Consider the following 113,697-nt stretch of genomic DNA (forward strand, 5'->3'; position numbering starts at 1 on the left):
TTGCAGGCTCAGGCGCCGTTGCGTCAACTGGACGCTGCAACAGCCACGATCGGTCATGAGCAGCGCTGGAGTTGCAGGCTCAGGCGCCGTTGCGTGTTTGTCTTGGTGAGATGTTGGGGTGCCGTACGATCCTCGCTTCATCGACCCTGGCACGAACTGTTAAAATCTAAAAAATCACACGTTTCCCGACATGTGCGAGGCTTTTAATGCATAATTGATTGGTATATACTTTCCATCAGTTCGATGGTCTCCGATTCAGTAAAAGAAGCGTTCGAATAACCTATCTTAAATAAATATTTACATTGAAAAAACTTTGACATGCTGCAATCTTCGGGAGGAAGAATCATATTTGCTGGTTTTGGTGTTCAGGCCGGAAATTGGAGTTAATGAAGGAGAATATATGTATATTGTTGTCAATTCAATCTTCACGTGTAACAATTATTCGCCACATAGTGTGCCTTTGAAAATATTTTTGAATTCATGAAAGCTTAATGCAAAATACAACCTTACCCATTTGCGCCATTCTTGACATTTGCATTTTCAACAATCAAGAAACTAAGTACACTATTAATCTATAATAAATGAATATTATAAAATAATATAATATATAATATAAATAATATAATAAAATAAAATAATAAAACTCCACCGTAAACCATATTTCTCAGACAAGTAATCAACAGCGAAACCAGTCGTGGGTACAGACAAAATTCAAGTTCATTGCAATAAGGTTAACGATCAGCACTAATTTTTCATGACAATCAAAACTATCATTACCTATCAACTGGTTTCCATGACTAGCATCAAAATCAGTTCATAGATAGATCTTCAACCTAAATTAATATCATTAATATATCAACGGACAAATAATGACATTGTTAGAATTGATGTCATATTATTGCGTTATTAATCTCATACGAGAATATCCTCAGAGAAGACATCAATTTTATATTATATATAGTAATAAAATCGCAGATGAGAGATAAAATCTTTACAAAAAAATCACAGATGAGAGATAAAAATCTTTACAAAAAAATCACAGATGAGAGATAAAAATCTTTACAAATAAAATCACAGAGGAGAGAAAAAAATCTTTACTAATAAAATCAGAGATGAGAGATAAAAATCTCTACAAATAAAATCACAGATGAGAGATTAAAAATCTTAACAAATAAAATCACAAATGAGAGATAAAAATTTTTACAAATAAAAATCACAGATGAAAGATAATAATCTTTACAAATAAAAATCACAGATGAGAGAAAAAAATCTTTACAAATAAAATCATAGATGAGAGATAAAAATCTTTATAAATAAAATCACATATGAGAGATAAAAATTTTTACAAATAAAATCACAAATGAGATATAAAAAATCTTTACTAATAAAATCACAGAGGAGAGATAAAAGTCTTTTCCAAATAAAATCACAGATGAGAGATAAAATCATTACTAATAAAATCGCAGATGAGAGATAAAAAAAATCATCGACATTGGGAATCGTTTTGGAAGTATATCGAGGGCTTACGTCTCCCCTCGCCACCTCATCCATATGAAGTGCTTATTTAAAGGGCCCCTCGTAAACCCCCAAATCTCAGTACAAGAGGATAAGGGCGTCTCTATAAACAAGGGGGTGGCCATGCGTGGCTCCACGCGCACTCCCGTACAAATTAAGTGTTGAACACAACGCGCTTTTTTCGCTACGTGAATAAATATACATAACTTAAAGCACTAAGAAAAATGGATGGGTCATGATTTTCTAATAGTGATACGCTTTTGGAAGCAGCACTAATTAATACGCCAATAGTGCCAGGCCAAAGAAAAAAGTGCGCCAAAATGCGTCAAAAAAGTGCGTCGATATTTCGAAAATGACCCTCTTATTTTGGTGCACTCAAATAAATGGATGAGTCATATTGTCCAAATAGTGACTCACCTTATTCCGGTAGCACTGATACGCATTTATACCTGACTAAACTGGGTCAGGATTACCTACATATGAACAAAAATGCATCACTATTTGTACTAAGTCTCAGTCATTTTTCTGAGTGTGAGTGTGGTGCGTAACGCATGCCAATGTCCCGGTTGCAGGCGTATCGATGCTACGGTAATTGAACCTGACGAGCCAGAGTATTGAAGTGTAACAATTAAGGAAATTGTTTTAATATATAAAAATATATTATGACGTTCATTTTAATGTGTTGGTGCCTGGGTGTGCGAATCTTAATTCAACGCTGGTACGAAAACGAAGTATTAGAATTTGGTTCAGAAACGATGTCAATCTAAATTCTAAATTAATTACGCGCTGAAAATATTAAAAAAATGAAAAAATTCACAAAATATTTTCATGCGATAAATAAATAAAATATTGGATATTTGGAGTAGCTTATTTGGGGTTAGACAACAGCACAGAGACCACATTAAGAAACACATGAAATTTGCAAATTATATGCATCAGCTTTTGAATTTTTTATAATTATACTAGGAGATTATGGACCTCAAACAAGATGAAAAAAAAAATTCAACCCAACAAAAATTCGACAGTCTTCGGCGAATTCTTCTCCACAACCTCTGCAAATAATTTGTACAGCGATTGACTCCATTACCATTTCCGTGCCATTAAAAATATTTTCTGTAATAATAAATTTTATTGAAAGGATTAGTAAATTTTGTGAGCCAAATAGACCAAGAGGTCGTATTTGGCTGGAAGGCGTTGGCACAGCTCAGCTCAGAAGTCACAAACTATTTGATGCTGCATAAATTTATTGAAATTATTGATGCTGCATAATTTATTTCATAAACTATTTGATGCTGCATAAATTTATTATACTATTTGATGCTGCATAAACTATTTCATAAACTATTTGATAAACTATGTGACGCTGCATAAATTATTAAAATTATTGATGCTGCATAATTTATTTCATAAACTATTTGATGCTGCATAAATTTATTGAACTATTTGATGCTGCCTAAATTTATTGAACAATCTTGAGCGCAATAAATAACGCAAGGAGGCTGATTGTTAAAGCGGTGTTTTTGGGCTCTGCAATCAGAAAGAGTGCTATTGATCGCAGCGCCGGTTGTGAACTATTGCTGCCTAGCCACAGTCTTGCCACGTACTGGCCATGTGGCGAGTGTGGCGGGTCACATGCTCCCTTTCCAAGCGTATATACAGCTATGTGGCGAGTGTGGCGAGTGTGACGGTCACATGCTCCATTTCCAAGCGTGTCTATATACAGCTATGTGGCGAGTGTGGCGAGCCACATGCTTCACTTCCAATCGTGTCTATATACAGCTATGTGGCGAGTGTGGCGAGCCACATGCTTCACTTCCAAGCGTGTCTATATACAGCTATGTGGCGAGTGTGGCGAGGGCCACATGCTCCATTTCCAAGCGTATATACAGCGATGTGGCGAGTGTGGCGGGTCACATGCTCCATTTCCAAGCGTGTCTTAATAGTAACGCAAACTTCCTGCATAAATAGTTTATGTACAGCCTGCATATCTTTAGATACATAGATACAGCCTGCATATCTTTAGATACATAGATAGAGCTGTAGAAAGATAATACAAGCTAGATGTTAATATGCTTTTCGATATGATAAATTAACCAAGATTACACATTAATCTAAATAGATATTCTCTTATGCATATATACAAGTTTTCAGATTCCCACTAACACACTTGCAATCACTGAAAATAAATGTTCAATAGTAAAAATTATTACAGCTCAAAATATGAATCGTGTTGAGCATTGAGCAAATCTATGGAAACGAATCAAAATACAATTTATAAATATATACTTTTTCTGCAGCTGGGAATCACGAGAAATTAAATGGCGACGATTAGGATGCCCTCGCTTTATTGCAAGAAAACTGAATTAAATAAATAATATTCAAAATAAATAACCTTTTGGCTGAAAACATCTACCGAAGCAGAGAATGCACAAAGAACAAACTCATTGAATTCACAACACGGACATCTTTAGCAGACAAAAAGTGGAGCGGCTCGTTTAAATTTAGGTTAGGTTTAAATTTTGATTAGGTTTAAATTTAGGTTAGATTTAAAATTCGATTAGGTTTAAATTTAGGTTAGGTTTAAATTTTGATTATGTTTAAATTTGGGTTAGGTTTAAATTTTGATTAGGTTTAAATTAAGGTTAGGTTTAAATTTTGATTCAGTTTAAATTTAGGTTAGGTTTACATTTTGATTAGGTTTAAATTTTGATTGGGTTTAAATTTAGGTTAGGTTCATATTTTGATTAGGTTTAAATTTAGGTTAAGTTTAAATTTTGTTGCGGTTTAAATTTAGGTTAGGTTTAAATTTTGATTAGGTTTAAATTTAGGTTAGGTTAGGTCTGAAATGGCACTGAATTGTAAACATTTAATGTCTCAATCAGGGCCAGGATTTAGAGAGCAGAGCTGGCGACTTTTGTACAGAAGTCCTAATCGATTTTCCGGCGCATTGAGCGCTGCTGCTACACTTGCCAGCTTCTGCCATAAGCCGATGATGGAACAGCTGTGAGCGGCCCTAACCCTGCGCTAAATCTGCTCTGACTTAGCGTTGACTTAGACAAACTTAGAGTGAAGTGAATTTTTGAGCCCTATATCAATTGTCTGCTTAGAGTGAAGTGTGAGGTGGAATTTTTTAGCCCTATATCAATTGTCTGCTTAGAATGAAGTGTGACGTAGAATTTTTTTAGCCGTATGTCAACTTGCCCGCTTAGAGTGAAGCGTGACGTAGATTATTTTTAACACTATGTCAACATGTCTACTTTAGAGTGAAGTGCGACGCAGAATGTTTTTTAGCCCTATGTCAACTTGAGTGCTTAGAATGAAGTGTGACGTAGAATTTTTAGCCGTATGTCAACTTGTCTGCTTAGAATGAAGTGTGACGTAGAATTTTTTTTAGCCTTATGTCAACTTGTCTACTTAGAATGACGTGTGTCGTACAATTTTTGTAGCCTTATGTCAACTTGTCTGCTGAGAGTGAAGTGTGACTCAAAATTATTTTTAATCCGAAGTCAACTTGCCTGCTTAGAATGAAGTGTGACGTAGAATTTTTTAGTCGTATGTCAACATGTCTACTTAGAGTGAAGTGCATGTGACGTGAAATTTTTTAGCCCAATGTCAACATGTCTGCTTAGCGTAAAGTGTGACATAGGATGTTTGCAAACATAGATAAATTTGCTTTGTTGCTACGAAGATATGACATAAATGACTCAATTTCATACAGTAAAGTCATCAGTAGCATATAATAAAAAATAGAAATAATTTGACTTGTACTTTTACAGATTGTAAGCGACCAGTTAGCGAATGTGCCGGCACTTAACTTTTCGAACGGCAATCAAATTTTTAATAACTCTACAATTCTTTATAAACTATAAATGGTATATAAAAATGCTATACAATGCTTTAACACAAAGAAGACAGATTAGGATGCCCTCGCTTTATTGCAAGAAACATGAATGAAATAAATATTATTCAAAATAAATAACCTTTTGGCTGAAAACATCTACCGAAGCAGAGAATGCACAAAGAACAAACTCATTGAATTCACAACACGGACATCTTTAGCAGACAAAAAGTGGAGCGGCTCGTTTAAATTTAGGTTAGGTTTAAATTTTGATTAGGTTTAAATTTAGGTTAGGTTTAAATTTTGATTAGGTTTAAATTTAGGTTAGGTTTAAATTTTGATTCAGTTTAAATTTAGGTTAGGTTTAAATTTTGATTAGGTTTATATTTAGGTTAGGTTTAAATTAAGGTTAGGTTTAAATTTTGATTAGGTTTAAATTTAGGTTAGATTTAAATTTTGATTAGGTTTAAATTTAGGTTAGGTTTAAATTTTGATTAGGTTTAAATTTAAGTTAGGTTTAAATTTTGATTCGCTTTAAATTTAGGTTAGGTTTGAATTTAGGTTAGGTTTAAATTTAGGTTAGGTTAGGTCTGAAATGGCACTGAATTGTAAACATTTAATGTCTCAATCAGGGCCAGGATTTAGAGAGCAGAGCTGGCGACTTTTGTACAGAAGTCCTAATCGATTTTCCGGCGCATTGAGCGCTGCTGCTACACTTGCCAGCTTCTGCCATAAGCCGATGATGGAACAGCTGTGAGCGGCCCTAACCCTGCGCTAAATCTGCTCTGACTTAGCGTTGACTTAGACAAACTTAGAGTGAAGTGAATTTTTGAGCCCTATATCAATTGTCTGCTTAGAGTGAAGTGTGACGAAGAATTTTTTAGCCTGATGTCAAGTTGTCTACTTAGAGTTAGAGTGAAGCGTGACGTGAAATTTTTTAGCCCTATGTCAACTTGTCTGCTTGGAGTGAAGTGTGAGGTAGAATTTTTTTTAGCCCTAAATCAACTTGTCTGCTTAGAGTGAAGTGTGACGTAGGATTTTTGCAAACTTGGATAAATTTGCTTTGTTGCTATGAAGATATGACATAAATGACTTAATTTCATGCAGCAAAGTAAACTCATCAGTAGCATATAATAAATATATAAATAATTTACTTATACTTCTACAGATTGTAAGCGACCACTTAGCGAATGTGCCGGCTCTTTACTTTTCGAACGCCAATAACATTTTTTTAATAACTCTACAATTCTTCACAAACTATAAATGGTACCTACATAAAAATGCTCTAAAATGCTTTATCACAAAGAAAAAGACGTCAAAACAATGTTTGATTGCCGTTAATACAACAAAAACAACTTTTAATTTCTGTTTATTCAACAAAATATCGTTATTTCAACGTCAGATATCCGATGGGTCATTGTACTCACCCACTGTTGTGGCGGCCACCGGCATCGTCGCTGCAGAAGAACGGGCCCGAATAAATAGGCCATTAACATTTTTCAACACTTATTTCGTATATTTATAAGCTAAATGTCTAATTTTTATTTGCAACTGCACTGAAAAAGTTCATTCACACTTCACAAGAATGCTAGATGCAGAAGAACCGCTCCTGACTCCAAGATGGCGCAGGGACGCGACTGCGGGTGTGCACTGTGTTGCGGAGGGAAACACTTTCATCCAAATAAATACAACTCAATAGCTTAACTGTCCGGTCCATTTCAACTGTTCTCTGCATTCAATGTTTTATATAGTGAAGAACATATAATGTTGAAGAATTGAGTTGAATTTAAAAAAAAAACTAGTTAATATCGTAAAATTTTGTAACGTGTTTTGATCATCTGCATTCAGGTTCAAAAAGCACATTGGGAAGAAATATTTTTCACCGTGGAACTTAAACTAATGTATTAAATTTCCTACTGGTTAATCTAGGGTTTAATTGTTAATTGCACAATTCCTAATAATTTTTTATTATGATAATGATGCAATTCAATGGTAGAATACTGCAATTTTATTACTCATATTAACGAATAAATGGAATCGTTGCTTTTCAAGACTAGCTTGGAAACGCAAGCTATAACATTTAGAACAAACTATAATACAAGAGTTAGAACGTTTTAGAGGCGAGTTTCTGACGGTGTTAATATTTTGAACAAGACGATCTTCAAAGTTATTTTTTTATAAATAATAATGATTGTTGCAAAGCGTAACAACAAGAATCTGGCTTGTCGTGTGGGCGTAGAAGCATTTAGAGCCTAGTTTCATGGCGTTCAGCAACAATTGAACAACAAGAAACTGGCCTATATAGTGTGGCAGTAGAAACATGAGCTGAACGAGTTTGAGCTTGCAGGAGAGAGCATCTAATGACTGTGCGCGACATGGTCCAGATAAGATACGATAAAAGAATAAGTCTGGGGCCATGCTAAGTAGTCAAGATGTGTGTATACAATCGAGTTCTACAACTATTTGTGTTAACTCGCATACAAAGACCACACAACGTTACCATACATAATGGCATGCAGACATGAGTGGAGTGGTATAGACTGCCATAGAGTTATCCATTCTCTTTGATAAAGCTCATGAAATATAGGTTTTCATAATATAAATATTGGCTCAAACTCAGTAAAATATTCTAAATTAAATCCCTACATTAGTTCAGTATCAGTAGTTCCAGTTGAGTTCAGCAGCTGCAGATCCAGCTGAGTTCAGGGACTGTAGTTACAGTTGAGTTCAGCGGCTGTAGTTCCAGCTGAGTTCAGCGGCCGCTGTTACCGCTGAGTTCAGTGGAGGTAATAGAAATGTCGTAGGTTCCCGATAACCCTTATCAGCAGCTCCCCCAGCCCGAGCCCATCTTTTTTCAACTGCTATAATCTCTTCGTGGTCGAAATGAGAAATGGAACAAAGGTTTACTAGTTTCATGTCTAAGTCCAAATTGATGAATTTTTGGAACATATCATGGTTAAATTCCACATTTTACGGAGTTTTTTTTCTGCACAGACAAAAGTGTGGACTCCCGCAGGGAGAATTTGTACAGATAAGAAAGTGGACTCCCGCAGGGAGAATTTGTACAGACAAGAGTGTGGACTCCCGCAGGGAGAATTTGTACAGACAAGAGAGTGGACTCCCGCAGGTAGAATTTGTACAGACAAGAGAGTGGACTTCCGCAGGGAGAATTTGTACAGACAAGGAAAGTGGAGACTCCCGCAGGGAGAATTTGTACAGACAAGAGTGTGGACTCCCGCAGGGAGAATTCGTACAGACAAGAAAGTGGAGACTCCCGCAGGGAGAATTTGTACAGACAAGAAAGTGGAGACTCCCGCAGGGAGAATTTGTACAGACAAGAAAGTGGAGACTCCCGCAGGGAGAATTTGTACAGACAAGAGTGTGNCGGTCTTGCGGCAATCACTGCTGGGCCGGTCTTGCGGCAATCACTGCTGGGCCGGTCTTGCGGCAATCACTGCTGGGCCGGTCTTGCGGCAATCACTGCTGGACCGGTCTTGCGGCAATCACTGCTGGGCCGGTCTTGCGGCAATCACTGCTGGGCCGGTCCTGCGGCAATCACTGCTGGACCGGTCTTGTGGCAATCACTGCCGGACCGGTCTTGCGGCAATCACTGCCACGTCAGGATGAAAATCAATCGCTGCTTGCGTTTAGGCAGGTAGGATAATCAACAAAAAACGAAATAATTTTCATTGGTCATTTCGTTGATTGTCGCAATATTCAATAACGTTATGTAGCTGGGACGACTTAATAGAATATATTTTTAAGTGTATTATACTCACGTGTTGTATTTATCAAGTTACGTTCGGAGATGCAATTGCTTCCGGCAGTCGAGAGCGAGGAAGAGAAGGCTTTAAAGTAATTAAATGATGCTCAGTTGATTCAAAAGATAATATATACATGCTGTTGTCATAGGATAATTTCAAAATAATGGTGCCAGACAAATCGTGAACTGGCTGGTTTGAGGCAGCGAAAAAAATTTTTAGTGTTCATATTTAGTAATGAATAATTAGTCATTAACAGGATTTTTTTGTTACCAGGCAAATAATGAATTGAGTAATGGAGGCACGGCGTCGTATTAAAGCGTAATGAGGAAGAATGCGTGTCTGCGGCCGGTGGCAGGCGGAGGAAATAACTGCGGTCTGGCCGTCAGATAACATATCAGTGAAGTTCCTTAAAGCTCGGCGCCCAGATTCAATTCACGAACAGATACGAGCAGTTACGAACAGCTATGGGCAGATACGAAGATTTACGGACAGCTGCAAACATTTACGAAGTGTTACGCAAAGTTAAGAAGATTTTCGAACAGCTACAAAGAGTTACGAACAGTTAAGAACATTTAGGAACAGTTATGAACAGTAAGGAACAGCTATGAACAGTGAGGAACAGCTATGAACAGTAAGGAACAGCTATGAACAGTAAGGAACAGCTATGAACAGTAAGGAACAGCTATGAACAGTAAGGAACAGCTATGAACAGTAAGGAACAGCTACAAAGAGTTACGAACAGTTTAGAAGATTTAGGAACAGTTATGAACCGTAAGAAACAGCTACAAAGAGTTATGAAGATTTATGAACCTTTAGGAACAGCTATGAACAGTAAGGAACAGATATGAACACATAAAAAGATTTATGAACGCTGATGAACATTTACAAAGAGTTACGAACAGTCACGAACAGTTAAAACAGTTGTAGATAACTATGATCTGTTATTAAATCATAAATTCTTACGCGCAATTCATACGTAAATTACCGTTTCTTTTTCTTGGAATATTAATTTATTTCAAGATAGTTGAATAAAAGTTTTTCCGGGCCAAAATGACTCACACACAGGCTATAGGTGCATTGCGAATCGGAAAAAGGTCCTCGTATTTCTCTCAGTGTACACTTTGCATTAGTGCAAATATTGCATGGAAATTATGCGATGTGGTGGCCATTAAGATTATTAATTACGTGCTTTAAAGCTGACCACCGCAACGATTGCCTCTTATTTCTAATAACAAGATTTGATAAAATAAAATTATTGAATAAATAGTAATAAATAATAATAAAAGTAGGGTAACATGGGGCAGCGAGCCCACTGCGGGTCATGGGGCCATAGCGGGTTTATCGCTAAGTATTGTAGATATTGGTCCGTGTTCTCTACCGCCGGTCGACAGTTTCACTGGGGTGAAGTGTACGGATTTACGTTTTGCTAAGTGTTTGCATTATTAAGATATTTGTGGATAACTGTTTCAGCCCAGATAAAGGTTTTTTTTTGCTGCTAAATAATTCCAATTACCTATTGTTTATTTCATTGACGAGTATATGGAGTAGGGATGAGAAACTAAGTAATAGTTTGAGATTTTTTCTTAGCGAAACTTGCGGTCAGTTTGGCTTCGATAACAAAACTCGTTATTCCAGTAACGAATCTTAATGTTATCGTTAAGAGTAATCTTGAAAATAATCTATTGAACTTTGTTTGTGACGCGACCTTAGAAAACAACGATAATAATAATATTTATCGGAGAATTCCAGTTTACACTTGTTTGGTAAACAAGAGACTCAGAAAGTATACTCAGAAAAACTAATGTGTAATGTTGTCTAAATAGTGACATAATTCATGCACTGATATAAGCCATTTTTCCGGACTAAATTAAACAGAATGACCCACACGGTGACAAATTGCTTCACGATTTGGACAACGTCTCTTCGTTTTTTCTGACTGCCGTAGAAAAACACCTTACCTGAACCAGTTCTGTCAGGTACCAAAAGCAAGAAAGAAATCATCCATGAAATTATAATCCTATTATCGTTTCATGGGTGATTTCATGGACATTCAGGCTGGACTGCATAACCATGAAGTAGCACTGCTTCTAAAACAAACTGAACAAAAAAATATATATGCATAATTTATATGTGGTATTCTGCATGTAACACTACCATTACTACCATTACTTATAATGGTTACCAATCACTTACTGTACGTTAACGGTAGTTTGCTATACCTGTAGCACCAGCGACCAGGAACTAGCAGAAACCAGCACAAGACCAGCGTTTAAAAATAAACAGAAACCAGCACAAGACCAGCGTTTTAAAACAAACATAAACCAGCACAAGACCAGCGTTTTGAAACAAACAGAAACCAGATCAAGACCAGCGTTTTGAAACAAACAGAAACCAGCACAAGCCCAGCGTTTTAAAACAAACAGTAACCAGCACAAGACCAGCGTTTTGAAACAAACAGAAACCAGCACAAGACCAGCGTTTTGAAACAAACAGAAACCAACAGAAGACCAGCGTTTTGAAACAAACAGTAACCAGCAAAATCCTATTATCGTTTCATGGGTGATTTCATGGACATTCAGGCTGGACTGCATAACCATGAAGTAGCACTGCTTCTAAAACAAACTGAACAAAAACATATATATGCATAATTTATATATTGTATTTTGCCTGTAACACTACCATTACTCCCATTACTAGCATTATTACCAGTACTTATAATGGCTACCAATCACTACTCTACGTTAATAGTATTCTGCAACCTACAGTAGCACCAGCGACCAGGAACAAACAGAAACCAACACAAGACCAGCGATTTGAAACAAACGGAACCTACGCATGTTTGTTGCTCAGGATATCTCCTTAAGAGGATAAGGACCTCAGGTCGTGCTGTCGCGTTCGTAATCCCACAATCCAGAATATTGACCGTTTGCTCCGGAACTAATTTTTCCTGTGCTCTGATTTTTGTTATAGAAGTTTGATTTATACGGGATCTATATAATGATATAATCAAAGCAAAATCCGGTTGAAATTTTTTATGTATTGACTACGTTTAAAATATAACATTCATGCTTTTTTAACTTGGAAACAAATATTTTTACATTCGAAAAGTTGTTCATACGAAATTATACACTCAAAACATTACTTTTATAGTAAATAGTTTTAACTTTGTCATATATATATAAATTTTTGTACTGTCAGAAATATTATATTTGATTAAAATTACTAGTACACATAGTAAATGTATACTAGTACACATGTATAAATGTACTAGTATACATTTACTATAAATACATGTATAAAATGTATACATGTATACTAGTACACATAGTAAAATTACTAGTACACACAGAGAACTTTTGGTTACTTATAATTACAGGTTACTTTTGGCTGAATAATCAATCACCATTAATGATAAATATGCATCATTATGATAATTATTAACTGTTAATCAGATATGTAAAATAGGATTAAGAAGGCTTACCACTTCGCTGTACTGCGGTATAAGTGTGGACAAAATTTACATAAAATGCTCTCTAAAGAAAAATATTCCCGCACGGAGAATGCATTACATTTGGCTTAGTTAGCCATGTTAATTTAGGATGTTTTTACACACGTTAGACCTTGAGTGCTGCACCTCCGTGACTCAAAACCATATTTTAGTTCTTGTTACCGTTGCAATGGTGACATGTTCTTCTGTTACCGTTGCAATGGTGACATGTTCTCCTGTTACCGTTCTAATGGTGACATGTTCTCCTGTTACCGTTCCAATGGGGACATGTTCTCCTGTAACCGTTCCAATGGTGACGTGTTCTTCTGTTACCGTTCCAATGTTTACATGTTCTTATCTTACCGTTCTAATGGTGACATGTTCTCCTGTTACCGTTGCAACGGGGACATGTTCTCCTGTTACCGTTCCAATGGTTACATGTTCTTCTGTTACCGTTCCAATGGTGACATGTTCTTTTGATACCGTTCCAATGGTGACATGTTATTCTATTCTTTGCAATGGTGACATGTTCTTCTGTTACCGTCCCAATGTTTACATGTTCTTCTGTTACCGTTCCAATGGGGACATGTTCTTCTGTTACCGTTCTAATGTTTACATGTTCTTCTGTTACCGCTGCAATGTTTACATGTTCTCCTGTTACCGTTGCAATAGGGACAAGTTCTCCTGTTACCGTTCCAATGGTGACATGTTCTTTTGTTACCATTCCAATGGTGACATGTTCTTTTGATACCGTTCCAATAGTGACATGTTATTCTATTACCGTTGCAATGGTGACATGTTCTTCTGTTACCGTCCCAATGTTTACATGTTCTTCTGTTACCGTTGCAATGTTTACATGTTCTTCTGTAAGCGTTCCAATGTTTACATGTTCTTCTTTTACCGTTCCGATTGGGACATGTTCTTCTGTTACCGTTCCAATTGGGACATGTTCTTCTGTTACCGTTCCAATGTTTACATGTTCTTCTGTTACCGTTCCAATGGGGACATGTTCTTCTGCTACCGTTCCAATGTTTACATGTTCTTCTGTTACCGCTGCAATGTTTACATGTTCTCCTGTTACCATTGCAATGGGGACATGTTCTCCTGTTACCGAGTAGAGGCGTTCCTACTAGTAGCTAAAATGTAGACTGTAAATTAATCTTTAAATCTGCGACAAAAAATTAATATTAAATAATCTTCATTCATTTTTATACCCTATACCATTGGCGCATCACATTAGGCAATTTGAAGTCTTTATCAGGCAAGGAATTTTAACCCATTTATAGTGAGTTGAGAATAATGCCAATGCTCATTCATTTCCCATTGGCCGAGCTTAACGTTGTAAAAGTTTGGCGTTGTCAGCGGACAATCTAGATTTAAATAAAAAAATTCTTTAGTTAACACATTTGCTGCAAGAAAACGTTGTTTGATTTTACCCTAAGACAGCTGTATGTATCAGTAAACATGACCCCACAATTAAGGAAAATGTCGAACTTGCTCAGAAGTAACCGGTTTCTAATTGAACACAATATTTTATTTAAAGGAAATTACCTCGTAACTTCGGAGCAGGTAACTTTTAAACAAGTTATTTGGGGTACCAGTTTTTCTAGGAGAAAATGGAGTTCATACCTGACTGATGTGGTCATTGTGGGAGATTATTGCACGAAATTTGACTAATAAGCGACGTGATTTGCGTGTCTTGCATTATAGCAGCGAATTTGTGGGTTGTTACAAATTCAAAAAAAAAAATATTTCCAAAATGCCATCTAAAATTGAGGCAAAAAGCAAATCTTGACTGGACTTTTTAAACACTTGGATTCAAAACACTGGTACACTTTTTTCGGACCAAACTTGCTCAAGAAAACCCACTTAAAGGTAAATATTGCATCGTTGTTGAGACAAAATCTCGTTCATTTATGTGAGTGGGTCCAGAGTCGTCGAGCATCGCCCCCATACTTGGCCAGCGAGGCGTCGTGCATCGCTGCCACACAAAAAATGAATGACATTTCTTATTTAGCATAACATTTTCAGGCGCGTCACAATGGATAAGTGAGTAACATTGACACATTAGTGGCGTCCTTTAAAAGCTCCCTCTGATAGCAAACCAAGGACAGACTCTTCGTTTCTGACTAACCGGACCACCCAATCCCTCTCACACACAGAAATATGGACACTTTGTACAAATAGTGACGTATTTTTCGTCCGTGTGAGACCTATCGTGACCCACTTGAGCTCAGGAGAAGAGCGTATCAGAGCTAGGGCGAGAAAGTGTCAATATAGAGACAATATGACCCATTGACATTTCTGAGTCCGCCCTGGGTTGTCTATGTCTGGGTGGGTTGGGTGAGTGCATATAGTGGGTGAAGCTAAAGTTATAGGTTGTTCATGGCTGGGCATGGGTCAATTGCGGAGGGTGGGTTGATGGTGATATGAATATATTTTGGAAATATAGTTTAGGTTGGGTTGAGAGTGATATAAAAGAATGTTTGGAGTAGAGTTTTGGTTGTTCTGATCCAAGATTATATGGACGAGGTTGGGTTGCTAGGATATTTAAAGAAATGTTGGAACTAGAGTTTTGGTTGTTCTGATCTAAAATGGATGAGTGGCTGGGTTGGGTGGAGGGGAGATGACGATAAATTTATGGGTACCCAACCAATGACTAGGATATTGGTTCTTAATGATGTGAAGAAAACTAAATGAAAAAAATAAAATATAACTCAGTACTCACTGCAGTGAGTGACAGAGAGCGCATTTTCTCGTCGACGAAAACTTGAGGTCACGGACGGACGGACGGACAGACAGACAGACGGACGGACGAATATGGCGAGCACAATAGTACATTTTTTCCATAAATGAAAAAATGCGCTAAAAATAGACTGAAAATAGAAATGATTGAGACTTTGGCCAAATGGCGATGCACTTTTGGTCAGCCTGACCCATCTTGGCCCGGCAGCGCCATCAGAGCTACGTCCATTTTCTGCTCGTGCTGTTGGTAAGAAAGTGTATCGTTATTAGGACAAAGCGACCCATTCATTTTGTTGAGTGGACAATATTGCCTCCCTGATCCCCGGTCTCTCATATAAATGGACGGCCTCCATTTTTCAGTTTGTTCTAATGGCCGTGGATTTCCAAGCCATAAATGCCGAGAACTTAAATAATTTTTTTTACTTCACATTAGTTGTTTCACTCTTTGTTTGCGTTCCCGTCTTTTCCGTGCGCGCTTCAACAATGAAGAATTTATTAAATAATATTGAATCAACATAAATTTTTTATCAATCATCTTGATATCTTCCTGAAATCATCATAATGTTTTGAGTATCATCCTATCTTTACGAAAGTATTTGTATTCGGCATGAATTTTTGTATATTTGTAAATATATGTTTATTCAAAAAAGTATCTTCATATATCAATAAATGTTCATTCGCTGATAAATACAACCACTTGATTTAATAAACACATTTTAGAGTTGGCAGTCGAACAATAAATCTTGACGTGCGACTCGCATGGTTAAGATTTATACACACAATCGCACGGTTTAAAATTTTGAGCACGCAGTTTTACGGTTTAAAATTCTATATAGGTACACAATCGCGCGGTTGAAAAATTCAAGCACGCAAGTGTACAGTTGAAAATTCTAAGTACACAATCGTACGGCTGAAAATTTTAAGCACACAATCGAACGGTTGAAAAATTTACGCACACAATAAAACGGTTGGAAGATTAAAGCAGCTTAGGACGCATGTTTGGAATATTTAAACACACAATCGCACGGTTAAAAGATTTAAGCACACAATCATACGGTTAAAAGATTTAAGCACACAATCATACGGTTAAAAGATTTAAGCAAATTTAGAGTCTAGTTTCATGGCGTTCAGCAACAATTGAACAACAAGAAACTGGCTTGTCGTGTGGGCGTTGAAGCATTTAGAGTCTAGTTTCATGGCGTTCAGCAACAACTGAACAACAAGAAACTGGCCTGTAGTGTGGGCGTTGAAGCATTTAGAGTCTATACTTTCATGGCGTTCAGCAACAACTGAACAACAAGAAACTGGCTTGTCGTGTGGGCGTTGAAGCATTTAGAGACCTACTCAAATAACATAATTTTCATGTAAATTCACTTTCAAGCCACTGAAAAAGTTCAAACATATACACAATTATACACACCATCATTATTAAACCTCATGAACATGCACAATCATGAACAAAAATTTATTAACGTCTTCAAACACAAGAATGTGCATCAATACATATCCAAACATACGTTTCAAAACAAGAGAATGCGTCAATACATTTTCGAGCATACGTTTAAGAGATAAACACATTTTACTAGATATTTATACATATGTTGGAAACAACGCAATAAATTTTTGAAGATATATTCAAACCTAAATTTACAAACATATATAAAACGCAACCAAAATACAACAAACATAACATACTTGTATTCAATATAACGAAAAGATTTTATGTATTCAGTCATACTCGGTCACAAGTAGAAATTCTGTTTTTCCCTACTGTACGCATAAAAAAGTATATTTGTGTACATATGTACATAAAGTACGTATGTGAGTACACATAAAAAAAAAACAAGTATATTTCTCACAGAAAAACTCACAAACATTCTAACAAACGCAGGCACAAACCAAACGCAAGCAACAAGGCCATGTTTGTGCCGCGCTTTTCATTTGTCTTGCGGCGTTCCCGCCAAACACGACATATTTGCGATGTGTGCCCGATACGCAGATTAATTGAATTAATCAATATATATTGACTTTTTAATATAATATATTTTATTTTCAATTCCATGTTATTTTAATTTTTTTATATTTCTAAAAAATAAATATATTAGCAATTTATTTATTTTGAAATTAATTATTATTTTTTACAATTAACAGTGTTGCGATATGAAGTAGTTGGAAAAATGTAAGGTACAGCGTGAGTGTGTCCACCATTTGTTTGTGATTTTTAAATTTAAAAATTTCACTTATAATCGTGCATTCAATTTTCTCTAATGTACTACACAAAAAAATAATTTTTCTAATAATTTTGTTCTAAATTGTAAAAATTCCGCGTTTTGTTTGAATTGAGTGGTAGATTCTATTTCGTCAGGCCATCGCCAGATTGCAATGAATGCCGAGAATTATTTCAATGTTTCCCTAGTGTATTAAATTAACGATATAATAATCCATTAATGTCCATTTTATTGTCAAACTCTGATTTCACCGTCTTTTATATTATTTGTACAATCACATCATAAAAGTTTCATTTCGAACTTGAGGTTTTATATATAAAAATAAACAAATAAACAAAATAAAATAATGAATTTTTCAAGCCTGTGCATGATGATGTTTCAGGTTACAGAGCACAAGTTCTGTAACGGTTGTGCATGTTACTGAAACGGTTGCACGTGTAACTGAAATGTTACATCCATGTTCCGTAGACTTCCATGTTTATCCCGCCCCATTCCGTAACCGTCTAACATAGAGTTATAAAATTATTACAACTACGTATAAAAATATTAATCATTATATAGATTTAATTATTGCAAATAATACACTACTATTTAATATATAATTCTACTTATATTAATTACTCGTCATTATTTTTTGATGAATTATTATTATTTAATCATTATATAGATTTAATTGTTGCAAATAATGCACTACTATTTAATATAATATTCTACTTATATTAATTATTCGTCATTATTTTTTGACGAATTATTCTTATTTAATCATTATATAGATTTAATTATTGCTAATAATACACTTCTATTTAATATGTTATTCTACTTATATTAATTAATTATTCTTCATTATTTTTTGACGAAATATTATTATTTATTTTGAATTTTCAGAGATCCTGCAGGGCATTTTCAACGCTTGAAACATCTCGGTGAAATTTATATTCATAAATTAGTGGAACATATCGAAAAAGCGTTCTGAATCAATCTACATTTATTCTTATCCAATTCAAGTGGAGTATAGACTACTTTATTTAAAAAAAACACTTCACTTAATTATATGTTTTTACCAAAGAGGAAAGTGAGATAAACAGCAATGATGAATACAGTTTCTATTGACGGAAACTCACTAATTATTCATTATTCTCGGCACCAAATATTCATACATTTGATACTTCAATAAATGAATATTTTAGACTGGTGTATATATCGCATACACTCAACTATGAATGACGCAAAACAGGAAAATGCCTCATGTAAGCACATTTAATTTGAAGTTATTATTCACATATTCCTGAGTTGTTGCAAGTGAGTTCTGGATGAATAAACTAAAGTATAATAATAGTTGTAATCAGGTACACTTACAATTTCAGAGATTTTACGTGTTGATTGACTTGTAAATCATAAGCAACGTGCGTGTCGGAGTGTTTGAGTGAAATCGAAACGAAGAAACTTGAGAAACGACTCCCGTAAAGAGCATGGAGAAAATTACACCAGGTGAGTATACTAAACTTTATTCATTTGTAAGTTTGATTCAATAGTTTGTGCATAACTTATTTAATACGTAATATTTTCAAATTCAATAAACCGAATTTAGATTTTGAAATCTAAGGGTGAGTTTGCAAAATAAAAATTTAACATGACGTTTTCTAGCATTGTATTGTCAGTTTGGCTAATAATTTTTTTTGAAGAGCGAATTTACGTCAAACGCTTGCAAAATTCCCACGAAAAAACTGAAATTTTCCATGGGTTTTGAAGTTTGCATTTTCATTCATTCAACTCTTGCTCGAATGTTCATTTGATATTTATTGATTTTAGCTTGAAATTGTTAAGTTGTCTAGTTTCAAATTGAGAAGTTGTTTAGCCTTCATTCACATTCTAGTCTTCAAAGTAGGAAAGTTGCTTGTACAGCATATCTGTACTTATGTTCATTCTTCTCGTCAGTTTGAAAGCAAAATTCTTCTAGCGTAAGACGGATAAGCTAAATAAATTAATTATACATGCTCTAGTTATTAGATGGTGTCCATTAATGTCTCGAACTTTCACTATTTCACAATTTAAGACAGAAAATTTTTATTTTAAAGAAATGAATTAGGAAATTTTAATTTTTACGAGTGTTAATAGACAAAGGGATGCATGTTTCAAGATACCTACATTTGATGAATACGATATTCCATAAAGTATTTTATTTTTATTAATACATTTTTCTATATTTGAATACTATTAAAATTTGACACGAAATTGAATTTTTTGAGTTGACCGAACTGTTTTCAGCAGAGATGATCAAATAAAAAACTGGCAGAAAATATCGAATCTCTTTACTCTAATAAAACTGGAAGTGAATTTTTAATTTGTTATTCATTTGAAAAGTGATTTTTTATTTGTTATTTTATTTAATCAACTTTCATCAGCAAATTGATTTCATGTTTTAAGAACCAAATGAAGTATGTGAATTCCTGTGACGATATTAAATAAATCTATTTCTATTTTAACAAAACTTTTATACAAAATACGGTTTAAAAAAAAGGCAGGTAGGTCAAAGCTTATATTAAAATAGTACTGGTATATAAACATTGTTGCTGATGTAAATAGTGGATAACAAAACTCATGACTTTAGACGAGAACCAAATATCTAAACGAGGTCTTTAATGCCTGATAAAGCGTATAATACCGTATAATACATACATGATTAATGTCGTTCACCAACATGATAGGGGTGATTGTTTCGGTACGAAGATTTCTTCTAACATATCTGCCGACACGCAGTATATTAAACAAGTAAGTTCAGCTTAGATTTAATAAGGTTGCAGTTCCCTTATATATACAATTGGGATCTCATCATGCATCAGTTGTAACTATACCGTAGCGCAGTATAATTAAAATGTATATATTCAGAAAACCTAAATCGGCTGGCCGTTTCTTTGCATGTGCTTGGGGAATCTTAATGGTCGCCCAGTAATCAAATTAATGATGTTGTGCTAATTGTACATATCAGAATTCATATAAGATTGCTTCTGAATATTATGACCTACCTTATTTTTTAAATCATGAACCAAGTTTACTTTAGGTTGTGTCGTTCGAAATAAAAAATAACATATTTGAAGTATTGATGTTATTTCAGTGCATTTGATGGCGGGAACTTATTCAAGTGCATTCAATGCAGTGATTTTATTGAAGGGCATTTGATGGAGTTACTTCATTTGAGAACATCAAATGGAACGATCCCTGCTAGTGCAATACCATGCATCTAAAACTGAACGTATTGAAAACATGATTTAGGACGTTGATTTGCTCATCACTAAATTAAATATTCGTACAGAGTTCAACAAAATCCTACAATCAGGACAAAAATCCTCGCGTGAATCTTCGGTCGGCAAATTCGCGACACGCTTCGCCTCTCGTGGCCCGCGATTGAAACGTCGACCAGAAGCCGCGGATGAAACGAGCAGCGCCGCCATATGGCGAATTATGGCATTAGCCATGCCGAGGCTGCAGGAGGGATGCTGGAGTGGCCAACTTGCTGGGAAAATGAGGATATATTCGTGGGATTTTCGGGGAATTTCAGCATTTGGGGAATTATGGCATAAGGCGCGTCGATCGAGGCTGCAGCAAAGATACTGGAGAATTTAAAATATGTTTTTATTCCACGAAAAAGAAGGAGAAAAGGAAAATACGTAGCAAATTAAAAATAAAAATAAACAATACCAAAATATTTAAGCAAAATTAAGGCAGATTTAACTGAAACGAAACGCTCGCCGCTAGAGGAAAGAACAACTAAGATTTTGATACAATCATTAACAATAAAAATGTATTTTAGAAACTCAACCCTAAAGGGGGAAAAATGCAGAAGACCACGAAACTACAGGAAGCAAGCTAGATCTAATAGAAGTATACATATTGATTACGTTGGAAATTGACTTCTACATCTGTCAAATTACCCGTTCATTGGGAATGTGGAACAACGGCAAACTGCTTGAACAGGAGGCTGTTACCGTCTCAAAACAGAAGGGTTGCGTTCAGTCAACAGGAAACAGCGATGACTATGGACAGTTGGTTGCTCCCCTATGAGAAATGAAGAGTGAATTACAGCCATTTTATCCTAGAAATATTAGTGGCTTTCTTTGAATCGGCCTTTATGATCTACGACCGATATACGCAACCCTTCCTGCTGATAGCCCCGAAACGCGTTTCAATCCATGACCGCGATCGTTAGAAATCAGTGATGCAGGTAGCGTGCAAGCTGGTCCTGATTGTCATCTTCGATCTGATTAAATAGAAAATTTTATTGTTCGTTGTGCATGATTGGTCATGGAAAAGATTGATCTCTGAATTTTAATATGGCACGATATAACATATGAGTGGACAAGCAAACATTTGCGCTGGATTTTTCACAGAACTTTATTTTTGCTGATGTTGTGTGCTGTTTAAATCAGTTCTTAAGTTGTGTTTTGAACAGATATCGGTTTGGTATTAAAATTAAGTACTCGGCATATAATCAGAAATATTCATTTATTTGAATTACAGAGATCCTTTCCATCCTTTGCTATATTTACGCAAACCAAAACCTGAGAGAGGGTTTCTGAATGTCCATCGTATTTCGTGCCTGTGTTTCCTGATGTCTCTGTCGGTCACTTTGACTAGATCTGGAAATGCAGGAGACCCCGAATCGTTTTGGGATTTCCGTGGGAATTTGGGACCACAATTCAGGACATTGTGGGCCGCGGTCCCTTGCAACGGCGGTGTCAGGTCGGGCCCGGTCGGTTTAGACAAAAGGACCCGGATGACCGAACTCCTTAACGCGTTCCGATGGATGCTCGCAAGGGACCTCAGGAAGTTGGTGCAACTTGCACCGAACATTAAACGAGTCAAGATTTCTCCGTAAATTACAGCAAAACGAACGCAGAAACTTGGGGTCTTTGTCCGAAACTTAGGGTCGATTGAGATCTGATCGATGCTGATTTGATAGCGTTTGCATCGAGCAAGAATTAGCAGGCTTCCGCTTGGGTGGAAATGATCGCAATTTGGGATATGCGTTAATCGGTAATGGAATATTCGAGTAGCCGTTAATACGAATATTTATGAGACGAAAGCAATTTCGGGAGTTATGGTAGAAAATGTGTAGCGTGAGTGGCAATCTCTGTTGTGTGAGTGGATGATTTTAAGAATGAGTTTTAAAAATGAGAATTATGTTACAGTTTATTAGACGGGAAAGATTCATTGCGAGGCAATTTTAGAAATCTTTAATTGTCTATACATATTCCATACAGATTTTAATCGTTGTGGAATGCATACAAATGTATTTAAATAAATAATTTACACTGTTGGGTAGAGTTGGTGATTACTTCTAATAAATACCTTCGACTGGTACTCGTTCGAAAATATCGAATTCAAGTATAATTAATTTTGCTACCTAATAATTGTCGCAAAAAGAATAATAAAAACATTTTCGAAGATTTTCCAAGACATGCATTGCGAATGAAAAAAGAAATATCCTTTGGGTTCGTCCACAAGAGGAAGGTGCCTCCCAAGAGGAGGTTGACAGTCCAACCACTCGATGTCAGACAGGCGCTCTCCTGTCACGTGGCCACAGCGACTGCCGTCTCCGGTCGCCTGTCCTCCCGTCAAAACCATTTCGTTGTGGTACTACAAACCAGCGCCAGCTCCTCAAAACCATTTCGTTGTGGTACTACAAACCGGCACTAGCTCCTAAAAAACATTTCGTTGTGGTACTACAAACCGGCGCTAGCTCCTCTAAACTATTTCGTTCTGGTACTACAAACCGGCACTAGCTCCTCAAACCATTTCGTTGTGGTACTACAAACCGACGCTAGTTCCTCAAAACCATTTCGTTGTGGTATTACAAACCGGCGCCAGCTCTTCAAAACCATTTCGTTGTGGTACTACAAACCGGCACTAGCTCCTAAAAACCATTTCGTTGTGGTACTACAAACCGACGCTAGCTCCTCAAAACCATTTCGTTGTGGTACTACAAACGGCGCCAGCTCCTCAAAACCATTTCGTTGTGGTACTACAAACCGATCTGTGGCGTGTGGCGTGTGGCATACACTTGTCTGTGGAGTGTGGCGCTATTAGCCTGGCTTATATGTGGTGTGTGGCTTTGGCTTGTATGTGGTATGTGGCTATCGCTGGCCTGTAGTGTGTGGCGATGGCTTGTATGTGATGTGTGGCTATGGTTTGTATGTGGTGTATAGCTCTGGCTTATATGTAGTGTAAAGCTCTGGCTTGTATGTGGTGTTGTAGCTGCGCAACTCAGGCTTCTTTTGTTTGCCCAGGGTTCCGCTGGTAACAAGCGAGTCGTGCTGCCTTCGCTTTGGGCATTCTTTTACTGATCATGGTTTGAAGTGGCCATTGAATCGCATGTCGTAATTTTTAATTAGTATTTTGTACCTGGCCCAGAATATAACGAGCTGCTTCCCATCTCTTTTCACATTAGTTGGTGTTGCGTGAATTCCTGCTGAATAATGCCTTGGCCTCATTTTTGAGTGGCGGGTAAGGAAGTTATTAACTCGTATGACTTAGTTTCTATGGTTGCCTCCTGGTTATCCCCTATGGTTAGGGTTTCAATTTAGTCAGTTCGTGTGCCTACCTCTTGTTGGAATAAATTTCATAAATACCGTCATGCGTCCTTCTGATAGTGTTTCTTCTGTGGCGGTTATTGGTATTTGTTGGGCGTTAAACCCATTCTTTGTGTTCGATTATTGCAGGTGGACGTGGGCATCTGATTCCATTTATCTCTTTATGGTTCGCATGGAATCTAATCGTCAGCGAGCTGTCACTGAATCGAAGGAATTCAGTGGGGAAAAGAAACTAGTGTGCCAAGAAGATGCTCCGTACTCATTGGTGACGGAGGGACTTCGGGTTAGAGAGGAGATAATCATCTCGTTTTTGGAGGATTTGAAAACTCCCGAATATTTGTCAAATATTCGGGAATTTGTCCCGAATATTTGAAAACCGAATGTCCTAGATAGTCGCCTAGGAACTGTTGAGCCTCTACGGTCTACAGGAATCTGTGCCAATTGAAAGTGGGCACTTTATTTGAGGACAGCCGTCCTAGTTTGTAACATAGTTCTGACTTTTTTTCAGCAGGAAGTGGTGTCGAAACTTGCAGCTTAGAAGAAATCCCAAATTTTGTATACGTCTCATGCCACAGTGTTTTTAATTCGGTTTAACTTCATTTATAGTCAGCATTGTATTGTCATAACGTTAGATTTTTTTTATGATCAGGTTCTTAGGGTTTTCATATATAACTCCATGGCCTGGCTGTCAACAGTTTGAGTTAGTCTCGTCTTCTCACTATCCCGTTGGAGATAGCTGTATATGTTGAAAGCTCTCTCGCAACAGTGTGTGACTCTTATTTGTCTGGGAAGAGTAGTGCATGTCTCTTATACACATCTAGANTGGGCTTCAACTTGCCTGTACGTGTCAGTGACAGCGACCAAAGTCTGTGATTTCTGTTGCTGTTACATTAGCTAAGCATGTAGGCCTGACTAGGCTGTAGATGTTCTAAATGCAACTGGACTAATGTCTAGTTGTATGTAATGCATGTGTGTATGTAATGGACTAATGTCCAAAAATAATGTAATGTGTCTTTTCCAAGTCTTGGTAGAACTGGCGCTTATTGATAAGATATCTATGGCGATTCCCTTTGCAGGTTGGACGTTTGTGATAAGGATTTTTTTGTGAGTTTATTTAATTTCCAGAATTATGAATACTTTATATTAATAATCTTCTTTTTCGTTTTTTCAATGAGTCGAAAAGCTTCTGCCGAATTACACCAATCATGAATACCTATATTTCATTGCTTGAAATAAATTCTAAATTCTGCTTTCTCCACTTTAGCTGATCCCTTATTTTTAAATTAAATACCCTTCTTCTGCTTACAATAAACGCATTCCACTTCACCACCCTCGGTGCCGCAACAGCGTTTCAAGTGCTCGAAATTTACAGTCGTTCATCATCGAACGAAAGCCTTTTGCATTCACAGCAACAGTTCATCACTGGACGTACGGTTTAACGCGTGGCTGTATTATGGCTAGGCGTTCACTCTTCCTGTTCTTTAAACTTACAATGAAAAAAATAATCTGCCAACGCTGTCTGCACACTCCGGTTCAATGGCGCAGATTCTCACACAAGTTGCTAAAGTTTTTTTTCGATGGTTTTCAGTGAGTGATGTCGGAGCGCATTCGATACTCCAGTGTTTATGAAGAGCCCTAGCAAACAATGTGCTCTAATGCATCGCCGGAACCATTATACTCTCAACCCAGCAGTCTACTTTGAAATGGTCGTTCGAAAGCTTACTCAAAAAATTATAGAAACGAATTTTCTTCCTGTTGTGATGAAGGCAAATTACTCGGTTCAGATATACGTTAGAAATTATTGCGGTTAAGACATAATTGAATTTAGGAAATTTTTGCAACGGGGTCTTGATTTTCAGGTAAATACAACCGCTTGTGATATCTCCGTTTTTATTAAATTTTAACAAAAGCGTGAATAATGTTTCTTTATAAAGAATGTTTTGCTTACAAGTAGTCGTTTTTATAAAGAGAATTTAACCTCCGCTATATTCTTTATTTTTAATTTCCCTCATTTATTGCGCCCATCAAATACAATTTATGTCGCATTTTTTACAAAGCAAACTTGCACTCAGTTGTATTTTTTGATAATGCAATTTCTTTAAAAATTTTTGTTGTCTAGTTTTCTATAATAACTAAGTTATTCGATTTGCAGTGTTTTTTTCTCCTGTATGTTGAATTTCGATTTCGAAATTTACATGGTTTCACTTTCTTATTCTCACTTCCTACAATTTATTCTTGACATTTTCTTAACTTCGTATTTGTTATATTCTTGCATTTCCAAGAAACCTTATAGCTAGCATAATTTTCTTTCGAGAGTGCAGTTTTCCTTCTAAATCTTTTACTTTTTTCCGTCTTCGTCAGAAAACTATTTGGCGAGATTTAGCCATAATGCATTTTTCCACAGAATTTATTCTCAGATTGATATCCTCGCTTTGCATTTCCTCGCTGAATTTCTTTCCCTCTAGATTCATGCACTTTTCGGCTGAATTTCCCTCCGGTTGTATTTTTGCCCTCGTCACTTCCCTCGACCGCGCACAAGCCATCGCTGGTGTGTTCTCAATGCCTCTTGTATTATTCATGAGCGCACTGGAGGGAGCTGGAGTCGCTTTATTGTTATTACCTCCATTGCTTACATTAGTGTTATTGCTACCAGACTGCCCGCTAATTGTGGTGACACAACTGGTCTTCATCATCGTGTCTTCCTTCATGCCGAGGGTCTTAGTAAATAACTGTGAGATAAGAGAGAAAAAGCTTAAGGATGTTTCAGTATTAGAAAGAACGCTTTATTAATAACATTACAATAATGGACGAAAACAAGAATTTGCACCGAATAATGTAATGATACGCAGCTTTTGTTATATACTTAGCGAATGATAAATGTTATAAGAAAACGATTCTTCACTCCGAATTTACTTGGGTACTCTTACGTTGGTCGTGAAAGGAAACTTAACTCGTAAGTCCAGAAATGAATAATAGTTGCAATTATTTAGTCATATTAACATGTCAAAAGTGCATCTATTCGCTGGCATATTGATGTAGTATTGATCAGCACGCTGACAATGAACTGATAACAGTGAAGGAAGTGCAGAAACTTTCGCCGTCGCTCAAGTTCAGTGATAGTTTTACCTGCTCGACTTTGCTATGCTCTTTACGAAAAAAATAACATCACCGGTAACATATCAAACTTTTATAACATAACACTCGTGTAATGCTTGTATCTTTTTGATTTAGGTGCGCAGTTATAGAATATGCAACAAATTATTATCTGAAAGTTTCTCCGGATCATGTATAACGCCCGCGGCCACCTGTCCAGTCCCGAACAGGCAGCATATGCAGATGACAATCAATTAAAAAAAATATGAGTAATTTAATTGAAATTTCCTTTTTTATCTAAAAACTCGCACCGATAACTCGCATACTTTTCCAAGAAAGTCGTATTCAATTCGAATAAGCATTCGAAATCACCGAACGAATGTAGTCTCATCAAGGTTTGGTTACGCAGGTCAGTTTTTGACCAGCGGCGTGTACCCCTAGACCACTTCACTCTGTCAAGGAGTTTGCCTTCCAACTTGTTATAGAATTTGAGCGAAATAAACTCACAAGATCAATGTTTGGTTGCCCAGCCATCCTGCTTTGATGCGGCCTTTGATGCGCTCAGGCTTCCGTATGCAAAAAGGAAACTTTGAGATAAACAAGTACGAGAGACTTGAGGATTAATGCTCTCTCTTATCCCTCTGTATTTTCCTTGTTTGTATACATTTGAATTACTCAGTCTGTAATGCGGATTTAAATGCCCAATATAACAGTGATTAAAATACTATAAAACAGTAAAAACAATAATAATCATTTTGATAGCAAAAAGTTTCCAGTTGTAGAATTTTCATAACATTGCTTGTAATATATAATATTAAAATTCATTCAAGGGAAATTTAGCCATGAGTTGAATTACCATTGCAATCAATACAAATTATTTTTTCATAATTTACAGAATGAAATGAGCGACAGACGTACCGACGCTGCATTTGAGTGTCGACGGCAATAACATTGACTCCCTGACAAAAGTTAGACAATCTCTCATTGTTTACACAAATTTTTCTTCTTTTAAGTTCAGTTTGTATGTTTGAATCGCCTTTTCATTTTGTGTTAGTGCATATAACTGTATAATGGCATCAATTGATTAACTAAATTGAATCTATTAACACTTGAATTGAAATTATCGGATCCTCCACAGACAACTATACTAGTACATGATCATTCCAGTGTCCTAAAAATTTAGAAATCATAAAAAATAAATGACATTCGTTATGAAGCGTTTAGAATAAATTATACGTTTGAAAATACGTTCTTCACAAGAAATTAGAATAGTTCTGAATATCCATAGGCCTAATGTGATAAAATTTAAATGATTTTTGAAAAATAGTTCAGAGAATAATTTTGCACTTCTAAGCACAGTCTATGCAATTAGGTATTTTAAAGGGCGGCATTTATATTAATTATATAGCCTTGTTTCAATAGACTTATGATGCATTTATTATCATAGCATAACCCAACACAGAATTGAGAACGTAAATTCGAGTATCGAAGAATTATTCATATCTTATTCAATATTCTATAAACATTTATATATCCGAAATTTTTTCGATATACTACTAAAAAGTGACAAATGAAGTCGAAACTATCATTTTAACATGAAACTACGTTTTCTTAGAGTCAAACTTTCGAATTTCTCTTCATACGAAAGTTTACGACAATAATTTTAACATAAAACTACACTTTCTTAGAGTTAAACTTTCGCATTTCTCTTCATGTGAAAGTTACTACAATAATTTTAACATAAAACAACACTTTCTTAGCGGTAATCTTACGCATTTTTCTTCAAAACATGCAATATCATGACAAGGTATGCGTGCTAAAGTTCTGCAAGGTTCACATGTGTGACAAGCAGCGTGTCACGATCAATGTTGGTCAAACTTTGGTTGAATGTTAAACTTTATTCTCCGCAAAGCTGCAAATTGTGGCGAATATCGTCCAATCTCGCCCCAAACATAGCTCATGAGCACGGTAGGAAATCTGTAGTATGACGACTGCGTTCTAATAAAACTTTATAATACTGTGATTCAGTCACTCATTCATGTGACCATAAGTTAATGTATTGTAATTCTATGGTATCAAAAAAATATCGAGAAAGAAGTTTTATTTTTTAATGCATAAAAGTATGAGACTAGCTCTGTAGATGAATATTTTCGCGTTATATTGAGACCTAAATGAGACCTTTTAATAATATGTTTATTGAATTTATTTTTATTAAAATTTCACTGAAAAAAAGTTATTATTATTATTTTGAGCCAAGCATTACGCTTGCTTGAGATGACATATGAAATATAACTGGTGGAAAAATGTTTCTAAGTTCAATATGAAAAACTAATTATGTCTAAATAATTTTATATGTAAACTAGTTATGTCTAAATAACTTGATGTATAAAACTAATTAATTCTAAATAATTTTATATTTATAACTGAAGATGTTTACAGGATGTGATACTTAAAACTGTAGAGGTCCATTTTATAATAACTTTCAAAGGCAAAGCAAAGTTCTCACTTCATTTTAAGTTCCATTAAGAAATTTGAACATAAAAGCATTGCCTCTCATTCTTATTGTGTACGCATAACTGAGTTAACAGTATAAACCGCGAGTTGAAGTTGAAGCGTGGGCGTGGTTGAACTCAAGAGCAATGTAATCCCCAACCAAGCCCCCTCTCAGATTTTAATCCTGTCCTGGGAAGCCCGTATGCCGAGACGTGTACTCTGGTGCTCTCCACAGACTCTCACTTAAACCAAAGCTCTTCCTCCAAATATTAATTTCATCTCAACAGCGCAACACAAACCCAACTCTGCAGATTGTCTTTGCCTGAGCAAACACTCCAAACTCCGCGGTAGCTGCTCGCCTGATTTCGACCGTCCTATAACACTGAACGTTATGGACGGCATTTCAGTGGCAAATGGAAGGCCAAGAGTTGGCCGTTGATAACCCAACTATGATTTTTTGATAGGATTTTTGATATGATAGGATGGGATTTTGAAAGAATGAAATAGGATAGGAATATGCTGCGTGTAGCACTTTAGCTTAGACGTGTTCAGAATAAAAAGAATAAATGCATAAACTATATACCGTCCCCCTCGAAAACAGAATCGACGCTCTTGCCGATGTAATATTTTTTGCCTATGAAATATTTCCTCACTGTTTCTCTAAACAATTTTAAATGCAATAAATTGTTCAAACTCAAAACCTGCCTATCTGTCATTATCATTCTGAAATTCAACTCTCTTAATATGCAGTACAAAATGTACATATAGACATCGTTCAATTCAGCCACTAATTTCTAACATACGACTTCTTTTCTCATATCGATCCTGGGTGGAAAACGGAATAAATATATTTTACCATTCGCTATAAAATTTATTATACCAAAATTGCACGCACCAGAAAATATAAGATTTGTCTTGTATTCCCTAATTTTTCATGTTATTGACTCCATTAATATTAAATTGTTTAAATAATATCATGTATGTAATATATATTATTCTACTTTTATTTTATGAGGCGCATAGATAAATATATTACAGATATGATAATGTTTTTAATTATTCGATTTCTGATGTAAAAATTCGCTTATGAGATTTATTTTATATTTCTTTTTTATGGAAAAATAAAGCTTTTCCTATGTAGCTGGTAGTTATCAATCGATTAAAATTCCAGCCCACTATTCAATTACGCTCGACAAATAAATGTGGAGCGCATATCATCGAGATAATCATTCGTATTGTATATTTAGGTGAAAAACAGGTACATTCCTGTTTTCCGTATAGTTCTTATCTCACAGATCTCTTCCAAACAAAGAAAAAACATAAGAAACTGATTACACAACTTAGAGTCTTGTCTACATATCTATACTAATTTATGGTATTCATTTGAATTTATTTTATGGATGTTTACCGAAAAAAATTTCCAATGACGTTAAGGACATTGATATATTGAACTGATGCTGATCCTATAGTACAGCTGTGCTACGAGCACACCACGTGCCAAGTTACTCGGTCGGGTTCTAGATGATCTGATTAATATAGTTAATCTTTTTCCTTATGAACGTACGGTGACGAATTTTTTTAAAATCGATTAGAAGGAGTGCAGTTTACATAGAATTATATTATTTTTTTCCATAAAAGAGACTGATACCAAAGAGACTTGCTGACTGCGCAACACTTTGGAACTGGATAAATATTATGACTTATTTACCATTCCACAACAGAGATCTAGAAGAAAGGCAGTCGAGAGATAAATAAGGCCTATTGCTGGAGCCCTGCGAGATAACATCGAGGTTGGGAAACCAGAATTTTCCAAAGCTAACCGAGTCCTGATTGATATCCACATCAGGTACGGCACAGGCCATCGAATATATGGTGCTTTCCGTGACACAAAACTCTTAAGTTGTGCCTTACGTTGGTCAGTTTGTGCGGCTATGTAAAGCCTGTCTCTTATACACATCTAGATGTGTATAAGAGNTGTACGCATTACATGTGTTATTTGTGCTGTATCGTGTATGGAAAATGAATAAGTGTTCAAGTGTTGTATATGAATAAGTATATGGAAAATTTAATAAGTTAAGCTCTCTAAGTGGTCCGTAAATGTGTTTGGAAAGCAGTGATGTTATAAAATATTTGTGTATTCAAATTTCAATCAATTTGATGTTATTAAAGTCACGTTAATCTCCTGAAGTTAATATTTGTGGTGGGATTAATATAAAAATATTGAATTAACATAAGAGAATATCGGTATTAGCAATATCTACAAAGTTGTAATGTATTTCACCGATACGTTAATTTATTATGCGATTACAATATTAAATTTTTGCACCCTGCTGTAAGAAAATTTCTTTTAAAAAATAAGCGTGAGGATTAATTTAATCAAAACATCAAATTTTTCCAGATTTGTATTTTGAAAACTATATTTGTTACTGTAATTTTCAATAAACACCGCGATTGTTTAATAGCCTAAATTTGAACTCTACCAAGCAGTTCATACAATATCAATTTCAAGCAAATTACGTTGGAAAATATGAACTCTACTAAGCAGTTCGTTCAGTAGCAATTTCAAGCAAATTACATTCAGTTATATTGATATGAAATTATTATTACGTAAGGTTAGCTTAAAAAAATTCTGAAACTCGATCAAATATCCAGCAACTTGGGCTCTCGGAAATCATGATACAATAATAGAAGCGCGAGCAACAAACTACCTATATCAGATTAAATGGCCTTCTGTACGTCATTGTAGTCTTGCGTGTTTTGCAATGCAGCTGTAACTGCTGTAGCTGCAACAGCCGTAGCTGCAACAGCCGTAGCTGCAACTGCCGTAGCTGCAACTGCCGTAGCTGCAACTGCCGTAGCTGCAACTGCCGTAGCTGCAACAGCTGCAGCAAAACACCCTCTGCAAACTCAAGCTCTCATCAGCAGCTCTCAATCAGCTCATGTAATGAAAAGCCTACAAAACGACTGCAATTCCGGCGGTTTTTGTACCGCAATTTAAACAGCAAACTCGTTTGTTGTGCGCATTCATTAATTCATTCACTTTTTTATGTTCTGTCGAAGCACAGATTTTTATTGTTGAGTCGAAACTTGGTTATGAAATATGCGAAGCGATCTGAAATGATCACGGAAAATTAAGATTAATGTTAAGCAAATACCAGTCTTGTGTGCATGAATGAAATTTGATCAAACCAATGATATTGATTCTGTATGAGCAGGGTTTGAAAATGTATTTAACTTGATTGCTTAAAGCTCATGTTTAACCAAGAATTTAAAAGCAAATATAATGTCAAATAAATTCACCTTTCAATTATCGAAAAAGTTATGGATAACGGCTCCATCATCAGCTCAAAAACTGTAATTAAATTCAAGTGCGATTGTTCATTTTTAAAATACTTGTATTCTTGAAAATTTTTCATGATAATAGAGCTGGGCCAATACTTTCAAAAAAAGTTAAGAGATCGTAAGTTCATCAGCCAATCATTGACGGCCTTTCAAGCAAAATCCACCAATCATAGACAAGAAAATAGAGCGTAAGTACTTACGTTCACTTATCGAGTTTTGAAAGTATGGGCCCTAGTCTACATAGCGGTTTCAACGATTATATCTTATTTTCAACCATTTAGCCTAGAAAACATGTATTTTCATCGTCTCTGAATTTTAGCCTTGAGGGAAATTTTAGTATAACTGGGTTAACTTTTCATTTTAATAAATGCCAAGTAAAATTGGGGCATTACTTATCTCATTGAGTGTATGCTTCACTTAACGGTCCGTGATGATGTATGAAATTCCTTTGTAATTTCTTACGTATTTAAAATGAGTAATAAGTTCTGTGCATCCTATTTTTCCTGATTTCAAAATACAGTTTTGAAAAACGCCAAAATAAGATATGAATATTTAAAATATTGTAATTTTTCTCCTATGTATGATTTCTATATATTGTACATATTCAAGAAACACGTGCTAGAATCTAAACATAACTACAATATTGATACCTTCACTATACTGAAAAACTTTGCAACCACATGCTACTTCTATTAACTGACTGTTTAACTAACCAAAAGTATTCACTTTACTGAACAAACAAGTCGTTCAGAATACTTGCGGTGCATATTTGAGTTGGATTCTATGCATTATTAAATGGGGTCTAAAAAGCTAACCAGGTTGTTATTAACGTTGCAAACATTGTGGTGAATTTTTAATGGTTACGCACGCCTAGCCATCGTAAACCCAATAAATATTCCAATCTGGTATTAATAAAACAATAGCATTTGATGGATTTAGTTGCACGGCGCGATTGGACGCGCCATCGTCTGTTATTAAACTTTTAGCACATTTGATGCCCCGTAAGCGTGAAGTAACTTTTTTAATGTAGTGATTTATTTGATGATTTTGTGACTCGTTCAATGGAAGTTTTGCGTTGGCGGATCTAAACGAAAAGTAAATTGGAAATTATAGTTATTCTATATGTAATTTATTAATGTCATGAATCCGTATGTTCTCGACAGTTTTTGAACGGTTACATTAGAGTATTTTAAATAAACTGCCATGTTGAACATTAGTTTCTAGATTTCTTGTACTCAATAGTTTGTACGTTATTCCAAAGCATGACATCAAAAAAATTTACGAATTTTAAGGGTAAAATTCGCCTTGATTTGGCCAGGAGAAGCAGCCAGGCATTGCTGTTAATGAGGCGCGTTCGAAGCAAGTACTGGCAATTAAAAGAGTCAAAGAAAAGCTCGAGAAGACGCGGCCAAACTTTTAGTCTAGGATCTCTGACTAATTAACCGAGAGCGAAGCACTTAATTAGAGTTTCGACAAGACTTTATAAGGAGAAATCGCCGTCGGCAAGTCGGGGGGCGCGAGATGAAAAGCTGTCGCGGTAGGACGGCGTTCAGCGTCGGAAATTTGGTCAGAAATCAGGAAATGTCGCGTGAGACTTGAAGGACGAGAGCGAAGCACTTAATTAGAGTTTCGACAAGACTTTATAAGGAGAAATCGCCGTCGGCAAGTCGGGGGGCGCGAGATGAAAAGCTGTCGCGGCAGGTCGGCATGGAGCGTCGGAAATTTGGTCAGAAATCTGGAAATGTCGCGTGAGACTTGAAGGGAAACTAAATTTTAATATTTGAGTAATTTCTTATTTTCAGTCTTTCAAAAATGTTAGTGTTGTTATGGTTATTTTATTCTTGAAATAGTTTCTATATTACATGTGAATTTTTAAATTTTCGGTATGAGACCGACTAAATTACATAGATCAATTTAGAAATGTTAAAAAAAATATATTAAAAATCAAACCCACATGTCGGACATGGTGCATAATCAAGATACAAGGTTGCATTATCGGGTCTACGGAAATGGAAATACATTATCTACATTAATACCTCATAGAAACTTATTAAGTCTACCATCAAATAATTTTAGGAATATAACAATAAAAAATCAATCAGAAGTTATCTTTAAATAATCTATGAATAAATTTATAGATAAATTTATCTATCAATAAATTTATTTAGAATGAAAATTTAACTGTAAGTAAATAAGTTTGTCTATAAATAAATTTTGATAAAATATAAATTTTCATAATAATCAATTTGCCTATAATATAAACTTTCTATTAATAAATTCAAATGTAATATTACTCAATCTATAAATTCAATTTCTTTAGTTTACATACTGATTGTTAGAAATTTATAAATTATTTAAGAACTTTAAGAGCCTGTAATTTTATTCGCAAAGTATGGCATTATTGTGTGGACTTTCAAGCTAAAATTTACACTCTCTAAACTTTAGTACGTTAAACTTTGAAGTTACATTTACTTAAGCAGAAAGCATAAAACTTTCACGTTAGAGCAAACGCTTCAACTCGAATATTCAGGAATTATAAAGTTTTTTCCAAAGCATTTTTATAATTTACTGCAGTCCGGCTATTCTTTCCTGACTCACGAGTTCGGCGAGCCGATCCCGACTTGCGAAAATGATTCGGTGATATTTCACCATACACCTTCGTACTTTGCTCGGAACGTCGATCAACTCGTCGAGATTGGTCGGTCGGAGTTAGTTGTAGCTGCAACTATCTTGTTAAATGAGCTCGGTGCATTCAAGAAGCAACGGAGGAGAAGAGGACTGTGGTCGTAAGTTTGTTTAATCAATAAACAGTGATTTAGTCACATGAATTTTTTAAATTTCATGTAGACGATAGTCGAAATAATTATTAAAACTATTAAATCCTGTCTGTTGAAAACTACAATGTGCTGTTGGACAAGGTTAACTAATTTACTCATTTATCAGAAAAAATGTTGGTTGAAGATTTTCCGAAAAGCATTAAGCGGAGAGAAAGGCTTCTGGTCTCTTGATTTTATAACTTGTAACTTTTTTATGAAAATCAGCGCTCATGCATAACTTGGAGTCAGTCATATATAGCTGCACACAACCTACCTGCTTGACGGCCTCATAGCGACTAAACTAACTAGTGGAGAGTAGTGATACCGAGCGTTGCCGAGCCGAGCCACCAGCAAGCAGTAGATGCCGTGGCTCGGCTTGTCCTTATTTTGCCCGCTCGGCTTGTTAGGCGCAATACAGTGGCGGGTTTGGGTAGTTTATGGTGAGCCGAGCTAGCCTCGCGAGTCGGGCTCTATGGTGAATGTTTTTTTAGAAGGCAAAAACTTTGCATGGATTTTAATATTTGATTTTGAAATGTGGCGCTATGCAGCTCTATAATTTTTTATTGCTGTCAAGCTGTCAATAATACCGTGTGGTTATATTTTAACTCAATCAACACTGTAATATTACCAACTATTATTCCTTTAAGTAAATACCTAAAAGTTGTTCCTAGAAGCAAAACTTCCAGGCATGTTACTGAAATTATTATTAATATTATAATCCGTATGAATATTCATCTGAAGTACCGCGTGGTAATGTTTAACGGTTAATCTTAAGTTGCTGCAAAGTACCTCATGATATTTTCAATATTCGTATTTCAGTTACTTATCCCCTTTTGCTTTCGGTAATTTTTGACGATTATTCTCAAATCGAAGCATGGTACTGGGTGATAAATTTAGTTCTATTTGAATTCATTTCCCGTACGAAGGATAGAAAATATTTAAATGTTAAAAATTGCCTTTATTCTTAAGTTGATCCAAGATACCTCTTAATAAAAATAATTATATTTCAATTTCTATCCCGCGCAGGCCTCGCACCGACTGACAGTGTGGAGCAGCTGCCGTGCTGTCATGGCTGTGGCGATCCTACCGCTGGTGTAGACGACGTAGTGCATGTAGAACCAGACATGCTGTGGCACGCCAGCTGCTTGAAATGTGGCGAGTGTGGCATCAACCTTGGCACTCAACTCAAGTGCTTCATATATCAGGGCAAGCCATACTGTGCCCGCGATTACGGCGTGTAAGTAACAGTAACCTTACTCATGTAACAGAGCAAGCCATACTGTGCCCGCGACTACGGCGTGTAAGTAACAGTAACCTTACTCATGTAACAGAGCAAGCCATACTGTGCCCGTGACTACGGCGTGTAAGTAACAGTAACCTTACTCATGTAACAGAGCAAGCCATACTGTGCCCGTGACTACGGCGTGTAAGTAACCGTAACCTTACTCATGTAACAGAGCTAGCCATACTGTGCCCGCGACTACGGTGTGTAAGTAACCGTAACCTTACTCATGTAACAGGGCAAGCCATACTGTGCCCGCGACTACAGTGTGTTAGTAACAGTAACCTTACTCATGTAACAGAGCAAGCCTTACTGTGCCCGCGACTACAGTGTGTTAGTAANTACTGCGAAAACTGTAATGTAATGTTATCATTGATATACTTCGATCTTTATAGATCTTCGATCTATAAAATTAATGCGAGTTGTTAATTAATGCAAGAATCCTTAAATTTCATGAATAAAACAAACTTCTCGAAGTAAAGAATTAAAGAAGTAATCGAAGTTATTTATAAATGGACTTTAATTGGAGAATTTATTCGATTGCATTAATCTACTGCGAAAACTGTAATGTAATGTTATCATTGATATGACTAATGTAATATCATTACTAATGTAACTGTAAAGTAATATTATCAGTAATTTAACTGGATGCACTTAATTGTGCTCACCTAAATTAAGTTAAAATGCAAGATTGATTTATATCGCAGATAGATATACGGTTTAATCCTAAACCTAAATTAATCGTAACTTTTTAATTTACTTCACTTACCTTTTTAATGTATTCGTCTTATTCACCTTATAATGTGTCATGAAATTCACCTCTCGATCATGGCCACTGTCGTGAGATCACCTTCACTAACAAAATAATATATAAAAAAGAAAAAAAACTCTCCAGAACCTTCTATTCCACTACAACATTTCTATCAATTTTATTTTGGACCCCCTTTTCTCTGGTCTAAATCTCTGGCAAGGTTCAGGATGTACGTCATTGTACCTAGGCCAGCAAAGCATAATAGGACTAGAGTAGCTCGAGCTCCTTATGTCTGAGATAGGCATCTCGTCGCGTAGATTAGACCATGTCGCCCTCTGTTCAGGCTTGGGCGCATTAGGCGGCGCTACCACAACTGTTGCAGCTCCTAAACAGAAGATGCTGTTCGTAAGCGGCAATGGTATGCTACAGAGAAGATGGTATGCTACGGAGAAGATGATATGGTACAGAGTAGAGCTTCTTTTTCGAGGAAATACATATCTTGTGCCATATAATGCCTGCATAAGAGTAGTTTTGGTGTGCGTTACTGATCTTGTTCGTGCTTTTCGTAAGAGGCAATGGTATTCTACAGAGAAGATGGTATGCTACGAAGAAGATGGTATGCTACAGAGTAGAGCTTCTTTTTCGAAGAAATACATATCTTATGCCATATAATGCCTGCCTAAGAGCAGTTTTGGTTTGCGTTACTGATCTTGTTCAGTGTTAGGACGAAATTTGTGGAATTTTTGTTACTGAGAATTACCCGTCATTTGAGTTTACGAGCATAGACTTGGGCAATTGAAACATGTTGGAACATTGTGTGAAAATTGTGAAAACTTCTAATTTGCATACACTTCAACACATAGTCTGGTTTTGTACCAGTATCTGTTTGTGTATTATGCAAAAATCGATTTAGCACCATCAGATTGACAAACAAACCGTAACTATTAAACCAGTTTCTTCTCTAAGATAATAGAAAAAAATCGTGATTTTATATTCAAACAATTTTAATCCAAGAATCAACTCAGTAGTCTATGATAAACAACGAAGAAATAATGTGTGAATAAACTACAGATTAGTTGAGAGTTTTATATCCCCAGCATGGATCATTCAGCCCATGGTTGATTAATTCAACCATGGTTCAGCCGATCCTCTCCATTAGCTCCTCTCCCACGCCAGGTTGTGTTCTCCAACTGTCTTTCTACGCCAAAGATCTGTAACGAACATTTGCATTCAATGAACTCTGAAATATTTGTAAACTTTAGTGATCTCACTAGATATGTTTATCCGTACTGTATTCCAGACTGCATTTTACCTGCGACTAATCTTCAAAGATAAGTTCTGCCGTCGCTGAAATCCAAAGTAACTGTTAGCTTATATCGATCACCAGAGTTACTATTAGCGTTAATATATGGATAACCAAAAAATTTTTCTATATGACCTGTTAATGTATCTACAGATGAATAGAAATTCTTACAACTAGATAAAATCACTAGAGATGATTTTAGGAAGAGATTTTAGCCTATAAGGATCGTAAAAAAAATTTCAATCATAAAATTCTTTGAAATTTACAACCAAATAAAATGTCTTACAGTCAAATGACTTTTCAAATCATGGCAAAATTTCGAAGATTCTCAAAGTCGCCAATAAAATCCATCTATAAATTAAGAACTCCTTGTTTTACCTTATGCGACAATCCCAATAATATCAATCAGTATCAATAAATCAACTCTAATTTTTTTTCATTTGCGACGCTTCGTCAGAACCTTGTAAACCGCTCATCATCTGCCTTATTATATTGTATGATAAACAAAAATGAGTAAGCAAACTACTGTAATATTAATGTACATAGGATGAAGTCTCAGTATACTGATCTGAGATTTATTATTACAAAAAATTAGTGCAAAAAACAATATAATGATATTTATGAGAAGCAGACTTTGTATATAAAATAATAGCGATAATATTGCTGCAGAAACAACTGCAAATCTTTTAGTATTACTTTAAATGAACCATGTCACAACAATTATTTAGTATACATTACAAAGGTCATAATGTTGCCCAAATAAATAAATAATCGCAGGCAAATTACTCTAATAACATTCAATAAAACTCCCGATAAAAAGCTGCGTACATCGCTCCCTCGCCGCGACCGTGACTGCGCACATCGCTTGTGGTCCGCGCGTCTTTTGGCGCGCACCGCTGCCGTGACGCGCGCGCATGCTGGACACGTGCGCGCGTATGCGCCCTCCGTGAAAAATGTTCTCCCTGCACAGCATCCATACGCAGCCACTGCAATGTTCTCACTGCACAGCATCCATACCATACGCAGCCACTGCAATGTTCTCACTGTATAGCATCCATACGCAGCCACTGCAATGTTCTCACTGCACAACATCCATACGCAGCCACTGCAATGTTCTCACTGTATAGCATCCGCTGAAATGTTTGTTCTCACTGCAAGGCATGGTCTGCTGCTGAAATAATCTCACTGAACAACATCTGCTGAAATGTTCTCACTGCACAGAACCCCTAGATCGGACAGAAATGAAAACCACGATCACATTCGTATGTGGGGACCACCGAAAAGCCCAGACTCATCCACGTCGATATTAGCGAGACAAGCGGCGCGAGGCTCCCACGATGCGCCCACAAATTGTTGAGATCTTCGCAGCGTCCCGCCGCTGTGGGGGCCGTGGCTCTCACCTCAGCGTCGCTTTTGTACCGCACACGCGCCCCTGACACCTACAATCTTGCGTCACGTGACCAAGCATCATTAGTGCAAACTTCATCGTTACGTGGTCATCATTGTCATCACAGGCGTCGTCATTGTAACGTGCAAAATACCTGGCTACGTCGTCATCATTGTCATCACAGGCGTCGTCATTGTAACGTGCAAAATACCTGGTTGTGTGGTCATCATTGTCATCACATACCTGGCTACGTGGTCATTATTGTCATCACAGGCATCGTCATTGTAACGTACAAAATACCTGGCTACGTGGTCATCATTGTCATCACAGGCATCGTCATTGTAACGTACAAAATACCTGGCTACGTGGTCATCATTGTCATCACAGGCATCGTCATAACGTATCAAGTACCTATGTAGTCATCATTCATATCACTATTTCGAGTAACTATTCGTGCTATCACAATTTCTTGCAAAAAGACGTACTTCTTCATCGGAATTCCGAAGTCAACTTTATTGATTCTACCTGTTATTTACTCGATACTAATACAATTCATTTAATTGTGTCTGTTATCTACTCGATAATAATACAATTTATTTAATTAGATCTGTTACTACACGATACTAATACAATTTATTTAATTAGATCTGTTACTTATTAGATACTAATACAATTGATTTACAATTACAATTTCATACAATTCATAATATCTGTTATTTACTGGATTCTAAAAAATCATTAAATTATACTGTAGCTGTCATTTACCCGATTCTAAAAAAAATTCATTAGTTATATTTGTTATTTACTCGCTACTTATTACAAGCCATTTTACATAAAATTAAATTTTATTCCTTTACCTGCTTCATATATATCATATTTACCTAACAAACATAAAATGTTTTACACTATTCATTACCTTACCTTATTCATTACCTTTAACTACTGATGATGAGTTAATGCAGACAAATTCAGTTAATACAGACTCTGATTTAATACAGACACATAGTTAATACAGACACCTACAGTTAATACAGACACATTCAGTTAATACAGTCACCTACAGTAAATTACCTACACTGACAGTTAATACAGACAAATGCATTTAATACAGACACATACAGTTAATACAGACATAATAGGTAATACAGACACATAGTTAATACAGACACATACAGTTAATACAGACACACAAGTTGTCTACACAAGCCACCACGACCTCCCGCACTTCTTCCACCACACAAAACAAACACACAGCGTCTCGCCTAGCAAGCCTTCACCGGCACCACCTGGTTCACAGCACTCTTGAACTGCGAGCCTTTTAAAAATATAGGCTTAGTAGGCTTTTAAATGTGAAATTGGGAGAGAAAACGCCACCAAATTTGCTATATCCAGGCATTTTTTGAATGTTAATGTGGACATGCGGCCATGAAACGTAAGGCACCCGAAATGAAAATTCAGGAAAATGAATCTATTCGAGAAATATTTCAAAACTATTTTGAAATATCGCCACATCACCAGACAACAATGAAACTAGGAATCCATGAGTCTGTAGGCCTAATGTTTCCATCCACTTGAAAACAATTTTTTGTCGACCTTTGAAAATATTTAGGTTACAATACCGATCAGCACGGCCATACAGTAGTTAGAGAAACAGATTTATATTCAAGCGCAAGTATATTTTGTTTAAAACATTTATTATAATGTAATTCTATGTAATTTGAATTAAATGGCCATGTATAGTTAGACAAAAAGAGCAATCGTAAGGCTCACCAGTGGTATATAGTAAAACTTTTAAATAAAATCAGTTAAAATAGTAATTATATGGCACTCCCATATTAATGGGAATTAACATGAAATAAATGTTAATATATTGATGATAGGAGGGAGAAAACAGCATGCTTAAGGCTTAAAGGCCGCCCATGCATAAGGAGCTCGAGGCAGGATGTTGGCCTCAGTTGTCTTGTTATCTTAAATCTTTCGAGGTCAAGGAACAAACTGAAAGAAAACACAAATGCTTCAAACTCTGTATTTATTGATTTTTTTCCAAAATAGAACCGCTGAACTTCTTTAAAAAATTAGAATACGTATTATTACCACAAATAATGTTTGTCATTTAGTGCCGTCGAGTAATCAATATTTTAATCAGAAGCTTGCGAACAAAGAAAAATGTATATTGACATCGATACAATTTATGACGCCTGCATTGACATATGACCCACGTATGTGCTATAATATTTTAATAAGAAAAACAATGACATGCACTTGCAGAATATTCCCATTCTAAACTCAGTATCATAAATATATATAGCTCATCAATTATCGTGCCATGTATGACCCATTGTCCGAATCAAACCACCGGCAATTATAATTTATAGAAAAAAAATACCCGGTCATTTGCCTCAATATTGACACATTTTCTGCACGTAGCCCTCACACGCCTGATTAAATGCCGAGCCAAACTGTGTCAAGGTGAACCTCGCAAGGGCAAGAAATGCATCGCTATTTGGACCAAGTTGCACTCATAACCCTGAGTGTACAGCCCCTGTTGGACAGCACATTTTAAGTCCGTTGGACCAAGTTGCACTCATAACCCTGAGTGTAAAGCCCCTGTTGGACAGCCCATTTTAAGTCCGTTGGACCGAGTTGCACTCATAACTCTGAGTGTAAAGCCCCTGTTGGACAGCCCATTTTAAGTCCGTTGGACCGAGTTGCACTCATAACCCTGAGTGTAAAGTCCCTGTTGGACAGCACATTTTAAGACCGTATCATGACTAGCGCAAAAACAACGGAGACGCTAACGCCCCGGCACAGCTTCTGAGTGAAGTGTGATGTATTTTCTTGTGTTTTTAGGACCATAGATCCATTTAGCGACCAAGTGTTGTCACTAACACGTCATCTAGCGCGCGTCACAAGCAGCGTGTGACTCAGACGTGACACACGCGCTCTGTGTAAACATCTACACACCTGTGGCACAAACACATGGGTGCACACATGCAAACTACACATGTCACGTCAACAAAAATCACCTAAATCCAAATGTATGTCTGCATACGATTACACAGGAATCTTCTCCATAAGCAGTTATTATTTAAATCTCAATTACTTTTATTAAATGCTGGCATTTTATTTTGGTGACAGGAATAATTACATATAAATATTTCTTCTTTTTCGTAATATTAACTCAGCGAAAAAATGAAACGAATTATTTTAGTTATAGTTGTAATGACGCTATTGAATAGTTCCTATCGGATATCGATTTAAACTACAGTTGATACAATACAAAATTTATGAGACAATATGAGAAGTTATAAAAAAATTATATTGAGATATTCTCACTATTGACCTGATACGTGATGATACGTGAGGATCATCATAATTAATTAAGTTGATTTATTTACAATTAGGAGGGTCTCACAATAACCAAAATATAAACCCAGAATACTTTTATAATAGCGGGTTATGACCGTCTATATTTATGTAGAAAATGTCTTTAAATTTTCTCTATTTTTGTTGCACTATAAAATAAATGTGCGTCGTTTACTAAATGTTAATAATACTTTTTTAGGTTCACATTTTCATTAAGTTATTCAAATTTAAATTATTTACTATAATGGTTCTAATGATACTTTTCTAAGTTTACATTTATATTAAGTTATATGCACATTTAAATTATTTACTATAATGGTTCTAATGATATTTTTCTAAGTTTACATTCATATTAAGTTATATGCACGTTTAAATTATTTACCATTATGGTTCTAATTTTGCATAGTCATTGAGAGGAAGAAAAAGCTGCCGAAATTAGGCAGGAGCATGACGGACGGAAGGATGTTTGACTTGCGGGAAGAAGGAAACGCTCGTTTTTTTCTCAGATTTTTTTGCGTTAGTTTTGAAAGGAAATTAGCGGTAGCGAGCGAGCTTGTTGTGACGCCAACGATTTACATATGGGAAGTAAAAATAGTGTTTTTTTTGGAGTATTTAAACATCCGTGACGATATGATTACTTAGTTAAATCAATGTATATAAAGAATAGATGCGTCACAAGTTATTTTCGGAGTGAAAGTAATTCTGATGAATTTTGCTTAGAATTCTTTAAAACAGCATTAAAACAAGGCGCTATTACGTGCTTAATATTCCCTTTAAAGTTAGTTACCGGATAATTTTTGATAATAATAGTTTAGGTTGATGGTAAATATTTTCTATGGCAATTCTGAAATAATTCAAATGAAACTTTTCCATTAATTGTGATCTAAGACTTGAATATTTAAAAAAAAGAGTTATTAAAACCCTTCAGAAACTTCTATCTCTATATTTATTAATAATAACAAAAAATGAAATACGAATGATAATTAATAATTCGAGTTTGTAATTCTAACTTCGCAAAGTATTTAAAAATAAACATTTTTCCGACACAGGAATACAAATTCTAAAGATAATAGGATCCAGGACATTCTATTCGGAGCGAATAAAAAAATATTCCTGACTAGCCATACTAGTACCGCTTATAAAATGTTATCTAAAAACTTCTGTGCAAAGCTTAAAATAAATTTTTCTCAACTCTCGTATACCAATGCTGAGTGCAATGCTACCGAGAAAATTCTGCGCAGAGCTTAAAAAAACATTTGCCGACTCTCGCGTATAATGCAAATGCAGCTGTAACAGCAAAGGTATATTTATTATTCAAGTCTTCGTTGCATCGATAGTGAAGACAACCCAACAGATCCTCGATGGCAGTCGAGCAAAGAAAAGTCTCTGCTTTTTGGTCCGCTGACCCTAGAATACGCGATGGTGACCAACAATGGAAGCTGCGGGATATTTTTTCTAGAATCCATTAGAGTAAAAGACTTGCGGCGAGCGTTTGCATTCGCTTGACCAAGATTGCGCTCGGGAAACTAGGAACTCTTGAAGATCTGCAATCGTATTGTGTTGTGACCATCGTCCTAACGACGTATTGGATGGCCGCGTGTGAAGAAATGTTAGGATAAACTTTTTGTATAAATATTTTCTGGGGAAATTTCGTTTAACATTGAAAAAGATTGATATGCCATGTTATTTTAGTATTTTTAGTATGAAATTTAATGCATCTCCACTTTGTATTTTCATATCTAAATTAACCAACTATTGAATTTTTCCATAAATTCCCCCTAAAAAACATCCGGATAATTCGATTATTTTTGACTAGATCTTTCATAAAAATATTCTGGGACTTTGTCCAAAGTGCTATGCATTTTTCACAAGGGCAAACCGGGTCATCCAAACTAAGTTTTTACGCGGCTACGTATACATGTACTACGTGGGTAAAGTGAGTCACTAATTAGACAATATCACACATTAATTTTCCTGACGGCAGTCTATGGACATTCAGGTTAACTGTGTTTTTTTTTTCTTTTGTTCAGAATGTCATCGAAAAAGTGCGTCAAGTGCAGCCAAGTGATCGGCAAGACTGAGTGGGTGATGAAGTGCAGAGGCGAGCTTTACCACACTACGTGTTTCACGTGAGTTTTCACAAGTTAAATAATATTTTTTCCAAATATCAAAACAATTTTATATTTTTTGGCAAGAAAAAACATTGAGAAAAAAACACTCGCGGAACAATTTTGCCGTTTTTTTTGCACGGCTTAGGTAAGTTATCGTATTTTGCAGCACTATAAATTTTGAACTTCTAGTCCTTCGATTTCATTTCAGTACAAGCGCTCAGTAAAAATGAAGCAAAAACTTTATACTATGGCGAGTAAACTTAATGTATTGCTAAGGAATAATATGAAAATATTTATTTAAATCTTAAATCATTCTTGACCTTCATTCCTAAGATCGGACGACGCTTGAACTATACGACTGTGTAAGCATTTCTATCCAATTAAACCATTACAGAATTATAGGCATGCTGTAATTTTTCAAATATCAGTTTAAATTTTAACATTTTATAAACGGTTATTTGTTTCTAGGTTTTGTTCAATTTTTTTTTCAAATTTAATAAATTATTTTGTTCACTATTTTTTAAATTTATTTACACAACGTTATGATGATCATTGCTCTCCAGATGCTCGGTGTGTGACTGCATGCTACAGAAGGGCATGTCTGTGGGCTTTACGCCCACTGGGCTTGTCTGTCAAGACCACATTCCGCCCTCTGTCCTAACGCCTTCACCAGCCCAGTCCACCACAAGCCCTCAGACGCCCAGCAAGATCAAGAGCGACCCTGATGGCAGCCAAGATAATCAAGGTGAGATATTCGATAGCTATTTTAAATTTTTTGCAATATTTTCGACAACTTTTTTGGACTCATGAAACTTCACTACTGTGAAAACTATGCTGTTTATGCCGCATTTGTTTTCTTGAAGTCGGTTGAATATCCTAATATATTTCACACATTGGATCGCATCGACAGCTATTTTTATTTATATTTTGCAATATTTTCGACAACGATTTTGGACTCGTGAAAAGTTCACTACTGTGAAAACTAGGTTTTTTGTCAGGCCGCCTTTGTTTTCTTGAATTTGGTTGAATATTCTGGTAATTTTCATACATATGATCGCATTCACAGTTCGAATTCAGGAATCTTTCTGCATAATTTCGACGGCTCAATTTTTTAAAGCGGAAAAATTCTGTTGCATTTTGTTCCGTAGTTTTTTACTGTTGTTTTTTTTTATGACAACAAAATTAACATTTAAACGATTTGGCTAAACTGACTTCATTTTTGCGAATTATGAATTATGAATGTTAGAAAAACATAAGCTGTTTTTCAAGCACGGGGTTTAACTCAAAATATTAGTCTGAACTGAAAGTTGCTCACTATGGAATCAATCTATTCGTCCAGACGTTACCGATGAGAGTTTATTATACTACCTTCTCTTAGGAAACGAACTGTATTTATATCATATGCTAAATTGACGCGCATTATAGGCGGCCAATCATCGGCCATCGATGGCTTATGCATACCAGAGCCTATATTTTCAAAAAAGTTAAGAGATCGTAAGTTCATCAGCCAATCATTGACGGCCTTTCAAGCAAATCCACCAATCATAGACAAGAAAATAGAGCGTAAATACATACGTTCACTTAGCGAATTTTGAAAGTATAAGATAAGTATCGTATAGAGTATCGATAAGTATAAGTATCGTATAGAGTATAAGTATAGAATATCGATAAGTATAGAGTATCGATAAGTATAAGTATCGTATAGATAAGTATAAGTACCGTTGAAAGTATAAGATAAGTTTAAGTATCGAATTTTGAAAGTATAGGCCCAGGCAATTGGCACGCGCCCGCAGTAGACACACGGCCGTGCAAGTGGTTGTAATATCCGGCCCGAGGCGTCTTTTTATTGGCCTCTGAGACAGCAATATCGCAGCAGTTCATTAGTAAGGCAAATCAATTCAATATCCGGTCATGTGGTCGTCGCTCGCAGTGAGGGAAACGCAAGTTCTTGCAATAAGGCGGCAATTAGACGAGGATTGCTTACTTTTGAGAAGCGTTTGATGAAGGCATCGCTATTCATTTCCTATGCTGGCTGGAATGCAGTTTTTGTTGGTGAATGGTGGAAAATATTTGTTTAATGGAAAAAATAATTTCAAGGGCCCTCTATTTCATTCATTCACAGGTAACAAATCAAAATTCATCTATTCAAGCCTACTGTATCGATGAATTTTTTTGCGTTATAGTAAAAATTTTAATAGATAAGGTTTAGGTCATTAATTATACGTGTATCTCGAATAAAAACCTCTTTATCTCTGCGGTTTTATCGAAAATTCACCGCCGCTGAAACAGGAAATTGGTCTGTTTGCTGCGGTAACAGGCGTGATATTTTCTGACCTGAACCAAGATTACTTACGATGTGATGCGTGTTTGTGTTAAATGTTTTTGGTTCCTTCTTTGATTGTTCATTCCTCATAAACCTAAACATTTATGGCTTAAACTATTCACACGGAACTGAATTGACCTTAATTATTCTCTTCCCCTCTCCATCTAATTATTGCCCTTGCTTCCTCCCTCAATTATTCTTTTTAACGAAAGTCAAGCTTCAGAAAAACAGGGAAGCTAAAAGCCACGCCCGTGCCAACAGCCCCTACCCTCCGTGCAGGGGCAAGACGCCATATGGTCTCTTGCTTCATCAGTCCCTCAGTCCCTCAGTCCCTCAGTCCCTCAGTCCCTCTGTCCTTCAGTCCCTCAGTCCCTCAGTCCCTCTGTCCCTCAGTCCCTCAGTCCCTCAGTCCCTCAGTCCCTCAGTCCCTCAGTCCCTCAATCCTCCGTCCCTCCGTCCCTCGGTCCATCAGTTCTGTTTAACATTGCAGGCGCATCATCGCTGTCAATGAATGGCTGGAGATTATTAATGTATGCGTCGGCTGGCAGCTTTAATGAGGCTANGTAATGGCAGCGACAGCTACTTAAATCCCATGATTAATTCCAAGGCAGCGCAGGCGAAGGAGCAGATCGCGTTATGCATTCACGAATCCTGCGACTTACACTCACTCTTTGTGATGAATATTTCACGGCATTGATCATGTAAACGGCGACACTCCGCTGCGTTGCACGAGTCTTCGTTGGTGTCGTGTATATTGTACACTTTTTTCAGCCTGCATTTTTTTTTGCCAATTTAGTTTGTTTTTATAAAGGATAAGGTTCATTTCTTGATGAAATTCCCTTTATAATTTAGCAAGGTTAATTCATTCACTTGTCTTAAATTTGAGGCATTTGTTAATTTCATGTCATTATTTCAAAAAGAAAAATTATTTGTGCAACGATCAAGGAAAATGCTTATAGCTTTACTGATATTCCTTATCGGTTACACGGTGTGTGAACTCATTATATTGATATTTATTATCATAAAAGTAATTCATATAATAGTAGAATGCGTCATTGGGAATTCTTCGTTCAGGGCGGGGTTTTGACTCACTTTGGTCGTTGGACTCACTTTCCTCCCCCGGGGCGTAATCACTCACAGCTCCCCCCTGAGCCCACACTTATCCCTGTTTATCAGGACGCTTATCTGCATCATCAAGAGGGGATCTGAACTCCTACTGCTCCTGTACTTCCCCTCAAGCAATACTACCCCACCCACTCTTCTACGTTTTTTTCTTACTCTCTCTATACAGGTAAAAACAAAACGTCTCATTTTTTCATACTCTATACAGTTAGAAACAGTACTCTTATTTTTTTACTACTCTATACCGGTAAAAATTAGTACTCCTTATTTTTTCCTACTCTATACCGGTAAAAATTAGTACTCCTTATTTTTTTTACTATTCTATCCAGGTAAAATCAGTACTCCTTGTTTTTCCAACTCTATATAGGTAAAAAACATTACTTACGAGGAACCGTCCGACACCTTGATTATGTTGGCTACTTAAACATAATTAAAAGTCCCCACTGACTTAAGAGCCACAGAGAACGCTTAGAAGCTCGCTTATAAATTTTTCTTTTATCCGTTTTTCGACGATTATTTACATAATTTTATTCGTATAATCCATTTTCTATATTGCAGGTTTGCAATTAAAATTCCTATCTCGTAGCAATCAAAATCAGGATAGAACCTCAACTCTTCCTTCGTTCTGTCACAGGTCGATCAATTTTTCTCTGCTTTTCCAATAACATAACCAAACTTTCTTTATATACGTCATCGACCTCTTATTCAACAGCAGTAGATACCTATAAAATTTAGTTGTATAGCCGGCCTTCAGTAATATTCAAATCAATAATTAGTATGCTTAATTTCCGGCCGTATTTCAACACTACTACTCAGTCGCGAAAATAGCCTGAATAAATATTTATTCAGTCTCTATTGTATTATTTTCTGAATATGCTTTTCCACTTTTTTGTACGAGTGTGTAAATAAATAATTAGTATGCATATTTTCCGGCCGTATTGCAACAATGCTCCTCGGTCGTTAAAAAAGCCTGAATAAATATTTATTTAGGCCCTATAGTATTATTGTTTGAACATGTTTTCCACTTTTTGTACGAGTATGTATTTTCGTGCAGCTCGCATTATCAACTAAAACAAGCGAGAACCTGCCACGCCCTCGTGAGGTGTGAGGGGAGCATGTCGACACCCTCACTCATGCTCACACTGCCCTAGTTGAAACTTCACGCTAATTAAAAAAAATTTCATAAAGTGTTATTTGTGAGTCTTTTTTTTCAAGCTCCGCTTGATAAAGATTGTTTTTTTTTTATTTTTACAGTCACAGAAGGTGAAAAATGTTTCTGTAAAAAGCATTCTTCGCCCTCTGTGTTGTTCAAAGTATTGTCCTAAAGCTGGAAGACGTTTCCTTTTTTGACATGATAGCTTCCAAAATTTCCTTTAAATTTTAAACATTTCCATTATTATTCATCATTACTTTTATTGGAAAGAGTCAGTGTTCTCAATATACTATAATTATCATTGAGCATATAATTAAATACACTTCAATATTCAGTTATCGCTTCTGCTGAAATGCTTCAATTGCCATGCCAGCGCTGTGCGGTCTAGAGCACGACTAACAGCATTAATATACTTAATCACATATTTAAAAATGAATGAATCTTAATCATATGAATGCGTTGCATTCCGGAATATCTTTGGCCATGCAAAGATTGGCAGCGGGCCAATCACGATCGCACTGATGGAAGACAAACACCATCGGGTCCTGGCCCGAGAAATCTGCCGCGAGTCAACAAATGCAGACTGGCTCAAACAGATAATTTTCTGCCCACTGATTCTGTGGATGATTACATGAACCAAAACGTGGAAAATTGAAACTGATCTTGAGCAAACGAGATCAAATATTTTTATTTTAGTTTGATTCGTTCGTAGATTGTTAGTACGTGCTGACATTGTCTCCTCGAGTGAGTGAAACTTGAACATGAAATTTCATTGTATTAGACTTTTATTTTAATTCATTTCTAACGAAATTGTTGATGCTTTATCTTTTGGACTAGATAAGCACAATTCCTTAAACTGCGTACAAAAAAAAAACAAGAAAGAAAAAACGAAACTAGTTATTCTTTTCTATCACTTTCATTACAAATAGTCACTGATTTGAATTGAATTTTATTTTCTCAATCAAACTGCGGTAATAGTTTCAAGATTCGAAAATCATAGCCAATACGCTCATCACTAACTGAACAAAGGCCTTTTCCGAAACTTCCTGCCTATTTTTTTCCGGGAAATTTTATTAAGGTTAATGCTACCGGCAGACGCGGTGGGCTTATTAAGTTTTCTCTCCACTCTGCGTTCTCTAAAATTCAATCCAGTCGCTCTTTCCTAACTTGATCAAATGGAGGAGGTTTTGGAGGCCTACAGCGGCGCACTTTCTTTCTATGATGAACTTTAGTCAATTTTCGAATTTCATTTGCGAGGTTTGCGCCGCTCGAGGGCAAGCAGCCGAATATCGTCCAAAAGCAAGACCAGAAATGTCACCCATAAAATCTGATCACTTGTGAAACTTATGTGAAAAGTTCCAGAAAAAGATCTACTACTTTGGAGCCTTAACATTCTTTACTCACAGGAGTTGCTTTTTGTTATGAATGTCTATTCCATCACACATTTGTGTTCGATAAAGAGTTTATGATAAAAAACACATGATAAAGGATAGTTAATTTTAAAATAGAATTAATATTACAAATTAGAATAATAAGAACAGTATTATAAATTCGTCGAGGCTGAACTTTCAAATTCAAATCACATCGCTCTATTGTACACTGCCGAACTGTCAAAGACCCATTGCACATCGCTCCATTGTACAGACGAACATTTAGATACCCAAAGCACATCACTCTCTTAGAATAGAATAGAATAGAAGTGTCGGCGTTGAAGACATAGGCCCATGGCCTGTTGCCGATTCTTGAACTTTTCGTGACTTGATTCACAAGGGATCCGGCCTTTGGAACCCGATCTTTCCGTAACTGACGATTAACAGCCTAACTTTGAAATGCCCGAAGCACAGTGCAGCTGGACTTTATTATACTACCTTAAGCACATGCATCACCCACTGCACAACAGAGCTTTCAAGTACCGAATGCATATTGCTTCTGTAAAGATATCTCCGCTGTACATTTCACAGCGAAGTTTTCAAGCCCTCTTGGCACTTCACCTCACTGGTATACAATGCGTATCTCAGAGTTCACTCACTGCTTAGCTCTGTTGTAGCGCCTGTCAAACATCGGCGGCTCGTCTCGAGTTAGCGGTGTATGCGCGACCTTTGTTCTCTTAACATATAAAACATCAACAAACTCTTGGATTTTCAAACAACTCTTGAGAATTCAAACTGTTTATTAATTTGGCTACCTGCACATTTCAGTATTTACGTTTTAATTTATGCCATTCGCATACAGTGCAATATTTTGTGAGTAATGCCATTCTCGTATTAGCCACAATTTTTGCCACGATATTAGCCACAATTTTTGCGTACAATAGATCTTGTGGCATTATTTCTAGCATATTGTTTATATTTTTCATTTAAACTTATGCTGGAAAAATCTTATTTTAGTGTGTTAAACATCACTTTTTGAAAGAGATGTAGATACCCGAACTCTTTAAATCTTGCTTTGTGAGTCCGTCATAAAATAGTAGTGTTGCTTGATCATTTAAACCCATGCGTACCAAAAACGATACTATTGCGATCGCTTTTTCCGTTACTACTATAAGTATAACAGAAATAGCAATATAATTATTCATTCAAAAAATATTATCGGAACTGGCATATAAACTGAGAATTTTTCAGCTTTAATGCTTCACAGTCCTTCCCGTAAATATTTACTTACATTAGCAGCTGGAATTTCCTATCTGAAGTTTCTGATTCATAACTCACATCAGTGAGGTTGTCCGCCAAATTGTTCCGTAACTGCGGATGCGCAGTGATCCGTTTCTTGACCTCGCCTGGTGCAACGGACGTAAGTTTTTGCTATTGATCTCGTTTATTGATTTTGTAGCATTTCTTAGCTCGCACCAACGGGCGGAAAGAAAGCAAACATAGTTTTATAATACACTGAATTTTATCTCACTGAATTATCAATCAATTATTTTTAACCCTTATATTAATTTTGCATTTATTCCATATACATCAATTATTTATTTTCGAATAGGGTTCTTTCATTTGACACGTTTTGTTAGTTTGAGAAGTGGCACTAGTTTTTTAACTTAATCATCGACATTATTTTCCGAGTAATTAATGGCTTGTATAACTAACATAGCCTGCAGTTTTAAAAAAGTTATTTTTTTAAAGTTGATAACAAATAATGAATTCGATTAACTTTCATGCGGAAAATCTCGAAAAAGAAGAACAGATGCCAAATGATGTTGCGGAATGTAATAATAGTTTTCCAAATCGAGTTTTTTGAAGTAGCGTATTGCTTAAAATTATATACTGATTAAATAATATTACTTATATCCACTCTTTGCATTATCTTCGCACCGTTGATATTAAAATTTCAGTTAAATGCAGTCATATATATATTTCGAGCAAGATTTCTTCTGAAAGACAAGAATTTATTTTTTTTAACTTCTTATTAGTCAGAGGATTGCCACAAATTCAATATAAAAAAATCTATTTTCATAGTTAAGATTTCTATATTTAGAATAATATATAACTTTTTCGGAGTTAGATATTTAGAGGAGGCACACTGTCCAGATTTTTTATGATTATTCCACCCAATTCATGCCCCTGCAATTGCCTTGATGAGGATCGATGAATAATGACCGTTGCTGATGATATCGTATCGCATCATCAGGATGCGATACTTTGTCAAGTGGTTTGGTAGCGTAGAAATATCTTTTTATAAATGAATGGCATATGAACATATACCGCAATATACAAATACTGCAAGTTTTTATATTAGAGGGTAGAATTGCACATTAAAACGGAAGTTTGCAAAATATGAGCATTTACAAGGTCATGTAACAGATTTTTACACCTCTTATAGGCTTTCTGGAACTTCTAATATTCTTTGACGAGCTGCTAAGGCAGGATATAAAACAGATGATCCTATGCTTTCTAGATGGGAAGCAATAATAAGTTGCACACAAAAATATATAAGAAAAAGGTACAACGGATTTAACGGTGGCAATAACATGGTTAACGTGGCGTGCACACGTGGCTCTCGCAAGTGGCGGCCAAGTGGCTACATCGATTAATCGTGCGCTGCGTGATTGCAGTTACGGTGATTGCGTGATTGCAGCTCCTACTCGTACTGATCACATCGTCTCATTATGCACGCTTCGCTGATCATGCGCACGCTCGTGATTGTTGTGATTGCTTCTTGCACTCCCGCGCCAGGGAGGTGACTATATTTATAATAAAGTATATATGATATTATTTCACGATTCGATTTTATAATCGCAGCACAATTGATCGCTCGGTTATTAGTTCATGGCAATAATTGGCTTCCTTTTACTAAACAAGCTTAAGATAGAAGAATGTTTAAGGCGAAAGATTGTTTAGTGCTCTCAGTACCAATATTAAGGTAATGCAAGTAAATAGCGTAATGAATTTAATATTTTATTTTTCAATAATCCAGTCATTGAGAAGTTCTGGTTTAAAGTAGCCTTGTTACTCGAAATTATTACTTTGCTTTGCGATGATGAACTAGCAATACTTCGAACGGCTTTCCTCCTAAGAGACCATGCTTAACTAATGTATGGGAATTAATTGGCCACCGATATTTCGACCAAGATTATGACCATGGCAGAGACATGGAACGGCCGCGATCGAAGTCTGCGTCAGGAGATCATGGGAACCTCGGCGGCCATCGACCGCTTGGCGTGCGTCGGCCGTTACCTGCCTCTGTAATGGGCGCTGCAACGTGCACTAAATGAGCAACGTTGTCGAGCCTTGATTAAAAACGGAAGCAAGTGGCGGCCAAGTGGCTACATCGATTAATCGTGCGCTGCGTGATTGCAGTTACGGTGATTGCGTGATTGCCGCTCCTACTCGTACTGATCACATCGTCTCATTATGCACGCTTCGCTGATCATGCGCACGCTCGTGATTGTTGTGATTGCTTCTTGCACTCCCCTGTCAGGGAGGTGATTATAATATTTATAATAAAGTATATATGATATTATTTCACGATTCGATTTTATAATCGCAGCACAATTGATCGCTCGGTTATTAGTTCATGGCAATAATTGGCTTCCTTTTACTAAACAAGCTTAAGATAGAAGAATGTTTAAGGCGAAAGATTGTTTAGTGCTCTCAGTACCAATATTAAGGTAATGCAAGTAAATAGCGTAATGAATTTAATATTTTATTTTTCAATAATCCAGTCATTGAGAAGTTCTGGTTTAAAGTAGCCTTGTTACTCGAAATTATTACTTTGCTTTGCGATGATGAACTAGCAATACTTCGAACGGCTTTCCTCCTAAGAGACCATGCTTAACTAATGTATGGGAATTAATTGGCCACCGATATTTCGACCAAGATTATGACCATGGCAGAGACATGGAACGGCCGCGATCGAAGTCTGCGTCAGGAGATCATGGGAACCTCGGCGGCCATCGACCGCTTGGCGTGCGTCGGCCGTTACCTGCCTCTGTAATGGGCGCTGCAACGTGCACTAAATGAGCAACGTTGTCGAGCCTTGATTAAAAACGGATGTTCGTTGATGATATTTTGCGAGAAGTGTAGGTAGTCTCGATGTAGGAGTGTGTGGCAGGGTTGTTGTGGAGCCTTGATTAAAAACGGATGTTCGTTGATGATGTTGTGCGAGAAGTGTAGGTAGTCTCGATGTAGGAGTGTGGTAGGGTTATTGTTGTCGAGCCTTGATTAAAAACGGATGTTCGTTGATGATGTATTGCGAGAAGTGTAGGTAGTCTCGATATAGGAGTGTGGTAGGGTTATTGTTGTTGAGCCTTGATTAAAAAATATTGATGGTTGATGATATTTTAAAAGAAATGTAGGTAGTTTCAACGCAGAATTGGGTCGTATAATAAATATTGGTAAATTTATCTTGTGTGAAGGTTTGAATCGAGTAATTGTTGTGTGCTTCGAAAATCAAAGGAATCGCGAAAAAGGCGCCGCAAGAAAAAATTTCAACCCCAAATTATCATATTTATTCTGGGAATTTTGCATATATATTTATTCAGAACATATATTTAAAGATTTTATTTATGGCTTTATCTTCCCACGTGCAGGGGAAGGCCTGCCGGACACCGCTGACGATACCCCAGATACGGTTGGGGAAGAAGCCAGTGCTGCCGACCCTCAGCCCCAAAATAAGGGGAACTGCAGAGGAGTAAACAGCAAAACGGGAGGAGCAGGCAAAATTGCTAGAAAGAACGGAAAAGTGAACAAACCTGAGGGGAAACAAGTGCGGATACGGACTGTAATGACGGAGCGTCAAATCAACACCCTCAAGTGAGTGAAAATAAATTTTCAAGTTATTTGAAAAATTATCATTGAGTTATTTTATTGCTAATTTGTTTATGTGATGAAGGAATCCTTAGTGCATGGACGAATATGGAAAGGCAAAGAGTAAATAAGGACATAGCATACACAAATAGCTTCTAATAGGAGTGACTTCTTACATTGGAAAGCAAATAAGAAAATATTGAAAGAAAATATTGAAAATACTCAATATTGCAGGGAGTATTTTGTTCGTAGCGCGGTGATTTAACTAGGAATAAGAATTCAGTGGTGAATTGGGCGTCCAGAGAAAATTTCATGTATAGAAAATCATATTTATCATTGCAATTCATTCATGTCCTTTTACATAATACATTTTACTGATAAATTCTTCGGAGTGACACACAGAGAAATGAGCGCTACTGTCCAAATAGCAATGCGCATCTGGCTATGTGTGTGTCATCCTAATCCAAATGGGCTCGCCAAAAGAGCAGTTCAGTGCCACCCACAAATAGTGTGTTAATTACTACTTGGACAATATGAAACTTATTTTTCTGGGTGCTGGGCTAAAATCCGAGAAAAGACACGCGTTTATCAGCGCGTGAAGCAGGAGCCGATGATTGGACGTGACTTGTAAAACATGGCTGAAGAATTGCGAGGGCAGCCGTGAGGGAAAGGCTCGTCCGCTTGGAAAGAGGATCTCAGGCTGATTTGATATTTCTTGCTTGATTTTTTTCACGTGGAGAAAGTGATGTTTTTTGTGTATTTGAAAAAGTGAAGCAGGAGCCGTGAAGCAGGAGCCGTGAAGCAGAAGCCGTGAAGCAGGAGCCGTGAAGCAAGAGCCGTGAAGCAGAAGCCGTGAAGCAAGAGCCGATGATTGGACATGACTTGTAAAACATGGCTGAAGAATTGCGAGGGCAGCCGTGAGGGGAAGGCTCGTCCGCGTGGAAAGAGGATCTCAGGCTGATTTGATATTTCTTGCTTGATTTTTTTACGTGGAAAAAGTGATGTTTTTTGTGTATTTGAAAAGTATTTGAGTGAATTATTTTTCTAAGAGGTATATTTATGGGTTCGCTTCTTAATACAATGCAAGAAAATTGAAGAAAATAAAAATATAGTATTATTTAACAGATAATTTTTATTCAACGGCAATAATATGATAGCAGAATTTCATTAGAAGTACCATTTTTGATTGGTTAATTATTGCTGTTTGTGTCGATATTTAAAGATATAAGATTTATACACGTAACTAAATGTATACAGTTATTGATAGAAACTGAAGCTTCTTGTTTTTTTCTCTATCAAGTGATTCACGGAAAGCAATAAAAAATAATACTACAACTTAGAATAAAAATTGCTTACAGTTCCAAAACTCACTTCAAATGTTTTACAACAAATCTCAAAGCAAATAAGCTGTAACAAGAAACAAAAAAGTTATGTGAATAGGTTTAGTTGCACAGCTTGAACAAATAAGGTGTAACAATAAACAAAAAAGCTAAGTGAATATCTTAAATTTCACTGATTGAAACTAATAAATTTTTTGTCACAAGGTCCAGCTACGAAATGAACGACCGTCCAGACGCGCTACAGAAGGAGCGTCTGATCGACGTTACCGGCCTCACCCACCGCGTCATCAGAGTCTGGTTCCAGAACAAGAGATGTAAGGAGAAGAAGAGAAGGATTAAGATGCAAGAAGACATGCAGGTAATTGCTATATTATTAGGCTATAATGTTTATAAAGGCAGCAATGTGTTGAGGGCTTTTTCAATGTTTGCTTGTCAGCTCTCATGGCGGTTTGCCGCATGCCTCGGGCGTCTGGATTTTTCGTTCGCTCATGGAAGCTTCTGGTGATATTAAAAAAATTAAAATTTTCATTTCATGAGACTTCTATATATTAAGAGTTTGAATTCATGACTCAAATAATTAATGTTTTACCGAGGCATTTAATTCAAGCATGAAGAATTCCTGAAAAAAATGTAATGACTTTAGGTGCCATTTTTCAAGTCATCAACAAATCAAAAAAATATTGACCCATAAATCAATTTATATACTTAAATCAATATAAAATAAACAAATATCTCGGCTTGTACTCTGTGTGTGTTCCAAGAAATTTCATGAACTGTACGCTGGTAATGCATTTGTGTGCAGCGGTTTTAAAGACTCATAATAATTTTACGGCTATATCCATTCAAATTCAAACACCATCATTGAGGCCTTGTCTCTGAAATACTATAATCTTTCTTGAAGATTTAGATTTAGAGCTTCGACTGTAAGAGTATATATGTACTGCGTCGCGTTTAAATGTCCGCCGACTTGAAAGTGCTTTGGCAACATCACTTTTGTCCTACCTCATCACTTCACTAACATCTCAATCATCTTGCCCACGTGACCAGGCTAACAGTAGCAGCCTACATTCAAATTTCAGGTTGTTTGTGCATATCATTACCGGTATAAGTAGTCTAATCGTATTCGATTAGACCATAAATCACTCGCAATATGGAGGGTTTGTAATGGAAATGCTCTTGTTTATACCGAACCAATAACAGCTTTGATAATAAACGACTGCACTTATTCCGGAACCCCCACGGTTTAAAGGTCCTTAAAATAAAGTCTTTGGGCAAAATCCTGTATACCATTTGTTTTTGCTATGATATTAAAGGTTTCATTTGTTTATAATTTAGTTAGAATTAGTTAAATTTTGCGTGATTTTATCACATCTGCTGTGAAGGTTATTACATAATCTGTTATTTTTTGGGTCGGGAACATCTTTATACTTGGAACTGGTCAGTAAGTTTACACGTTGGAAGTATGCAAAGGTTGATATCATGTATACTACTTTACACATCACACTCCACGGATGACGAAAGTAAACATGCGCAATTTTAGCAATATTTATCTATGTAAACATTAGGTGCATCAAGATAAAATTGGCAGGGCAACTGCACTTAGGAAGTTACTTATCTACTTATCTCATATTAGTGTTACTCTTCACATTTCGCTGACCACTGTACACATTTCAGAGACTATTCTTCACATATTAGTGACTTTTCCTCACATATTGGTGACTAATCTTCAGCTATAAATGTTACACTTCCCATACTAGTCTTATTTACTACTCTTCACATATTATTGACCACTCTTCACATATTATTTACCACTCTTCACATATTATTAACCACTCTTCACATATTATTTACCACTCTTCACATATTATTTACCACACTTCACATACTATTGACCACTCTTCACATATTATTGATCACTCTTCACATATTATTGACCACGCTTCACATATTATTGACCACTCTTCACATATTATTGACCCTCATCGCATATTATTGACCACTCATCGCATATTATTTACCACTCTTCACATATTATTGCACACACTTCACATATTATTGACCACTTTTCACATATTATTGACCACTCTTCACATATTATTTACCACTCTTCACATATTATTGACCACTCTTCACATAATATTTACCACTCTTCACATATTATTGACCACTCTTCACATATTATTGCCCACTCTTAACATATTATTGACCACTCTTCACATATTATTGACCACTCATCGCATATTATTTACCACTCTTCACATATTATTTTCCACTCTTCACATATTATTTACCACTTATCACATATTATTGATCACTCTTCACATATTATTGACCACTCTTCACATACTATTAACTAATAATACTATTACATACTATTACAGCTTTGCTTCACATATTATTGACATAAGTAAAGAGAACGTATACAAGAAAACTGTCATTTGTGGCATCGCCAGCCTCGCTGCACACTCAGGACTGAACAACGTCTGGGGTCTGAATAAATAATGGACCTTGCAGGGGTGACTATGATGTCTTATAACGTAAATCTGGAAGCCCTGTAAAACCAATACATCAATCAANTGATGTCTTATAACGTAAATCTGGAAGCCCTCTAAAAACCAATATATCAATCAATATTTGCAGGTTATTACGGTTAGTGGAATTTTAAGTTGATAATTTCATGTTGTATTATTTTAGAGCAGAAATGCTCGTATGCTTATTATTAAAAGCTCCGATCGTTTCCCCTTGCTTAAAAAACGATAACGTGATCATATATAGAAAAATTTGCATGATCATATACATTAAAATTATTACATCATTCAATATTTACAAGGTAGGGAGGTTAGGTATTATTCAGTCGAATCCATTCCAGCGAAATGCTCATTTTATAAAAAACGTGACCTGCATTTCTTGTTGCATCACAAACATTAACAAGTAAATTCATTCACATGCTTTCATATATACTTTTTATTTATACTTTTTTATGAAGAATGCAATGTATTTACTGTGTAGCCTGAGGCTGCGATGTGTGCTTAAGGCAAGCACGTTCGATTGGACGAAATTGCAGGCGTGTTTGTTCGATGATTGCGAGCCCGGCGCCATATAATAAGTCCAAGTCTTGAGTAAAGAACGCAAGGGACAAATCAAAATTAATAATAATAATGCTGGGCACTTGATTTCTTGGGCGATGAAAAGTCGTCGGTGGAATTAGTAATAATAATAATAATAATAATAATAATAATGCTGGGTACTTTATTTCTTGGGCGATGAAAAGTCGTCGGTGGAATTAATAATAATAATAATAATAATAATAATAATGCTGGGAACTTGATTTCTTGGGCGATGGAAAGTCGTTGGTGGAAAGAGTATTGGATTTATTGGGAATTTTGTTCGAGTAAAATGCATTTGGTTGCTGGTTATAGACTTCCGTTCTAGAGCGATAGTTTCTCAGTGTAAGTTTAAAAAACGAATTTTAGAAATGAATAATAATTGCTGGCCTATTTTTATCTTTTATTTGGTAAATGATTCGGTGAATCTAAATTCATTCATCACATTAAGTTTGTTTTAGAAATTGCTGCTGAAATATTCTGTTATAAATTAAGAAAGAGAAAAAAAATCCTGAGTTCGCGTTGCCCAAATAGCTATTTAAAAATAGAATAGCTAGAATTAAAATAATAACAAACGACGTATAACTTAAAGAATGGCACTAGAGATGAGTAAAGTGAAGATATAGAGAGGGAGAGCGGGGGGAAGCGTGGGGATGAGGAGGGGGGTGTAGGGGACGTGGGGGAATGGGGTTTATGTTCTCTGTCCATTAGCGAGAGCCTCCACTGCGGACAGCCTTATTCATGCTGATGTTGTTGATGTTGTAGATGTTGCTGTTGTTGCTGATGATGTTGCTGATGTTGTCGATGTTGTTGCTGATGTTGCTGTTGTTGATGTTGTTGATGTTGTTGTTGAATTGTTAATGCCCAACTTGAACGCATGGTAAAGTTTACAGCAAAGTTTAAAGCGAAGTTTACGAAGAAGTTGTTAAGGGTAAAGCTAAGTAGAGTTTGCGGATGGAGATTCTAACTTTTTCTACGCTTTTTGTGAATAAATGAAGATGAATGTTGCGTTCATAGAATGATTAGTTGTGAATAAAATTAACTGGAGGTATTGCAAATGGATTAACTATTGATTTATCTCCAAGAAAATTTTACAAGACAATCTTAAATGTCCGAGAAAATTTTATTATATTACAATTTAACAGACTTTCCCACGCACTCAAAAGATATAGAAGCTCTTGATAAAGTTACAGGACTCGTGCGCGAGCTGTTAGACCATCTCACCTCAGGCACCATGCATGACATTATTCAAGTGGCATCAACATCAATGTGTTCATCAACATCAATGTGTTGATTGTGATGCCGGTCATTATTATCAACGAGTCGATTATCTTCAGGAGCACCGATAACCAATTTTTGATAGGTTATAACCGCCCTTTGACACGCCAGTCGCTTTGATCAAGCGGACTTGTGAACCTACCGCCGACACCGGCAGCTTTTGAAGCCAAATGTACGTGATAATAATTACGCGATAACATTGCTTTCCCATACAAGGGCATCAGAGACAGCTTTGTAATTTTTAGCAGTTATTTGTACACTAATATTTCGAATTGAAATATTAGTGTACTAAATATTAGTGTATTGGTGTAGTTTCTATTTAAACGAATTTTAATTTTTTTAAATTTGTTCATTGTCAACAAAGAAGAAAAGTGTATTTTAATTTCATTTGAGAAAATAGCATTCTTAGGTTCAGTAGATTTATTTTAATGGTTAAGTCTTAAAAAACATAGCGATTTCTCTGTTGATACTAAAATATATTTAGATGAATCAATGCATTCGGCAGCATTCCTCTGTGAGCTATCCTCTGGAAGACATTTGTTGATTAGAATTAATCAATTTATTCAAATATTAGCTTCATAGCCTGAGATCAGAATATAATCAATAACATTAATCAGTATGCAATTGCTACAAAAAATATGTATCGCTTGTATATAATCTTGCCTGTGGATGCATCGATAATTAATGAAAAGTAATCAATCGTTCGATGCGATTATGAATCCGTACGTGAAATTTCCACGCTAGTGTCATTTCTGATGTCATTTTCATCGTATCTCTTTTCTGTGAAATATTTTCCGTTTTCACTACATTGCAACTTGTTATAACTAAATTTCAGCCTAAAATATTAATTTATTTCACAATATATTATTATATCAACTTCTGATATTAATGATATCAATATACTAGTAGACCATTCCTTTAGTCACCTTCTTTATAATGTATTTCTTCTAAAAACACCAACAATTTATATGAATTTCGTAGCACAACGTGAGTACCTTCATTACTTCGCTTGAATGTCAAGGCAATATTTGCCAGGTCATAGTTACGTGCCACTAGGATGCACTGAGACAAATTATTGGGTCATACTGCGCTTATATTGACACACTTTCTTATCCACGACCCGAGTAGAGAGAGTGGCCGCTACACTGGCAGGCACTTTTTCGGACCAAACTGGGTCTGAATGACACAGAAAAGGTCCTTCTGGGCCCTTTTGTCGTCGGATCATGGTCCAAAGGATTTTGGTCCAAATGATCATGGTCCAAAGGATCAAGGTCCAAAATGCGTCGTCGTTATTTTGACCATGATCCTCTGATATATTTGAGTGTTACCCGGCGTGCATAAGTCACATTATACACTGGGCTTGTTTACAGTGGCCAGCGCTGCTGTTCTATAGTCATTGTGACGTGACCGCGTGTCAACACCGCCTTTAGATTTATTAGGCGTCATATTTTGGCACTGGACTTCAGTGGCTACACCTAGAGAAATTAATGAGCCTTTGTCCAAATTTAGTAGGCGGCACGGTGGCTCTGGGCTTCAGTGGCTGCACCCAAAGAAATTAATGAGTCTTTGTCCAAATTTACTAGGCGTGATGGTAGCTCTGAGCTTCAGTGGCTGCGCCCAGAGAAATTAATGAGTCTTTGTCCAAATTTAGTAGGCGTATCGGTGGTACTGAACTTCAGTGGCTGCACCTAGAGAAATTAATGAGTCTTTGTCCAAATTTAGTAGGCGTATCGGTGGCTCTGAGCTTCAGTGGCTGCACCCAGAGAAATTAATGAGTCTTTGTCCAAGTTTAGTAGGCGTCACGGTGGCACTGAACTTTAGTGGCTGCACACACAGAGAAATTAATGAGTCTTTGTCCAAATTTAGTAGGCGAAAAGGCGGTACTGGACTTCAGTGGCTACACCCAGAGAAATTAATGAGTCTTTGTCAAAGTTTAGTAGGCGTGGTGGTGGTACTGAACTTCAGTGGCTGCACCCAGAGAAATTAGTGAGTCTTTGTCCAAATTTATTAGGCGTCGCGGTGGTACTGAACTTCAGTGGCTGCACCTAGAGAAATTAATGAGTCTTTGTCCACATTTAGTAGGCGTACAGTGGCACTGGACTTCAGTAGCTACACCCAGAGAAATTAATGAGTCTTTGTCTAAATTTAGCAGGCGTGGTAGGCGTGGTAGGCGTGGTGGTGGCACTGGACTTCAGTGGCTACACCTAGAGAAATTAATGAGTCTTTGTCCAAATTTAGTCGGCGTGACGGTGGCACTGGACTTCAGTGGCTGCACCTAGAGAAATTATTGAGTCTTTGTCCAAATTTAGTAGGCGTATCGGAGGCACTGGGCTTCAGTGGCTGCACCCAGAAAAACGAATGAGTCTTTGTCCAAATTTACTTCGGGTGCCGGTGGCACTGACTGCGCCCAGAGAAATTAATGAGTCTTTGTCCAAATTTACTAGGCGTAGCAGTGGCACTGGGCTTCAGTGGCTGCACCTAAAGAAATGACTGAGTCTTTGTCCAAAATGCGATGCTTTTTTTTCATCGTAGGTGATCATTCTGACCAAGATAAAGGGCGTTTCTGTGCTACGTAACGCAAGTGTGTCACTATTTACACGCATGACCTAAATTATATTTCTGAGTGTAAACGATGGATCCCACCACACATCTGATGTTGAAGTTACTTTAAATAAACGTTATTTTTAACGAAAACAGGTGTAATTAAGGTTGTTGCAACGTTATTTGGCTGGAGAAGATGCATTTAAAAGGTGGAAACGATTAGTCCATGCAAGAATGTTGTCAAAATGGTTTAATAGGACGTATTCCTAATTACGACATAATCTAAAACTAATATTTTAACTCAGATATTACAGTACTCCGATTTATTGTTATATTTCTTTACAAAATTCAAAGATTTGCGGACGTTTTTTACTAAGTATACATTAACAGGACATTCGCCTGCCATACAAACATTATGCTTCGTTCGTAGTTGCATATTTTTTTAATATTTCGGAAATATATGCGATCATGAATTGATCAACGAAGTAATAGTGCTAGTGATTCAGTCTAGGCTTAACTTTTTGTTACAATAAAATGGCTGATAATATGCCACTGGATATGAGTTTAGATAACTAATTTATTCAATTAAAATTAATTAATCAAGACAATATATAAAGCAAGCAATAGCTGAAGAAATTTTTCTTAAATTTCACATTCCTCAATCCATCTTCGCTCTACATCAAGAGTCTGCTTAAGCCAAACGTAATATATTTTTATTAGCTTAAATTAAATTATGATGAGAAAATTTGATGTGAAAATTACAGAGAAAAAATTACACAGAATTGCAATGCAGTTTTTGCACAAGTGTGGGTCATTTTGAAAAATTATTACATAGTATTTTGCTCATCAAAAGGACGCGTCAGTTCTGCGTCTGATCCCTGCTCGTGCTGTGGGGAAGAGAGTGTGTCTATTTAGACAATGTGACCCAGTAATTCTTCTGAGTGTCTAAGACAACTTAATTATGATTAGCATAAACTTGATTGAGTCCACGNAAGGCCACAGCCGTGGCCATAAAGCCATAAAACAGGGCGGCCTTCAGCCATCGTCACACTCAAATAAATGAATGGGTCACAATGGCCAAATAGTGACTCACTTCTAGCACGTAGCACAGATACGCCTATTATATATACCATATGTAGTGCTACCATAAGTACACTACCATATGTAGGGTACATATATACCATATGTAATGCTGTGTAGAGCTTCAGCCATCGTCACACTCAAATAAATGGATGAGTCACAATGTCTAAATAGTGACTCACTTCTAGCACGTAGCACAGATACGCATATTTTCCGGGCTAAACTGGGTCAAGGTGACTCACACACGGCCAAGAAATGCATCGGTATTTAGACAAGATATTATTTACCTTAGTGGTCGATTACGTTTTCATCTAATTTTTATTTTCATCTAATTTCTTTTATATATTAGTGAGTGATTTATTTCTTCATTTTTATTCAAGGGATTTAATTTATTTTAGTTTTTTATATAATGCAAAATAAATGTTTTTTTTCAATTTAGCATCAATGCATAGAGATAATAGTGCTAATTTTGTAATTAAAAATTGTATTTACATTATACTACAAGAAAACTTACAACAGATTCTTTCTTGAGGTTGGAAAGTCACAAATTTCATTCGCTTGACGTTTTTTTTTTTTTGCTTTTAAATTCTTATGGTTTAAATTCTAGTTTAAGTTATGATTTAAGTAGACTAGTGATATATATTTATGTTTCGTGCTGCCGTAACTGAAGCTCGGAACAGGTATACTGCGGACTCTGGAAAACGGAAATACCAAACAGTCCGGAGTGTAGGGCTATCCGCTGATAAGGCTGGAGCCACGGCGCCTAGCTTGCATCATACCAACTTCATCATTAGCCTACATCGTTTGGAATGCTCACTATCATCATTAGCCTTCATCATTTAAAATGTTAACTATGATCATTAGCCTTCTTCATTTGAAATGTTAGCTTTCATCATTAGCCTTAATCATTTGGAATGCTCACTATCATCATTTGGAATGCTCACTATCATCATTAGCCTTTATCATTTAAAATGTTCACTATCATCATTAGCTTCCACTATTTAAAATGTTCACTATCATCATTAGCCTCCAGAATTTGAAATGTTCAGTATCATCATCAACCTTCTTCATTTTGAAAGTTCACTATGATCATTAGCCTTCATCATTTGGAATATTCACTATCATCATAAGCCCTCACCGTTTGGAATGTTCACTATCATCATTAGCCTTCATCATTGGGAATGTTAACTATCATCATTACCCTTCATCATTTAAAATGTTAACTATCTTCATTAGCCTTCATCATTTAAAATGTTAACTATCATCATTAGCCTTTATCATTTAAAATGTTAACTATCATCATTAGCCTTCATCATTTAAAATGTTAACTATCATCATTAGCCTTTATCATTTAAAATGTTAACTATCATCATTAGCCTTTATCATTTAAAATGTTAACTATCATCATTAGCCTTTATCATTTAAAATGTTCACTATCATCATTAGCCTTCATCATTTGGAATGCTCACTATCAAAATTAGCCTTTATCATTTAAAATGTTAACTATCATCATTAGCCTCCATAATTTGAAATGTTCAGTATCATCATTAGCTTTCATCGTTTGGAATGCTCACTATAATCATTAGCCTTCTTCATTTAAAATGTTAGCTTTCATCATTAGCCTTCATCTTTTGGAATGTTAACTTTCATCATTAGCCTTCATCATTTGGAATTGTTCACTATCATCATTAGCCTTCATCATTTGAAAAATTAATTTGCATCATCAGCCTTTATAATTTCAAATGTTAATTTTCATCATTAGCCTTCATCATTTCAAATGTTAATTTTCATCATCAGCCTTCATCATTTGGAATGTTCACGATTGTGCACATTGTTCATTCGATAAAAGACATAATACAAGTGACAATTAAATCCCGTGTTTTCTTCTATTGTAGACATCAGTTGCTTAATAATGCCTCTAATTCCCCACACAGAAGTCGATGATGTCGTTTTATTCCTCGATGCGGGGGGTGCCGATGGTGGCCCAGGCCCCCTCATCCCTCGAGGCCCCCCTCCCCATCAACGTTGATGTCCTCACGTCCAGCTGGGCCCAGCACGGGGCCCAGCACGGGGGCGGCTATGGGGCCCAGGAAGGACTGGGTCATTTCGACCCACATTCACCTCAGCGCGTCATGGGTACCGTGAGTTACAATAACTTATCTCAATTATGAATATAACTAATTGTAATTATAAATTACATATAATTACAATTAATTATAAATTAAAAAATAATTGCATAAATAATTGTAGGATAATTGGCGGGCACGACTCGTTAAGAAATAATTCTAACATTACTCAAGAAATAATTAGTCATTTTAGAAACTCGTACCAGCGCTTTATGGGCCCGTGAGTTTTACAAACATAGTTTTGGATATGATTCGATATTTTACTACCACCAGCCATCTCGTTAGCATTTAGTAAAGCTAACTAAACGTAAAAAATGATTCATTATTTTAGACACTCGCCCCCAAGCCCCAGTGCCATACGGGCATCGTAAGCGATATAAATAAAATTCAAGAAATTAGCCTATTTTTTTAATGGGAGAACCACCTAAGCATACCACGTCATAAGCTTATAGCATGGCAGCGCATATTTACTTCAACGTTTAATCAACTTAAGCTACTTCGAGACAAAATGAATTTGTTTATCAAAATATTAATAATTGATTTCTCACTATACAAAGTTCTGTATACCGAAAATTATTTTTTAGACAAAATATAACGGAGCAGGATTTACCTGAGCGGGACTTGTTAGTTTAGTATCAGCCACTCCACTCCTCTGGAGCTCTCAGCGAGATCCTGTCTTAACTGAAGCATCTCAGGAGGATCTAAACATGATCGAACCCTTCCTTGAGACAATCCTATCCTCTTCCTTGAGACAATCCTATCCTCTTCCTTGAGACAATCCTGTTCTCTTCCTTGAGACAATCCTATCCTTTTCCTTGAGACAATCCTGTTCTCTTCCTTGAGACAATCCTATCCTTTTCCTTGAGACAATCCTATCCTCTTCCAAGCCCCTCTCGAGACCAAGCATCGCGCTTGATACGTCACCCATGCACGCAGAGAAATGGACGAGACTTTGTCAAAATAGTGATACAGTATTTCCATTATGTCATTATTTCCTTCCTCTTTAGACCCTGTTTGGGCCTAAGTAGGAAGAATTTGTTTTACACGTAGTAAGTGAGTCATTAATTGGACAATATGATCCCTACATTATTCTGAGTACATGCACGCTGATGTCTAACTGCAGTGAAAAATACGAAAGCAATCTAGGAAATGCGGAAGCCCAAATGTAATTTGAATTCCTGGCACTGGACCGAAAAACGAAATTCGAAATTTGTTTTATGAATATAATTCTTAATTGAAGACGCACTTTCTTCTGACCTGCAGGAGCCCAACTTGCTGATGTATACTTGCTGATGTATACTTGCTGATGTATACTTGCTGATGTATAATTCTGGTGCCTTTAACACCAATAAAATATTCATTCCAGCAATAATCGATATTCATTCCAATACTCCAGCCACATTTATTCAGTTTTGGAATAAAATATTCTTTCCAATCCAAAAATCTCCCAAAATTTCAGTCCAGTATTTTCCTAGAAGACTTCAATATTTCCATTCAATACATAACAGATATATTTAGAATCTAAAAGGTTTCATTGAGAAATGTTAGGGTCAGAGATTTATTTGAAATTTAATTTATTTTTCACGTATCCGGTAAATATTAATTGGATTTAATAAAATGTCATTACTGATTAACGGAAGCATCTTATTTTATAGTTAAGCGGATTTACTAATAGTTAAGTCATTTATTGCAATAGAATTTTTGATAATTTTTATTACATTAGACATTTTGACTTAGGATAACAAGTTCAAATTAAAATCTTTCTATCGCATATGTTTGAACGCAAAATATTATAATATTACGAGAACATTTAGATAAAATAATGCACAATGAAATAAATGAAGGTAATACAGCACACAAGCTAACATTTGTTCGGTATTGCAAAATTGAATTACTGGATTCATGAAACAAATGTTTCCACGTTATAAGGAAATGTTTAGCATGTTATGGAAACATCGCTAACATCTTTGTGACACCGCCAATCTGGAGGTTTTCCCTCAGTTTCCCGCTGGCTAGCGGAAGACCTCCCCTAGAGCTGGCAGGGGTGACGTGAAAAGGACTCAAGGAATAGAGCATTGGATTCCCCTTTAGATATACCACTGATAAATTGATATACTACTGATAAATTATATCAATAGGAATAATCCCTTGATGAATAATCCCTGATGATGTTAGCCCCGGTCCACAGCCCTGCGTTTAGAGATCTGTAATAATTATTTCACAATTAAATGGATTCTCTATTAATTTAAATGTTGGAATCCCCATTACATTTGCTACATATAAATGATGTCAACACTAATTATTCTTGATAATGTTAAACTCGGCACTGCGTTCAGAAACAAGGTATAATTAACATTTCAATCAAAGTCTCTTCCAGTTTTTACTTCTGAATAATTACAGAAAATAATTTGGATATAGAACAATTTCATTGAGGCTTCTATCATGAGATCGTTTCCATTATCATAAAACCTTTTTAAATCTGATTAGATATCAACCTCTTTAAATCTGATTCTCATTGAAAGTATTTCATGCATGCTTGATTGCCTTCGACGCTATTAGCAAACAACAATCCCAGTATTCTGGGGTATTCTTGTTTTTCTGCTCTAGAAATTTTACCATTAAACTCTAGCCCATTATTTCGTTACGCTACATATAAGTACACTTCGAAAGATAAATGGATCTCATTGTCCAAGTTTTGACACACTAGTCTTATTCAAATTATTCTTATATTCTTTCATACAATACGAGCAATAAGAGGACGTAGCATAGATACGCCTTATTTTCGGACCAAACTGGGTCAGGATAAGGGAAATAAGTGGATCGATACCTGGAAAAACTGTCTATCATTTATTTGAGTGTGCTGTAATTCCTGAGCCTCCAATCAATCCTTATCGCCAGATTGTCTTCAAAAATTCGTAGTCTTTTATCCCTAAGTTCAACTTTACAAAATTGCGAGCAATTATGTCTTGCAATTAGACAAGCGATAAGACACTTACACAATTTTCCTTCGAGCCTTCGTAAATAGTTTACAATGGTGAACATCAGGCCTTCCGAGCCTTCGCAAATAGTTTCCGATGATGGACATCAGGACAATAATTGTTTGTATAATTAATTGATAGATTTCGCGGCATCACCGCCAATTGTTTCGTACGCGTGCGACGCGGCACCTCTGTTAGTTTTCAGAAAAAAGTTAAGAGATCGTAAGTTCATCTGCCAATCATCGACGGTATTAGAAGCAAAATCTACCAATCATAGACAAGAAAATAGAGCGTAAGTCCTTTCGTTAACTTAGCGAGTTTTGAAAGTATGGCACCTGGTCCATCGCTCTACGCATCATGTTCAAAACAACGTTTCTTTTCATTGCTGACTCGATATTCAGGATAATCTTTGTCTAGTTTGGTTATTACATGTATTAGTTAAAACATATTTATGATGCGGTTATTAATGTCTACCGAAAATTAGCAGTGATTTACGTGTAAATATAATTTTTTCATTTTAAAATACCTGCATTCCTCATTCCATTGAAAGTAGCAGTGTTTTGCTAAAAATCAAAGGATTACCCCGAAAATGGCAAGTTTCAAAGGATAAATTAAAGTTTCACTAAAAAATCACCGTGATTTACTCAAAAATACGAGAGAAAAATTACTGAAAAATCGTAATTTTTCACTAATTTTAGTAGTGTGCATGTAACTCAACAATAGAAAAAGGGCTTCAAGTAGGAATAACGTCTTGTATTTGACCGAAAAGCCCGCGTCACGCTCTGCCAGTCAAGCAAACTCTACAGAGTTACTTGCCTCACTAAGACTGGACAGTATCAAATGACAGACCTCTGTCTACTTGCCCTTTCATTCTGTCTGTCTGTCTGTATACTCCTAACCTCGTGCCGGTCGTTCGTCCGTCACTTCTTCCTGTCAATCCATCCGCCTGTCTATCAGATCTGTCCAGCATCCGTCTGCTTTTAGGTTGTTTTTGTTTCTTTAGTTACCCTCGCGTAGATAAGTAACCTTAACCTTCAAGATTAAGATTTTGTATTTTTTAATGGAAGCAAAAGACCATTTTTCATAATAAGAAATAATTAACCTTATATAAAGTTTTTTCATAATTAATATATAAAAATAAAGCTTAGCATTATATATGAAATTCATGTATATCGATAGTAATGATGAATAATTATACCATTCACATTCCATATGGAAACACAATATAATATTTATCATATTTTCTATTCTGCAACTCAAGTTAAATGATACATTATCATGCCACACTCCCACACTTCACACCACTCCAGCATGCCCTTACAACAGCATCATGCCACACTCCCACACTTCACCCCACTCCAGCATGCCCTTACAACAGCATCATGCCACACTCCCTCACTTCACCCCACTCCAGCATGCCCTTACAACAGCATCATGCCACACTCCCACACTTCACCCCACTCCAGCATGCCCTTACAACAGCATCATGCCACACTCCCTCACTTCACCCCACTCCAGCATGCCCTTACAACAGCATCATGCCACACTCCCTCACTTCACCCCACTCCAGCATGCCCTCTGTTCCCTCTTTAAAGAAGTGCTCCACAAAGGCCCTCAGAGGGACGCAACCTCGTTACCTTCCCTCGGCTGTTGTATCCCTCGCAGCATTCAATTTTTCAATCATGTTTCTTTCTCTACATTTATTTCATTCATAAATTCCAAAATCCACTTACATTTTTCAATTATTTGCTTATAGTTATTATATTTGTCCCATGTATTAATTTATGTTTCCCAATCTCACCCATACCACATCCTTTTCCATTATTTTTTCCCTTATTTCAGTAATGATTCGACTCAGACTTTGTCCCTCCTGCATTTTTTCCCTCCCATAACTTCCCCTCGGTTTGTCCATCGCCTCCTCAACTTTCCTCTCGGTTTGCCTCTCACTCCCTCAACTTTCCCCTCGGTTTGCCCCCTCACTTCCTTAACTTTCCCCTCGGTTTGCCCCTCACTTCCTTAACTTTCCCCTCGGTTTGCTCCTCACTTCCTCAATTTTCCCCCAGATTTTCCTCTTACTCCCTCAACTTTCCCCTCGGTTTGCTTCTCACTCCCTCACTTTTCCCCTCGGTTTGCCCCTCACTCCCTCAACTTTCCCCTCGGTTTGCCCCTCACTCCCTCAACGTTCCCCTCGGCTAGCCCCTCACTCCCCTCACGCTACAGGTTCCCTCTCATCGCGGCAAACACGACTCTTCCATTTGTGGGCTCCATTGTCCCGACCTTCCATCCCCCTCTCTTTATCATGCACCATATTCCTTCCTCTTCCCCATACTTCTCGTACCATATTCACTTATCCACTTCCATCCCTCTCTCTTTATCGTGCACCATATTCCTTCCTCTTACCTATACTTCTCGTACCATATTCACTTATCCACATCTATCCATCTTTCTTTTCCTCCATGTTTACTTATCAATTGTCTTGCGTCTCTCTTCCCTGTACGCAATATTCAAGCCTATTACTAACACTTCTTGTACAAATGTTCACTTTTCCACCTTTCCTCTAATAATTTCATTTATTTTTACTGTTCATCAAATCCTGAATTTGTAAATTTATTTGCTTCTACACTTCAGGTTAAATTTAAACGTAAATTTTCTTTAAGAAAAGAAAATTAGTAGCATTATTTGTTAAGTGCATTTTTAATCTTTTAATAACCACAAGTTATTCCTTAAGGGCGAATTATCAGTTTAAAATTTGACAATTTTAAAACTGAACGGCATAAAATTAAATTCACGGCAAATCAAATTCACGACATAAAATGCAAGATCACTTAAGAGATCGATCATTAACTTCATGCACTTAAATTCGTAGCCATTTCAGCCATTTTCAACTCTTATGTGCACTGCATTTATGAAGAGCGTCTTAGAAAAAGATAGCCACGTAAAGTTTCTGTAGTAGCGATTAGGGCATTTCCAGTAAAAGCATAAATTGTCATAGCATGACATCTCACTCCTAATATACCTTCAAAAATACTCAGTAATAATAGAACTGCTCTGGGTAGAAATTTTTACGAGCTGATGCAGTTAGAGTGCCAGTCAATTTAAAAAAAATTCTATGATTTTAGAGGTTGACGTTTTAACAGTAATATTTTTGAAAAGCAGTGTCCAGCATGACGCACCATAAGTCACGAGAATTGACCTCAATACATTCAGGTGCTTATCTTACGTTTAGCCATCGTAATATTCTTTCCATTTAAGACTTGAACTGGTAAAAATCCATGTAAGAAATGATAACACAAATCATGTAACGAAGCTGTGCAGTACCTGCCTTTACCTGGCCATTAGCACCATAAGATATAAGTGCACTGATTTCAGCTATAAGCCGATTCTTATATGTATCGTGAACCAAACTCATAAGACTTCGCGCCACCCTCATTATGTACAGCACTGGCTTTTAAATCGTTGAACGCATTTATCGTCTTTACAGAAATGATATTCGGACCTGAGATTATTTCGGTGGAGACGCTCTCCGGTATCGGAAAGCCAGGCCGTAGCATGACATTGTTTCAATACAAATCAATCGCGACTGACGTTCTAAGTTCTTGTATTTTAGCTCCATAATATTTGGTGAACTAGAGCGCACATATCGAATCGAAGTTTTATGATAATCTTGAGGCGTAAGTGCGGTGCTCGCTTCGCTGCGTGAGGTCGTAAAATGTTTTAAAGTGTACGCAATGTTCGAACCATCATAATGATCAAGTCATGCACCAATATAAAACGAGCTTCTTAAGCTTAAGGTTTTATAAAATGAGCTTCTTCTGTGAATAAAAGAATTTAAATTTGATTCACTATATTGCACTATGATGACTTGACATGCACTTTAGATTCTGTCCATTAAAGTGCGTTAAAAAATAATTTAGTTAAAATTTAAGGAACTTGTTTCTAGAATTTTCACCTAAAGGAATTATAGGAGAAATATTTTCCGAAAAATTCACTTCATTATAATTTTGTAGACATTGCCGGACCAATGAACAGATTATGTCGAGTTGAAAAAAATGTCATTCTAAAACATAAATTTTTATGTTCTATTTTTCGCTCCCTGTGAGCAAAAACTTATTTAAGAAGTAACAAAGTTTTTTCTATAATTTAAAGATTTTGGTTAAAAATATTTGTTTAATTATTCAATTTTTTCATTTCCGTGCTTCACCACCAAGTAAAATAATGTTTTATTGGTAGACTATTCATAATTTCAAAGTTGGCTCCACCTGGGCTTCAAAAAAAGTTTACCTTATACTACGTATGCTATATTGTACGCCTTTCCTATAGAAAATCAGACACATCTTTAATGCAACACAAGTGATATATAACACATACACTTAAAACCAGGCTTGAACGAAGCTTGATGTCAATAATGAAGTCGAATCGCGTTCTGAACCTCGCAAAGCTTCGGTAGTTTAGGTCGATAGCTCGATGGTTCGAATGGTCTTTAATTTTGTGAGGTCATATACGTGAGAGCTGTTCTCACGGTGGGAAGCGTTAAGAATGCTTAGAACTACAGCAGTCGACAAAAAACCATAAAAATTTGAGAAAATTTGAGCAAATTTCAAAAGAAATTTTTGTCGTAGGTGGAATTTATGCGCATACTAGAACATTAGAAAATTTATTTCGACAATAAATTTTGACGGTTTGGACAATTGCCTTAGTTTTGACGATTTACATCGTAAATATTTTCGATAAATTAATCAAATTTAAGATAGGAAATCATTACCATTTAAGGGCCGAAGTTATTCATTTTAGAAAATGCTCCAAAGTTTGAGCAAGCGCTCGGAACCTGCGCTCACTGCTCATCGTACTCGCGTTCGGTGCTCACCAAATTTACGAGTAAGTGTTTGCACCCATCATGTTTGCGTACAAATTCACGTGAGTTCATTTGCGTACGTCAATTTTGCCTCTCATTATGCTATGCCAAAGCAATACTTATGTTTAGGCATACACCTTCATTGAGACTTTGACGGGCTCATAGCACCTCGAAGTGGTATAGCGATCGAAGGTTCGTCAACAGACAACGTATAGAGGGATGCTTCTGGATGAACGCGCATACATTGAGTGAGAAGTTATGACTGAGTCAAATATTACGTTTCAATTGATTTTTTATAACTATTTAGTTTGTTAATCTTAATGTTATTTAATTTATTTTTCAGCTTTTTCAATAAGGTCGGTAAATAATCGAAACACTGCGATAAAGTTTTTGAAAATCGATTATTTAAATGCTCAATTTTCAAACGTTTTGTTAGTGAATACAAGGAAATAAATTTCCCTTTTTGAGCCATAAAACGAACATATCGTTCAAATATTACCATCAGTCCTTAATAATTTTAACTAAATTACTAAACGACCAACTTATCTCACCTATCATGCGATAGAGCTATAACTTTCCTTTTCATTTCAAACAAAATCAATTATGTGGCTTTTTGTTAGGGTAACGAAATTATCAGTTATTTGGTATCAAATGATACGGAAGTATGATTTATCATTTAGACGGAAAAATAATATCTATAATTTTAGTTTACTATAATGTCTTAGTGTATGTAAATACATGGTTAGTAAATATATGTGAAATTAGTAGACAGGAATTAATATATTAGTAATGAATTAATTCATGAAAAAGCAATTTTTAGCGCATTTTCTCATTTATGAAAAAAATTCACTATTGTGCTCGCTATGTCCGTCTGTCTGTCTGTCCGTCTGTCCGTCCGTCTGTCCGTCCATCTGTCCGTGACCTCAAGTTTTCGTCGACGAGAAAATGCGCTCTCTGTCACTCACTGCAGTGAGTACTGAGTTATATTTTTTCTGTTTACTACTGTTAGACTTCAAATTCAGATGAATATCTTTATTTCTCATAAATCCAATTTAAGTATTAAGTTAGTGAAGAAATCTTGAGCTGAATTTGATTTAATTTTNAGTAACAGCAAGCCTCAAACGCCCAATATTGGGCAGCGGCGCCAGTAACAGCAAGCCTCAAACGCCCAATATTGGGCAGCGGCGCCAGTAACAGCAAGCTTCAAACGCCCAATATTGGGCAGCGGCGCAAGTAACAGCAAGCCTCAAACGCCCAATATTTTGGCAGCAGCGCCAGTAACAGCAAGCCTCAAGCGCCCAATATTGGGCAGCGGCGCTAGTAACAACAAGCCTCAAACGCCCAATATTGGGCAGCGGCCCAAGTAACAGCAAAGTATAAACGTTCGAAAACCATTATTTTTAAGCTCAATGTAAGTTATTCTTGTAAGTAATACATATGTACGTCTTGCATGCTCACTTCATAACTTTACTTAATATTTTCATGACAAAAAATATTGATGAAATAATATTTTATTATTCTGGACTTTGTAAATACTGAACTGCCGCCAACGGAGTAAAGTTAACCTTTTAACCTACGTCCGTAAATATGGCTATCAGCCAGGCTATAATTTATCCTTGTATCGAACGCCTAGAAACAAATGAACATGGCGTTGCGCCGCGCAGTAGCTCGTCAATTAATCTATCCTTTAATTTAGTTGAACGTCTTTTTGTTTTCTCAACCCCACTCTATTTGCACTTCGAAGTGCACCATGATCTATGAGGCAGTAATTCATTGCATGTCTCGTGAACAGCTAGCATTTATTATCTTTCTGCACAGATTCATAGATAAACGAAGAAACCACACGTATATTATTTAGTTAAACATTTCCTTCAACTTGTACGCTGTACTCGCTTAAAATTGTACGTCCTGAATGCTGGATTATTGTTTCTTTTTCATTACGTTACTTCTATACATCCAATCAAGCTGTCGTATTATTGATACTCATTTCAATACCTCGGCGCTGAGCAAATGTAGCGAAAATAAGATAAAACACCACCTCAAATAAATATATTTATTATATACGCTGTACTTGCCTAGAATTGTACGTCCTGAATGCTGGATTATTGTTTCTTTTTCATTACGTTACTTCTATACATGCAATCAGGCTGTCGTATTATTGATACTCATTTCAATATATCGGCGCCGAGCAAATGTAGCGCAAAGGAAAGTTTGGGTGACGACGCGTGGGTGGCAGCGTCGTTATTTTCTATACTCCCCCATGCAATCTAACGCACTGGGTTTGCAGAAGTCAATCACAAACGCAACAATCACGGCACCGCTGTCACGACCCTGGCAAACAACCTAAATGACAATCCCGGTGGAATCATAGTAAGATTAAGAGCGGCCAACTGAAGCCAGGCGATGGTTTGACCGATATTTGCAATAGGGGATGGCAACACTGGCTATTGTAGAAGCTTCCAGTAAATGTTAGGGCCATTGCCATGCAGTCTTATTCTAGATTAATCGAAGTCGGCACCGGCGTTTCATCAGGGCTGAGAAAAAGATGTGTCCACGGAAATTTATTGGAAATGCATGAGCTCTTCTGTTGTTCTATTATTTTTTGTCACATTTCGGCAATTCTTGTATATGAGATATTTAATTCTTGTATATGAGATATTTTTAATATATTTGATTATCCAGCATTACCAGCATGACTAAAAAAAATCCAATTATATTACTAAGCTAGAAATTAATATTCAAAATAATGACATTGCTAATAAAACTATTAAAAATTTGTTGAATAAGAATTCCGTTACTGCAAAAGTGAAGAAACCAAGGTCGGTTCGACATCATCATCTAGAAATCGCAGCAAACAACAATCATATTCAATTATAGCCGGTTTATCGGTGGCCACTGAACAGCCGAGGGAGGGTCAGCTACCGATGATCTAACCATCATTTTATTAAAGGAGTACCCCCTTAACCTGATCCTGTTTACTCGGCCTCTCTGTTGCCGTTTGATCAGATCCTTCCCTCCGTGGAGGATGACCGTGTCCTTAGACTCTCATGCAACCTCAGTAATGCATTTGCATTTCTTCATATTATTCCCTGATTTTTAAATATAGGAATTATTTTAACGAAATTGTATCAAGATTTATAAAAAATTTATTTTATTCATGACATTCCTATAGGTAGGAGTCATAGTAGCATGTTTGTGATAGGCAATGGCTGAGTTAATGATGCAGCAAAATACTATATATTCTACGCTGACTGGCTATCGGAAATTCGATGTTTTTGATGTAAAAGAATTTTAAATGTCAAAGATAAAAGTTTATATTCTCGGCCAAAACGTAAAATTCCAGAGATCCATTCGCAAATTATCTTTCTGAATAATTTCAATAGCGCTTTATGAGTATTTATCACTAATATCAACCTCACAGCTAATTCATTCAGTCATCCAGACTCACATCAAGTATTCTTCACATCTCATTTTCAAATTTCACAGCTTTATTTTTGTTTCTCACTCACCTCCCGTCTTTTTCAAATCCTCACCGAGGTAATTTAATCCACCAGGGCCCATGCTTTAAAAAAAAAGTTAAGAGATCGTAAGTTCATCAGCCAATCATTGAACAGTAGAATGTATTACCAACCGGGAATGTGGTACAATTCGCCTCAGCCACTTCCCTAGACGTTCTGTTCCGCGCCGCAAAGACCCAAGTCCTGCCGATGGCTCTGTAGATATTGGGTTTCAGAGAAGGAAAAAAAAAAGTTTCTCATTCAAATGTGTTAATATTCTCATTAGTGTCCAAACTTCCACAGCAACCATGAAATGGCAAATTGGGTTGATTATTATTTCTCGAACAGTTTCTTCAAGTTTTGTCCCCGCACTGTAAAAGAAGTCCAGTTTCAGTTTCAAACGACCTAAGAGAACTCTTTTTATATTTTATACGAAATAAGAGGACCTTTTCCTACTGCATAGGAAATAAAAGCAACAAAATTTGTTTCTTATGAGTATGTCTGAAATTTTTAGGACAGATCTTGGGTTTTGGCAGCCCTGCCGTGGACCGCGGCGACGCGTGCTGTTGACAGAAGCATTTTTGTTGGGCCTGTCGAGTCCTCCGCGCCCTGTGTCAACATGCGCCAGCTGACAGCCACTGCCTTACCTTTACAATACATTGGAGATAACAGTTAGATTTGTCAATTTCTGAGTTCAAGCGACATTGAATGCTGGATTATTATTCACTTAACGTTTTAATTTAAGCGCAACTTTTCATCTATGGTTTTTCACCACATGCGAAATTTTGATAAATAACAATATTTCAGTATCACTATGGCAGCATCTCTGCAGTATTTATTAATATATGATGCATGTGAAATAAGTATATCTCAATCCTGCACTTTCTACGGAAAAGAAAAGTGCTCTCTAAATGGTGTTCATGTCCTGGATATTTTAAAACTTGGTCCAATTTTTTAATAATCAACAGTCAGCGTACTTGAATAATGTTTAGAGGAACTTTAGCTGTTGCTTTGAACGTCGCCTGTAACGTTTACTCAATAATTATTGTAGGTGACAAGGTGTTGAAATGTTTTAGATATTGTTAGAAATTGTTGTTTAGAACCAGAAATACGGTAAAATCAGACGACTAAAGCAAAACATCAAATCAGTAGACGAAAGTTGAGAGCGACAGTGAAGTTAAAAACAGAAAACAAGCGAAAAGAATGAAAGCTAACATGAAGAACAAAATTAGCAGGCAAATAAAGAGAAGGCATGTGGGATCAAGTAAAGATCAAGTAAAGGCAACAGGAAAAATTTACATAGGTAGGTAATCCAAAGGGTAACGCTCCAAGGTTACGTACTAAGGCCACGTCCCAGAGTAACGTAACAGAGTAAAGCGCCAGTGTAACGTCCAGGGTAAATTACCAAGGTAACGTACCAAGATAACATACCAAGATAACATACCAGAGTAACGTATCAGGGTAACTCATGAGTATGCCACATTAGGGTAAAGAATGAGGGTAAAGAACCTGGCGAAAAGGCCCCGCGAACCTACCCTCAATCATGCCACACTCCCACACTTCACACCACTCCAGCATGCCCTTACAACAGCATCATGCAACACTCCCACACTTCACCCCACTCCAGCATGCCCTCTGTTCCCTCTTTAAAGAAGTGCTCCACAAAGGCCCTCAGAGGGACGCAACTTCGTTACCTTCCCCCGGCTGTTGTATTCATCCCAGCATTCATTTTTTCGTTCATGTTTCTTTCTCTACTTTTATTTCATTCGCCAATTCTACAATCACTTATATTTTTCAATTTATTTCATTCTTAATTTCCAAAATCCACTTACATTTTTCAATTATTTGTTTATAGTTATTATATTTGTCCCATACGATCATTCAAAGTTTCCCAATCTCACCCATACAACATCCCTTTCCATTATTTTTTGCCCTTTCTTACTTCAGTAATGATTCGACTCAGACTTTGTCCCTCCTGCATTTTTTCCCCTCGGTTTGTCCATCGCCTCCTCAACTTTTCCCTCGGCTTGGTCTTCATTTCCTCAACTTTCCCCAGATTTTCCTCTCACTTCCTCAACTTTCCCCGCTGTTTGCCCCTCAATCCCTCAACTTTCCCCTCGGTTTGCCCCTCACTCCCTTAACGTTCCCCTCGGCTAGCCCCCTCACTCCCCTCACGCTACAGGTTCCCTCTCATCGCGGCAAACACGACTCTTCCATTTGTGGGCTCCATTGTCCCGACCTTCCATCCCCCTCTCTTTATCGTGCACCATATTCATTCCTCTTACCTATACTTATAATACCATATTCACTTATCCATTTCCATCCCTCTCTCTTTATCGTGCACCATATTCATTCCTCTTACCTATGCTTATAATACCATATTCACTTATCCACATCTATCCATCTTTCTTTTCCTCCATGTTTACTTATCAATTGTCTTGCGTCTCTCTTCCCTGTACGCAATATTCAATCCTATTACTAACACTTCTTGTACAAATGTTCACTTTTCCACTTTTCCTCTAATAATTTCATTTTATTTTATTCTTCATCATCATCAAATCCTGAATTTGTAAATTTCTTTGCTTCTACGCTTCAGGTTCAATTTAAACGTAAATTTTCTTTAAGAAAAGAAAATTAGTAGCATTATTTGTTAAGTGCATTTTTAATCTTTTAATAACCACAAGTTATTCCTTAAGGGCGAATTATCAGTTTAAAATTTGACAATTTTAAAACTGAACGGCATAAAATTAAATTCACGGCAAATCAAATTCACGACATAAAATGCAAGATCACTTAAGAGATCGATCATTAACTTCATGCACTTAAATTCGTAGCCATTTCAGCCATTTTCAACTCTTATGTGCACTGCATTTATGAAGAGCGTCTTAGAAAAAGATAGCCACGTAAAGTTTCTGTAGTAGCGATTAGGGCATTTCCAGTAAAAGCATAATTGTTATAGCTTGACATCTCACTCCTAATATACCTTCAAAAATANGTTATGACCGAGTCAAATATTACGTTTCAATTGATTTTTTATAACTATTTAGTTTGTTAATCTTAATGTTATTTAATTTATTTTTCAGCTTTTTCAATAAGGTCGGTAAATAATCGAAACACTGCGATAAAGTTTTTGAAAAGCGAATATTTAAATGCTCAGTTTTCAAAACTTTTTGTCAGTGAATACAATTCAATGTAAAAACTTATCTCTCCTATCGTATCACTAAACGACCAATTTATCTCACCTATTATATGTGATTAGAGCTATGGTTTTCTTTTTAATTTTAAATAATTATTACAATTATGTGTTTTTTGTAGGGGTAACGAAATCAAGAACGAAAGTATCATTTATTTACTATCAAATGCTACGAAAGTATCATTTATCATTTCGACGAAAAAGTACTATCTATTCTTTTAGTTAACTATATTGTCTTAGTGTATGCGAATGCAAGGTTAGTAAACATATAAGTAAAGTTAGTAAACAGGAAGTTAGTAGACATGAATTAGTATATTAGTAATGAATGAATTCATGAAAATGTCATTTGTTTCTGTGATTATCTTGTAGTTATTCCAGCCATCGTTGATCAAAATCCATTTGTGCGCAAATATGGCACAAAACCGTTTGAAGTTAACATAACATATATATATATCTAAGTTATTAACATAACATGTATCAGAGTTATTAATAATTGTATAAAACGAAGAAGGTAGGTATAGGCATCGTGAACATGCTTGTGGCACAAAACCGTTCGAAGTTAACATAACATGGATAGATAAGTTATTAACATAGCATTTATCTTAGTTATTTATAATTGTATAAAACGAAGAAGGTAGGTAGGATAGATAAGTCATTAACATAGGATTTATCTAAGTTATTTATAATTGATATAAAACGAAGAACAATTTTCAGGTAAGCCTCGTGCACATGCTTGTGTTCACACGTAGGCCGACACAACATTTAATACAAGTGATGTTTGTGCGCCGTTGCAAGCCTTGCGTGAGACAGACAATATTGCCAGGACGAGGCGCGTGTCCGTGCTATAGAAGCCCGCATTATGTCCCTGATTTACAGCAGGCAACATCATGACCTCTGCTCAACGAGCTCTGTAACGAGCCGCTCAATTCTAACACGCTTCACTGACCGATTGTAACCTGCGCCAGAAATATTGGGCAGCGGTGCGAGTAACAGCAAGCCTCAAACGCCCAATATTGGACAGCAGCGCGAGTAACAGCAAGCCTCAAACGCCCAATATTGGACAGCGGTGCGAGTAACAGCAAGCCTCAAACGCCCAGTATTGGGCAGCGGTGCGAGTAACAGCAAGCCTCAAACGCCCAATATTGGACAGCAGCGCGAGCAACAGCAAGCCTCAAACGCCCAATATTGGGCAGCGGTGCGAGTAACAGCAAGCCTCAAACGCCCAATATTGGACAGCGGCGCGAGTAACAGCAAGCCTCAAACGCCCAGTATTGGGCAGCGGTGCGAGTAACAGCAAGCCTCAAACGCCCAATATTGGACAGCAGCGCGAGTAACAGCAAGCCTCAAACGCCCAGTATTGGGCAGCGGCGCGAGTAACAGCAAGCCTCAAACGCCCAGTATTGGGCAGCGGCACTAGTAACAGCAAGCCTCAAACGCCCAATATTGGACAGCAGCGCGAGTAACAGCAAGCCTCAAACGCCCAGTATNGGGCGGCCAACTGAAGCCAGGCGATGGTTTGGCCGATATTTGCAATAAGGGATGGCAACACTGGCTATTGTAGAAGCTTCCAGTAAATGTTAGGGCCATTGCCATGCAGTCTTATTCTAGATTAATCGAAGTCGGCACCGGCGTTTCATCAGGGCTGAGAAAAAGATGTGTCCACGGAAATTTATTGGAAATGCATGAGCTCTTCTGTTGTTCTATTATTTTTTGTCACATTTCGGCAATTCTTGTACAAGAGATATTTTTAATATATTTTATTATCCAGCATTACCAGCATGACTAAAAGAAACAAGATCTAATTATATTACTAAGCTAAAAATTAATATTCAAAATAATGACACTGCTAATAAAATTGCATTTAATAATAACATTTTTGGATACAAATTTCGTTACTGCAAAAGTGAAGAAACCAAGGTCGGTTCGACATCATCTAGAAATCGCAGCAAACAACCATAATCAATTATAGCCGGTTTACCGGTGGCCACTGAACAGCCGAGGAAGAGTCAGCTGCCGATGATCTAACCATCATTTTATTAAGGAGTCTCCCCTCAACCTGATCCTGTTTACTCGTCCTCTCGGTTGCCGTTTGATCAGATCCTACCCTCCGTGTAGGATGACCGTATTCTTAGACTCTCAAGCAACCTCAGTAATGCACTTGCATTTCTTTCTATTATTCCCTGATATATAAATATAGGAATTACTTTAATGAAATTCTATCAAGATTTAGACAAAATTGTATTTTATTCATGACATTCCTAGGTAGGAGTTATGAATCATGTTTGTGATAGGCAATGGCATGACTTAATGATGCAGCAAAATACAATATATTCTAGCTTGGCTGGTTATCGTAAATTCGATGTTTTTGATGTAAAAGAATTTTAAATGTCAGAGATAAAACATTTTATATTCTCGGCCAAAACGTAGAATTCCAGAGATCCGAAAGCAAATTATCTTTCATAATAATTTCAATAAGCGCTTTATGAGTATTTCTGACTAATATCAGCGTCACAGCTAATTCATTCAATCATCCAGACTCACATTATATGTATTCTTCACATCTCATTTTCAAATTTCACAGCTTTATTAATGCTTCTCACTCACCACCCGTCTTTTTCAGTTCTTCACCTAGGTTATTTAATCCACCAGGCAAACATAATTCTATATAACTGAATCACTCAGGCCACTCATCCACGCGTCCCTCACACGACGTCTCATTCACTCCTCAGGGATTCCCACTAAAAGATTCAGCCTCTCGAGAAGTCTCCCTGGAGGGCAATGACAAGGATACTCTGCAAGACTAATTGCTTGTCCTTCTCCGGTAGCGCAATCATCCTTCTTCTCTTTCCTGTTCCTTGGCACGAGATTGCCTATCGCATCGCAAACCTTAGACGATAACAACCGATAATCTTCGGAGAAAGTGATCCGGATTCTATTTTCTGGTCGTATTGTGAGCATATAATCTAAAATGATAAATGTCACTGATTCAAATGACTGGCATTAAGATTTGCGCAGTCCGAGATATTTCAGATTTTTTAAGGAATTATAGGATATTTTTTTTATTCTCATTATCGGTTTCAGCCCTGTTTTTCTCGACCAAATCAAGTCATGAAACTTCTGTTACAATTTGGCAAAAGTTTATCTCATTCATCGAACAAAAATTGCATCCTAAAATGTATCGAATGAGATTATTTCCCTTGACTACGTTTTTTGAAACGTCGTATTTTTAATTGAAATATCATCGTCGCAAACTGTAACTCAATTCAATATATTCTTCTTGGACTTAGCATATAGGAAACCTATAGCTATAGCTAAACCTGACAAATTTGTCAAGCCTCTTCCATGTCAAAAGACTCAAAACATGGCTTCGTGAACGACAGGAAAGACTTACGGAAATCTGAATCGTGTTTGTGGTCGTCTTTTCCGCAATGCCCCGTACGCCGCACCACGCCTTTAACTGTCAAGGCTATTGGCATCTAGCAAATTTACCACCGCACCTTAAAAGCTCACGCCGATCGGGTTCTCTGCCGAGAATGTGATACAATTTGCCTCAGCCACTTCCCTTGACGCTTAGCTTGCTGCCGCACAGACCAATGCTCTACAGATATATTTTTTTAATTTAACATTTGAGGAGTAAAAATGCTTCTCTGTAGAATGTTTTACCAACCGAGAATGTGATATGAACAATTTGCCTCAGCCACTTCCCTAGACGTTCTGTTCCGCTAGGCGTCGCAGAGACCAAAGTCCTACCGAGGGCTGCGTTGAAATTTGGCTTTGAAGAGAAAGGAAAAGAGTTTCTCTGTCTAATGTATTCATATTTTCATTAGTGTCCAAACTTCCACAGCAACCATGAAATGACAAATGTTTTGTAACGGTATTGTTTTAGAAATCAATCCAGTTTCTGTTATCAACGAAATAAGAGAACTCTTTTTACATTTCATGCGAAATAAGAAGACCTTTTGCTATTCCATAGGAAATAAACGCAACAAAAGCTGTTTCTTATGAGTATGTCTGAAAGTTTTAGGACAGATCTTGGGTTTTGGCAGCCTTGCCGTGGACCGCGGCGACGCGTGCTGTTGACAGAAGCATTTTTGTTGGGCCTGTCGAGTCCTCCGCGCCGTGTGTCAACAAGCGCCAGCTGACAGCCACTGCTTGCCTTTACAATACATTGGAGATAACAGTTGGATTTGTCAATCTCTGAGTTCAAACGATATTGAATGTTTGATCGTTAATCATTTAAATCTTGAATTTAGGCGCAACTTTTAATCTACCGTTTTTCAACATTTACGAAATTTTGACAACAATATTTCGGTATCACTATGACAGCCTTTCTGTAGCATTACGGTAAAATCAGACGACTGAAGTAAAACATCAAATTAGAAGAAGAAAGTTGAGAGCGACAGTAAAGTTGAAAAATAGAAAACAAGCAAAGAAAACGAGAACGAACATGAAGAACAAAATTAGAAGGCAAATAAAGGGAAGGAATGAAGTAACAGGAAAAAGAAACAGACAAAATATGCCTAAGTAATCCAAAGGGTAACGCACCGGTGCAATTTTACTTTACGTTGCCTATACTAAGGCAATGTACCAGAATAGCGTAACAAGGCATATTACCACAGTGACGTACCAATTTAACGTGCCAAGATAACATACCAGATTAACGTATCGGGTTAACGGACCCGGATAATTTGAATGAGTTACTTAACAGTGTAAAAAACAGATTAACGTACCAGGGTAACTGGTAACCCAGAGTAACGTACCACGGTAACTGGTAACCCAGAGTAACGTATCACGGTAACTGGTAACCCAGAGTATCGTACCACGGTAACTGGTAACCCTGAGTAACGTACCAGGGTAACTGGTAACCCAGAGTAACGTACCAGGGTACCGCATTAGGGTAAAGAATGAGGGTAAAGAACCTGGCGAAAAGGCCCCGCGAACCTACCCTCTATTTTACTGAGTGTAAACAGCTGTTGCTGTCACACGCCTCGGCCGTACACTCTAGAGGCTGCGTGGAGTGTGGCAGGCAAGTGGAGTGTGGCAGGCAAGTGGAGTGTGGCAGGAAAGTGGAGTGTGGCAGGAAAGTGGAGTGTGGCAGGCAAGTGGAGTGTGGCAGGCAAGTGGCGTGTGGCAGGCAAGCGAGATGTTATACGCTCTCTAGGTATACGACCAACGTTTGTTTAAAATAATCAAATGAATTTTACTGAATTATCAAATTTTTGCATGAAATTCAAATATTCTATATAAACCTGAAGGTAATACCTTATATAAAGGAAAATCAAACATGTTTATAAGCCGGAAGAGGGAACATTGTCACGAGATAGCAATGTTCCGAAGAAGCATGCCGATGCTCGGCAGTGGTGGCGCGAGCAACGGAAGCGCAGTGGCAGTCCGGTGTCCGCTGTAGTGTAAACAACCGTAACTTGTGTGCCGCGGCCATACAGTGGACAGCAGGATGCTAAATACCTCAAGACGAAACCTATTGTAAACAAAGGGGATCATTGCTATAGATAGACGACAGACCGTGTTCTAAATGCTTGAGCTTTCTCAAATTCATTTAATTTATTCACTGAAAATTTTCAATGAAACATATGCACTGAAAATTTTTACGAGGGAATAGATACATCAAGACGAACCCAATCAATACATCAAGACATCACTCATCAATATCAATCAATACAATACATCAATATCAATACATCAAGATCAAGATACATCAAGACGAACCCTATACATCAAGACGAACCTAAATACCTCAAGACGAACCCTATAGTAAACAAAGGGGATCATTGCTATAGATAGACAACCGTCCGTGTTCTATATGCTTGAGCTTTCTCAAATTCATTTAATAACTGAAAATTTTCACTGAAAAATTTTGCGAGGGAATAGATACATTATTGGACAGGAAGATGCTAAATACCTCAAATTGAATCTTATAGTAAACAGAGGGGATCATTGCTATAGATAAACGACCGACCGTGTTCTAAAAGCTTGAGCTTTCTCAAATTCATTTATTAACTGAAAATCTTCACTGAGACATATTCACTAAAAATTTTTGCGAGATTTTGGGGCTCTTCCGGTTCACAAATTATTAGAAATTCTGACTGAAAATTTTTTCCAAATACAGAATCGATTCCAATTAACTTAATATAGTTGTTTTATTGTTATTGTGTTGTTTTGCATACATGGGACTGACCAAGGACTAATTTATTCTATGCACGAAAATTGTATTTTAAACGAAGTTCTCTTACGTATTTTAAATGAGTAACATAGAGGCGTGCTTTCTCGTACATTCAACCCATGAAGCATTGAATCCTAGCTTAAGTCATTCCCAAAATTTATCACAAATTCAACCCAAAGTTGAAACCTTGGTTGCCGTGCTGCGAAATATAAAATCCGGGTTCCCATAATCCGACGGAAGCAATAAATCTGAAGCTAATCCGCTCCTGGAATCTCGACAGCGTGCGAGCAAGCAATGATAAACATAAACTATACCTTATATTTCGACCTCCGCAATCCTTGCAGTTTCACTGCAAATGTATTCTTTAGACTTCGTCTTATCGAAATTTAAGGGTTTTTTAACTTGTAAGAAACGCTCAATTTAGTCCAGTGTACATGCAAATAATCTCTTTGTTTTGTATGTTTTCACTTCCTTTCAACCATTTTTGAATTTTTTCCTCTATTCAATTCATTTTTAGCGCATTTTCTCATTTATGGAAAAAATGCACTATTGTGCTCGCCATGTCCGTCTGTCCGTCCGTCTGTCTGTCCGTCCATCTGTCCGTCCGTGGCTTCACGTTTTCTTCGACGAGAAAATGCGCTCTCTGTCATTCACTGCAGTGAGTACTGAGTTATATTTTTTCAATTCATTTCAGTCTTTTCAACCATTATTTATTATTTCATTATACTTAATTCTATGAATCAAACATATTAGGCTTATAATCATGAAATAATCTAACGACGAAAGAACATAAACCCAGGAATATTTTTCGGTCAGTATTGCCGGATCGTCCGTGTTCGGTTTCTTGGCTCCGCACAGAGCTGCACTAAACGCCGGATTTGTAACTTTTTTGGAAGACGAACACGTGCGTCTGAGGCAGGAGCTGAAAGTTGGAGATGAGTTGGCCGAATGTATTGTTAAGAGAAATAATTTATATCAATATATACCTTATTAAGCATTTTTATAGTACATCCTAGTTGAGGTTAATAATATTATAAGCACATTTTCTCATTTATGGAAAAAGGCGCTATTGTGCTCTTTATGTCCGTCCGTCCGTGCCTCCACGTCACGGACAAGAAAATGCGCTCTCTGTCACTCACTGCAGTGAGTACTGATCTAATTTTTTGCTTACCAGGTGATTTTTATGTTAGAAAATATCAAGCAAATTCCAATAATTAGAAGCCTTGCTTAAATTATTAAAATGTAGACAAAATCACAATCTTGAATGAAAAAAGGTTTGCCTGGAAGCTAAGAAAGATACTTGGGACTCCAGAATACCAACTGATCATTCGCAAGAATGAATGGTCAAAATTTTCAAATAGTGTCACATTTTCTACACGTATCACTACGTTTTTTTACCTTATATTAACTGGGTCAACAAGTCCACACAAGAGAAATTTTATCACTTGGACAAATTTATTTCTCTGTGTGACGTACCGGAGATTGTGTAAGTTTGAGAGTTCACGCGCAATCATCCAAATAAATTGGTCATAGTCTAGATATTGATGCATTTTCCTAGTCACAAAACAGGTAGAAATTGGACGTATGTATCACTGATATGTCCTTTTTCCGGTCAAATATGCTCAATTTGACCCTCTCAATTGGCAAAGAACGTATCGCTATTTGGATAAAGTCTCATTCATTTTTCCCAGTGACGTACGGAAAGATAAAGTAAATCTGCCTCGGTCACGTGTCCAGCGAGCGACATTCCTGCCTAATGTAGCTGGTAGGAATAATCCTACTTAGTGTCCACAATTATATTTTTATTGTGCTCTTTAGAAGGGGGCTAGGATGGCAGACCAATTGGACCTGATCAAGGGATTAGGGCGACCGATACCCGACACGCTTGACCTGATGACGGCAGAGTCAGGTTGCGGTTATAGTTATTTAGTGTTCAGTAGTTGTTAGACGTGCAACTATATTGTGGTCGGTGATTATTAGAGTCGTAATTATGTTGTGTGTTGTGGTCGATGATTGCCCGGTCGCAAATCTATCGTATTCAGGGAATGTTATACACTCGCAATTATGTTCTGTTCAATTTAAAATTATTTTCACTATTCGACGACCGTTTATTATGTTTTTTTGTGGTTGTTTCGCTGCAATCATGTTATTTTTGGGGATTAATTGCAATTATGATATTTTCAGAGATTTAACGGCAATAATTAAGTGGAATTCGGTGATTGTTCGGCTGCAATTATGCCATATTCGGCAATTATTTGGTCGCAATTACATTATTTTTTTTATTTTTCAGTTAAACAACGTTATTTTGTGAAATTGGATTGAGTATTCAAACAATGTAGATTAAAAAATCACAAATGACAAATACCTAACATTTTCATAATTTTTTTTATAGAAATAAATAACCGAGGGAAATAAACTAAAAAAGAGGGATGAAGCTTAACCCTCTATAACCCTCTATAACCCCAAGCCTTCTATAACCCCAAGGGGGTTATAGAGGGGGTTTAACTCCCCAACCCTCGGGAGCGCCACATTGATCTCAGCCAGAGGCGTAATTGTTCGTCCATTAACTGATTACAAAATGCGGTAAACATCATTATATTGTATGCTGTGGTCGTTAGCAATTATGATGTGGTCGGTGATTACTAGACTCATCATTATATTGTATGCTGTGGTCGGTAGCAATTATGATGTGGTCGGTGATAGTTAGACTCGTAATTTAATTATATTGTATGTTGTATTCGATGATTGTCCGGCCGCAAATTCAGTGATTGTTAAACACTCGCAACTATGTTCTGTTCAGTTGAAAGTAGGTTGTGTTCGGTGATTGTTCGACGTCATTTATGTTTTTTGTATTTGTTTGGCCGCAATGATGTTATTTTTGGGGATTAATTGCATTTATGTTGTTTTCGGAGATTTATCGGCTCCAATTAAGTTAAATTCGGTGATTGCTCGGCCGCAAACACTCGGCAAACATTTGGCAGCAATTACGTCATTTTTTTGTGATTTTTCAGTTAAATTTTAATAAATAATTTTGTAAAATTGTATCGAGCATTTAACCAAAATAGATTATAATAATCACATTTCTGCCTGAAATTTATAGGACGCATTTAACTGAAGGGAGTTTAGTTGGAATGTTCGCATTCAAAGCAAAAAGTGTTTAGTTAAAGTATCCTTTCATATCTGTAATAATTGTAAAGAATTAATGAGTACTAGGCCCAGCGCAACTTTTTACAATTATTTAGTTTATTTCAACTTTCCAAGTTTTGATTTAGCTCGTCCCGGCATAGTTTAGCTTCATGTTGCACTTAGTCTTTAATTTTGTCGCTGTGACGAAAGTCACAGCGCCGTTCACCTCAAGTTATAAGAGAACAAATACTTAACATTTTCATAATTCTTTTGTGTATAGAAATAAATAACTGAGGGAAATAAACTAAAAAAAGGGGGATGAAGCTGAGGGAGCCAAGGGGGTTAAAGAGGGGGTTTAACTCCCCAACCCTCGGGAACGCCACATTGATCTCAGCCAGAGGCGTAATTGTTCGTCCATTAACTGATTACAAAATGCGGTAAAAAATAGATTACAAAATGCGGTAAAAAGCTACATTCCTTACGCATCGCAATCAGCTGCAACGCTGCAGAAAAACGATAATTAATCAAAGATTACATTCTGCTGGATCTCATCATTAATTTATAATTATTGTACTGGTGATTAATGAGCGTTTTTAATCTCGGAATTATCATTAGACCGATGAACGAGGCTTTCCTCATCAAATGAAAAAATCTGTCATAATTTTCCAACTGGATAAAAAAATTATCAAGTTAAAAGACACAAATAAAAAATCAAACTATTATTCGACTGAACGAATAAGAAATTTTTTCACAAACATTTATTTCAAAATAGATGCATTTCAACCCCAGAATCGAATGTTGATGTCAATGTTTTGAATTATTAGTAAAAGTTATACGCCAGTTGGTGTGTTAGTAATAGATACCTAAATAGTCACTAGAAAATGTCACTTTACTGGTTGTGTTATGACAAGCTACCTACATAAGCGCTGCCTTAATTAATATGGGCTTTAGACAGAAAGAAGGTGGCAGATTTTTTGCTATTTCCTCCGTACTTATAATTTTTGACAAATTGTAGTATATTTTCATAGCAAATTCACGACCCTGATCAAGGGATTATTAATAATTTTAGATAATCTTACTTAGTGCTTCTTTTGNGAGGGGGCTTTATTGATCGTCCGCCTCACTCCCCCTAGTTTTAGGCGATAATTTCCTTCCACTATCAACGCTCTTATAAAATAAAAACTCTCATATAAGAGCTACAAAATTCCATCTCTGAATTCTATGATGAAAACCTCTTTTAAAACTAAATCGTGGTAGAAGATTAAAATCAGCAGAAAGATACGTCTGAAAATACTAATAGGAATTAAATATTGAAAGTGTGGAGTTTTTAATAACATGTCGATAACGTTAGACCAAAATATTTTTTAGATGTTAAGACCGCATAAGTCGTGCTATACGATGAGTATGACGAAAGCCTATGCCATCAAATTACAAAACCAATCGGAAATGCTGTTGACACTGCGGTTACAAAAGGCTGAATCGGCCCAGAACCATGCAGGAAGTTGAAAATTTTACTCGAAATTCAGAACCATTCACGAGGTTCAGAGCTGAGCTGATGGTGCAGAACCGTACTGCAGGTTCAGACCGTGCTGTAGGCTTATAAGCCTGCTGAAGTTAAAAAACCTTACTGCAAGTTCAGAACCGTAATACAGGTTCAGAACAGAACTATATAGGTTCAGAACCGTGCTGGAGGTTAAGAACAGAACTATATAGGTTCAGAACCGTGCTGGAGGTTAAGAACAGAACTATATAGGTTCAGAACCGTGCTGGAGGTTAAGAACCGTGGTAGAAGTTCAGTGCCGTGTTAAGGAGCTGTGCCCCAGCTCGTTAAGAACCCTACCAATAAATGATCAAATCACTCAGAACCACAACAGAGTTCCAGACAAACTCATTGAAGTCATGTATAGCAGAACCTCTAATGGGCGAGTTTGTGTAAACAGCGATGCACTTTTTTCCTTGAGTGAGTCATCATTACCCAGTTTAGCGTGACAACAAAACGTATCAGTGCTACGTCCGCTCTCTGCTTGTGCTGTTGGTGAGAAAGTGAGTCACTATTCGGACAATGTAGTCCATGTATTTTTCTGCGAGCTGCAGCGGCAAACTCCGCGGGCTGCGCGTAATGCACTCGGCAGCCTGGGACTCGAGTTACATCGTATTTAACAGGTCGGGCTGCCTCAACGCCTCCGATTTTTCTCGCGCTCCTCAAAGTTGCAAGAACTTGAGGCTGAGGAAGGGGGCAGAGAGGGGGCTTTATTGATCGTCCGCCTCACTCCCCCTAGTTTTAGGGGATAATTTCCTTCCACTACCAACGCTCTTATAAAATAAGAACTCTCATATAAGAGCTACAAAAGTCTAACTCCGAATTCTATAATGAAAAACTATTTAAAACTTAATTGTGAATTCCCCCTAGTTTTAGGGGATAATTTCCTTCCACTTCCAGCGCTCTTATACAATAAGAACTCTCAGTTAAGAGCTACAAAAGTCTAGCTCTGAATTCTATACTGAAAAACTTTTGTAAAATTTAATTGTGATAGATGAAGTTTCAATTCAGCGGCAAGATAAGTCTAAAAATATCAATAGGAATTAAATATTGAACGTGTAGAGTCTATAATAACATGTCGGTAGCGTTAGATTAAATATTTATTAGATGTTAAGATCGCATAAGTCGTTATATACGATGAGTATAAGGCAAGCCCATGCACGCCATCAAATTACAAAACCAATCGGATATGCTGTTGACACTGCGTTTGCAAAATGCCGAATCTGTACAAAAACGTGCTGGAAGTTAAAAAAAAACGTATCGAAATTCAGAACCCTTCACGAGATTCAAAACTGCGCTGATGGTACAGAACCGTACTGCAGGTTCAGAACCGTAATGCAGGTTCAGAAGCCTGTGGGAGGTTAAGAACCTTGCTGCAGGTTCAGAATCGTGCTGCATGCATGTACAGAATCGTGTTGGAGGTTCAGAAACAGAACTGGAGGTTAAGAATCAAGGTAGCAGTTCAGTGCCGTGTTAAGGATGGAGCTAAGCTCGTTAAGAACCCTGCCAAATGATTAAATCACTCAGAACCACAACAGAGTTACAGACAAACTCAGTGAAGTCATGTATAGCAGTACCTCCATGGGCGAGTTTGTGTAAATAGCGATGCACTTTTTACCTTGCGTGAGTCATCATGACCCAGTTTAGCGTGACAAGAAAGCGTATCAGTGCTACGTCCGCTCTCTGCTTGTGCTGTTGGTGAGAAAGTGAGTCACTATTCGGACAATATAGTCCATGTATTTTTCTGCGAGCTGCAGCGGCAAACTCCGCGGGCTGCGCGTAATGCACTCGGCAGCCTGGGACTCGAGTTACATCGTACACTCAAGTTGGGAACTTTCTTCTCCACTCTCCTTCCTCTCCCTCTTCTCCCCTATCCTTCTTCTCCACTCTCCCTCTTCTCCACTCTCCCTCTTCTCCACTCTCCCTCTTCTCCACTCTCCCGCTTCTCCACTCTCCCGCTTCTCCACGCTCCCTCTTCTCTACTCTCCCTCTTCTCCATTCTCTCTCTTCTCCACTCTACTCCCTCTTTCTCATCTCTCCCTCTCTCCCTCTTCTCCACTCTCCCTCTTCTCCACTCTCCCTCACTGCCTTTTTTCCTCTCACCACATTCATCATTTTTACATCAGTAGTTCCATGCCCAATTCAAATTCACTTATCAGGTGGTGAATGTCGAAAAATGTTATAGGTGAATTTCGTAATTTGTACGCTGTATCTGCTGAACTATGCTCTTCATGTCAGCAGAAATTTCATATTATTATTCTTTTGCATGGGAAATAATTCAATCCATAAGTAAAGACTTCATATTAGGTTTTAAATTTGCCATAATTTCGAATATTAATGAGGTAAATTACAAATTCGTACACTTGAATACTTTGAATTGCGCTCTAGCTCGACGGAAGCCTGTGCTTGCGGGCAAGAAGGGCACAAGCGCCAGTGTGTCCTTTGCAATGGAGTTATCCTACAGAGCGTCCGTGTCGCGAGCTAAAAATGAAATGAAAATAATTAAATTTCAGTATTTTACACCGGCTCATGATGAAATCTTATTTTAATTTTGCTGGTAAACTTGTTTGCATTTTATAGCGCTATAAGAATTATATTGAACAAAGCTACAATATATGATCCGTTCGAACTTATTTTAAAGTGTATAAATAGAAAAATCCTTTAATACATTTTCAAAAAATTAGATATACATTCGGGTTTATATATGACATGAAATTACCAGAACGGTGAATATAAAATTCTCAGAGCCTTTAATTTAAAACATTTGCAACCTTTTTTTGCATCATACTGAACTTACAGTGAGAAACTGGGTACAGTTTTGTGTGCCATTACTCACAATGTTTTGTTGTCAAATAACCACACACAGAAGCAAATGATATTTTTAGCCCCCGTGATACACGTAATTCAATACACGTAAAACAATACATAGATATTGCGAAATACAATACTCGGATAATACAATATACTGTATACTCAATACTATATTACAGTAGATGTACTGTATTATAATATGATACCATACCTCCGTTTTTTCAAAGTAAATACATTTACATTCATACAATACGTTTACACGAGTAATACACTACACGAGCAAATCGCGTGCGGCATATATCCTGAATTTCAATGCCACACAAGAGCTTTAATGTGCCACAGTGAGCCACACTGTGCCACAATGAGCCGAAGAGCCACAGCGAGCCAGAATTAGCCACAATAACACACAACATGCCACAAAAAGCCACATTTTGGCATAATGAGCTAAAATGTGCTACAATGACCTAAAATTAGCCACAATTAGCCAGAATGCATCACAAATAGCCAAATAGCCATAAAATGCCACAGTGAGCCATAATATGCCGCAATGAGCCAGTCTGTGCCACAAATGTAACTATTGTGCCACATTTAATTATCAAAACGCACAGTGTCTTACAAAATCCTGCCCGTGAGAGATGGTGCGCCACAAGATAACGAGGTGTGCCATGAAGTGTCATCGTGTGCCACAACGTGGCTGAGATTGCGCCTGTTCTGATGTGGCGTAGCTGTGCGCCAGCCACAAGGCCTGATGTGGAGAATATTCAAATAAAACAACGTATTTAATTTCAGAAGCTGCAATTTATTCTACTTAGATTTGAAAAACACACTGTCTTTACGTTTCGCGTACAATTTCACCTTTTAATTTTTTTTTTGAAAACAGGAGGTAATGTAAATTATCAGGCTTCACGTATTTGGCGACTAAACTCTGGCTTTTCAAAGTCGATGCCAAGAATGTCGGTCAGAATTTCCATGAATATTTTTGGAGCAAAGTGCGGGTCGTCGCATTGCTCTGCGCTTGTTTCCGATATCGGTAAAATCATCAGTGTGTTTAGACTTGCCTCTTGAAGTCTTCGAATTTGCAGGACACTTTTCGTCCGGACAACTGAAGACCGTGCGGTGAATATCGACTCTTCAAGGTGCCTGGAAGTGTTTCCTTTTGGTGAAATTGACGAAATTTTAAAGACGAATGGGAAAGGTTATAATGATGAATCTTTTTCTTAAAAAAATGCTCACATAACAGAGCATTTATTTCTGTCTAAGCAAATTGCATTGAAACTTCTTGCAATTAAAAGCGATGGAATTTTCACGTTCCTGTTTATTTCGAGGAACTTCGTGGAAGGATATTACTGTTTATTTTGAGAAATTTCGTGGAAGGACCAATTTTTGATCCTATATGGATGGGATTGAATTAGAGTGTCCACACGGGAAGTCCATTCTACGTATATTCGTATGGGTGGATGATTGGAGTCATTCGTCATCCTCATCGCTATCTCGTCCGGCTAATTCACTTGCCTCCAAACACGGACCATATCAGGATAATTATCCGCAAAAACCTCACCAGGTTCCAAACCCAGACTTCATACAAACAATTTTTCGTACCACCTTGCAACGTTCGCAATGTTTGACATTAACGCCCAGTTTTTGATGGCAACAGTTGGCAAATTTTTTTCATGGGGCTTGAAAGCTTTAGAGGATTTTTTAAAGGCCGTATTAAGAGCCGAGGCTGGCGTGTTATCTGCAAACCGGTCGTGTCGGGGCGAGAGTTCGAGAGAAGGTTCGACGTAGGTCGTGTGTTGTAGCGCTTGTTGAGAACCTTGTTTAGCAAGACTATAATTTGTCGTCGCCGTTGACTGATAATGCGGACAAGAGTGCGAGGAATCCGTGGCTGGATGGCCACGTGAATTGATTTTGTCCTATGGCAGCTCAAACATTCTTAAATTGCATCGAGATTACATGTTGTTCTGCTCGACTCTTTCTTGTAAATCTGTAAGCGTTTTGCCAAAGGACTTTTTCGTTTCTTTACAATTGCGCGTTGTAGGATTTGTGTAATATTTTTTGCCTACTTGCGACGTACACTTTGTATTATAGTATTTTAATTAAACAGAGGCGTTTTGAAGCGTAATTCAATTGTGATACATTATCCGACCATTATTGATTTAACGCTCCTACCCAGAATTTTTAATCGTAAATACTGAAGTTTAAGAATTTGCTCATTTATACTGTTTAGCTCGTCATCTTAACGAAACTTAACTCTGAATTAATCAAGAATTATATACTGTAAGGATTCAGTATTTGCAAAAATACAGAATTCAATTAAATTTTAAATACCTTGTGCATGAACTCAGCGTCTTTTTGTCCTATTGAACACTTTTTCTGAGCATCGCTAACTAGGTATGGTAATCACTTTAGAGTTCAAAAATCTCTGTCTCAGTGAGCGCCATGCATTATAGGACTTACATTAAAAACCAAACAAGACCAGTAAATTGTAGAGCTTCTTTGTGTCTTATATGACCTTGCCAGACGAATGTCCTTGCCTGGCCCTTGCCCTTCTCAACCCGCCTTGACGACAACCATTGCAGGTTGAATGGATAGCGCCGATATCTACAACCACAAAAAACGAATACTTCGACTTGAGAGGAAATGTGCTTTGTCTCCAGGCCTGAGGATGTTGTGGTGACAGCTCTCGGAAGACGGATGTTGATTATTAGGAATATTTGAACTCAAAGAATGATTAGTTGTGTAAATTATGGTCGGTGCTCATTAATCACTTCGAAATACACGCTTGATCTACATGAATTGTAGTTAGAACTCGTGAGTTATTTTTTAACTATTGTAACTTGAAAAGATGGGATTTCATCGTGAAATATTTTAGCATGCAAATGACAGATCAATCCTACTTCCCAAATTATATAAATTTATTTACGACAGGACAAAAAATCATTAAAATATAATCTTAATTAGAAATGCATAGCTTCAGCAAATATCGTCAATAAATTCAAGTTTGAATCTGTGATTTCCTGGGCAATCTTTGGGTTAAAAAATCCTAGACAATAAAAAGTTGAATCCAAATTAATGCATGAAAGTTAAATTATAACGCCCCAAATTAAGAGAAAAACAATAACTAACATCAGCAAAATAAGAATTTGAGAACAACCAGCAAGACGTCTCGCCTCTTTCAAAGGCGTCTCTAGCTCTGCTCCGGACTGGTTTTTCAGACAACCACTTAGGAATGAATCGCAAGAGGTTGGTCTTATGACCAACAAAAAATCAAAGCTTTTATCGAACTGATAAACTCGGCGACTATGGCTGGCTGGAACCTTGTAGACCTCCGCATGTTGCGCCACATAAACGAACTTGATGTCTTGATGTAAAACAGAGCTAGTGATGATGGCCTAATGTCTTGATGTAAAACAGCGCTAGTGATGATGGCCTAATGCTTTGATGCAAAACAGCGCCAATGATGATGGGTTAATGTCTTGATGTAAAACAGCGCCAGTGATGATGGCCTTATGTCTTGATGTGAAGCTATGACAGTATAATGCACTATATGTCTTGATGTAAAACAGCGCCAGTGATGATGGCCTAATGCCTTGATGTGAAGCAATGAATGTATAGTGCACTGACGTCTTGATGTAAAACAGCGCCAGTGATGATGGCCTAATGCCTTGATGTGAAGAATGACAGTGTAGTGCACTAATTATGTCTTCATGTAAGACATGAGATAACTAGGTCGCAACGAATAAGATATGTCTTGATGTAATACAATTACAGCGCCGTGATGCTGGTCTAATGACTTGATGCAAAACTTCATCTGCTGATGCAGAGATGCTCTGGCAACGAAACTTATTTGGGATCCTCTTCGTATTCATGCAAATTTTATTGATGCATTAGATCTGTGATGCGATCAAAAATTGACAACCAATTTTGCTAATTTTCATCATTTAATACCCTGTATCTCAATCGTATTTTAACGATAGGAGACTTAAATATATTATACCCTAGAATAAATATAGAAATTACTGGACATATTACTATAGTCTTGAACTGAACATAAGCAATTTCTGCTTATGAACACGAGCAAACGTGGTATTTCCCATTTTCGCAATCCGACGTCTCGCTTGAAAATTCGAGTATATACAAATGCGGAAAGCTGTAATTCTGGCATGCCTTAACCGTTTAGCAATATTTTAAATTCCACATTTAAATCCAAATCAATATCCTCGAATTCACGTATTTTTACTACCCATCTGCATCAAACTTTCAAATAGATTTCTATCACTGGTTTTGCTAATACTAGTTTCCGTATTGATTTGATTTTAAATTTAGAATAATTAGATATTAACAAAATACATTAACACGTGTCTTTCAAAGATATTTATATCAAAAAAAGTGCAACGTATGCGATGTCAGCCTTATGACATCACAGGAGTCCCTGGAGATTGTCTGCTCAGGAGTCCTGATGTTCTTACCACTCGACCGCTCTTCTCCATAACGAACACTGACACGAATTACGCACAACCTTTGAGCCTCTAAATGGATTTTGTCGGACAAAACTCAGGCCGCGTCGCTGTCCATGGAGGGTTCGGTTTGGTCGAATACGTAATTTTGGAAGCTACTCGGCGGTTTTTTCTGATCGAGCGGAAACGGAAAATCTTTTAATAATTTTACGAAAGCTTCATGCGTGCAAATTAAGTGTTGGGAAACGCTGGATCGTTGTCAATTACAATCACTGCTTTGCACCGATCTATCTAATGACTAGGAGAATTAATCTCGTGGCTAACATAGAAATAGAGCAAAGCAAGTGATGAATTTTAGTACGGACCATTGTGTTAATGCTGGTAAACTGATTGCGGAAAATTAGTTATTACAATTCATGATTATCAGTGACCGTAATGGCATGGAGGCTAAGTTGGACTATCCGTATATGTATATATAGCTGGGCCTTTAACAATAACACGTAGAAAATTGTTTCATATTTCCAAAATGTGAGACGCCTTTTGCTTGTAGCATTCATACTCCCTTTACCCGTGCAAAAGTTTGTCAGGATGACCCACACAGAGCAAAACGTGCATCGCTATTTGTACGAAATCCTACTTATTTCTCCAATACAGTTAAATACATGAGACCACAGCACCTAAATATCGTTCACTCGGACGAATTGGACAGTGTATGTATACTGTAATGACAGTTGACTGTAGATCGCTGCTGTCCTAACTGTTAACAGTGTTGGGTTAACCGTGACAACCTCACCACACACAACCCTCCTCGAGCGTGATCCTCTGTAAACAAACTTGTTTGCACGCGCCTTCACGGGTAAACCGAGTGTCTCAGGCCTGTCTTGTGATCACAATACTGTTAGTTCTTCAATAGAGAAATACAAATTAAATCGTCTCATTATAATGTAACAAAATCACAGGTGGTCAGTTAATTAAAAAAAATATAACTCAGTACTTTCTGCAGTGAGTGACAGAGAGCGCATTTTCTCGTCGACGAAAACGTGAAGTCACGGACGGACAGACAGACGGACAGACGGACGGACGGACGGACATGACGGACATGGCGAGCACAATAATGCATTTTTTCATAAATGAGAAAATGCGCTAAAAAGTATGCATGCTAGTTAAGTATTAACTAAAAGCTTAAAAGCAAAGAAAACTCCACAAAAATTCATAGTATCTTTAAAGAAAACGTTTCGGAGATCAGCTCCATCGTCAGTTCGAAAATTCTCCGAAACGTTTTCTTTAAAGATACTATGAATTTTTGTGGAATTTTCTTTGCTTTTAAGTTTTTAGTGAATTTGCGATGCAAGCAAACCAGTGACAAATTACTAGTTAAGTATATTTCAATCTACTGCATAATTATTCCATCTTGATCCACTCAAACATGTCTCAACTTTTATTCGCATCGCATTTCAGCCACTCTGCTTTCCCCGCGACACATTGCATGCACTTCTTCATTCAAGAAAATTAATTTGTCCAAATAGTGACACTTTTTATATAGCGCATTTTCTCATTTATGGAAAAATGCACTATTTTGCTCGCCATGTCCGTCCGTCCGTCTGTCTGTCTGTCCGTCTGTCCGTCCGTCTGTCCGTGGCCTCGAGTTTTCGTCGACGAGAAAATGCGCTCTGTCACCCACTGCAGTGAGTACTGAGTTATATTTTTTCTAATTTACCACTGGTACGCCCTTTTCGTCTAGGGCAAACTAGGTCAGGATGATCCATGCAGGGTAAAAAGTGCATCGCTATGTGGACGAAGTTTCGCTCATTACTCTGAGTGCTCCCTTATAGCCTCCCCCTGAATCCCTAAAGATCGGTCCCCATATATTCAAGAAAATGAATGGTTAGTTTGTCTAAATAGTGACACCTTTTAGCGCATTTTCTCATTTATGGAAAAAATGCACTATTGTGCTCGCCATGTCCGTCCGTCTGTCCGCCTGTCTGTCTGTCTGTCCGTCCGTCTGTCCGTGGCCTCGAGTTTTCGTCGACGAGAAAATGCGCTCTCTGTCACTCACTGCAGTGAGTACTGAGTTATATTTTTACTAATTTACCACTGGTACGCCCTTTTCGTCTGGGGTAAACTGGGTCAGGATACGCCTACTTATTCTGGGATAAACTGGGTCAGGATGACTCACATAGGGTAAAAAGTGCATATAGCTATGTTGACTAAGTCTCGTTCATTGCCCTGAGTGCTCCCTTATATGCAGGCTCCCCCTGAATCCCTAAAGATCGGTCCCCATATATACCATTCTTTTTTCCCAAACCCCCGCCCTCCTAATTCCCATATATCACCGGGGTCCCGACGGAGGGTTCCATAAATCAGCTCATTCTTGGCTGCCCATAAACCCATATTTTGGTTTATGCCGCAGCTCCCTTGACGCGCATAATTTAGGCAGCCGACACTGGATACGAGACTTGCTGGATTTGCTTAGAAAATATTTATTTGCAGCAGATTTCATTTGAAGGGACTCTCATTTATTTCATTTATTTATTTGAATGTTTGGAAATTTGCAATTAATACGTTGCAGCCGACACGGGATTCGAGACTTGCTGGATTTGCTTAGAAAATAAAAAATATTCAGATTCAGATTTCCTTAGAACTAATATTTATTTTTTATTCATTTGAAGCAGATATGTAGCATATAGGCAGTAAAACCGTATATAAGAGACTTAGAAAGATTACATGTTTAAGAAAAGGAAGATTGCAGATGAGAATCACTTAAACATTTTATTTTCAATGGAACAACGGCTAAACGTACGTTGTAAACAAAGTTTTTGCAATGGGCTTTTATTTTGTTCAAGCCGATGCCCTGCTAATGTTATTGTAATTTTTTAAATAATATATGGAAATTTGCAATACGTTGTAATTTTTTACAGTTTTTATGCCTTGGTTGATCGATCAAGCTGGGTTACATTCAATATAAAATTTTTGACCGCAAAATGGTAACTCATTTTAACTTTGGTTAATTATAGAAACCCCAAACAATTTCACTGAATCATTTTTAATGCTAGAAGAAAAGTAGAAAAAATATTTTGCTAAAATAAAGTCACCCCATACACAAAATTCGTAGGTCATTAATATAATGTCCAAAGTCTTGAGTAATCTTAGAATGGAATTAATAATTCTCATTCACTCCTCGCCTCGACTCTTAAGTTTCGGTTCATTGCCTTAACATGTCCCTCGTCCCTTACGCGGCTTTGAATTTTAATAAGGTTTTCAATATTGTATTGGAATATTCTCGATGCTTTTCTCAGCCCATGCAAACTCCTGTGACCGAGAATCGTGGCTGGAGCGTCGGACGACATTTTTTTTTATTTTTCGGTAGAATTAACTGAAACTTATTAAGTTATTGTTACCGATGCTTTTTTGCCTATAACACAACGTTAAAATTGTGAAATTGTGTTTTAATAAGGTTTTCAATATTGTATTGGGATATTCTCGACGCTTTTCTCTGCCCATGCAAACTCTTGTGACCGAGAATCGTGGCTGGAGCATCGGACAACATTTGTTTATTTTTCGGTAGAATTTACTGAGATTTATTATGTAATTGTTACCGATACTTTTTTGCCTATTACACAACGTTAAAATTGTGAAGTCAATAGTGGACGCTAAAATTATAAGCATAGTAGATATTATGATCAAATTTTAGCGATGAATCGCACATTGCACATTGTGAGAGATAACAATTGCACAACTTCACCACATGTCTACTTAATAATTCATTCAAATTTATATTAAAACAAACGTCGAAAACTTGACATTTTTCATTAAAAACTAACTCGAGATTATTACATTACTCCGGTAGAGACGCCTGCTATGTGCTTAAAAAGAATAGCATTATGGCAACCGCATGCGGCCGCCATTATGTTTTAATTCTGCCTCACACTCTACGGACAATTCACACATGTTTACAACAATGTCCCAAAACTTCCACAACTTTACCACGTCAATAGACGTTGTACGTTGGAATATGAGGCGTTGGAATATTAGTAATCATATTCCATAACATTTGCCAAGCACTTCTATAATTTTTTTGTTCAAAAAATAAATTAGTGCAAAGAAAAAAACAAGTAGTTCGTAAGCAATGAGAGATGCCTATTAAATTCCTGTGCACTTTTTATCTTCACATGTCATTAGATGATATTTTTAGACATATTTGTTCCATGCTCTAATTTTTTCAATTGAATTTCATTAAGATAGCTTTCCACGTTATCATATAATCAACCCGACAGGAATATTATTATGTATTTTTCATCTATAACCTTACCTGCAAACGTTCAACCTATACATGCGTTCACATATCAATGGCGCTATATATTGTTGTCTTGCACGTCTTCAAACGAAATGCAAACCCTACTTAAATTTTTCTGCTCTTAATTGTTTTGAAAATTTGTAAGTTTCTTTCATTGTCAATGTCTTAATTTGTCTTATTCTGTTCTTAATTATATACTTCTGATAGTTAATTAAATTCTCATTATGTTTTAAACATTATATAGTCAAATTAAATTCCAAAGAGTTGCTCATATGAGGTGGAGCTCTAATGCCGACACCACAAAAATCTGCAACTGGAATCTAAACGAGATTCCAATCACAGTTCAAATATTATAGAAAATATGAAGTTGTGAATTATAATATATAGTGCGGACCAGCTATAGTGCATGCACTGTTCATTTTGGTAAACTGATTGCTGAATATTAGTGATTACAATTCATGATTATTAGTGAGCATAATACCATGTATAGGCTGAGTTAGAGTATCTCTGGGCCTATAACAACGTCAGGTTAAAGTGCACTTAAAATTTAGTAATTGGCACTGTAATTCCTACGCAATTTTGGCCCTTAATTGACACTGCTCGTTTTAATTCACACGCCGGTTGGATTTCGACCAGGTTGATTAATTAGTAGAATTAATTAACTGATTCATTTTTAACTAAACCAATGCCTGCTGAAGGAAACTCTCTCTATACTATAGGCATTAATTTACGTATAGAATTGATCACTCGCATAATCTATTCATTGGCAAAGAGTTAAATTTCTCGCTATAAATTGCTATCACTCATCAATTATCACAATCCCCAAAACATTACATTTTCAGTTAAACTTAAAGGAATATCACAAACGTGCCTTTAATTCGCTTTCAATCATTATTATCACAAATACGAGGATTCTGCTATCATTTCTAACCCTATATACCTGATCAGTAACATTTATCCACAACACAAGGCCTATAAGCAATGGAAAGTAAGACTAATTTATTAACAATGACCAATGACTAAAACTATTGATTCAAATATATGTACGGCCCGCATTCATTCTCTCATCGACTGATTTTCATTAGAATTTGTTGGTAAGTAGAGAATGGCAAATGTTTCACAAACAAACTTAATTGATTGGTGTACGACGGAAAAGTTTTATAAAGTTAAGTTTAAAATATAATACACTCCTTAAAACTTACTGTCATATGTACTCAAATTCAATGGAAGGCAAACTTATTTATTTTCAGCTGCCACTGTGTCATGCCTTAACATTTCCTCGGTCGCAACAACTATATAACAAAAGATCGCGTTTAGCTCACGAGTATTTAAGCTGCTCCCAAATTGAAAATTAAAGCCGGTCAGTTGGGCACATACACGGCCAGCCATAAACCGCCCATGATGCTCAATTGGATAAGAGTGCACGTGTGCACGTGTGGAGGCGTGAGGGACGCATTAAAGCTAATCTATTTCGCCACGGCAGAGACCACGGATATACGGCCGGACCGTGATAATTAATCTACAAATTTGGAGCAGCAAAATGTAATAATTTTGACGAGATTTAAGTAGGAAGACGAATTTTAATGGTGATAGTCATTCACTTTGGCATAATTGAAGTAGAAGAATGGATATTGATTGTAACATTCATACACTTTGACAGAAATTGGAGGTGAAAAATGCATATCAATAGTAACATTTATACTTTAGGTACAAATTCTTCTATCAATCAGCACTCAACTATAGAAGGCATCAAATTCTCAACTCTTTGGGTTATTGGTCCAGAAAATATACGTAAAATGACCGCAGTAATTTATGTGATGAAGTTATAACTTTGAGTACCGTTAAAATGTGTGCTGATGAAAATAGTAGCTATACTAAAATTATTCTAACGTCAATCTTGTTTTGTTTTCTTTAACCCTAATGAGATAGAAACGATTAGAATTACACGAAAATATTATTAAATTTTTAAAATTAATTTTGTATTTATTTTTTGCAGTTGACTGGCTTCCACACATCGGATAACCCCGCGTTCCCTCAGTCCCACTCCCCGTACTCCCCTCACACAGACCCTAGAGGGGCGGTCCAGCAGCCGCCCCCTCGGTCTTCCTCATCGAACGGACGTCATTCCCTCACTCCTGGCTCCCCAATGGCGGTTTCCCCGACCTGTGGGTCCCCGAGCACGTCAACCCAAAGCTCGTATTCCCCATTTAACATGTCGCAATCCCCACATTTCACCCCATACCAATCAGATGCTCCCCAAAGAGGGTTTAGTGAACCTCTCTCAGCGAGATCGTTTATAGACCAGCTGCAACATCAATTCTATCAACAACCCCAACAGTTGGGGTTCAGTGGTCAATCCCCACAACAACTTCCCCACCATCTTTACCAGCCCCAAATTGGCCCCATGAGAGGGGCTGAACAGGGCGCGACGCCCCCCTTGCTGCCAGATATGAACTTAGTGAGACATCCGTACTACAACATCAATGCCGGTAATCATGTCGCTTCCACCGGTACTCAAAATTTTACTACTGGTGAATGTTAGTTATACATGGTTAGTGATAATTATGAACGGTGAATGCTAGTGATGTATGTTAGGTGCTAGTGATAAATGACTCTTTAATTTAGCTAAAGATGACCGAAAATAATTGTGCGATCGAGCCTTGTTAAGCTCAGTTCATTTTTCGATGTCGCTGATGGGAGGCGATTGGTAGCCGTCAAAAGCGGTGCTTGCAGCATGGCTTGCGTCGGTGTCCCTATAAACAAAGTCTGGGTACCTAATGCTTGGGGATACGGTGAGTGCTAATGATACATGGTGAGTGTTAAAAATCTATATTGAGTGCTTCGTGTGCTTGCACACATGGGTGGATGTGTGAGTTGTAGCAGTGCAGTTGTAGGAGAGTTAAAGCAGATTGTTGCGATCAATCCTACTTGATTGTTGTGATCAATCCTTGGATTGTTGTGATCAATCCTACTCTTGTACTTCCGTACGTCATGAATGTCGCCATGTAACTGTTGATTGAATGGAAGCTATTACGGATAGGTGTAATTGAATAATTTACGGTCAATTCACCACAGACTGTGGTTTGATTGAAAATTTCATCCTATGGGTTGACTCATGTGAAGTGCCGAGAAATTTCGCTGTATGTCAAAAAGTGATAAAATGATGGCATAATCCATGTGGCTTTCATCGACGTACAAAATTAGGCTAGGGTGGAATGAACCCATGACTTGATGATGCAGATGTTTAGATTAAAAATATAAATTTATTTGCAAAAGAATTTGGTATACATCGTCTAGATAGATATTGATTTGTAGATATCTAAATTGAGATTTCAATTTTTACGTTTGAGATTGAATGAAGACTGACATTGGAGGTGAAAATGGCCCTCAGCAAATTAGTACAAGCTACAGTGTAAAGTTTACACTGTATCTGTGATACAAATATAATTAGTTTATGCTCTATTTTTACAACAATGTTAAATTAAAACATATTGAGGGTTTTCGTGAACATGATATAGTTAGTGTCCTCTTGTTATTAGAAAGGGAATTTCTTGAGCCAATAAAAATACTTAGCAGTTACCGTTTAACATTAACAGTTAATATCGATTCTTCAGCTAAATATGCCCCTGCCATTCGTCATGTTCGCAAATTGGATAGCGCTAAATAAAATACATAATTTGCGCAATCATTGGCGGAAAAGTTGTTCGCTTGTCTTCAGCTGATAATTAGGGAAATTGGGCGAATTATTTTCTTATTTCAATTCTGGCTGCCTACAGATTGCGTAATTTTTTTAGTTTGGGACCTTTTATCCGAAGACAAAATCAAATTTATCATAAAAATATAACTAAACTGAACTGATTACTCCTAAATCAATCGATAATTATATTTATCGACAAATCTAGTGACTGCTCAGAAAGTTTTCGGCCAATTAATCCCCAGCTTTTTAGGTTAATTTAAGTTAAAATTTGTGTATAGCTAAGAATAAATAGCCGTGAATGCTATTTTTATAGCAACGATTATTCTTCGTTGAAAAAATTTATTGCAAGATTTATCAAAAAAATGTAAGGAATTGCGCCCATGACTAAGAGATTGTAATTGGTTGAATATTCGCTTTATTAAGTTAATTACACAAATTGCATTTACTTACAAAGTTAATTCAGCAACAAAAAAACTTGCCATGTGTTGCCGTAATTCTGCTGCTGTATATTGACTGAAATTCAACATAATAGATTATTATTGATAGACAAAGATGAACTGCCAAATATCACGAATTATTTAATCATTTTTAGTTAGGCCAAAAAATATTTGAACGTCATTAGTTTAGTTAGGCAAAAATATATGAATCTTGAGGGCTAAAAATCATACTTTCAATTTGTCATTACTAATTCTCCAATGAGTGAATTTTCAACAGTTTTTATTCATAAACTAATCTTAAGTTTCTTACTTTATTTCGCCTAACTTTGAAGCATAATTGAAGTTAGTGCTGCAATAAATCCATAAATATTTAAGCGATTGTTACTGTTTGTATACAATTTCATTATTGTTTATAATAACAATATATGGGACCTATCATTTTTGTTCATTATCCTTCATAAACATATCGCCATTGTTCAGTCTATTTAAACTGTTTTGTATGATTTACTTGTTAAATTAATACTGTTCAAAATAGGTTAAGTATCGGCATAATGTATAACCTAACCAGAATGGCATAATGTATATTAAGATACATCAAGCGCCACGGGATACAAAACAAAATTGAATAAAGACAACAATATTTACTTATAAAACGTTATATAATTTAATTTCTCCAATATGCAACAACTTACACCAAGATGATAGACCAAGATCAATATTCATAAAATGGCACCTATAGATTTCAAAATTTAATGTAGATTCAGGAATACCAATTAAGAATACCGATAGCAACAATAATTATTCTCAAATCTTCGAAAATCTCAATTAAACTAAAAATCTTAACTAAACTAAAAACAAGTACATTCCTCCAAGATGCCCCAAGTGCAGCAATCGTAGCAATCTAAATCTCGCGATCGTCTCTCGCAATCACGGCTAGATTGAGACTCAGTCACCTCGAAACGCCACGAAGCTTGAACAAAAGCACGCGCGCTCGGACAAAAGCTAAAAAGAAATGGTGTGATTGCGCCTTGAGAATTCAATGGTAGCCACATTATGGAGGGTTCGCCTTTACAATGCCATGTCTGCACCGCACATTTCAAAGCTTCGCACAAGCGATTGCTATTGATCGATGAAACGACTCGATGATTTGGCTTCGCTCCGATGGCCGGGCATTTCGTTGAGCTGAAAATTCAACGTGAAAAGAAAGAGCAATATCGATGGGATGCATTCAACAAGGAAAAAAAGTCAATAGCGACTGCAAGTTGTTTGGAGGTGACAAGTGTAGGTTGCGTGACAATCTTATTTTTATGAAATTGTAATCCAGTTTTCTCTCATCACTGAAAAAGTTTTAAAAAATCCATAGTCGGTGTATATCTTATTTTAATGGAATTGTAATCCAATTCTCTCTCATCACTGAAAAAGTTTTAAACTCTGAGATCGTTTATACTTTATACTATATTGTTTACTGAAGAGTGATGAGCTCGTTCATTTTGAAGATAACACCAAATCTCTAATAAAAATCTTTTTACCCAAACATTTAATAATATTTATTTTTTTGCCTTCACTTTGATTGCCCTCACGCAACTCATAACATCCCTCACACTTTGGCGCCCTCACAACTCTCAAAGTTCCTCTTGGTGGCGCAGCTTCTACTTTACAGCCCTCGTGCCTCCCTCTACTGCCGGTAATTCTTCCCTTTAGTGCCCTCACTCCCCACCTTCTGCCCTTACAAGTCCTCGCCCACTCCCCTCTCGCCCACTCTACTCCCCTCGCGCCCACTCTGGCCCACTCCCCTCACTCTACTCCCCTCTATTAGAAGCCGATTACGTCGCGGCTGTAAAAGGCAAAGCGTGTAGCGCCGCCAGCCGAGCCTGCCTCCGCCATACGAGGCAGCCGCTGACGTCGTCCTCTCTTAATTATACGGCGAGAACAATTGATCACTTATTTATTGTTATTTGTACTGACAGCATGCGAGAACAATTGATCAGTTATTTATTGTTATTTGTACTGGCAGCATGCGAGAACAATTGATCACTCATTTATTGTTATTTGTACAGGCAGCATGCGAGAACAATTGATCAATCATTTATTGTTATTTATACTCGCAGCATGTGTGAACAATTGATCACTCATTTATTGTTATTTGTACTGGCAGCATGCGCGAACAATTGATCACTCATTTATTGTTATTTGTACTGGCAGCATGCGAGAACAATTGATCACTCATTTATTGTTATTTGTACTGGCAGCATGCGAGAACAATTGATCACTCATTTATTGTTATTTGTACTGGCAGCATGCGAGAACAATTGATCACTCATTTATTGTTATTTGTACTGGCAGCATGCGAGAACAATTGATCACTCATTTATTGTTATTTGTACTGGCAGCATGCGAGAACAATTGATCACTCATTTATTGTTATTTGTACTGGCAGCATGCGAGAACAATTGATCACTCATTTATTGTTATTTGTACTGGCAGCATGCGAGAACAATTGATCACTCATTTATTGTTATTTGTACTGGCAGCATGCGAGAACAATTGATCACTCATTTATTGTTATTTGTACTGGCAGCATGCGAGAACAATTGATCACTCATTTATTGTTATTTGTACTGGCAGCATGCGAGAACAATTGATCACTCATTTATTGTTATTTGTACTGGCAGCATGCGAGAACAATTGATCACTCATTTATTGTTATTTGTACTGGCAGCATGCGAGAACAATTGATCACTCATTTATTGTTATTTGTACTGGCAGCATGCGAGAACAATTGATCACTCATTTATTGTTATTTGTACTGGCAGCATGCGAGAACAATTGATCACTCATTTATTGTTATTTGTACTGGCAGCATGCGAGAACAATTGATCACTCATTTATTGTTATTTGTACTGGCAGCATGCGAGAACAATTGATCACTCATTTATTGTTATTTGTACTGGCAGCATGCGAGAACAATTGATCACTCATTTATTGTTATTTGTACTGGCAGCATGCGAGAACAATTGATCACTCATTTATTGTTATTTGTACTGGCAGCATGCGAGAACAATTGATCACTCATTTATTGTTATTTGTACTGGCAGCATGCGAGAACAATTGATCACTCATTTATTGTTATTTGTACTGGCAGCATGCGAGAACAATTGATCACTCATTTATTGTTATTTGTACTGGCAGCATGCGAGAACAATTGATCACTCATTTATTGTTATTTGTACTGGCAGCATGCGAGAACAATTGATCACTCATTTATTGTTATTTGTACTGGCAGCATGCGAGAACAATNTGGTTCACACCACCGCATGCCACAGTGGTTCTGCACGTGATCGCACGTGTGTACGTGTCAGCCTTAGCCTCGTACACGCGTCGCGACTTCAACGATCAATTTTTGAACCGCATTCAACTGAAGCGGTTATCAGAATATAAACTTTTTTTGCGATGAATTCAGTATTTTTTTATATTCTAATGTTACTAATTTTTTATTTATTATTTTAATTTAATTTGCCACGATCAACTGTGTAAGTAAGGTAATCTACACAGAAAGTTTAAATAACAATATAAATGGCATTCAACAGCCATTTCGTGCCGAACTATCTTGCAATGTTATGGCACTTCTGCAGTGTTGCCATACTGCTGCAGTGTTGCCATGCTGCTGCAGTTTTGCCATACTGCTGCAGTGTTGCCACACATCTGCAGTGTTGCCATACTGCTGCAGTGATGCCATACTGCTGCAGTGTTGCCACACATCTGCAGTGTTGCCATACTGCTGCAGTGTTGCCACACATCTGCAGTGTTGCCATACTGCTGCAGTGATGCCATACTGCTGCAGTGTTGCCATACTGCTGCAGTGTTGCCACACTGCTGCAGTGATGCCATACTGCTGCAGTGTTGCCATACTGCTGCAGTGATGCCATACTGCTGCAGTGATGCCACACTGCTGCAGTGATGCCATACTGCTGCAGTGATGCCATACTGCTGCAGTGTTGCCACACTGCTGCAGTGATGCCATGCTGCAGCAATGTTGCCAAACTTTTGCAATATTATAACACTATTGTAGTGTTGCCACACTGCTGCAGTGATGCCACACTGCTGTAGTGTTGCCATACTTCTGCAGTGTTGCCAACCTTTTCAATATTGTAATACTATTGAAGTGTTGCCACACGGCTGCAGTGATGCCATACCGCTGCAGTGTTGCCATACTG

At 36.9% G+C, this 113,697-nt stretch overlaps 2 protein-coding genes and 1 long non-coding RNA gene across 3 annotated transcripts; all 3 read left to right on the forward strand.

Annotated features, from left to right (window-relative positions):
• The first annotated feature begins 23,900 nt into the window (after positions 1-23,900).
• LOC125178561 lies at positions 23,901-24,850 on the forward strand. The gene is made up of 2 exons (XR_007156947.1): positions 23,901-24,078; positions 24,294-24,850. It is a non-coding gene; the product is annotated as an uncharacterized LOC125178561 (long non-coding RNA).
• A 12,455-nt stretch (positions 24,851-37,305) lies between these two features.
• Positions 37,306-48,942, forward strand: LOC125178562 (LIM/homeobox protein lim-4-like). Its single transcript, XM_047882615.1, has 4 exons — positions 37,306-37,334; positions 46,028-46,126; positions 46,672-46,853; positions 48,644-48,942. The coding sequence occupies exons 2-4, from the start codon at positions 46,029-46,031 to the stop codon at positions 48,940-48,942; spliced, it is 579 nt and encodes a 192-aa protein (XP_047738571.1). The 5' UTR covers positions 37,306-37,334; position 46,028.
• A 7,089-nt stretch (positions 48,943-56,031) lies between these two features.
• LOC108682683 (homeobox protein vab-7) lies at positions 56,032-109,157 on the forward strand. Its single transcript, XM_047882616.1, has 5 exons — positions 56,032-56,122; positions 56,735-56,957; positions 58,496-58,649; positions 68,229-68,435; positions 107,346-109,157. The coding sequence occupies exons 1-5, from the start codon at positions 56,032-56,034 to the stop codon at positions 107,889-107,891; spliced, it is 1,221 nt and encodes a 406-aa protein (XP_047738572.1). The 3' UTR covers positions 107,892-109,157.
• Positions 109,158-113,697: the final 4,540 nt, after the last annotated feature.

The sequence above is a fragment of the Hyalella azteca genome, unplaced genomic scaffold (assembly GCF_000764305.2).
Source record: "Hyalella azteca isolate HAZT.00-mixed unplaced genomic scaffold, Hazt_2.0.2 contig10900, whole genome shotgun sequence".
In the NCBI taxonomy this organism is placed as follows: Eukaryota; Metazoa; Arthropoda; class Malacostraca; order Amphipoda; family Hyalellidae; genus Hyalella; species Hyalella azteca.

Coding starts and splice junctions, on each gene's coding strand:
- LOC125178562 (XM_047882615.1), top strand. CDS start 46,029: ATGTCATCGAAAAAGTGCGTCAAGTGCAGCCAAGTGATCGGCAAGACT. Junction 46,127..46,671: donor TACCACACTACGTGTTTCAC/GTGAGTTTTCAC, acceptor ATTGCTCTCCAG/ATGCTCGGTGTGTGACTGCA. Junction 46,854..48,643: donor TGGCAGCCAAGATAATCAAG/GTGAGATATTCG, acceptor TTTTAACGAAAG/TCAAGCTTCAGAAAAACAGG.
- LOC108682683 (XM_047882616.1), top strand. CDS start 56,032: ATGGCAGAGACATGGAACGGCCGCGATCGAAGTCTGCGTCAGGAGATC. Junction 58,650..68,228: donor AGATGCAAGAAGACATGCAG/GTAATTGCTATA, acceptor TTCCCCACACAG/AAGTCGATGATGTCGTTTTA. Junction 68,436..107,345: donor CTCAGCGCGTCATGGGTACC/GTGAGTTACAAT, acceptor TATTTTTTGCAG/TTGACTGGCTTCCACACATC.